This window comes from Zootoca vivipara, chromosome 1 (assembly GCF_965207765.1).
Source record: "Zootoca vivipara chromosome 1, rZooViv2.hap1.1, whole genome shotgun sequence".
In the NCBI taxonomy this organism is placed as follows: Eukaryota; Metazoa; Chordata; class Lepidosauria; order Squamata; family Lacertidae; genus Zootoca; species Zootoca vivipara.
Genome location: NC_142582.1, coordinates 32,683,017 through 32,827,195, shown reverse-complemented (window position 1 = coordinate 32,827,195; position 144,179 = coordinate 32,683,017). Strand labels below are relative to the sequence as shown.

Genomic DNA, 144,179 nt, shown 5'->3' with positions numbered 1-144,179 from the left:
CCGGTTTAAAGCATATTACTTCCCCCAAAGAATGCTGGAAACGGTTGTTTGCTCAGGGTGCTTGGAATTGTAGACCTGTGGAGGGTAAACAGCAGTTCCCATGACTCTTTGAGGGAGCCATTGTATGGTGTGTGTGCAGCCACACTGACGGCACCAGACTGCAGTGGCTCTCTGCACAGACCACAGAGACGGGAAGCAGGAAACAGGAGTTAATTATTTCATTAGGTGTCTACCCTGCCCTTTCTCCCGATGAGCTCAGGACAGTAAATGGCAAAGCAGAAAAACAAGTTCTTATGTACAGTATTATAAGGCAGGTTTACTCACTTCAGTAGGCCCAGAAGACGACACTGTTTATTGATAAGAAGATCAACACACAATTGCATAGAAAAGTGAATGTATCTCAAGAGCAAGCTGAAAGGTGGGGTCTTCGTTCCAGCCAATAGGTAATACCAGAAAATGCCCCCCCAATCCATTTGGAACATATAAAAATATTTAAAAACAGTGAAGGTTGATAGGAATGGGGAAACATAGTCATCTTATGCATACTTCAGAGGAGAGAATGGGGGGGGCAGTCAGGTTTGGGGCAAAAGAGAAGGAGCTCTCAGGACCAGGGCCAGATTTAGGTTTGGTGAGGCCCTAAGCTACTGAAGGTAATGGGGCCCTTTATATGTCCAGCTGTCCTTTGTCAACAAGAAATTGTCACTGTTTTTTTTGTGTTGAATATATGCTGTATGGTAATTTATGGACCTAATAGGTATCTAAAGCCATTTGCACATAACAAAATATGTATTTTATCAAAGTAATTCTTGGATTTATCTTATATTTTGGAAATGTACATCCAGTTTCTTTTCCCTTTAATTTTTTTTTGAGGGGGGTGCAAGAGAGTGGGGCCCTAAGCTATAGCTTGTTTAGCTTATATGTAAACCCTGCACTGCTCAGGACTCAAACTCACATTGCAACACAACAGAGCAGATCCCTAATCCGTCAACCTAATCCCTCAAGTAGACATCAATCTTTCATGGGGCAGTTTTCTGCCCCTCCCCCACAGCCCTAAGAGCCAATCATAGAGGCCAGAACACATGGGCTGCAGGAAGAGCCCAAGATGACTGGAAGAGCTGATGCTGGGTGTCGCTGATTCAAATCCAGGGTACAACCTCTCAGCTGGAAAGTGAGAGAGGCCCGTCCACCCAGGCACACCTGAGTCAAAATGCAGCGTGGACCTGCAGGGGTTCGTCAGCCATTTTGGTTCATTCTCTGCCCTTGGCAACTCATGTGACCATCCAAGGCCAGTCCTGGACAACCAAAGCCCTCTCCTTTCCTCCATCCCCCTCCTCAGTCCCTGCCTCTGCCCAACCACCTCAAGCGACTGCCTCGGGCACTCTGGCAACAACAGGGTTGGGCAGACTTGGGTCTCCCCTCTCAGGGGACCGAGTAATTCTACCTGATGAGCATTATAGCTGAGCATGGATTTACTGAGGTTCCTTATTCCCTGTCCAACCTTCCCACTGGAACCAAGCAAAAACAGCTTTTTAGAAAAGGTAACTTGTACACTAGAGCTGCTTGGTGCACATTCTAATTTCCGGTTTGCAACACTGTGGACAAGGGTAGCCAATGTAGCACCCCCAAGATGTTATGGACTACAACTCCCATCAGCCTCAGGGACATGGCCAACGGTTAGAGAAGATGAGAGTTGTAGCCCTCAGTATCTGGATGTCGCAATGCTAGCTGCTACTGTTGTAAACACGGCCGGAGTGGTGAATTTTCAGTTTGTCACACAGCGCCTTGCACACACCACCACCTCTTCATCTGGTGTGAATTAAGGGCCGTAGTAATTGTTTCTTGAACACTGTAGAATAATATATTCAGCTGGGGAAAACATGTAGTGCTAATGCAATATGTGAAGTATTGGATTAAATTTGACATAAACCACATCCCACCAGAGGAAGTACATATATGTAGAAAAGAGGTCTGCATAAAACAGGAGAGAAAGAAGTCAGTGGCAACTGAATACCCTCATCATGTGCTTCAGATCTGCAAATTAGATTAAATTTAGATTAGATTCTGGGGTTGTTGTTTTTTAATTTACTTGATTACTTTATGCTTTTCTATCCCACCTTTTTCTCCAAGGAGCTCAAGGTGGTGTACATCCTGGGACTGAACTGCTTTCATATTCCACAGCTTTCTCACTTCACCACCATAGTGAAGAAAAGCGGTATCTGATAGGCAAGAAGAAAAGGGAAATTTGCCCGAGGAAACTACACTAAGCCTAGTGAAATGGAAAGAGTGCGTTTCAGCTTGGGGGAATAGATGTGGGTGAAATAAGGGATTATTCATTAGGCTCCTGAGGTTTTGTTGTCTGAGGCAATTTGCCAATTAGCAAACCGATAAATAACACATTAAACCATTAAGTACTTCCTGTATCCTCTCCTTTTGGGAGTAGGAGGCTTTTCATTTCATACATCATTTATACTCTAACAGGGATCATCTCTTTCGCAGAAAACAAAGGAAATGTGGAGATAAGATCCCCTTCATTGTTATTGAGAAAGCTACAAGATCAGGGCCAAGAATGGCCTGAAGCTGTGAAAATTAAACATGTAGGAGTCTCTGCCCAAATTCAGCTCCTGCTTGTTTGTTTAAATACAGCCAGAAATGGTCTTTCCCATTTTCCTCAAACCTTTTTTTACAATGGAAGAAATTTGGCGATATCCGTGATGGACAAAAGTCATCTGACTTTTTACTTGGTGGGCACTTAGTACACTTATAGTTACAAGGTAAAGGTAAAGGGACCCCTGACCATTAGGTCCAGTTGTGACCAACTCTGGGGTTGCGCCTCTCATCTCACTTTATTGGCTGAGGGAGCCGGCGTACAGCTTCCAGGTCATGTGGCCAGCATGACTAAGCCGCTTCCGGCGAACCAGAGCAGTGCACGGAAACGCCGTTTATCTTCCTGCTGGAGCGGTACCTATTTATCTACTTGCACTTTTTTTTTTGAGGTGCTTTCGAACTGCTAGGTTGGCAGGAGCAGGGACCGAGCAATGGGAGCTCACCCCGTCGCAGGGATTCGAACCACCAACCTTCAGATCAGCAAGCCTAGGCTCTGTGGTTTAACCCACAGTGCCACCCACGTCCTGGGTAGGCCAAATGTAATTCCAACCCCCCCCAATGCTTTTCCTTCTTTTTAAAAACATTCTTAAAGGATCTGCTCCAAGTGGTTAGGAAGTTGCTGCACACTTTGAAAGAGGGGCTAGAATATTCCCGGGGATTATTCCAGTTTGGCTATTCCTAGCAAGAAGGCCTGCTTCAGCAGAGATAGGTAGTAGCTTTTTCATCCTATAGCATCCCAGAAACACCTTGCGCCCTAGACCCTCTCATAGCAGGTTTAAATGCCGAGGACACTCAGACAGTGGCGGAGCTTCATATTCTGGCACCAGGGGCGGAGAGCAGGTGGGGGCGTGGCTGGTGTGCATCCTGGGGGCGTGGTGCCCAGCACGGGGGGGGGAGCCGTGATGGCACCCCACCGGGATCATGGTGCCAGGGGCGCTGTGCTCTGCCCGCCCCTCTCTTCCTCCACCAGTGCACTCACTGCTAAACTATTAAAGGATGATGGAGTCAACATTACCATTGCCCTCAGCAACCTCACTGGCGTCAGAAGGAGTACTGACTTTGCTTTGCAGTATTGCTGAAACCACATCCATGATAGGAAGGAAAGTCCTTGATGACCATTCTGTGAATTGCACTGACTACAGTAGGGAGAATTTAGGTTCCAAAGGACAACTTAGCTCCTCCCTGGCTTCAAGTTGGGACTTAGCTCTACAGCTGCAAATTAAACATTTTGTTGTAAAGTGCATTATACAAATGTGACACGAGATGGTGATGGTGAGCTATGGCAAATTCAATATATTTTTCAAAACTTTTTTAAAAAACATTTTCACAACATTTTTTATATGTGTGTAGATTCTATCTTGGTCATCTTTACTGATCTAAACACTTGACGTCAACAACTGTTCTTGGCGCACAAATCTTTGTGAATTTCTCTTCCTCTTTTCATAGTGCAGGAGAAACAGGAAATGTCATTCACAGAACTGGGGGGGGGGTGTCATTTAAGACAGGATATAAACTTTAGATGCGCTTTGCTTCCTCAGTACCTTCTTTTTGGCTGAAACGTGAATCAAGAAGTGCCTAGTTCAAATCTTGCTTCTTCCGTGAAAACACAACATGGTGCTACCTCTCTATCTTAGGCTTTACGGCAAGTTGTACAGACAGTCTAAGTGTTGTGAAAGGGGTCTGGAAAACACCTGGGTCTTGTGTTCTTTGTTGTCTCAGTTTTCTCTTTCCCATCCTATTTATTTGTTTCACTGCATGCAAGTAACACCCAATTGTACTGGCCAAACTTCTCAAAGTCACTGACATGTTGCAGTAGAGAATTTATTAATGTATTAATTAATTCCCTGTGTGAAGGACACCAGGCTGAGTCACCTATACATATGTTTTGTCATTTGACAACTCACTGCTGGGTATGTAATCTGATTCCATAAGAGCTACCCAAAAGAGAGAGAAAGGAGAGAAAAGAAAAGAAAGGAAAAGGAAAAAAGAAAGGAAAAGAAAAGAGAAAGGAAAAGGAGTGAATTCATATGGAAAACAAGAGTGTCCAACATGCCCTCAATATAACTTGAACACCTAAAACTGGATTCAGAAGACTAGATTTTCACTTTTCTTCTCAACCTGTACTGCTAATGAGTTAGAATTGCTGTTGTCAACTATCATTGCAGTTGTTACAGGTATCGATGATTTCTAAATACCTGACAGAACAATTCTAATGTTTGGATTGTGAAAAGCTTTCTTCTGTCTAGGAAACATAGATATTAATATGGCTAGGGAAAGGAAATGAACACAATTATTTGCCCAGCTCCAGTAAACCTTTTTCATTTTATTAATATTTTTTTTTTTTTGCTTTTCACTTCTTTGCCAAGATGGGTGGACCTAACAGATGAGGTGCAACCGTGCAATTAAACAGCTGGTGTGCTGCAAGAGGGCTTTTCATAAGGGATCTCAATTGTTTCTGTTACCTGCCCCCCATCTGTTATATGCCACTGCTTTTTTTCTGAGTGTAGTTTAAAAGCTTTTTATTTTATATTAAGGACTCCCCAGAAATTATGAATTGCATTATCACTCCAGATGCCTTGTCATGTTCTAAAAAGCATTAAGGAACATTTGTTTTAATATACCACTCCCTTTCCCCTTGCTTCTACAAGCTATCACTATGAACCATAGAAATCTGTGCGTCACAGTGAAGTGGGGAAAGGATCTTACAGCATTAGAGTATTGCCAGATAATTCTGACAATGAAATGATCCAGAGGCTTCCCTCTATGTTATGGGGCAGGGGACAATATGTTGTTACTGACTGAATACAATTCCCCTTCTTTCCTCTGCATTCATTCCTAGTGTGGTTGCAGAGCTGAATATAGTTTTGATTGCCAAAATGTTAAGGATGGACACTATTTCACAGTACAGTGGTACCTCGGTTTATGAACACAATTGGTTCCAGAAGTCTGTTCATAAACTGAAGCGTTCATAAACTGAAGAGAACTTTCCCATTGAAAGTAATGGAAAGTGAATTAATCCGTTCCAGATGGGTCCGCGGCGTTCGCAAACCGAAAATTCGTAAACCGAGGTGTTCATAAACCGAGGTTCCACTGTAGATGTGACATCTTTAGTGACAATTAAGACAATCGCTTTTGCCTTTGGCCCTTTTTGCACTTGGTGTATAAAAATGCTTAAAATCATATTATGGTCAAATATTTGATGTCATTTTGAAAAGAATCACTGAAGGCATTGCACTTCTGTGCCACGTAGTTACAAGCATGGGAGTTTAAGGCTCCTCACACCCAAACAGCTCTCTGAAGTAATGCAACCTGTTAAAAATGCAACTCTTCGTGGAACATCTTACCTAGGGAGACCCAGCATCAATTAAGAATTTTAGAATTTTGTTTGATTCTGAAATTAATGAATTAATTATTGTACTTTTTTTAAAGGGGGGTGCATAAGATGGTTGAATTTTTTTTAAAAGAGGGAGGTTCATTTGCTACATGCAATGAGATATATAAGGTAGGAGATAAACTTTAAAATGAAATGTGCACACATGAGTAAACTACTCTTAAGAAGAGGATTGTATGCGGTAGATTGTATGATGTGATGGCACATGAATAATAACTTCTCCATTATCATATATTATCTACTTCTCTATATATTAATAGTGATCTTAGTTTTGGACCTTATGTACCCAAAATGATACCCACACACACACACAAGAGGGAGAGGTCTGCTAGTGATGTACCAAAAGCTACAAACTTCTTTTGGCCCTTTTATAATGGAGAGCGAAAGCATAGCAAATGAATGCATTGGCTGGCAAAATTCTTACGCATTTCGGAGGGGGAGGAGGAACTCCCAGTTACTCTCTTATCATCACATGCTTTGATTTAATGACCTTGTGGACGTCCCTACAAATGACAGAGCAGCATTCAGTCAGTATACACTGCATACTGTACATTGAGCTCGCCTGACCTTCTGACAACTGAGTCCCTTCTGCTTACCGGTACTTAGAGGAGAAGTAGCCCTGCTGTACATTGGGGAGGGCTGTGTGGAGAGAGTCTCTTCCTTTAAATTCCGAGGAATTTATCCCCCTTTCCATGTAACCTTATGTCGCAGTATTTTAACCCAACTACAAACTGTGTACATAAACCTGAAGTTGTTCCCTGTTAACAACATTGGACAACAGATCCGCAGGAATCTCGTTACCTGGCATGTAGGACACCTGAATAAGTCCTTTCCAGATACACTCCCTTGCACAATGTAATTTGATCTGCAAGCACAGTGGTACCTCGGTTTACAAACAGTCCCGTTTATGAACGCCTCCGTTTACAAACGCTGCGGACCTGGAAGTGCTTACATCCGGGTTCCGTGGCGTTGGATGCGCAGAAGTGTGCCTTCGGGGAGCGAATGCCTCCGTTTATGAACGCCTCTGTGGAACTGATCGCGTTCGTAAACCGAGGTTCCACTGTACTTGGTTCTTTGCTTGCAACTCTCTGAAGCCAGCGAAGACAAACAGGACCTGTTGTCTTGATACCCCTGTATAGGACATGTCACCTTTACCTTGACATCCTGAAACAGTTGCACCAACCATTCACAATCCATAAGTGAAAATGACAGTGTGTTCAGTTCAGCCTCACAAGAACATAGACTCACTGTCATCTGCTTCTTGCACAGCTGGTCAAGCAGACAGTGGTTGTACACGTGGCATACTCCAGAAGCACAAGATATTATGGGCTGTCCCATGAATCCGCTGGATGACATTGTGGAAGAACATTGCCCCAGGAGAGTGAGGAAAATTCTCAGGGATGATTCACACCCTGGCCGGCACTTTCTTGTTCTCCTGCCCTCGGGCAGAAGATATAGAAGCATGATTAGTTGCACCAACAGGGTAAAGAACAGCTTCTATCCATGGGCTGTTAGGCTGCTGAATGAAAAGCTAACAACAGGGCAACTGACTTTCGGGTTTGGTGGGTGTGCGTCAGTAAACGAGGGAAATTAAGACTAAGAGAGTTGAGTGGGGGGTGCTCGTGCAATCTCACTGCATATACAAGTTGTACAAGTGACAATAAAGTATTCCAATATATTTCAATTCAATATATTACTGGGAGAGGGGAGAAGGACCAAGGTGACAGAGAGGGTGGCATGGTGCAAACACATTGGCAGAGTCAATCCAGTGATGGCATATTTGCACTGCCATGTCAGCCCAACCCTTCCAAGTACTGCAAGTCACAGGGACCCAGCTATCGGTAGATCAGGTGAGTGCCGACACCACACTACTATTGACTCTACGGCATCCACTATTGACTATACATCATTTCCTGCCTTAGGATTACCTTGGGTTCCGCATACTTAACTTTCTTAATTCAATAGATCATTTGGCGGGGAGTGATGTATGAAAACAGTCTTTCCTTAAGCAGGAGCCCAGGAAAAGCAACTCCGTAGTTGGGATTAATAACAGGTTTTCCTAGCCTCAAAAATGTCAAGGCAGTAACCTTTAACTTTACAAGTGAAGGGAAGCTAGCCTATTACAACGATCTCTGTGGCACAAAAACCTATTGTCTGAGCAATGCATTCTAATGTAGAGGACACTAGGAGCAATTAATAAAATGAAAGAACTGTTTCCTGCAGATGGATATGCAGGGAACGGCATATAATGGAACAGCAACACTACACTGAGCTGTCATGCCTCAGATACTACATCTGTTATGGAAATCAGTAGTCACGGGGGCCTTTTGTTCAGGCTAAAGCCCTCCCAACAGGGATTTGGCTGAAGTAGATTTTCTTGTTCTTAAACATGATTTCTAGCTAGTTGTGAGCAGATGCTACTACAGCATTTGGTACAACGAATAACCAACCTTCAAGCGTGCAACATCCTTTAGGATGCTTGGTATGGTCTGAAAGACTTATTTTGGTTAAAAGATAATGCATTCAGTTCTGGGGCTGTTTTGCACATGAATGCAGCTGACATTTGAACAGCCCCGTGTCCTTCGTCCTCCAGCCAGAGGGAGAAAAACAATGGCCTTGACCATTCATTGATCGACAAAGATAAAAACCCACCTATAAGGAGATCCATTAAGCAACTGTGGCAAGGTCCTTTAAACAAGCGACATGACATAGTCGACGTGTGTGCGCATTTGTCTGTGTTATACATTATAATATTCTTAGGAATATTGCGGATAAGGGGGACAAAGACCCTGAATTTGGCAAGCCATCTTGACCCCATTGAGTTTCACATAGCATCGGCTGTTCCTGCTGTGGGTTTGGTTGCTTGAAAGCCCCCTCCCCACTCTCTCCCCCCCTTCTCCACTTATTTAGAAATGGAAAGCTTTCTTGTATCTTTTGAAAAACACAGGTCATACAAGAGGGAGAGGAGGGCTTGAATTCACGCAGTGCCGCCATTTCAGCTCGGATTTCTAAAACGTTATCCCCCTGCCTCTAAATGTGCTTAAATTATAGGTGCTGTGTGAAGCACAATTCTGTTCTGTGGGCCAGTGGAAACATATGTGAGTCATGTCCTTTCTAAATCTATCCAGTCAGCCGGTCCTTTGCTTGGGCTGTGGTTGGATTTATGATGATGGGTAAAACCAGAAGGAGCAAGAGAGCCTACATCAATAATGTTTTGTGTTAGATGCTCCTGTCTGTATAAGCTGGAGGGAGAGCAGATCTGGCACAAACAAGGATACCAATTCTCTTTTCCACATCAGGACAACCAAAAGGGAACAAAATAGCTTTCAAGTACTCTGGTACTCTTCATCAGGGGAAATGGTAAACAAAGCAAGGATGTGAGTGGCAGCAGGGAAAGATTGTCAGATGTTGAAGCCATGGAGCCTGTATTTAGATTCAGACTTAAGATGGAATGTGGGGTGAGATAGCAGACATTCAAATGAGGCTCTCCTAGGTGCATTGTAGGTTTCTTTTTTTAAAAAAAAAACTTTTTATTAAATTAAAACACAATTCAATTATTTCAATTATATCCAATTATACACATACATATCAATTAAGCCAAATATTACGCCAAATCATAAAAAATAAATAAAAAGAATTGGCTTCCCATGCTTTAATGTCTGGGGATTCTAGATAACTATTCGCACTGCCATCCTAATCCTGATATCAAAATCTTGCTGTAGGCCACAATAGTCCCGATTTTTTCCAACAGTCCCTCTAGATGTTTTCTTCTCTCTTTTTAGGTGCATTGTAGGTTTCAGGATGCAGCCAGGACTACTGAGAACAAGAATAAACACACAGTTGTTGAGCTCCTATTTTTGCAAAAATATATAAATCCCAGCTTTACCCAGACCTGGTTCCATCCTTAGGCAGAAGGCACAAATTCCTTGGTAGGGGAAAATCAAGAATGAAGGCAGTTTTTGAATGAACAAAGCTGGAGATTAATTTACAGAGGTGAACAAAACCCTCTTCCGTTATCCTTAGAGGTACTATTTCATCTGCCACATCAGCTCTTGATTTAAATCAATATGTCTCATGATCAAGTCACTTAACGGATGTTTGCCTTTGTTAATATTTGCCATTGGATTACTAATATCTGTATTATTTAGCCTCCATTATCACTGTTTAAAGATACCTGAAGCAAAGCCAGCATTAAATGCAAATCCTACAAATTTCCTCAAACGTATCATGTTCATGCTGTCAATGCTGTGTTTTCCCTCTTGTTTTAAAATCTGTTTTAAACGTAAGGCCAGCATTGTGATTCAATACATCCCATCACAATATATCAATACTTGTTCATATACTATATACAGTATAAGCAAATGCATGTTACTAACATAAACCATAGGAGAAAAACGAATATAATAAATGATGTAAGAAAATTACACCACACACATCAATTGCTTGTTAATTATTTGTGCGGTGCTCCGAAAGAGGCTCTGCAAGACCTGATAGCTGGCGAAGTGCTCCATAAGACCCACATGGGCAAGAAAGTTCACCTGATATTGGTGATTGACAGGTGGGTAGCTCTGTCCACCTGTCAAACTGGGCCTGTGAAGGGTGGAGGGGTCAATTATTTTGACCATTGCCCAGACAAAGTTCCCCACCCCTCATCTAGGTTGACTTGCTTTGGTTCTCCAGCGTTTCAAGCAGGGAGTCTCTCTCTCAGACCTACCTGGAAATGCCAGGAAGTAAAACATGTTGCATCAAGAAGCTTACAGTCTAAATTTTGACAGCGGTGGAATCAACAAAAAGAGAGACTGGAGGGAGAAAAAGCAGAGACAAATATTGAACAGCTGCAGGTAATTATATTAGAAATGTTATTACATTGCCCAGACCAACAACTACATGGGATGAGAAACACATATCCAAGAGAGATAGAGTGTGTACGTGTGGGTGTACAGGGGAAAAAAACCAGCACGTTTTACCCTGAAGCATGGTGTGTTTCGAAACAAGGTGATTACACAATTCTTACAGAGGCACGTAGGCTCACTTTCCCTGCTTTTAAAATGAAGATTGACCAGTTTCCCCCACATGAGAGCCTATTAATTAATTAAATTTGTATACTGCCCTTCATCCAAAGATCCTAGGATGGTTCAAAAGAGGAAAAAAACAAAATGAAAATACACAATAAATAATAAAACAAAAGCAGAAGCAAATCAATAACTCACCCTCCCACAAATACGTTGTTGTTGTTGTTGTTGTTGTTGTTGTTGTTGTTGTTGTTGTTAAAATCCCCCCTCAATTCTTCTACACAACCCTGTCAGTTATCTTTAATTGTATCCTGAAATACCCCAGTATCTTCAGAATAGGAGTATTTTGAGTTGTGGCTCTCGGGTAATCGCAGCAATCCGTTCTTAGAAATTATGAAACCATAGAATTGTTTCCACTTGAATCATCACGAGACAGTGAAATATGACTCCAAATATCCAGAGGTGAAAAATCTAATGCATTAATTCACTGTTGCTTCACCTAGCCTCTGAACTCTTCCCTGGGTAGAAATTATTCAGAAATACATTTTTAAAAAGTTCCTGAACCTACCAATTTCCCAATTTGCATTCATTTTTCCTCCGTTCAGTTTGACTTCAAACCAGTTATCAAAACACCTCCTGCCAAGATACTGGTCTGCATTCGAATGGCTTTTCTAACAGATCAGTTCTATCAAGTTAAAACAAATGCTGAATTCTAAAATTTATATATACCACTCTGACATTTTTTTAAAAAAAAATCCCGGGCAAATCACTGTCATGACCCTAGGCTCTGATTTCCCATCATCAGAAGAGGAAGCCATTATTCAGAGGTGTACTGGTTAGAGTGTTGGACTAAGACCTTGGGAGACCAGGGTTGAAATACCCACTCACTGAGTGACCCTGACCCTATCTCTCAGCCAACATACCTCACAGGGTTGTGAGGACCACAAGGGATATGAAAGAACCATGCACACTACCTTGGGCTTCTTGAAGGAAAGGTGAGATATAAGTGTAATAAAATAAATATCTGAGTGGGAGAATATACTGTGTGATTCAGCCTGTGGTGTCCCTAGCACCTCAGAAGCTTTAGCAACAGAGGAGCCTTTGGTGCCAGCATCTCTTTGGTCTGAAGAAATCACATTACTGTCTTCAGACCCTGAGGATGCCAACTTAGAGGCCATACAGAACCATAGCCTACCTTGTGCTGCTGGAGTCCATAGTATGGGCCCCTGACTCCTCTCATCAGCAGTGGAGCTAGCTGCTCAAAAGAAGTGGAAAACCCATTCTTTAAGGCTCAGTCTGGATTGGTTGGTTGTTGAAGCAAAATTAAAGTCCATCTTATCTGACTTGTCTGCCTAGCTGCCGCTTGGAACTATCCAGGGTGCTACCCACCTTGCTTCTTTGGTCTTTTGGACTTTGGCCTCTTGCTTTGCTTGCCAAACTTGCCCTCTGCTTTGTCAGGAGCTTGACCTTTGCTCAACCTCACTTTGCTTCCTGGATCTGGGCCTGGTGCTAAGAGGCCTATGACCCAGCATCTGGGGACTCTTCCTAACACAAAACCTCATTTGAGCTAGGACGCTGTTCTTCCATTGGGGCCACTTCCTGGGACAGAACAATCTGTCAGCTTGCATTTCTTAGTACATAAAGAGTTGATCTGATGTGTAGAAATCTTTCCTGTTCTGCTTGGTTCAAGAGTATTCTGGAAAGTTTTCTTTCTATGTGAAAGAAACAGGCAGAAGGTTCTTGTTTGGGTTATTTCCTTCTGAGAAGCTGAGGTACAGCTGGTTTAAACTGGTTCTGTTATCTTTCTGTCAAGGCCATGCTGACTATAATAAGAGGCCAGAAGGAGCCTGGCTTTCACTCGCTTTGTCTTTCTGTCTCTTTGTTCTGGTGCTCTGTTCTGTATGCTTAGTGTTAAGTTTAAGTCTTATTGTAAGTTATTGTAAGTTGTATTGTAAGTGCTGCAACTGGATTTCTTATGGACTGTGCCAATTCTGAATGTATTGGATTTGTGAACATTATGCACTTTGCCTTAAGTACCAGCAAAGCTCAGCTGCCGTCATAATCACACTTGCAAATACAGTGGTACCTCGACTTACGAATGCCTCGACTTCCGAAGGTTTCAACTTCCAAAGTCCACTACCCCAGAAGTATTTTCGCCCCGCGTGCGTTCTGCGCATGCACAGAAGCAGCACATGCATTCTGCACATGCACAAAGTGCAAAACCATGCTTTGCGCATGCGCAAAATGGACGCTTTGACTTACAAAGTTTTCAACTTCCGAAGAGCGCCGCAGAACAGATCGCCTTCATAAGTTGAGGTACCACTGTATGTAAGAGAGAAAAATGGAACTGTAAAATCATCTACAAACTTTAAATGGCAACAAGTAAATAATCCCATGCCACCTCTTATTCGCCTTTTTTCTAAACCAAAAAATTCCAGATGCTGCTGTAAACTTCCCTCCTTGGAGAGTTTCTCCACCCCCTCGATCATTTTGGTTGCCCTTTTCTGAACCTTTTCTAATGCCACAATATCCCTTTTGAGGTGAGGTGACCAGAACTGAACACCATTTTCAAATGCGGTCACACCATAGGTTTCTATAGCAGCATTATGGTATCAGCAGTTTTATTTTCAATTCCTTTCCTAATGAACCCTAGCCTAGAATTTGCCCTTTCCATACCTGCCACACACTGGGTCAACACTCACATCAACCTATTCATTACAACCCCAAGATCTTGCTCCTGGCAAGTCACCTCCAGTTCATACCCCAGGAGCATATATGTGAAATTAAGATATATATATTTTCCCGGACATGCATCACTTTATGTTGAATTGCATTTGCCATTTTATGGCCCATTCACTGCATTCGGAGACATCCTTCTAAAGCTCTCCAGGATCCATTTTTGTTTAAATGACCTTTGGTTTAATTGTTTTGATTATGTGCTTTTTTGGTTCTGAGTATCTGGATTGTAATGTCTATTGTTGCTACTTTGTTCTTGAGAGAAAGTAGATTATTCTTTTAAAAAAGTGTGCATGTTATGATGCAGAGAAGACTCCAGCCAGTCCGAGGTGCATGATTCTCATGCATAGCTCAGTCTGAGACAGCCTTGTCAGTTAGCATTATGAAAGGACATCTTATTTTGCAAGAGTTGACATTTCCTTAAGTATATTCTGTAAAGGTTGTGTATGCAAACTGACTTTCAGTACTGAGTGATTCTGCCATTCACACACACTCACACTTAAAATTAATAGGAACTCATCCTATCCCTCCTTGCTAATTTTGCATTTATCTATCCCCCCTCCCCATTACCATGCCTTAAAGTTATTGCATGTTGTTATCGGCCATGGTGCCTCAGTTGTTTCCAGTGCTCCTTACTGAGAAATTCTTTTATTTATGACCCATTACACTAGAAACAGATATCCTGTCTCTGTCTCTGTCTCTCTGTCTCTCTCTGTATGTGTGCAGGACAGAGGGAGGGATAGAGTCAGTCCAGTAATTTTGGCTGCACCACCAGCAGCAAAGCAAAATGGTGCATTTTCTCCTTAAATGTATTCCAGAGAGGGCATCTAAAGGCCTTGGCGTATTTCAAATGTGTGGTGCTAGCAGGGCATTTCCAAGCTATTATTCACTGATGGAAGTGATTTCCAGGCTGACAAAACACAATGTAGCTCACACATGGTGCATAATAAAGACCTCCCCTCCCCCACCCGCCTCCCCACTGCTTAAAATAAAAAATAAATAAAAAGGCTGCAATCCTCAGCTGATGCAAGTTGGAGTAGTTACGTTGGAACAGCCAATTTAACACTTGCTGAACAGCTTGGCTGGCAGAATTTAATCTTGAAATAAATAAATAAACACACGGGCTCAGATTTGCATTTCCCCAACCATTCTCCTCTCCCACGACATTTTCTACAAGATTGCACTCCAGGCTTTTCTGCTTTTTTTCCTCAAATGCTCAGCAATTTGCAAACCCTGTGTCACATACAGCATCCATGGTCAGTAGTATTCTGAGCAGAAAAACAACAATAACATGACAGGGACAAAGCCACCACCCTGGAAGGAAATGATCCCAAGTAAGAATTCATAAGATTATAGCATTCGAAAATATTCACTTGCATAAGCACTTCAGCCATCTTAATTTTTATTGCAAGAATATTGCATAACATAATAATAATAATAATAATAATAATAATAATAATAATAATACTGAAAGTGGGACCTGTAACAAAGTGTTCCTGTGTGAAGTACTCCTGCTCAGGGGGCCAGGAAGACACCAGTAATCCGGGATAGTCTATTTCATTCCCTCTGTTCCCCCATGTCACCAATGGTCAGTCAGCATTTCATGGAACCTGACAAGGGTGTACCCACCACGGGGCAAGTTAGGGCAGCTGCCCTACTCTAGAAGCAGGGCTGGTGGGCAGAGGCGGAGCACAGCCCGGCGGAGCGCGAGTTCGCCATTCCCGCCGCGCCACGCCGCACCCTCCCTCCAGCTCCCCGGCGCGCCCTCAGGCAAGGCCAAGTGTGGCGGAGAACCAGGGAGCGCGGCGCGGTGGGCGGGAACGCCGAACTCGCGCTCCGCTGGGCTGGGCTCCGCCTCCGCCCACCAGCCCTGCTTCTAGGGAGGGGCACAGCCCGGCGGAGCGCGAGTTCGTCGTTCCCGCCCACTTTGTTGTCCCTCCCCTTCCGTGCCTTGGCCCCTCCCCTTGCCCCCCCCCTAGTTTTGATCCTGGGTACGCCCATGGAACCTGACCATGCTCAGGCATCATCAGGCTATATTGGATTTCCCCCCACGCTTTGGGTTTCACCCCTAAAGTTTATGTTTCTGAAAACCATGGGATTCCTGCAAACCTTTTTGGCACAGTACTAACTAATACCACCCTCCAAGTGGATACCAGCATGGTTAACAAGCAGGATCAAGGAGACTGTAATAGGAAAGAAGGCTTCCTTAAAAAAGGGGGGGTGTTAATTGTCCAAATGAGAAGAACACAAAAAAATACAGGCAGATAATAAGGGATGTGAAAAAAAGAAGTAAGGAGCACATCACTAAAAATTTTAAGATCAATGATTTTCTTTTTTAAATTTTTTTAATGTGCTAGTAACATTAGAAGCAATAGAGGCAGTTGGACCTTTGGATAACAAGGGAACCAAAGGAGTGCTAAATGAGGGGAAGGAGATTGGAGAGAAGCTCACTGAATTCTTTGCGACTGTCTTCACAGCACAAGATGGATCCCTGTGCCTGAACAAACTTTCTGCAGAAAGCAGTTTGAGGAACTAAGGCAAATGGTGGCCAAAGTTCTAGGTCGTACTGATAAACTAAAAGTGGACAAAATACAGGGAAAAGTCTTGCTGAAGAAGAATCAGCATGGCTTCTGCAATTCAGTGCAAGCAAATATAAAGTAAAGCACATTGGGGCAAAGGCCCTTAACTTCTACACATGTGTATTCTGATGGTGCATGAAATACTATGCTCAACTCTAGTTGACACACCTCAAGAAGGACATTGTAGAGCTAGAAAAGGGCATCCAAAATTATTACTGGTCTGGAACAAGTGTCCTATGTGAACAGGATGCAACATTTTGAAGTTTGGAAGGGGAAAGCATTACATATTTTACAGGTGAATTTCCTAGCACTTCTGAACCTGATTTGTAATTATTGCCAGGTTTCTTTCCTTTATTTCTCTTACCTATCAAGCATTGCTACAAGGAAGCCCTACAAAAATGTTTCCTTATTCAGGCTTCTACATTGGCCTTTTTGATGACTGAGATAAGATTTTGATATAAGAGCTGGTCTTCAGAGAGGTTCCTAAGAGACACTGGGTTTATAACTGTGATCTATCATTCCATGTCAATGATAAAGAGTAACCCACTCTAATGGAAAATTTGAAACCTGTACACTCTATTTAATATGTGGTGAGTGAAAGCAGAAGGGGAATTGTGAGTTCCATGATGAAAAAGAAATCAAGCTACCCCAAATTTCATATCAAGCTTCTTCCTTCGGCCTGACTTGCTTTAAATCTTACAGTGAGCCAGGCCAGAGAAAGACGCTTCATAGGAAATTTGGGGTAGCTTTTTGATTTCTTTTTTCATTATGGCACAGAACAAGTGAATATGTTTCCAAGCACAAATCTTCTTTCCTTATTATAGTGTCCCAGAGATAGTTTATTTCTGATGAGTCCTATGACCTACATTTTGGCTGGAATGTTAATAGAAGCCATTATTAGATTTTCTATTACACTTCTAAGAGGTTGCACAGCGACTTGATTCCTGGTGAATAATATCTAATCAGCCTATTCCTTGTCTCAGTATTAAGTAGCCTGGTCCATTTATCCGTAATTCATGTATCCAGGCAATGCATTCATCATGCTAGGTTGGGCTGAAACCACAAAAGGATTAGCTGACTGTTTGGAATGGATTCGTTCCAAATCTCCATCCCTTGAATTCTCACTTGATTCAGCTTTAAGTGAATTTCTTGCTAAGGCAGGCTGAGAGTCAGGATAGATTGGGCAATCGCTATCATAACTACCTTTTCTCAAGGCCACTGGAAACATCCCAGTGCCAAAGAGGCCAGGCCAGGGTTCCTGTATGCATGACAAGCTACATCTGCTGCAATCCCCTCATCTCTACAACTATTAAAGGCACAGGAGCCCTGGTCTCTTTGGCAAGTTGGCTCCTAGCACAGGTGTAAGGAACCTGTGGCCCTCTTGATGTTCCTGAATTACAACTCCCATCAGTTCTACTTGGTTCTAGCAAGCATAGCCAATGGCCAGGGTTGATGAGAGTTGTTGTTGAGCAACGTCTGGAAGGCCAAAGGTGTCCCACACACCTTGTACTACCAGGGTGGATCCAATGTCTTCCATCGCCTGCCAGATCCTCCAAGTGTCCATGTTTTCCAGGGACAGCCCTGGATTTGCAGTCCTGGTTTCTGATTTGATCCCAGAATATCCCACTTTTCCTTAGGATGTCCCTATTTTCACTGGAGAATTATTCTGTTTTCCTGTTGTGGAAGAGCGGGTCCATGAATGGGATATTCAACAGCTGTACCTAGATGGGCTGGGGGTTCTGTTGTAGGAATCTGCTACCTTGACACCACCTGTGGAAGCACCCTGTTGTCAGAAACAAGCCTCAGTAAAATCAAACACAGCCAGCCTGGAGTGCCCCACAAACATAGAAAAGGATGGCAATTGTTGCCCTGTAGGAGCCTACCAAGGGAGCATCCATGCTAAAGGCACAAAGCTTCGTACCACTTATAACTTATCTACTGAGATAAAGTAACTGAAGAGGCCTTCTTTCCCAAAGTACTTGGCTGAAAGCATGGGCTTTTCCTGTGTTACATGTCAGCAACCCCAATCCTTCCACCATTGACCAACCATGAATTTTATCAGATTTGTCAATTATTTTCACACTTCTTGATGAGGAACACTGTAAATGAGAGGGTAAAAAAAAAGCAGGCCTGTTTCATCTAAATATAGCTGTGGTCTATACACTCACACATATATTTAAGGCAATATATTTTTTTAGAATAGGGAAACTGTTCTTCAGGGGAAAAATCTTACTAGGGCTAATCTGTAGGAGGCTGATGTAGATCCTGCCTCCTAACAGGGGGCTGATGACTTTCTGGTGGATTTTTGTCAAATGATCCAATGATTCGGACCATGCTGGAGATGAATTCCTCCCTTTATCAGCACAGCTATGAAATGGCTCTAGTCTAATAGCTCTGTGTGAGGTATTAGTAGCACACCTCATCATTGCGTCTCTCATTTATCACCTAATTCAGCTTCCCATCATCACCGGCCTACATTAGTCATACAGCACTTTTCCTAGCCATTAATAGTCAATGGCTGGTTGGAGAAAAGAAAGAGGGTATCAAATGCATTTTATGATCTTTTCAAAGGATGAAATGATGTATGAGACAGTCTTAGTTTCTGTCTTACGGCTTTATTGTTAGTGGACGTATTGAATTATTTCATCCTTTCTCTTATCTGCTCTGCAAAGCACATGATTAATTTCAGACAGTGGCAGAAGCTCTCACACTTATTTATTATTACTATTGCTATTACTATTATTATTAATTTTATTTAAAAGCAAGCAATGTATAAGGAAACTTCATTGCTACATATAACAGTTTCTACTGTATCAGCATATCCACAGCATATCTATCAAGCTTCCATGAGCTCCTTTGAGAGGAAGAGTGGGTCATAAATTGAAATAAATAAATAAATAGGTTAAAAGGCCCAGCTCTAAGGAAGGCAAACCCAAGCACCCAGGTAGCTCGGTCCTATTCACATGTGTTCAAAATTCAACCCAGTTTTCTCAGTAGGGCTTACTCTCTAGTAAAGTGAGGGTTGGATTGCAGCCTTACGGTACAAGCCTACACATGTCTACTTTGAACTGCCAAGTCCTGCTGAGACTTACTAGACGGGCCAAACTACGCATGACATCAATTGTATGAATACAACCTGAGCAGCCTTGAGACCACAGGTGTTGGGGAGGGATAGCTTCACTGCCTAATTTGGAATAGCTAAGCTAGGGATGGAAAACCAGCAGCCCTCCATATATCACTGAACTCCTATCAGCCCCGGGGATGCAGGTGGCACTGTGGTCTAAAGGTCAGTGGTTTGAATCCCCACAATGGAGTGAGTTCCTGTTGCTTTGTCGCAGCTCCTGCCAACCTAGCAGTTCAAAAGCACATCAGTGCAAGTAGATAAATAGGTACTGCTGCGGCGGGAAGGTAAACGGTGTTTCCATGCACTCTGGTTTCTGTCACGGTGTCCCGTTGCGCCAGAAGCTGTTTAGTCATGCTGGCCACATGACCCGGAAAAGCTGTCTGCGGACAAACATCGGCTCCCTCAGCCTGAAGCGAGATGAGCGCTGCAACCCCATAGTTGCCTTTGACTGGACTTAACCGTCCAGGCGTCCTTTACCTTTTACTTTTACCTATCAGCCCCATCCAACAAGGGCAGTGGTCAAGGATAATGTGAGTTATAATCGAACACCTGAAATGTCACATGTTCCCCATTGCTGAGGTAAACCTATGTAGCCAAAAGGATTTAGGAGTCCCAGTGTGCCTTTAAATGAAGCACTAAGCAACAAAAAAGGCAATTAATGGAACCTCAAAGAAGTCAGCCAATTTGAAAGAAAGGTGGGGTGGATTAGGCCCTGGACAGGTACAGAGGCTGTATAGTTTTGATGATGAGGCAGGACTCAGGGGGACAGCCATCTGTGGGTGGTATCATAGGTGCTTCCCCACAGACACCTGCCTGGCCAAAACTGAAGACAAAGGTCTACTAGATGTACCTTTGGACTGATCCAGCAAAGAAACAAAGGGACATTGAGTGGGTGTGTAAGGAGGCTGTATCCTAAACACAATAGTCTTTCTTAGCTTCAGAAAGGGAAGAAGAAAAAGAAAGGATTCAGACTGCAGGAGGAATTCTATACCCCTTGCACAATTTTCCAAGTTCTTGCAAAGGACATGGCTAAGCCATTCTGTTTTTTCCATGATTGCACAAGAATCCTGGAAGCAGTTGAGGTTCCTGCTTTCAAAATAAAGATGTTCTGCCAAGTGTTTCTTTCCCCCTCTCCTAAAAATAGATTTTCCAGAAATTAACCAGGCAGTCCAGCAGCAGGGTGCATGGGGATAAACTATCAGGGCTTACACTTCAGGTAAGCCTGGTAGTAGAGAAATAATTTTTAAAAAGCCACATTTGACACTGGCCTTGCTTCATTCGCCAGCTGAATGAAAGCATTTCTGGGTTTTTCAGCTTGTTTATTTCTTCATCTGCTGTTTCAGTTATCTGTAACCACTAGGGCAGGCATGTCAAACCTGCGGCCCTCCAGATGTTTTGGACTACAATTTCCATCTTCCCCAACCACTGGTCCTGCTAGCTAGGGATCATGGGAGTTGTAGGCCAAAACATCTGGAGGGCCGCAGGTTTGACATGCCTGCACTAGGGGATTTTGAGATCTGTTTAGCCAAATTAGCAACATTAGAGAACAGTTGGATAATTTCAGGAACTTAAAATATCTATATTGTTGTTATTGTCATCATAACATGTTCTATGTGAGTCCTCTTCAAATTGCATTTTATTGGTGTTTATACTGCTTGTTTCTGCTTTAGTTTTAAAAGCATGTTGCTTGCTTTTTAGACTATACACCACTTATTTTTGAAACAGTAAGCCCTTTAGAAACACTTTTAAATAAATAAATAACTCCTATTCCCCTCACAATAATTCCCAGCATTCCCTAGGAAGAGGGATTGACTTAAACTACATGCTCAGAACTGTAGCTCTGTGAGGGAAATAGGGGCCTCTTAACAATTCTCAGCTCCCTTAACAAACAACGTTTCTCAGAATTCTTTGTTGGAAAGCTGTGACTATTCAAAGTGGTACAATATGCCTTTAAAAGTGTCGTGTACTTAAGACTTCCTCTTAAGTAACTTTTGCATGGGGACAGCACCTGGCTTTAAAACTTTAATGCCAAATTCTTCTGTGAACTAGTTGAAGAAGCAATAGGGTTCTCTTCCTCTTCTTGGCATCTTTCCCTGCTGATATCCTATCAGCCTCCAAGCCTTCTGCATCCTCCTGTAAATTTTCACATGTTCCCTCTTTCCCCTCAGGCAAAATTACACTTCCTCGTGGCCTTTAAATGTCACCATTTGGCCACAGGTAGGTAGCCGTGTTGGTCTGAGTCGAAGCAAAAGGAAAAAATTCCTTCAGTAGCACCTTAAAGACCAACTAAGTTTTTATTTTGGTATGAGATTTCGTGTGCATGCACAGTTCTTCAGATACACTTGAAACAGAGTTTGGCCAGTTTCTCCTTTTAGGGGCCAACTAGATGAAAAGTTAGCACTTTGCCTTTTCAGTGCACAGGGACTTTTAAGCACAACTTACCCGCATGGTGTGTATGCATGTGATCCAGATTGGGACCAGATCATGGGGGTTATATGTACAGTATGCTATTTAGTGCCACGGGAGCTTGATTTTTCAAAGCCTACCTGCACAGTACGAGGGTGTGGAGAGCAGTGTCCCTTATTTCTTGAATTTCTTGCAATTGTGTGGGAGTGGAGGAAGGGTTAAATCTTTCCTTCCTGAATGATGCCTTCCAAACAAAAATTTTTCCCACACCTTTACATACAAATTTTAAACCATGATGTGCTTGGGAGAGATTAACTTAGTGCCCCATGTACAACACATATAGGCATACAAATACTCAAAGGTTAGGGAAAGAGTTGATTAACGAGTTGAAAGTGGCCACGTTTGGCTCCAGTGCCCACACTGGGATTCGAGAGGAAGGTTTACCAAAATGCTCCCCACCATTTGATCAAATAGACGCTTCTAGCAGCAGGGTGTCGTGTGCTGACTTAGCTAGAGGCATCCTGTGATCAGTAAGTGAAATAACGTCTGACCAGCTGTGCTTACCTGTCAGCTGCAGTCCCATTATAAATGGTTGCTATTTATTTAGTACAATGCAGCTGCTCTACCTGACACAGCATCTGGCATCGGAGGCTGTTGCCGCTGTAACCATGCCAGCCCACAATACTGCATTGGCACGATATCCTGGCAAAACACTCACCACTGAATAATCTAGGAGTTTGTTTAATATTACTGTACCCAGAAGAATTAGGCTGTACATTTCTCATGCCAGCTGCTTCCTTAAAAGTAAAGTCTATTGAAATCTGAAGATTAAACCTCCAACAGTTGATCTCTCTCTCTTTCTATCTCCTATAATTCAGATATAGATCCTGTAATTAAAATATAGAAAATAGAAAGGCTTTATTAAGTCTAGCTTCAACATTCTCCTTCCAGCATCAAAGCAAACTAGAAGACTCAGTCATTTCTCTGCATGGGACGTTTTCAGTGGATTCTGTAACAATATCCTACTGCAGCATACAGGCATAAATGCATAGCATTTCAGACAAATTAACTAGGTAAAGTCCACGGTGCAATGCATTTAAATATAATCCAGGCCAGAATAAATGGCTCACCAGTTGGGGTGGAGTTACTTTGTTAGCTTCCTGGCAGGTGGATCGCTGTGGCTTACCATATGACAGGGGTGGCCAACTCCCAAGTGACTGCGATCTACTCACAGAATTAAAAACTGGCAGTGATCTACCCCCTTTTTTGGGGTTCAGGTCGAAGTTGTTTCAGGGAGGAGGTAAAGTGTGGAGCTTTTTTTTAGGGGAGCCACAGTTGTTCAGCTTCTTTTGGGGAGCCAGTGATCTACCAGTGATCTACCGCAGACGTCCAGTGATCTACCAGTAGATCACAATCTACCTGTTGGACGTGCCTGCCATGAGAAGTGATGTTGTGGGAAAGGTGGTGTGGCATAAACATGCTGGAATGGGGGCTGGCCAACCTAGCAAGCCACTTTTGATTCAAACCTAGAGGGCTGCTCATTTCGAACAGAGAAGTTTTGCTTGAGGAACTCACTCTTAGGTTCCAATCAATGCCTTCGCCAGCAGTTCTTGAACATAGCTCAGTGAGCTACCACACAACCTATGTCTCTACTACTGTGTTGACTCAAGGTGGTTGAGGATCTTCCCCATTATGTATCTAATTGTTCATTGATACAAAGTATTCAATATATCTTGCCAATCTGTTGCTGTTGTTTTTAAAAAGATACGAATCGGGCAAAGTCAAAAGATAGCTTGTTTTGTTTTGTAATAAGGATCTCACAATATTGAGTTGCTACCTTCTCAAGAACATTATCCAAATGTTATGAATCAAATGTAAAATATTATGCTGCAGAAGCTTGATTGTGTCAATTAGTTTTATTTTTTGCATGTTTTCTTTGTTACAGTTAATAACTACTTTAAAAAAGTAAAATAGAAAGTGGTATGATGGAATGATAGGCATCTAACTGGGTTGAGTGAAATTTAGCAATTATTTCATTTCCTGGATCGACTGCCAGGTTTTAATTAAGCTGGCAGTCGATGCTTGATAATGTTTTGTTTCATTTCTCACCTCGTTCATTCTACAATGTCCACCTCCCTGTTTTATATTGTTATGACCGGTTGCTATAAGCAATGAATCGGTACTGAACACTTTCATGCTATGCAGCAAGGTATAAACACAAATAATGAATAAAAGACTCTAGCTGAATCAATACATTGATTGAGCAAGTATGAGCAAGGGACATAGAAAAAGGTGATGCATGAAACTGAGATTCACAGCTACAGATGCCACTTTCTAAAAATCTTTCAGTTCTGCAGCAAATCCTGGCGTAGAGTTTGTTCCCTTCACCTTTGCACCCCTATATAATGTAACTTTTGCAAGGTCAGCTTTGATAACCAGCCCAAGCTACTTGCATGTTTCTGTTGAGAATTAATGGGCTCATGGAAGGTGCTTCAATTCATGGGTACAGGAGGAAATGAGAAATTTTTGCAAATTCCCTTCCATTGAGCACCTCCTCCTGCTCCACTTCCCACCATGTTCCAAAGGGAGGTGCAGGGAGCTAGAGGCAGAAGCGGGAGGGGGGGGGAGGACACCTGTGGACATTACATCTTTTCTATTCCAGTCAGAGAGCTTTCTGTGCATGGAAGGACACAGCTGGACACAACTCCCAAGGGTTTTAAGGGCAGACTACAAAGTAATTCATAATTGTACTCCAGATCTGTATCACTTCTTACACCACTTTTCCAACACAAATTCTGCAGCTGTATTCCTAGTATCAGATGGCTCACTGGGCACAGTGTGAAAAACTTCAGAGTAAACGTGCATTGGATTGGGCTGTAACACTCCTGTCCTGTAAAAATGTATCAGTACTGTACAGTGTGATTCACTGTAAGGGAAAGCCTTTTTAAATTCTGGGTGAAACACTTTGGGATGTCACTAATTAGAAAATGGAATGGTGGAGAGAGGCAACTATAGGCACTTGTGGTGGACATGCCCAAGGGTGGCAAATGTTGGAGAACAAGTGTTTAATGAGGTAAGTAAAATGGCATACAGTATCAGCATGTCACGAAATCTTCAGAGCTTGAATTACTGAATCTATACAGTCATACCTCGGGTTGCGTCCGCTGCAAGTTGCGTTTTTCCGGGTTGCGAACACGGCAGACCCGGAAGTGTTTACTTCCAGGTTCCACCCTGCGTGCATGCACAGAAGCATTATGAGCGTTTTGCACATGAGCAGAAGCGCTCTATCGTGCGTTCACGCATGCACGAAAGTGCTGCTTGGGTTGCAGACTTTTCAGGGTGCAAACGGCACCCTGGAATGGATTGGGTCCGCAACCCGAGGTACCACGGTATTAAAATGTGAATCAGAATCTGGTGAACTACTAATTGGATTTCTGATCCAGGCTGCACATATTGTTATAGCCATACTTTGAAAGGACTTAAAAGGTCAAATTTGAGTGCTTGGTACAAGAGAGTATTGGGGGGGGGATACTAACAAATTGAGACTGGGAAGAGGAACAAAACACAAAAATACCTTTTGTGGAAGCTGCATTTTGTTTACAGATTCTCCAGAAAACAAAAAACCAGTTCCAAAGGTTTATACTAACTTTTGGTTCATGGAATAGTTTATAGATGTATACTGTTATAACTTGTGGTTACGGTATATATGGGAATGCAGGCTTTCATAATGTATTATGGGGGTATTATGGGGGGTTCTGTGGGGAAATAAATAGGAAGGAAATGAAATGAATATGGAATAGTAAAGGGGTGGCATTTATTTCAGCACTTTGTACATTTTATCATAGCTAATGTTTATCGGCAAGAGCCTTCCCAAAACCTGGATGCGGGTGCTAATTGAAATTGATTTAAACTAATGTCCTGAGCAGGGCTTTTTTCAGCGGGAACTCATCGGAACTGAGTTCTGGCACCTCTCAGGTGGGCACCATTGCCATTATAAGAAAACAAGGGAGATGTTCATGGTGAGTTCTGGTACCTCGTTTTCTAGACAAATAGCACAGGCCCTGAGTACATATGTTTACAAGTAGAAGCATGTTTACACAGTAGTACCACCATGTTTAGAGGGGCTTATCCTCAGGTTGGTCTATATTGAGCCTAAGATACGCAAGCAATCAGTGGACAATACAGAACAGCACGCAAGTAGAGATTTTACCAACGACTAAACATTTTTTTTATTTAAAAGAAAAAAATAAATACTGCAGAAACAACAACCAAACATACAAAGTGACGGACATATGTTAAAAAGTGAGGGGTGTCTTGCTGAAACAGTTAACTTATTTTTCTTTTTTACAATACTTAAATACAGAAAGCACTTGCCAGCTTTTTTTTATTTTAATACTGCCTTAAGCATACCATTGCATCAATCCAAAGCATATTATGGTGGCAATATATCGGGGAATTTTTGTGGAAATAATACTTCAAAAAATGAAGCATTTGAGAAAAATGCTTGCATTCAACAAGTCCTAGAGACACCCCCGGCAGGGTTCTGCTGTGTCTGCTAGAGCATAACAACATCTGCAAACTATTTTCAAGATTGGCTTAGTGGATGTAACAATAGTCGTCAGTCAGTGAAAAGGAATTTGACAGAATCTGGGTCACACAAGTAATGTTTAATGATCACTGTCTGGATATGCTTGCATTAGACCTTTAGGATTAATGCAATATCCAGTTTCCACTTGGGACCCCTTAAAGGCTCCGCTGTTCTTCAGGTTCCTCCTCCCCCTATTTCCTCAGAGTGCTCATTACAAGTAAACAGAAATGTGTAATAAGAGACAGCCATCCATATGCAGCCATTTTAGAGATGCATCATAAGAAGAGATAATTGGGTATGTTGGCTCATGTGCTAACTTAAAAAACGAAACGAAAAAACAAAACAAAAACAAAACAAAACACCCAGTATAGAATTGTAGAAAAGTCTTAGAGCAGAGCAGCACCTATTTCCTTACACAGTGCTGGGTTTGGCCTCCTTCGTACCCAAGGAGCAGCTTAGGAGGGCAGTAAGACTAAAATTCCTTTCTAATTAAGGACCTTTTTATAACAATCTTAGCACCATTTGTTTAGGTCTTGCAACAGGACGTCCATACAGTATACAATTGCCCTATGAAGAAGCCATTTAAAAATTGACTTTCAGGCCATTATCAAATTTCTCATTACAGTCACAATGTAGAAGAAGATTCTGTGTTTGAGAACTACTCTTAGCAGAGATTTCTTCAGCCTCATTCCATATAATTAGAAGCTTATGAAGGCTATTTTATTACTGGTTCCTTTAATTTCTTCCTTCTCTAGTTGCCCGAGGGGGGAGATTTTAAAGCCTCTTTTAACAAATTGTTTTCCTCTAGATTACCTATATTTCCTATTTCTTTAACATAAACTAAAAGGAAAAGCAATCATATTCCTTTTTTTTCTTTTTTGGTGAGGGAGGGAAACCAAACAGTCTCAAAGGGGCAAGCTTCACAATGAAAGGAATAGGAATATCTTGACTTTCTTCTTCTTTTTTTAAAGCAAAGTTTTAGATTGTAAAAGTCAGTATTCGAAAAAATAGATCTAAAAATAAGTATCCTCCAGGACATCATTTCTTCAGGTGCTACCAATCCTTTCACTTCTTTAGCACATTCACAGAGTTTCCTTCGTATTTGGTATTTCATCCAAGTAACATTGACATCCCTTCAGAATCCACCTCTTCCCACTGCTTCCTCTACATACCAGCTCCCCAAGTACAGTTTCTTGCCTATGGAAGGTGAATCATTGCCTTTTAGCACTGGCATGCCCTCACAAGAGACCATTTTCACTGGGCACTTCTCGCTGAGTCTTCACCTATCCCACCCAAACACAATTGTCCTTGCTACCTCCATTTAAGGGAACAAAATCCTTCACATCACTGTGCAGCTCTTCGCTTTGTCCTTTCGCAGATCTGTGGTGACTGTAGAAAGTTCCGGCCGGCCTGGCATGTGTGAAATTCGTTTAGTTGCCCTCTGAGACTTGTTCCGCTTAACATTTTTATTTGTTTTGTTCACACAGGCCAAGGTAGCAACATGAAAAATGTCCCTTACGCTGTTTTCTGACTGCAAGGCTGAACATTCAATGTATGTGGCTGCTCCAATCTGCTTGGCCATGTTTGCACCCTGTGGAGGTAGAGGAGAATAGATTAGATTACAGACATCAACAGAAATCCAGAGAGAACTAAGACAAGCCATATAATCATTACTCTGGGATGCTGTTTTAGAGATAATGCTTTGAGGAAACAAAAGGCAACACATCAGGCAAATAAGGAGAATCCACTGTCCTTATAAATACAGAAAGCAACCTAGAACTTGCAGATCATGGCCACACCGGTTTTAAAGACTTCCTGCATTAGACATGGAGACCAAGAGCATCTTCAATTTAAGCACCCTCTACCCCAGCTTACAAAGTACCCTTACAAGGAAGGAACTGAGGAGTACAAGCATAGCTGAAAAAAAAATCTATTTACCCTTTTGTTTCTGACCTGAAAGGGCATGTAGGGTCAGGCAGAGGTAGCCAACATGGAGCCCTTCAGATGTTGTTGGGCTCCAATTCCCATGAGCCCTAACTCAAATGGATGTCAGAGTTCTCTATCCACAGCAATTCATAAATTTAGGCCAATGGTCTCAAGTACTGGTGGTGTGTCTTTGTGGCCATCAGCAATCCTAGGCTGGTGTTCCTGCTAACCCGCCCCACCAGCAGATCTCATGCGAGGTCATTCACATTTCCAGAGATGAGGACAATAATTCCCTCTAGCAGAGATAGTATGTGTGGGAAAGCAAGACCAGCAACAACTCCTTACACAGACCAGATCTTTGTGGCACTTTGGGCCTTCAGTGGGTTAAGGAGTTTGCAAGGACTTCACTTGCCAAGGAGGCTGCTTTGCCTTATCTGTTGTGGTTCAATCCACTGCTTATGCAGCAGATAAAGTAGAGTTTTAGGTTTGGGTGTCTGCCATTCCCACCCCCACCCAACACAACACAACAACACAGGTTGAATAGTTTAATGTGTTCAGATTCTGACCTACAGTAGTTGACTTTAAGAAACCCCCACCTAGTTGCAGAAGAGAAAAATCCAGCCATATGCCATCAGGTGACCCCACTGAATTCAGTCTCTTAAAGCAACAGACTGGAGCTCTTCAGAAACTAGAAGTCTATGCTAGCTGCAGGGTTTCAAACATCAGATGGCATCTGTTCCATCTCTAAGCAGGGCTAGTTTTATGCCCGAGGCAAGCATACAGAATAGTTTGACCTTGAAATCAATAGGGCTTACTTCCAGATAAACATGGCTAGAATTAAAGTGTGTGCCTAGAGAACGTGGTGCAGATGCGTCAAGGGAAATGTTATTTCTCAGTCAAACTGTTCATTCCCCCCCCCTAAATCAATAGGATTAAACTTGGGTGGGGGGAACCCTGTTTACCATACAAATTAAGCATTCTAGTCCCACCATGTTATTTACCACCGCACAAAATTACCAAAAGCTTTCAAAGCATAGATAAGGAAGTCACCCACTGCAGTTCTGGATACAAGCTCTTTCAAAGATAAGAGAAAAACAAAATGCTACACGGATTTCCTGTGTAGCACCAGAGTTTTGGGGAAAACGAGCTTAACTAGAACTTGGACTGTCTAAAGATTGAGGCTGTACAAACAAAAGGTTTGCCACAGACATTAGGAAACGCCTCGCGTACTTTGTCACTGTACTACATCCTGTCAAACTGAGATGATTTGGAAGACTTCCAGAAACCATAGGCTACTGGATGATCAGAAAAGCAGTTGGAATTTTGAACCAGTTCCCCAACAAGAGCAATCCTCAGACACACAGCCTTGTGCAAACTTTTTAATGGAGGGCAGGGAGGGGGAGAATGGAGATAGGAGACTCAGTCAACATTAATTAAACAGCCTGTCTGCTAATGACTGAAGTGGCAATCAGAGGGTTTTGGATTGTACTAGTCAATTAATTCCCAGTGAGTAAAGTCAAAAACATTTTGTTGGAAACCATTGAGGAGAAGAAAAATGGAGGAGTAATCCTGCTTCATATGCTATATATATATATATATATATATATATATATATATATATATATATATATATATAATATTTATAATATACAAAATTGCAGCCCTTGGAGGCCAACGTTTGCAGCTATGGAACGTACCAGAAAAGCCTTGAATCATGACTATTACTTGGAAGCCATCACCCAAAACAGAAAGACACACTGTGGTCTTTCTGGTCCCTATTCTAGGGATGGCCTATTCTGTAGTGACCTAATGCTGTTGGACTCCAACACCCAACAGCTTCAACGAGCATGAACAATGGTCAGGGATGGTAGGAGTTGGTCCAGAAACATCTGGAGGGCCACAAGAGCCACACATCTGCTCTACTGGTTTAATGTCCCCCCCAATTCTTTTCCTATATGATTGGGAGATGAGATGCTATTATGCAAAGATCAACTATAGAACTATAGACATTACCCACCTAGGAACAACTCACTGAACTCTTTCTCCCAGGACTCTTTCCAAGATGCATCAAGAAGGATAATCTACATGCCCTAAACTGCAATCCAAACACACTTACTTAGGAATAAGTTACATTGAACTTGGTCAGCGGGACTTGTCCCTGAGTAGACATGTATAGGAGTGCATGGTTAAATGTTAGATGAGCTTGACAAGCTTTGGGAGCTCAAGTCAACATTTCTACTGGCAGAGGAGAAGTCCAGGCAGCCGTTGACAGCAGCCCTGCAGAGCCCCTTCTGAAGTACATATATAGCTTGAGGTTTTGCATGCATGTGACGCAAGCAGTACAGGTTCCTTGGGTGCCAATCATTAGCAATAAAATGGCAAGGCTTCTGTCTAGGACCGTTCCCAAAAGGGATGGAAAGAACAGCATTTACTTTGCCCTCCATTCTTTGCATCAAGCTGCTTGCCAAGCTCCAATGGAAAAAAAAGATACACTGAGAACTGAGACGCACTTGACATTAAGGTGTACAATCCTTGTGAGATGTAAAAAGGAAAGGGGGTTGGGGAGCCCATAACATTCTATGCAACTAGACAATTCTATCAAAAACAGGGACACTGTGAAGAAATGGGACACTGAAGCCCAAAAAAACCTAGCCAAATTTACTTGGAAGTAAGCCTCACCAATTTCAATGGAATTTTCTTCCAATTAAGTGTGCCTTAGAAGTGGGCAGACTGTTGGTCTTACACAGGACTGATGTTTATGGAGCTTTACAAAATACTATGTAGCTTTTATGTCATAATCCCATGGGGAGAGGAAGGCATGCAATTACTTTTACATAAATGCCCAGTTTCAAGTTTGAAGAGGTATACACACTCGCAGTGGTTCTTTTCAAAGAAAAAGAGCAGTTCTGTTTTATTGCTTACCAATACAAAAGGAAACAAAGATTGCACTCTTCCTCTCCAGAGAGAGAGAGAGAGAGAGAGAGAGAGAGAGAGAGAGAGAGAAGAACTCGTTAAAGCCACGCGGACCTATGGCCAGCTTAGTTATCCAGATTGAACAATATGGGTGGAAGAGAAGCAGAATACCAACAAATGTGGATGGAGCATAAACTGCAGGGTATGCTGTGTCTAGTGCTCCCTATTCCTTACTGAGGAGAATTATGGACTCCCCACTAAAGAGGAGAGGCACTTTCTCCATCAGCCTGATGCAGTGCCAAGTATGAAGTGGGACCATGCAACGACGCTACCACTGCTCGGCACCCACTTTCCTTATCTTGACTGAGTCACAGGAACATTGGAAGCTGCCTTACACTGACTTAGACCACTGATCTATCTAGCCTGGTATTGTCCGCACTGGGCTGTGCCAACGTGGTGTCCTCCAGAAGTCTTAGACCACAACTCCCATCAGCCCCAGCCAGAATGGCCAATGGGCAGGAATGATGGGAGTTATAGACCAAGACATGTGGATAAGCATCTGCAGGATGCCAGGTAGGGTGGTCTAAACTGACTGGCAGTGGCTTAGCAGGATTTTAGATAGAAGCCCTTCCTAGCCTTAGCTGGAGATACTACTGAGTGAACTGTTTGCTTAAGAAACACATGCTCTACCAGTGACCTACAAGCCCTTAAGTCAGTAGCATATAGCATCTGATATAAGAAAAGTGCTGATCACCAGCAGTGATGAAAAGTGGTGTAATATAACCAACACTCTGTGCCCCAAGGAGGATCTGAATCCATCAAGTCAGAAGTGTGCATCATTCATTAACAAGCAAAACATGACATAGCACTTACCTGATCATAAGATACTGGTGTTTGCCTGTGATTGGACAGCTCTACTAGTGTACTAACATCCGTGCGCAGGTCAGATTTGCAGCCAACCAGAAGCATCTTGGTGTTGGGACAAAACTCCTGGATTTCACCTTTCCACTGTAAAAAATAGTACAGTGTTAGTATCCTGCTGCCATAAGAAACACTGAGGTGGCCATCTAACGCAATGAGATGCTTTAAAGAATCATGCTTCAGTTGTCAGCTGTACTACAGTGAAGCACTAGAAGGAGACACTTGGTGTAGCACTCCCTGCATATAGGAAAGACAGAGGAGGAATTGTTTGGTTCACATTTTAAAGTGAACTTGCCTAATTTGAAATACACCAGTGCAGCAGTCCTTCAAAATTTGCAATTCTCCAAACTTATTGATGTAATTATTCAGTAAAATAATAATAATATGTACTTCATCTGAGCTTATGTATACTTCTGTTTGGGTGTTTTAAATTGGTTTTTGTTTATTTCTTGTATTATGAAAACCAGGAATAAACTATTCTTTTAAAAATGAGGACATCCACCCCTACCTGCCTACAGATAGGCCAGCTGCCACAGCATACATTACGTTCGCCCTCCCTATGACTCATTCACTCAACTGACTGAATAGATATAATCAAGGGAGTTTTCTCATAGCAAGTTTAAACAGCTGCCCAAATGCCAAGTTACAAGCAGGTCTTTCAACAAAGGAGAAGCATATAATTAGATCAAGAATATGGTCTTAACCTATGCCATACACATAGGTATGGTATATAGTCCATACTGCAGAGAACTTAAAACGTGAAGCTTAAACCTTGAATACAATGCCATCTACATTCTTCCCCCAGGTGCAGAGGACTAGCATGTAAAAACGTCACAATCACCAGAGGAATTCTAGGAATGAACAGGAATTCTAGTATTCAAGTACATTGCAGAGCATAAAAATGAATGCAACTCAGCAAAATAGACAACCATGGACAAACCATTGAAAACTGAATTAATGTTCACTCATGTCATGTGCTCTTCAATGCATGGAGTGAGGGGACGAGATAATGTCTGCAGACTCCCATTTCTGACCTCCAGCTGAAGCTCTGTATCCCACCCATAATCCACTGGCCTTACTAGCTGGGGAAAATGGGTTTTGTAGATCAAAACATCTACAGGACACCAAGCTGGGGAAGGTCTTTGCACATATAATTTACATGTATAAAGAGCTCTGTGCAATCCTACATTTTCCAGGTTTCCCAGCTGCACAGATAATATTTGCAGAGGGCTACTTATATTTAAGCCCCAATGAATTCACTGGGACTTAGCGACAGCTTACTTTGCTTAATTGCAACCTCTGCTTACACCACTGTCTCCAGCTGATGGTCTGCAGCTCACAACTGGGTCATGATCTGCCACAAACACCTTTTGGAAAGATATGGGAAAGACTGATGCAACAGAAGCATAATGTGAGAATCTACAAGTCAAAAGTGCTTCCTGTTGCAGGCTGAAGTTATTAATGCATTTTGGAGCCTTGAGAGAGGCAGAGGGTCAGTTACGGACCCCAACATAAAATCAACAATAGCACTACTGTTTGTTGTGTATCCGCAGCAGTTAATCACTGCAATACATTTGTGACATAGGAAGTAACTAAAGCTGAGTTCTAGGGACTTGCTTATGTTACTCTAGGAGTCAACCTGTTAGCGTGGAATCTGAACTTTCCCCACCTTTCCTGAGTCTACTGGGCTACACCTCTGTAGGTCATATTAGGCCTTCCACACAGACAAGCTCGATTCCAAAGTTTTGTTGATGTTGGCCATGACAACAGTAAGCAGGGCATGAGTAATGTTTGCTTTAACATCTCTGAACCGGGTGGCAGGAAGTAAAATGTGGAAAGGGAATTAAGAGCTCTCCCTACTGGAGAAGAGGATTATTTAACCCCTTCCCTTCCCCAGAACCTGCCAAGGCAAGGTAGCACCAGTTGATCCCAAGGACTTTCGTTCACGCAAACAGTAAAGATTATGGCAGCCATTTTCTCCAGAAACCTAGGAAATAGTGCGCATGTCTGACAGCAATCTAACTTGAGCCTCATCCGCACATGGCACCCTTCCATTTATGCACATGGCCTCTCGGTCATCCACTAAGAACCTACGAAGAGCCCTTCTGGATCAGATAAAAGACCCAGCTAGTCCAGCATCCTGTTCTCACAGTGGCCAACCAGATGCCTAAGGGAAGCATGCAAGCAGGACCTAAGTGCAACAACACTCTGCCCACCTGCAATTCCCACCAAGTGGTATTCAGAAACATACTGTCCCAGAGGAAGTATATATATATTACTTTTGAGCTTCTGGTGGATATCCTCCTAATTAAATCAAAATAAGCAAGGATTGGCTCACTCATCACCACTGAACAATTCAAACTCTGGTTCTTGTTTCATTTTCAAGGGGAAGTTGCATCAGAAGGAAGGGCTTTAAGAAGTATGCAGCAAAATAAAAGAGAGATGGGCAGAGTCAGTCTTCATACTGTGGCCACACCAAAGAAGAATTGGCCTCTAGTCTGACTTTAGGATTTAGGTCTGGACCAGGGATCTTCTCCTTGTGTGGCTGAACACAAGGATCACGCAGATATTGGCTCTTTTCACTTGCAAAGTGCATGAATAGTAATTATATTGATCAAAAAAGTATGCCAATAATTGTGCATCCTGTCAATATGTATTCAACTATGAAGCTGCAAAGTAAACTGATTAGATTCTGTCTAACCACTTATCAGGGATGGGGAACCTATGGAGCTGTAGATGCTGTAGATTATAACTCCTATCATACCTAACTGTTGGCCATGCCGGTTGGAACTGGTGAGCATTAGGAGTCCATCTGGAAGGACACTGGTTTCCCATTCTGGCCCTATGTATTGTCCACTCTGATTGCAGTACCTACCCCAAATGCCATTGGCCAGGGAGTTCATATAACTGTGTGTCAGGGATGGGAAACCTATAGGCCATCAAGATGTAATTGGGCTCCAAATCTCATCAGCCCTGGGCAGCATGGCCAACTGCCAGGGAGGATGAGTGCTAAGAATTCAACAACATGAGCAAGGCTGCAGTTTCTCCACTCCTGCCAAAAGTCTATAATTAGGGATTGAATCAAGAGACCTTCTTCAAGGAAATCACATGCTGCCCCACTGAGCTAAAAGTTCCTTCCCAAGGTACTAGAGCCCGAATCCCCCTCAGCACAGCAGGCTATAGGATCTGAATCTAAACCTTAGAGAAGGATTTCGAAGTGAAAGCCACCTTTACCCCATGATCAACACTTGCCTGGGCCAACACACTTGAAACCTGGGGGAGTAATGGACTAATATTTTTCAGCCTCTCAATTGGTTTGCATAATACTTGGGAGTGCGGCAACAGTCAGCCTGGCTTTTACACTTCAAGATCATATATGCAGATGGCAGCAGTGACATATCCTAGCTCTGCCTATACATTTAGAGTTATTTTCCATCACGTACCTTTTTCAACACACTGTCAAGTGTTTCTGGACGGCTTATGTCAAAACAAATTAAGACGGCATCGGAATCTGGGTAGGAAAGTGGGCGGACATTATCATAGTAAGGAGACCCTGTTGAAATAAGTGAGATCATGTTATGGGCGGAAAAGAAACATTCTGTATACACAGTTAAATGACGCACCCTAAGCATTTCATCCATGCCTCTGCTATATTTCCCTCTGGTTCCTCCTCACCCCACTTTTTCAGGATCTCGCCACCCGCCAGAATCAAGAGTGCTCCATATCCTCAGTAGGTTATTGTTAACTTAGGTCAGCTTCAAACAAATCAGCACCATCTTTGTGGTGGCTACCATAAAGCTTGGTACAACAGATCACCACGCGTGTCAAACCATGACCATGCAGGCCTTTTCCACACTGACGTAAGGCTTTCTTCTGGCCAATCTGTGCAGCAGTGATGCATGTTGAGCTGCTGCTTAGGAATGAGTTCCACAGATGTAGTTCTGAGCTTCCATTCAAAGATCAAAACAATCTGGAACTCTTCGGATGGGCCTGGATTATTAACGCATAATATGGCTAGAAAATAAGGCTCCTCAATCTCCTAACTTTGAGCCAACAACAACAACAACAACAATTCATTATTTATTCCCCAGCCATGCTGGGCAGCTTCCAGCAAAATATTAAAATACAGTAGCCCATCAAACATTAAAAGCTTCCCTAAGCAGGGCTGCCTTCAGATGTCTTCTAAAAGTCTGGTAGTTGTTCTCTTTGACCTGGTGGGAGGGTGTTCCACAGGGCGGGTACCACTACCGAGAAGGCCCTCTGCCTGGTTCCCTGTAACTTGGCTTCTCACTGTGAGGGAACCGCCAGAAAGGCCCTCGGCACTGGACCTCAGTGTCTGGGTAAAACGATGGGGTGGAGATGCTCCTTCAGGTATACTGGACCGAGGCCGTTTAGGGCTTTAAAGGTCAGCACCAACACTCTGAATTGTGTTTGGAAACGTACTTGGCTCGGAAAAGCCAAGATAACCTAATAAAATCTCTTTTTTTAAACAGTGCTTTCTTGTTCCATTTAGAATGTGGATAACCTTTGGCCCTCCAGATTTTGCTAAACTACAGCTCTCATCATCCCTGGCCATTGGCGCCGATGGGAGTTGTAGTTCAGCAACATCTGAAGGGTGAAATCTTTCCCACAACTGATTTAGAAGGACTATGGCAATACAACATTATGCCTAATTTTTGTATCAGTAGCTACAGATGTAAGTTAGGCCCAGTTGTTGTCGCAGAACCTTTCAGAATCTGCTTGAGTGTTGGACCTGCACGTGTTATTAGGTTCATTCCTAGTCAGGGCAGATGTGCTTCCTGCAAAATGCTCCTTTTTACACAACTACTTTCATTAGTAACTAAGACCAGTGATCTATCACCTTCAGCAAAAGGAAAAGACGTATCAAAGGAAAACAGTAGTTGCATTTGCTAGAAAGAGTCACACTGGTACCCACATAATTGGTGGATCTTGTCAAGGGTTAACAACTTGCATGCTGTTAGCACATCTAGGCAACAACACAAGGCAACACACCTGAATATTGGTCCCTCCTGAGGAAAAACTGTCTTTCCCTGCCTTGGGCTGTTTGCATAGTTGTAGGAGTGCACAGACAGGTTTGCACAGCCTCTGACTCAACAAGTCAACCATACACTGTGGTCACCATGGCTTAATAAGCCTCCTATTTGTGCTGCCTGCCTGGAACTTAAAGGGTCACGATCCCTTTAATCCCAGGATGACCTCTTCTGGCTCAAGCCAATGGTCCATCTAATTCAATATCCTGTTTCCCACAGTGTCCAAGCAGATGCCTCTGGGAAGCCCACATGGTCCTGCTACTGCTCCCCAGCAACTTATAATTCACTTGCAGAGAAGAATCTTGACCAACAACCATTGATATCAGGGCCACATTCAGCTCTGTGTGTCAAACATTGCGGAGACTCAGTATAAATAAGTCATCACTGTTACGCACAGCCACAGCCCACATAGGTCCCATGGTGTCTGGCAAAACACATTTATATGTAATTATTAATATCCTCTGAATATATTACATCAGGAACATCATCCGCACCAAATATCAATTAAATCTTTGCAGCTCTCACAGTTTAATGAACTGCTAGAACCTGGAACAGCTAATTAGAGGGGATTTCTCTTTTGGTATTTACGTTCAGCATCTCCTTGAGCGCCACTGCCTTTTCGGCAGCTTCCAGCAAGGCAAAAGAGCCTAACCCTATGGCTTATTTTAAATGACCAAGAGCTCTCTCCCAGGAATCCAGAGGAACAGAATTCAAACTTATCAACATTTCAGGTGGGACCTGCAACAATGTAAATGCTCCTGCCAACCATGTCATCTTCTAGGATGCGCTATTACACATCACCTGGGAAGGCAGGCGAACTAATGCCAGTGTAATGGAAGAAGCAAAGATCACCAGTGTTGAAGCAATGATTCTTCAACATCAACTTCATTGGACTGGTCATGTTGTGCGGATGCCTGATGATCGTCTTCCAAAGCAACTACTGTACTCTATTCTGAACTTAAAGATGGAAGGCGTAATGCTGGTGGGTCAACAAAAGAGGTTCAAAGACTGTCTCAAGGCAAATCTTATAAAACGTAGTATAAACCGACAACTTGGAAACACTGGCCTGTGAGCGCTCGAAATGAAGGATCTTACTTGGCTATTGCCAAAGAATATTCCATTCCCGCACCACCACCAGTTTTTTTCCTCTGAGAAGTCACTGCTCCACAACCACTGAGCATGCTCAGTCCTCACTGGACTATTATTGGGGGTTCCCACAAACATTTTTGCACTTCTCCCAACTTTGGATTTCCCCATACCTGCCAATCCTGTGAGGTGCTGCCCATTTTGGTTGCATAAGAATCCACACTTGGGAGAAGGGAGTTTACTATTTATGTACAGGATTATTGGAAACACATTAGGTGTGTTAAGAAAACACTAGATAGTCAGGTTCACCCACTGGGGTTGGGCGAAGCTGGTTGTATTCAAAATCTCCAGGATTTAAATGGATGAAATGAAAACAGTGCTTTCAAGGGCTGTACAGAAACGGCCATGCAATCGCTTGTGTGCAGGTTCCTCCTCCTTGCAAAAGAAGCTCCTGCTGTTTCAGGGTGTAGTAAGGTAAACAGCAAAAGGAACTCATCTCAAAAAAAACAGACCAGCTGGGCAGCTAAAGACCATAAGGAAAGAATTTGAGGAATGCTACTTTTGAAGCAAACAGGAACATATGGGCTGAAGCCTTGGCAAACAGAGGGTAGTCTGCTCAGTCTGAAACTTTCCTCCAGATTCTCCATAGCCTTGAATCACATGCCTATGTATTGCTACTGATAGCTTCAGTGCGTCAGAAACCTATCGTAATGCTCATCTCTCAGCACAAGAGTTAAACGTGCAGCAGGCTATTTAAACCTCTGCAGGAAGTGGAGATTTCCTTTTTCCTAGCACAATATCCGATTTCATGTGCCTTGTCAAAGCAGGCACAGGCAATGGGTCAAACAGCCTCTCTTATCGGTTCTGCGAGAGGCCATTAACCTTTGAGCTGGGTCCCAAGAGCCAAAATTTGTCAGGCTGCAGTTTGGATACCGCTAAAGGCATACGTTCTCAGGGAACTAATAGGCATGGGTCAATGGCTGCTTTATTACTGGGACAGTACTGCCAAGTGACAGCTGTATTGCAGAGGCAGCCTAGGAAGACTTGACGTTATTGGATTCCAATTCCCATCAGCAACACCAATGGGGTGAGAGGATGGAGGTTGTGGTTTAACCACGTCTGGAAAGCACTGTGTTGGCTACCCCTGCTGTAAGGTATTTTTGCAAAACAAGCAGAAGTCCATCAGCCCACACCTGTCTATGGAAGCTATAAAAAAAAGAGTTCTTAATCATTACAAACCCCCATGAGGATTACTACCGATGAGGCTACTATTGGGAAAAGGGAAGTGGACATTATCCATGAGGACATGAGATGATTTGTCCGTCTAATCAGGCATTGGTTACTCTGACTGGCACTGGCTATCTGATTTTTCAGGCTGGAGAGGTGCTATTTCCTGTCACCTGATCCATTTAACACTATCAATGGCTTAATAAGTAACTAACTGAAACCTCCATGCACTCAATTCCAGATACAGGGGTGAGGGACAGACTACAAGCTTTTGCCTTTGGGTTGCAAGCTTCCCAAAGACCTGGGACCTGATGAATCTTGGTCTGATGCAGCTTGTGTTCCTACACATATGGGGCGTTCCACAGGGCGGGTGCCACTACCGAGAAGGCCCTCTGCCTGGTTCCCTGTAACTTGGAACCTGTGGCTCTCCAGTTGTTGTTAAGACTCCAATTCCCATCAGTCCCACCCATCATGGCCAATGGCCCAGGGTGATGGTGACCTATAATCCAACCACATCTGGAGGGCCACAGGTCCCCTAATTCCTGTTCTTATCAATCTCCTAAAGTCAACCAAAGAATTCCATGGCAAGCAGAGATTTTAAAGCAATTCCTCCAGCTCTCGTGCTCCATCTACTGCACCAGATTGGCCCCTGGTGCAGAATTCCATGTGCTAGACGACCTCTACTAATTCCAGAGTGTTAGGCAGGTGTAGATCACATTGCACTTTCCACCCACAGCTATCACTTAGCTCTAGGCAGAGTTGCCACCCTCCTTTCTCATCAGAATATTCTGAAACAGGTATGGGCAGGATAAGGCATTTGCTTTTAAGGATCATTAAAATTTGGACAGAGACGTTGCTTGCTCAAGAGAAGAGTGAAGAGCCTCACCCAGGGCAAAAAAATTCCTTAGACACATACCTAAGTGCTCAGTCACCACTCCTCAAGAGGTCTATCGCACCATATATGTACAAGCATACGTAGGGCATGCACTTATACCAGTCGGATCTTTGATTACATTTGCTATGGGCAAAAATTTCCTGTTATTACAATGCAGCATGCTAAGACAAGTATATGAAGCTTTCACATAAATGAGACAAGCTGGCATTCTTCTCTGGGAAAGAATGCAAGGGGATGAATGAGAGGCTTAAGTGCATCCTTTGAGAGTGTGCAGAATTCAGATGCTTCACAAGAAATGTGTTTTCTCTCTTCTTTCAAATAAGCAATAGTGGGATCCTTTATCAATGCCCAAAGAAGACAGCCACCCAGAACAAAAGCCGAGATAGAATTCAATAGGGCATTTCATCATTCCAATCTCCTTACCAGAACAAAATCCTCAGAGCCTGAGGAATCTTGGGAATGCATGTCAAGTCTAAACAGACCCTTTTCAAGGCAGCTCAATAGCACACTGTTCAATCTTTCTCCAAGATGGTCTCAGAAAATGTGAAACCATGCTCAACTAAAGAAAATGTGCAGATTGACAAAATCACTGTGACTCCAACAAAGCTTCAGATCCAGATTGTGTGAAATGTATACCACACACGCATACCCTTTTCATCCTCCTGCAACCTGGTGCCCTCCAGATGTTGTTGCAACTGTAACCCATACCATCCCTGGGAATTGGGAGTCCAAAACATTGGAGGATGCCAGGTTAGCCCACAAGAGCAGCAGGAACACCATGATAGGATTTTGATTCTTAAAGTATGCTTCAAAGTAAGCCTGTGCCACTTGTGTAAAAGTATCTATTAGCCTGACTCCATATGGACATTTAAAGCAGCTAAACACTCAAAAAAATGCAGTTTATAATCCCATAGGCAAGATAGGAAATGAGCAAAACTCTGCCATTACACCTTGCATGAAAGTTGCCAAAAGGAAGCCAAGGACTTCCTTTTGGCGACAAGATCACCTGCCAAAATGGCGCTTTGGAAGTAAAGATTGTCCACTCTGCTTGGTAAATTGGTGGCAATACCAGGCTCACAGGGACATGCTGACTCAGCATAACCTAAAGTTTTGGCTTAAATTTATGTGGCTTTTCATTGAGTAATTCTATTGCATCATGTCTGATGTGATCTCTGTTCAAAGTACAGACTTCTTGTTTGCTAACAATAATTTCCCCATCTGCCGGGGCTCTGTAAACTGTTGTTCTATGTGGGGACCAATAATCTCTAACACTTTTTAGGATCCACAAATTACAACTCCAAGGATTCCTTGGTGTTTTCCCCCTCATTTGGGTTGATTACGATGATGATTTTGATGATGAGAGAGGTTGAAATAGCACACAATCACTTAGAACAGTAGAAAAGTCTGCCACTACCATTTGTTACAGACTAATGTCAGATCAGACTTACTGGCAGCCAGCAGTAACTTGTGGTCAATCTTTGTTGTCAGATATCTGCCCATGACTGGGGTGAAAGACTGCCTCAGCATGTCGGTCCCATACCAATGTCATAAGCCAGGCATGTCCAAAGTCCAGCCCAGGGGCCTAATTTGGCCTGCTGGTTGGTTTAATCTGGCCCCTGCAGCAGATTATTTCCCAGTGTAAAATCCTTTAAAAAAAGCTCAAAACTTCAATCCTTTTTAAAAATAGTTAACAACTTTGGTTGGCCCTCACGCATGTTCACTTCATCAAATCTAGTCCTCTTTGAAAAAAGTTTGGACACCCCTGTTAAGCTGACCAAGTTATCAGTTTGCATGTTCATCTCTGAAGTTTACAAATTAAAATCAAAATGCTTGGAAGTCGCTCTCCCTAAGTAGCAGGTATTTGTTTTCCAAAGTAAGGCAGGGATGGGGAATCTGTTGCCCTCCAAAGGTTGTTAGATCCTAGTAATTTCCAATTAAAGAATACTGGATTCAGGGTAACTGAGTAACCAGCTGCTAAAGGCTACAAGAGGAAGAATGCAATTCAGGGTTTAATTCATTTGTCAATAATAAGCACCCTTTTTATGAGGTACACCAACATTCTGGAACTTATACAGAACTCTTCAGGGGATCAAACAGTTTTGTCTGATCTATATAGAGTGAAAGAGACACAGTGAGCCTCAGAACCACAGCAAGCTCAATTCACTGGGAATCTCTCTTTAGTACTCTTGTTGAGAACGTCCATCCCAAGTCCACATTTTCAGTAATATTCTGCAATCCATGAAGTATTTGGGATATACAGTCTAGTTAAGCCCATAAGATGGTTGCAACTGCTTCACGGTTTTATGGTACACCCATGAAATTTGAATTATGTAAGAGAGTCAAGTTTTAATAAGGAAGATAAAATATGTGTTTCAGCTTTGATAGGATATTCAGCAGAAGCCAGACACAGGTAAATTGTCTTTATGGATTCCATTAGGATCTGAAGAAGCTATGAGTAGCCAAACATTATTCTGAAATGATCTTGTTAAAAAAATGAGTTCATTTACTGCTACTGCATGCCATATAATAAGACTACAGAATTATATATGATTTTCTGCAAATTATTCCACAGCTGCTGTGAAGGGGGAGAGGGTGGAAACCAGATACATATCCAGTCCAATTGTGTTAATGTGCAATGCTCAAATATTTCTCCTTCTAAAGATTTAATACCAATATACCCTCCCCAGGAAAGGTCAAGATATTTCAGGATATCTGAAGGATCTGAAGAGCACCAGGTGATGATTTAAAGGAGATATACTTGTTTAAGGGGGTTAACACTGGAGACTAATAAACTCATATGGAAATGTCTTGGGAATACCACTATAAAATTCAACTACGGTAGCACCTTAAAAAAGTATTTCCTAAGTGGCATCATTAAATGTGGGTCATTATTTCGGTGTGTGGTTATTGTACAGTAGAGACATTCTGTAGTCACTAAACTGTAGGATTTCCAATATTATCTTTCATGTCCCATTGCTCTATAAAAGCATTGCAAGAGTGCTGCCAAAACTTTAAATAATGCAAATCCTTCCAGACAGACCATCTAGAATAGCTTGTTTTACCCTATTTTGCCCCAGTTGCCTTTGAAAGGAAAATATCACACTATATTGCTCATCATTAACCTCTGCAACCAACTTAGTTGTTGCAGATCTAACCTACTTAAGCTATGACACCTTACTGGAAAATGAGGGCTGTTGACTTAGACTAATAAGACCTATCTTTTAAAAAGGGTTAAGAAACTGTCATACAGTAATAATTCCAAATCAATTGCAGCTGATCTTATCTAAATAATCTACAACCAGGAAACAAACTCAGAGATAGCAGATCATAAGATCTGAGGCCCAGATAACTAGGCGTCCAAATCCGTATTTTGATAAATAACCAATATGTTGAATCAAAGATCATTAATAAGTGTCTGTAAAATACCAAACTAATATATTGAAGGCCTCTTTGAATCAACCTTCATATCCTGTTTAGAATGTGAGGCTATGCCTTGGTCCATGTTAAGCCCAGGAAGAAAGAATCCCAGAGCCAGGACGGTGTGGTGGTTAATGGGTTAGCCTGGGAGCAGGGAAGCTAAGGTTCAAATCTCCACTCATCCATTTGGGTGACATTGGGCTAGTCAATGTCAGTCCATCTAACCTTCCTCACAGGGTTGCTGTGAGGATAAAATAGAGAGATAGATCCAACCCTTGTTGGAAAAGTGGAATATAAATGTAATAATAAATAAATAAGTTTGGAATAGGCAGAAGAGTCCACTATGAGTAAGTCCCAGTGGCAAATTTCTGAAGGAATGAGCAAGCAAATGTCAATGGCAGCCTAATCCCATACATATTCACACAGAGTAAGTCTCATTGAGTCCAATGGGACTTTACTTTCTGACCATTATGCAAGATACAAAAAGCATAGATTAATGTCAGTCCTCATGCACAAAAAATATATTTAAGAAATAAAGTCTTGCAGATGCAATAAATTTCACCTCTCCCTTTTAATTCCTTTGCTGCCCCTCTTCATTTCATGTTCATTCTCCTACTAAGGCAATGGGAGACAGGGAAAAGAGAGTTTAATTTGGCTTTATCACAGACGAGTGAAAAAGGCAGCAAGCATTCCCCTGTAGGAGAGAGAAAAAATGAAAAAGGACCAGAACTGCCAGCCTTCACAGCTGTCATCCACATCTGGAAGCATGCATTCCAGTGATGCCAACAGCAGTAATGTTGGTGTTAAGGCTGCTAAGGCAGAAAGAGCTTAGCTGTGGTTTCTTCAAAAGAGCTGTACAAGTGTTGCCAGATTTACAAGACAAGCAGAGTCTTGCCACTTCAGCCTTTTATCGCCTTCGACGTGCCTTCCTCACAGGACAGCCCTTTGTGTGCCACAAGCAGATTTTGTGTCTAGGCTCTTACTACTGGCAGGCAAGTAAAATAAAATCAATCTTGTCCACCTCTTGAAGTTACTGCAAAGCCATAAGTAATTCAACTATGCTTTTCATTCTACTGTAAAAACACTTTGTGTGTGTGTGTGTGTGTGTGTGTGTGTGTGTAGGGGGTATCTTCTCCAGCTCCATTTTGCTTCTCTGCCCTGGGATTGATGGCTTCTACGTTGGGTGGTCTGCTCCCTTCCTGCATTCAGTGACAAGAGACAGCACTCACATTCCCTTGCTAGCTGCTCTCAGCACCCTGCACATTCCTTTGTCTCCCTTCTCCTTGGTCGCCCTCTTGCACTCTGCCACAGAGTGTTCTTTAATCTGTCATAAACGCCAGCGAACAAAGATGATTTTAACTCTCCCCCATTAAACACGGTGCTTTATAGCCCTCATCTCAGCCAATGGATTATCTCTGCAGGAGCTATAAAAAAACAACCCAAAAAACTTAACACATTTCATATACACTAGCACAAGAATGGGAAATTATGTCCTAGAGAGAGAGAGAGAGAGAGAGAGAGAGAGAGAGAGAGAGAGAGCGAGCACTCTTTGGAGGAACCTACTATAAGCTCCAAGTCCCCCCCCCCCCGTCTTTAGAGAACAGATGGGGAAAGTGCGGGCCTGAGATGTTGCTGGACTGACTCCAACCAACACCAGCTCCAGCCAGCATGGCCAACAACCAGCAATGATGAAGCTGCAGTCCAACAACATCTGGAGGACCACGTTCCCCATCTTAACTTCAGAAGATACTGGCTACGATGACTCCCATACACTCATTTCCACCATAAACCAAGCACAGCCCAGAACTAGCATCCCTTGGAACAGGGAAGGTCAATTGGCATCCTGGATATGGCTCCAAAGCCATTATAATCTTGGTGACCCTACCAAGAACCTTTCCAAGTTGTAAACAGGTGTAAACAGCTCCCTTTTGGATGTTCTATGTCAAGAGCAGCCAACATGGTGATCTGTGGATTCTGCTGGACTCATCATCCCTCACCACTGGCCATGCGGGCTCGGGGGTGACAGGAGTTGGAGTCCAGCAATGTGTGAAGGGCACCATGTTGGTGACCTCTGTCCCATGCAATGCCATGCTTAAATGTTATTCTCCATGGAGGCTTATGCTACTAAATGGGCTAACTTTATTATTATGGCGCCAACCTCTATACTAGCTTTTCCCAACCTTGGACTATAGCTCCAGTCAGCACAAGGCAGCATGGCCCAGTGGTCAGGGATGATGGGAATTGCTATGCAACAATATCTGGGTACCCAAGGCTGGGTGAAGCTGCTCTAGACTACTGTCTGGAGTGGTTCCCAAGATTATGAAACTTGGCCACAACTGCTATAGAAGAAAATGAACATTTGTCCCTCAAAACTGGATTTCTTAGCTGACCCAAGTTGTACTTTTTCTTCCGTTTCCCCCTAAAGCAAGGTTCTACAAGACAGTGGCTGTGACTCTTATAGGAAAGGCAATAATGCCTTGAACTACGTGGCCAGCTGTCAATTTGGAAAGGAGGTGGATAGCATGGTACTGGAGCAAAGTAGAAGAACACTGCTTTCTTTAATCAAACAAGACTTTTGTGCCACATCTGAGTGACAGAGGACAGCCTTTGCAGGCAGAAGGTTCCAGGTTCAATCCTTGCTGTCTCCAGGAAGGACTCCCAGGAGCTCCTGTTAGTCAATGTAGACCAGTGTTTCCCAAACTTGAGAGTTGTAATCCAAAACAGCTGGAAATCCATCATCCCTTGCTAGCAAGACCAGAGCTCAGGGAAGATGAGAATTGTAGTCCAAAAGCAGCTGGAGACCAGAGTTTGGGAAACACTGATGTAGACAATACTGAGAAATCGACCAGTGGTCTGGCTTGGTATTAAGACGCTTCATCTGCTGCTAGTCTCCTATACCTACTGTACCTACAAACAGGCAACATAATCAATGAACATCACAACCACTACCAAACTCCAGTTTTCTTTCTTTCTCACTCGCTTAACTTCCACATCTTCTCCCAGTAGAAAAGCTTTCTCACCCCCTGCTGGTTTTACAGCCAAACACTTCCAATGAGTAACTTTACTCCCAGGCCCACTAATTCTCATTATGCTCAGTTCAATGCTTCATATGCATGGGGTTTTTTGGGGGGGGGAGGGGGTAGGGATATTTGGAACACTTAGAAGCAGATCCTAAGGAGGAGTGGGGACACGACTCAGCAAGGAAAACATCCTCTCACACTTAGGCATTTGTGTAGCTGCTAAGCTTCTTGTTTCTGTATAATCACATATTACCAAAAGGAGAACACATGTTGGTTTTCACAGCGGCGGCGACAAATATTAAAATGAAAGGCTCATGATAGGCCATAATAACCCTCTCCCATCTGCTCAGTTAATTATCCCAAGAACCTCTATAGAGTCAAGCCGGGAAGGCGAGTTAAGTAAACACGATTGTCTCAGTCTCACCACAATGCAGAAATAGTTGCAATTAAAAAGAGGGGGCAGGGAGGGAAAGGAGTCAGGTTGCATTAAAGTCCATTAAAGTAAAATAAAAAACTAAAAGGCAAGTAGTTACGTCATCTGCAGGGTGTTAACAACAGAGGCTACAGCAATGGTTGTAATTATATACAAACCAATGTGAGTCACCAGAATGGCATGGAAACAGAACAGGCATTCCCAAGAACAAGAAAATCCCTTACCAGAAGTATCCCAGAGACTGAGTTCTATCCTTTGTGTGTCTATTTCAAAACTGGCCGTGTAATTCTCAAACACTGTGGGGACGTAGTTCTGGGCAAAGAAAGGGAGAAAGCACAAACAGTAGATTACCACCTCTTGAAAGTCAGCACCGCATATCAAACACATCTTTCTTGTAAATTCGGGGGGGGGGGGAGAGACTACAGAGATTTCAACCTAAATTGGCCCCTCACCCTTCTTAATTGTTTAACCATTTCCTATCTACTGCGGGATTAGACCGTTTTCACTGAAAGCCAACAAAGCGTTTGAAACGAGGCAACTTACACCAGCGGGGTGGCCTCGTGAATTCCAGCGCGACGCTGAAACCCACGACCTATAAAAATACGGACAGATCTAATAGCTTCCCTCCACCACCACTGGGCGCGACGCTTGAACCGGCACTGCCTCGGTGAATGGGTCTGTAATTCGAACGCAGAAAGACCGTTCGAGTTTTACCCCGCATTCCACGCGTGGCACACAATAGGGCACGAGAGAGAGGTTGTCTTAAAAATGCTTTATTTTTATTTATTTTTTAGTTATTCCTGGGGGATTCCTGGGAAGGTGGGGGGTTAAGCATCCTGGGATCTCTTCTGTGAAAACGATCTAACCCGCTTTAAACTGCTTTTCCACAGATTAACAGATAGCGCTGAAAGTTAACTTTAACAAAAAAAATAAAAATCACAGCGCTTCTCTTCGTAAAAGAACCACGGAGCGCTAAATTCCTAGAACTCAGACAAGCGGGTCCACACACGTACCTCCGGGAAGCAGTCCTTGGCAAAGACGTGCAGCAGAGCCGTCTTTCCGCACTGAGTATCCCCAACCACGACTATCTTGCACTTCACGTTTTGATTAGGATCCATGATCGATTTGCTGGATAATTTCTGGCTGGCTCTTCTTTCCTTCATTGAGGTGTCCTTAGCCCTTCCCCCCGTCTTCTCTCAAACAAAACCAACGAAATGGCAAGATGGGGAGCAGAAACCAATAAAAACAGAAGAAACCGCGCGGTTCGCTGCCGTGCGCTCGACAAGTCCTTTCTGCCTTGCCGCCGCCGCCGCCGCCGCCCCCTCTAAAGTTCTTCCTTCCCTCCTAGCAGGTCCGGCTGCTTGCAAACTGCTTTGTTTCACTCCGCCCTGCCCGGATTTATACGCCCCGCCGCCTTCCAATCCGGAGCTCAAGGAGAGAAAGTAAGCGATCCGCCTCTTGTCCTTTTATGGAGCCTGCAAAGCGCGGCCAAGGAGGCGGCTTCGGCCGGCTGCGACGCGCCCTCTAGGGGAGAAGCGACCTGGAGCAAGCGGAGGGAGGACTCCGCACAAGGAAGGAGGAAGCAGCTTCAGTTTGTTTTAGCTGCTGCTGCTTAGGAACCCGAAGGAAGAGAGAGAGGATGTTTTGGCCACGAAACTCGTCCGATCGCGTTCCTTGAGACAGACACTTTCAAGGAGGTGTAGTAGAATCGATAGCCTTTTTTTTTTGACTGCCGGGCTGAACGTGACGGCATTTTGTGGCAAATATCTCCCCCCCCCCCAGTCGCAGGACTGAGCCCAGGGATGCGGGAAGCAGGCGCGAGGCAACGTGCCTCTGGTCGCGTGCAGAGTGCATGCCTGCCCCATCCTCATCAGTGAGCAACTACACACACACTATCTTTCCCTCCCCCTTCCCACCCCCACTCTCTTCTGTCTAGGGGTAGGGGCACAGCATTCCAGTCCCCAGCAACACTTCAATGCAGGTATTACTGTTTGTGGGTACAGTATGTGCAATTAATTAACTAATTAAATTTACCCTACCGGTATGTTCCCTTTTCTCACCCAAAAGCAGCTGAACCAAGGTATCTGTGATGAGACTGGTCAGTGAGTTAAGTATTTTTATTTATTTACTTGATTTGGGGGTGGGGTGGAGGGCAGCTACGCCCACGACTGCACATGGAAGGGTTTGAAGCAAAGTGGGGTTTTCCTTGGAATCAGAGTGTTGGGGTAAACCGCTTTGGAAAGAGAATCATGTGCTGAAATGTACATGCATGCATGCATGCAACCAAGCCCCATCCTTATAGTGAGGAGGGTGTTTCAGAAAAATGCTGATGAACTACCGGTAGGAGTGCAACTCTTGCCCAGTTGACCTAGGGTCCTGCATTAGTTAAGTATTTTTATTTATTTACTTGATGGGGGGGAGTGCTCATGGTGGTGGTAGAAAAGGCTACAAGCCAAACAGGACAAGCTCTGAGGATGTTGTGTTTGGGAAAGGGATTCCAAGGGGGAGGAGACGTTGCAGATATTTTAAAGTGAAAGGAGCACCACGGATCTCTTAAGGAACTGTGACCATCAGATACAGCAGTGTAATCTGATACCATCACCCTCTGATAAAGTCTCTGAAAGCTTCTCCTTTGGTAAATTTGCTGGCCCTTAAAGTGTCATCAGACTCTTTGTTGTTGTTGTTTTGTTACAATGTTTTGCTATTCCCACAGTGGATGTGGTCCTCCTGTGTAGCTGTTTGGCAAAGCCCAAGCTTGGTTACGCTTAAAGTGAGACAAAATATATTCTTTATAAGCTGAGGAAAGGGAAAGAATAAAATGAATTCAATCAGTGCAGTAGCTTAGAATGGGAAAACAGTTCTCAAACTGGCGAAGTGTGTGAAATGGTTACTCTTCAGCTATTTTCAGATAAAAGAGGGAGAAAAATTTGTTTGGCAGATTTGCCCAAAAATAAATGAGAAGAATGAACTTTGCTAAGATAAGGAAAACTGGGTAATCTCCACCTATCCAGGAAGTGCCTCTCATGTCAATGTAATCAGCCCTTTTCTAGGTCCAGTTATACTAAAATGTTGCACAATGCAAAGACTGCTGTCTCCCTTCCTCCTCAGGATCAGGAAATAAGTCTTTTATGCCATTGTTGTTACTGAGCACATATGATTCCTGATCATTTCTCTTGAAGCATCATTCTTTTCATGCCCGTGACGCTTACAGCTGATTCACATACCCGCTGTATGTGACTAAAGTCACATGTAATGGCTGTGGCCACTAAAATGGTGTTTTGAAATTCTACATACAGTATATTGGTTCCCTGCCTATGGTCTGTCAGTTATGTGTACCAGTGGCATTGCAGCATTTTGGATCCCCATCAAACACCACTGTAAAAATGTGGGTTGGGTAGGCAGTGTGATTACAAATGTGGTCCTGCACATGATTGCTAGGGGAGAGGGGATGGCTCCATAGGTTTGGAGACATTTAGTACCTCTCGTTTCATCTTCTGGTTTCTTATCACTAAGATTTTTTTTATGTGGTGGCAAGCTTTGCGTTGAGACTGACAGCATTCCCTACCATTCCTTCCAGGGGCACTGAGGGCACCCAGACTCACAGCCAAAGTAGGATCACATGGAAGCATTGATGTATATGGAGATGCCCGTTCTGCCCTTAGTCTGGCATATTCTATTGGGTCAATGGTGCTTCTTGCCTCTCTGTGCTTGCATTTATCTATGCAATTGATGCTCACATCCCTTGGCTATGCAGCTGTGTTTCTTGCTGAGGGAACTAGTGCTATGTAGTTTTTTCTCTCCACCATGCATTCTTTTTTCCTTTTCTGCCTGGTACTTTCTGTGCTACCAATTGTTGTCTGTGTAGTATGAATGGACCTTTCCCCTTTTCCTAAATGTTCGATGTCCAACTCCAGAAATGTACAGTGGAACCTTGGTTCTCAAACAGCTTAGCTGATGAACAAATCGGCTCATGAATGCTGAAAACCTGCAAGTAAGTGTTCTGGTTTCCGAACATTTTTCGGAAGCTGAACATCCGATGCAGTTGTTGGCTATTGTTTACGGGGCACTTGTGCCAATCGGAAGCTGCGCCTTGGTTTTCTAACATTTTGGGAGTCGAACGGACTTCCAAAATGAATTAAATTTGAGGTTCCACTGTATCCTCTTCAACGTAGGGGAGGATCTCTCACTTAAATCACTGATGTGAATCTGAAAATGCCCCGGACATTATGCTTGAAATAAACAAAAGAGGATTCCCTCTGTAATGTGAACATTTAAAGGAGGCTACTGTTCACCTAGGGTGGCAACTACTGTATGCCTCAAATCTTACCTTATAATTTCTTACTTTGGGTTCTGTGTTGCAACATGAGTCAAGTGGTGGAGCATCTGCTTTGCCTGCAGAAATATCCTGACTCAATCTCCAACCTCTCCAGGTTGGGTTGAGAATATCCCTTGAGTAAAACCCTGGAGCGCTGCTGCCGGACAGGATAGCAGAACAAATCTGAGCTAAATGGACAAATTGACTTGGACGTATGAAGCTGCTTCCTATGTTCTTGTGTGCCTGTTGTACAAAGTTATAGTGGAAATTGCTGAAATAATTCTGTGAAAGTGCTTCAAATGCTCCCAAGAGGATGATAACAGTTACTACAGAGGCATTTTCTTGCCCAAGGCAGAACAGTAAATGCATCTCTCTTGCCCAGGCCCAATTCAACGTGCACTGTATTCAAGGCTGGCCAATTTTGGCACCCGAGGCAAAAAAAATCACACAAGCACCTTCTGGGAGTCAAAATATAGTACTTACCAATAACTATTTTCTGCCCTTTCATGACTCCCAAATTCAGGTGCCTGAGGCAGCCACCTCACTTTCCCTAACAGTAGGACTGTTGCAAGGCCCTGGCTGTTGATCCCGCCTTCCTTAGAAAGCTGTCCTTCCTTTATTTTAATGCCAATTGTTCTGGAGATTTCTTTCATTCTTTTTAAACTTGAGTTGTGTGTGGAGGGGAGATGGTTGTTCCCAGAACAAAGAGCTAACAGAAGGCTTTCCTTTGCCTTTTCAACCCCGCTTCAATCATTTCAGCTTCAGGACGCCAAAGATCGTTTTCAGCATATTGCAAGTGCAGGGTGTGTCCATCTTTCAGGGCATCAGGAATGCGCACACCGGTAGAGGAAGGATATGCAGCCAATGGTTTGTGTTGGCACACGTCCGTTCCTTGGTCCCAGTTCAGTTTTCCATCTAGATTGAGCAGAGCCCAGGCAAGTGTGATCTGTGAAGGAAAGAATGTTCAGGTATTGCATTACCAGATCTGTCTGGTGATATTCCCACCCCCCTAGTTATGTAAGTTACACGGCAAAAATGTTGGCACCAGATTATGCTATGGAATGTGGAAAGCTCAATGTATATAGACAGGGCGCTTTATTCTTCCTTGTACTGAAACATAAAAATCCTATGAAGTATTGAAATGTTAAGAGCTACTTAAAGGTAAATTCATATTTATTTTCTAGTTCCAAAGGTGTCTAGCAATGCCTGTACTTTTCCAACCATATACCTATTGAAGTCCTTAGTCTTTTCATACATTGTGTGTGTGTGCGTGTGTGTGTGCGCGCGTGCACGCTCTAAGGCTGTAATCCTGTACTGAAGATCTGTTGATCGAGGAGCTGTAGGATTTGGCAGAATGACTGCTATGTGGATACAATACAAGATACTCTGCAGACAATACAAGATACTCTGCAGACAGACAAAAAAATACATTAACGGAAAACCCTGGCTATGTTAGTGGAACACTTCCCTATTAGAACTATTGTGCCAGTGGAGATATTCTGGCAGAATGCCCAAAACAAAGTGGAATTGTGGCCAAAGGAGCTTCCTGACAGTAAGAGCTGTTTGGCAGTGGAATTTGCTACCAAGGAGTGTGGTGGAGTCTCCTTCTTTGGAGGTCTTTAAGCAGAGGCTCAACAGGCATATGTCAAGAATGCTTTGATGGTGTTTCCTGCTTGGCAGGGGGTTAGAATAAATCTATGATTTAAAACATATAGACACTCACAACAAGAACAGCACAGCACCAGCTCCCTCAATAAAAGCAGTCAGTTCCCCAAAGAAAGTATTCACCAGCCGTTGAAAGGTCAACAAGAAGCGAGCCAAGAAGGGAGTTCCAAAGTCTGGGAGCAGCCACCAAGAAGGCCCTCTCCCGTGTCCCTACCAAGCAAGTCCCTCTCTCTGTGGTCTCATGTTATGTACACTTAGTGGTCACAAAGGGGAAATGAATTGATGGAAACCACAGAGAAATGTCATTTTGTACACAGAGGGAGTACTTTGCACAAAACAACCTTGCCTCAAAACACATGTGGGAATTTGAGCCCATCGCTAATCACTTTCCTTCCAGGACCCTAACATGTACGTCACCTTGAGGCTTCTGAGACAAATGCCCAGCATCAAACTACTGCTACTACATAAAACGGGACAAAGCACCCAGGCCAAGTATGCTTCCCCAGTACCCCTAATGGTATAAGGTTTCTTAAGGGTTACCGCTACCCTCAACTGTCAAAATGGTGGGCGTTTGTTAGAGAATAGTAAATCTCAGAAATATAGTGAGGGTTGCTGAAAGGAACCCTCTGAAAAGAACTTGTTCATGCTCAAAATGTTTGAAAAAAAAGTTTTGAAATACAGTAATTCAAAGCCCATCTTGGTGAAACTCTCATACGACATATACCTGGGGCAACTGTGGTCAATGTACAAGATCTGTAAGGAAAACAATTTCATTTTCAATGTAGAGAAGAACTCAGTTTTCTTCATCTTTTGTTTTTGCCAAATGTGTGGTGAATAACCTGCATTGACGACTACCGTGTTTCCCCTTTTTTAATACGTAGTCAAAAAGTAAGGCATGGCAGGGTTTTTAATCGTTTGAGAAATGTAAGACATACCCCGAAAATAAGCCATACTTCCGCGACGTGCGGAGCAAGACCACCGAGTGCCCCAGCCAGCTAGCGGGACCCAGCATGGCGGCCGCAACAGGAGGAGGAAGCCTGCCGGGTTGGGTCGGTGCCCGGAAGCGTGCAGCAGTGCCACATGGAGCACCAAGGGCACAAGGCAGCAGGACCCAGCTCCTGCAATGCCGGCCATGGCAGGAGGAGGAAGCCTGCCAGGTCGGGTTGGTGCTCGGAAGTGGCGGCGGCTGCAGCGCTGACAAAGCGCGAAGCAGCGCTGCACTTTCTCTCTGTGTGTGTGTCCGTCTCTTTGTCTGTGTGCGCGTGCGCGTCTTTCTCTCTCCCCCCCGTGTGTGCGTCTGTCTCTCTCTGTATGTTTGTGATCGCGTCTCTCCCCCCCCCCAACAGAGAAAAGGTGCCGCACAGGTTCCTCTTTGGCTCGTCATTCAGCTGCCCTGGCCTCCTCGCCGAGAGCTGACGCCGCTCCTCTCCCCCTCCTTCCCTTTCCCCCTCCCCTTCCTTCCATCGGTCCCCCTCGCGCTTCCCTCACGAGCGTCTCAGAGCGGGACGGGTTCCAGCCTCCCTCCTCATTCCCCGGCCAGCGTGAGAGCCCCCGGGGAGCAGCCTCTATTCCTCCACGCGCGCACACACCCGGCCGCCGCCGCCTTCGAAGCCATGGCGGCGAGCGCCAAGCCGAAGCAGGAGGAGAAGCACCTAAAGCTGCTGAGGGAGATGAGCAGCCTCCCAGTGCTCCCACCCAACCGCAAGTGCTTCGACTGCGACCAGCGCAGTACCACCTACACCAACATGACGGTGGGCAGCTTCGTGTATGCCTCCTGCTCCGGCATCCTACGAGGTTTAAATCCACCTCACAGAGTGAAGCCCCCCCCCCCCGTGTGCACGTCTGTCTCCTAGGTAGGTGGCCACCCAGCCTCTGCTTAGAAGCCTCCAAGGAAGGAGAGCCCTTGATTTAGGATGGGGAGGAGGGGAAACGGAGACAATAGAAGAGGCAGAAAATGCGCGCGGAAGAGAGCGCCAAGCATCCTGAGCCAGTGGGACCCAGTTGTACCGGCACTTTAAAAAAAAGACACCCCCTGAAAATAAGCCACCGTGTGTTTTTTTGAGGAAAAAAAGTTGTAAGACAGTGTCTTAAAAAAGGGGAAACACGGTATTTATACAAAAGTCTGCATGGCCCAGCTTTCTTCCCACCCCCTCGTGGCTCAGTAATTTGTGTGAAGATTTCTTGTAGGCCTAATAAACTCACTGATAAAAGTGCCTGTAGTATGAGATTGACTGCCTCTTCATTTGCATCTAAAATTAGCATAATCAGTTCTGCCTATATCCACCCAGTGCCAATCACAAAAGCGTTCAGGTGGAAACTATATTTTTTTTAAGAAAAACATTGCACTTGCTCATTATTACACTTATTTCTTTCTGTATCATTTAAGTTAAATAATGAAGGGGCTGCAGTCGTTCCGTAAGAAAGAGCGCTACAGGGGTGTCATTGTAAACCTAATTTTCATTCTCCCGAAATCTGCAAACAAAGGAATATCATTCTTGCGCTTTCTTGTATGGATGTATTTATACCGATAATGAGCACAATCCACCAGGAATTTCTGGTGGAAGTTTTAATTAAAACTATTTCCCCCCCCAAAAGGAGTCTGCTCAAGTAGGGGATCCTGATGGGATACGAAGCCATTATTTTTGCTTCCAAATGCTATGAAAAATAATAGAACTGTTACATGCTAAATGCAGCCCTCTCATACATAGCCTATTCATAAGGATTTCCCCCACCGCTGGTATAGTTCCCAGATCATTTCACTTTTGTTTTGGGTTAATTACAGTTAGTCAGTTAAAGTTAATTAAAAGATTGATGAAACCTAGAGAACAATTTACTGAAAACATCCATTGCTGAAATTCAAGAAAACTTCTTTGAAACTGGTGAGTGTGCATTGGGTTAGACCAGTGGTGGCCAAACATGGCCCACCAGCTGTTTTGGGACTACAACTCCCATCATCCCTAGCTAACAGGACCCGTGGTCAGGGATGATGGGAATTGTAGTCCCAAAACAGCTGGAGGGCCAGGTTTGGCCATCACTGGGTTAGACAAAGAGCTGTTCACAGTAAAGGGACTACTATGTTATGAACCAGGTAAGAATTCTCCCTTCAGGTTTGGTAGCTACTGGATGGAACTAGATGACCTTCACATATATGCCCAGCAGTGTCAGTTGGCTTTGGTGTAGTGCAACCCAGGGCCCAAAGTGGCCAAGAAAAGCAAGTGGAATGGTTAGGAAAGATCAAAATGAGACAAATAGAAAATAAGTGTGATGGTGTCAGGATGCTGTCAGCAGCTCCCAACTAGTTGCCCAGACAAGGGCAAGGAAAAGTTTCTTACCATCCTTTTTTATTTCAAGCTTTACAGAGATAGGATATAGAACCCAACCTCTTGGATAATGGCATTGTCCCAAGCAAATCTCCACCCCCCTTCTCTCCCACTTCCTCACTCGTCATCCTCATCATCTACTCTATGGGTGCTGCTCAGTGCCCTCTGTCTTTGAGCTCTTTGCTCTCCTACTTTTAAGGCTCGCCGGGCATAGCTGCCAAGTTATCCCTTATTTTAAGGGATTTTCCCTTATGCTGAATAGGCTTCCTCGCGAGAAAAGGGAAAACTTGGCAGCTATGTCGCCGGGTTCTGGGAGATGGAGGGTCTGGAATGCTTTCTAATGACACCGTGTCAACCAGCTGCCATTCTGGTTCTGCCTGCTCCTCCTCCTCTCCCATTATTTCCCAACTTTCCCCTTCATCGGCCTCTGAGCTGTGACATCCCGCAAACCACTGTTGTAAATCTATACCATCTTCCTGCTTGGCAGGGGGTTGGACTGGATGGCCCTTGTGGTCTCTTCCAACTCTATGATTCTATGATTCTATTCCACTTCCTCCTCCCTGGGAGGGTCAGGATGGGGAGGCGGTCTCCATCATTTCTCCTCTGCCCAGTCCCTGACAGATGTTTATAGGTCTGTCAAAACAACAACAACATGGGATGGCACCCTAAGCCACTTCAAGCCCACATTACTGAGGCAGGGAAAGATGCAGCCCAAATAAACATGGATCTTTCTTCCAATGGATTTGGTACCATCCTAGCAGAAAGCTGGTTCTGTGCGAAAGAACAACCCATATATAAATTTACCTGGGCGGTTCCTATTTTGGGGTATATGTCGACAAATTGCAAAATATAATGTGAACTGCCATTGCGGTCGTAACTGACTGAAGCTACTTTCAAATGGCAAATTTCCAAAGACCTTGGTTCAATGAATGACCCTTCACTGTTTGCAGAAAGTTTAGTCCTTTCATTCTGATAAGCAGCTTTATATAAAGATGATTTTTACACAGGCTTTCAGTTCCTTCAATTCATGTGTGGGTTTTTCCTGTTCTGCACATATATTGATAAAGGAGTGCAACCCTACCATTCTTCAAACTAATCTTGATGTGATCATGCGTTGCATCAAAATTATTAGTGCATTGTTTTACTGCTATGCGCAGCTTCCTGTGTACTGGTTAAACATCACAAACACAAGAAATCTAAATTCAGCTGTACACATCACTATTTCGGGGGTGGGGGGTTGGTGCACTGTTGTCAATGCACACAGCAGTGTTCAATGCAAACTGCAAGCGTGAACCCCCTCACCTGATCCAGATCCAGGATCACAGTGTGGGGAAATGGGTCAAATATTTCTTTTCTCCACACCAGGGCATAGCTGCCAAGTTATCCCTTTTTTAAAGGGATTTTCCCTTATGCTGAATAGGCTTCCTCGCGAGAAAAGGGAAAACTTGGCAGCTATGCACCAGGGTCCTGGGTCAGACCCCCACTACTGGGCAATATATAACAGAAAAAGCTTGCACTCAAGGGCAAACTATGTAATAAATGCCCCACATACTTTGATTGCAGTAGGAATCTACTCTCCCTCCTCAGGTCTCTTCCTGGCTATTCTAGACTAGGGATGGAGAACCTGTGTCCCAGAATATGTGGTTGAACTCCACCTCTATTCAGCTTTAACTGTTGGCCAAGCTGACTGGGGCTGATGGGTGTTGGCGTCCAACATCTGCAGGGCCACAGGGTTCTCCAATGTTCTAGATCAGGCATCCCCTGTTCTAGATCAGGCACCCCCAAACTTCGGCCCTCCAGATGTTTTGGACTACAATACCCATCTTCCCCGATCACTGGTCCTGTTAGCTAGGGATCATGGGAGTTGTAGGCCAAAACATCTGGAGGGTCGCAGTTTGGGGGTGCGTGTTCTAGAGTTACAGAGGAATGTTTCTGTGAAATCAGTGACGTTAACCTTTATATAAATATACACAAATGCAGCTTCAGAATAAAGATGTTCAGTTGCATAAGGTAATTTGAATTTGCAGGCTTTTTAAAAATAATAATAACGGATGAGTTTGTTAAAATGAGGATGTTATTGAAACACCATGCTGGATTAGCTCAAATAAACTAAATTATTCCAAAGAGAAATAGAATTAAATGGTCCAGCTGCAGCCTGCTGTTAATGCTTCAGTTCTACATTATGGATGATATGTCATTGCAGATACCAAGAGCAAATTAAATGTTTACGGCATTCTATCATCTGTAAAATCACATACGTCTGAAGGCTATTTCTAATTTTTGGAAGCAATTCATATATTTCTAATATAGTAGGAAATATGCCTCAGAGGAACGTAGAGGCTCAAAATAAGAAGTATTGATATTGATGAAATATACAGTCGTACCTTGGCTTTCAAACATAATTTGTTCCGGAAGTCCGTTCGACTTCAGAAACGTTTGGAAACCAAGGCGTGGCTTCCGATTGGCTGCAGGAGTGTCCTGCAGCCAATCGGAAGCTACGGAAGCCACACTGGACTTTCAGCTTCCAAGGCAAAGTTCGCAAACCGGAACACCAGTTCTGGGTTTGCGGCATTCAAGTTCCAAGTTGTTTGTGATCTAAGCTGTTCGAAAACCTAAGGTACAGCTGTACTTTATATGTATAAAAAACCCAGGGCTATATCTCATGAGATATCTCACCCTTACATGGTGATTTACACCCAATATGTATTTTAATAATTCCCAATATATTCTCCAAGATTTGTAGAGCACCCCAGTTCATGATTTAATTAAAAAAGTGGATGAGAAAATGGTTTTTGAGGGTATAACACATGTAGAGCATAATGCCATGAAAATAAAGATAGGATCAGTGGAGAATCTGCAGCTGGAAGTGAGTCCATGGGCATTTTCTCATTTATTTTTTAGGGTTATTCTGGGAGAATCCAGTGTTTTATAATACATATCCTGCTACATCCTTAGCTGCATTTGAACATGTGAATAGTATCCCAAGAGTCATTCTTACAAGGCAAGCCATCTTTCAGACACCTAAACCATTTTTACTCAGGCAACCAAATAACTGATGCTTCTCCCCTCCCCACCCCACCCCCTAGACTCCCAAGAATCTTCAGGTCTCCAGGGTGTCTTTTACTTTTGGAGAAATTTGCTGAGCTGCTCTTGTCGTCATTAGAACCCCTCTGCGCATAGTTTTGTGTTGCTTTGTATACAGCCACAAGAGACCTCCTGGGGTTTTCTGCAGGGTAGGGACCCTATCTATCCCCATCTTTTCTCCTACCCCACTGCAGCCCACAAGCTGAGTGACTGTCGACAGAGATGCCAAACCAGATGTCCTTGACAATAACATTGTAATAATCCTGTTAAAATACAAACATTTTGCTACACTTTAAGGGGATTCCAAAATCCACCGAGCAATTCAGATAAGAAGAATTTGGGAAGCATCCTTGGTTATTTTTTTATTGTTATTATTTTATTTATTAACGGTGTCTTTTCACCGCCCTTCCTCTAAATTGAGCTCAGGGTAGCGTACAACAGATATTAAAACAACAATACAGTCGTACCTCATGTTGCGTCCGCTTCAGGTTGCGCTTTTTCGTCTTGCATCCCGCGGCAACCCAGAAGTACCGGAACGGGTTACTTCCCGGTTTCGCCGTTCGCACATGCGCAGAAGTGCTAAATTGCGCCATGCGCAGACACGGCACTTCTGGATGCAAATGCTTCAAGTTATGGACGTGCCTCTGGGATGGATTACATCCGCAACTCAAGGTTCTACTCTTTGCAATATATTCGGCACAAAACCAGATTCCATGGACTTTTATCAGATGGCATTCAGTATGAATCCACACCACAAGAAGTACTCAGGAAAGCCCATACAATGCAGCCCTTTATATGTCACTTCTCTAGTTAATTTTGTGAAGTATCTAAGTTCAGTCTCATGTCTCCTTGTTCCATGCTCACTGGGACCCTTTCAGAAGAGCTTTCTGATTGAAATCAAGGCCTTGAACAAGGATGTTGCATAATAAAAATGAATCTTGTATCATCCTAAGCTTCCTCTCAGGAAACACTTGCGCATAAATGTATTTATGTTGTAAAGCCTTCAGACTGAAGTGTACTGTGGTTGTCATAGCAATCCAGCTCTTCAGATGGAAGAAGGAAAAAGAAGATGACATTTCCTTACTCCGGCGTCTGTCCCATAGCATCAGTTTCAAAGATGAAAGAGGAGAAAGTGTGAACAGTTGTAGTTTACACACAAGCTCATGGATGGCTAATTAAGTATGTCGTTGGCTTCAGAGATCTCGCACACTTTTACACCCGGGAGTCCCTAAAAGGAAGGGAAAGTCTGGATTCATCCGCAGAAGACTGAACTCTTCATAACTTCATAAGTTTCGACTGTTGCAACACGTATTCAATTAATGACTTACCCTTTTACAGTGGTACCTCTACTTACGAATAACTCTACTTACGAATGTTTCTACTTACGAACGGAGCTCCGTCCGCCATCTTGGATGTGTTTTAGATAGGATTTTTTCTACTTACAAATTTTTAGATAGGGTTGCTTCGACTTACAATTTTTTCTCCCAATGCATTCCTATGGGATTCAACTTACAATTTTTTTCGACTTACGAATGTGCGGTCGGAACGCATTAAATTAGTAAGTAGAGGTACCACTGTATAAGGAAAGCCTTTGACATAGAAGGTAAGCTAGGAAAAAGATGAGCCAAGATGGAGGATGGATGCCACTGAAATCCCATTTAAAGTAAACATCAGGAAGAACTTTCTGACAGTAACAGCTGTTCAGCAGTGGAACGGACTCCTTCAGAAGGCGATGGGCTCTCATTTATTGGAAGTTTTAAAACAGAGATGGCCACCTGTCAGAGATTCTTTAGCTGTCATTCCTGCATTGCAGGGGTTTGGATCAGATGAGCCATAAGCTGCCTTCCAGTTCAAGTATTCTATGTTCTAATGCAATTTCCCCATATGAAAATGCATTTTAATGTTATTTTCACCAATATATGCATTGCGAAATTCAGAGAAGTGAGAACGTGAAAGAATGACTGTGCTTCGGTACATATAGTGTTTTGGAAAATTTGGTAGAATCACCTTTAAATGGGAACTGTATCAAATTTCTGCCCCATCCCAGGTAAGTTCGTTTAGGATTGCAACCTGAATCAAGGAATGTAGGTGTGATCTCTTGTCATACACGGCTCTCTAGTCTTACTATGTTCTGAACAAAACTCAGAAGTGTCTCAAATGTTGAACGTGGAGAGTAGAAGGCCATCACAGATGTCTACTTAGGGCAACTCTTATCTGTTCTTTTAAACCATATACTAATGTTAAAAGGATTGGATATATTCCTGTCCTTGTGCAACACTCCATCTCAGGCATATACTGACGCAATGTCTTATGAATTTGTGGGCTTGTTGACAGAATGCACCGCCCTGTGAATCATGTTCACAGAGAAATTCAAATCATCCCTTAGATGAAAATCCAAGTTTACACCTTCCTCGTAGTTATTTACATAAGATTTATGGTCCCCATGGTTACCCAAAGACGATGCACAATCTTCACTATGTAATATGGAGATAAAAACCACACTTGAATTCTATGAAACCTAGCTGTTCTCTGCTACTCTGGCTTGTTATTTGATTTACCATTAAAAATTGGATTGCAAACAATATACTTTTAAAATATGGAGAGGCAACACACACACACACACACACACACAATATTTTTTTCTTACTGAGAGACATTAGACTTTTGCCAAGTCATTAAAATAATTACTAAAAGACATACACATACAAAGATAAGCATTTCAAGTAACCTATAATTATAATCACCACAAAACACTAAAAATAATTTGGAAAGTGTTGCAAATAATATCAAATCACAGTTTCGAGTAAACTAAGACTTAAGAGAAAACCAAACCAGTTGGTCATCTTTTAAAAACATAATTTGTATTTATTTTCTTCATATTTCAAACGAGGAAAGGTTGCTCGCAAGCTAAATAGAGAAAAGGAATTAAAAGTATGTCTAGCCTTGCTTGTGCATGATATGTTCTTCCTTTGTAAGGCAAGTCCTGATCAATTTATGCCCCTGAGCTCTGGGAGAGAGGGGACTGTGGGCATAGTCTCTCATACCAATATTTGAGTTTTGCAACTTAGATAGAACAACAATCTGCACATTTTTAATATTACATTTATATCCCACCTTTCCTCCAAGGAGCTCAAGGTGGCAGAAATGGTTATCTCCATTTCATCCTTCCAGCAACCCTGTTAGGTAGGTAGGTAGGGAGACAGGTAACCTAGTGGGCTTTATGGCTAAGTAGGGATTTGAACCCCGGCTTCCCAGGTTCTAGTCTGACACTCTAAATATTACACAGTACTTGTTTATTATGTGCAGAAGCAGCAAGGGGTCAGAAAATCTATGGCATGAATATTAAACTTGGCATGTGTTAAAATAAAGTTTCCCTATGCTTTCTCTCAATTTACCAGAGCACTTCAGCTTAAAGAGATATTTTCCCCATGCTGCCAGATAGTGCTTTGAGTCCTTAGCATTTGCCTGGTACAATATTCAAAAGGGCCCTTTATCATTGTGAGATTGGACTTGCCTAGAAAACGACACCCTAACACTATGTCAAGATGGGCTTTTATACAGTTATGATTAATTACAAGGTCACACCAGGAATTTCATCAGACAAGTCTGACAAAGGGACAAAGTTGTGTGACAAGGTCTATGATAGGAAACGAGAATGAATGTGGGAGGAAGGAACATTCTTTCCCACTTCACTGGGTGGTATAACATGTTACTTCACCCTCTGGGGTTTTCGCCATACCCTTTATGGATAATTTTGCAAAAAGGGGTTTTTTCTGCTTTGCTGACACATTTGGATTCTGGTTTGTAAATTCTAAGTTTTATATCAGATGCCAAACTGACAGGCTTGCAAAATGTTGACAGGTTTTAATTGTGTTGCTTCAAAAATATATTTTCCATCTTTGCTATTGTCAAATGAGCAGCTATCCTTTAAAGCAAGTCCCGGGTGGATAGTGTCGTTAGATAGTTTAGTCACTAGGTGGCACAGAAATTAACTTGGTGGAGTCAGGAGTTTTCTACTGTAGTTCTGTTCTTTATTTGAGGAAGAGAAAATAAAGTTCTTGTCTAGCTCCCTAACTGGTGTGTTCTTTCTTGAAGTCTTTGATAACAAATGTCATTTATTTCAAATACTTCCGGGTGTGCATAAGGACTTCAGATTGTTATATTTAGTATATATAGTCAGATGAAAATGAGAAGTACAGCTTTGTTCTGTAGCCAGGCTGATAACATCTCACACCGTCTCTTCTGTTTGTGCTCATCTAGTAGTCTCATATATACGTACACTGAACAGAATAAAGAAAGTTGATTCTTTATTCTTTATCATGGGGTTCTATATGGAAGGTCCTTGGAAGAGATGAGAAATGGCTCATCACCTCCACAGAAACTTCTCTTTCAGGAACAAATAACACTACAGATAGTGGTCCTAAGCTTCCTTCATTTGGCCATCTGATTTTTTTCCTCTTTTATTAACCATAGGGAGATGTAATGTGAAGGTACTGAGCCAATTAGATCCAGCTAGGAGCTTGGCATTTTAATCAGAATGACTTGGTGTGTGCTTTCTTTCTAGTTATGGCTGACCCAGGTAGTATCCAGAACAGCCAGAGGCAACATGATCCTGAGCATGTTGCCTCTTGCTCAAATGGAAACAACCCGATAGCAATATGTGGAAGAACTGCATAAAGGAGGAGCACCTTGTAGCCAATCCATATTATTCAAACGACTGGAACACCACTGCTTTTTATAAACATCACTGTGTCTATCAAAGCTACAGCCCCCCTTTTTTCTTATTCACTTCCTTTTACCCTTGCAGAGCCACCTTAGTCAAATTGAATCCTCTGCACCTCATTAAATCGCCAATAGAACTCTTAATGCGATCCCTGAATGCTCATTAACAACTCCCACTGAAGAACAATAGGGTGAAGTGGTCAGCTATCGAATCTTGCCTGGGGATATCTGCTCCATTGTCTTAACTGCTTAACTACTGATAGCCACTTTGCTTTATTTATTTGATGTGTTTTTGTTACAGCTGTGTTCCCACCCCCCACACCCAGCAAGCGGAGACCGAGCTGCTCTCGCTAAAGCAAAGCCCTTTCCACTTCAGTTTTTGGAGGGGAAAAGTGCTGGTTATGGTCTATAAAATACATTAATTTTTTGCTTCTAGGGGGGGCAGCTGCCCCCCTGCCCCCTGCCTACGCCCATGTTTCATAAGGTAGTCCACACTCTTTTCCATAATAGATTTATGAATATCTTTTTCTCGATGCAACAGGAAACATCTCTGAAAGAACTGTGAGAGGCTTGGAGACATTGAGAAAGAAGCTTCTTCCAGTTCCTTAGACTCTAGTGTCACATATTTTAGGACTGAAGGGATGTAAAACAAATGTTACTGTTTGCTTTGATCTACAATTTAGCCTCATCTCCTCCACCTTCAAGGCAATGGGGTTGCAACTTCAGCCGGGTCAGCGTTCCCAGCCCCCTTGGATCTCCAGACTCCAGGAAAGAGCCTTCAGTCTTTCCCCACCGCCATGTTTGGACGCTGCACATAATTTTAGTTGCCACCATTATTTATAAAGGGCGTTGGGTTTCATTTCATTTCATTTCCCCCACCCCCACCCCCCAGTTTGTTAGTTTGTTGCCTTTTTGAGTTTTCATTTATTGGGGCAGGGTCTCTTCCCCACCCCTCCTTCCCTGGTTAATATTTTAACTGCTAGAGAGCAGGTGCATTGGAGCATGATCTCTGCTGTAGTTGCCAAGAAGTGTTTGACAATATGTACTCTTGATCTCCATACTGATAAAATTGGGCATGTCTTGTATCGAACAGGTTTATCACATTCCAAAATGCAGTGCAATTGCGATGGCAGTTTGGGCTCAGGTTATTTCATTATCAATCAGTAACTTGTAAAGGGACAGGAAGCAAAGAGTTGGAATAAGTGAACAAGTTCTGGAAAAGGTGCAAAAAGGACAACCAAAATGAGCAACTCATCTGAGAGGAAAGGTTGCTCTTTTATTTAGGAAAAAAAGGTAAGGGGAAATAGAAGAAGTATAGAATAAATAATAGAAGTATATAAATTTATGCATGGTGTGTAAAGGTAAAGGTAAAGGGACCCCTGGCCATTAGGTCCAGTCGTGACTGACTCTGGGGTTGTGGCGCTCATCTAGCGTTATTGGCCAAGGGAGCCAGCGTACAGCTTCCAGGTCATGTGGCCAGCATAACAAAGCTCCTTCTGGCGAACCAGAGCAGCACATGGAAATGCTGTTTACCTTTCCGCTGTGGTGGTACCTATTTATCTACTTGCACTTTGACGTGCTTTCGAACTGCTAGGTTGGCAGGAGCAGGGACCAAGCAACGGGAGCTCACCCCATCACAGGGATTCGAACCACCAACCTTCTGATCAGCAAGCCCTAGGCTCTGTGGTTTAACCACAGCGCCACCCGCATCCCCCCCCAATAATACCAGAGCCTGAGGCCATTGGGATGACGCTGAACATTGGAAGATTCAGTTCAGACAGAATAAAGAACTTCTTTACACAGTGAGTAGTTAAACTATGAAATTCAGACCCACAAGATGTAGCAATGGCTGCCAGCTTTAATGGTTTTAAAAGAGTGTTAGACAAATTCATGGAAGCCGGGGTTGTCAAAGGCTGTGACTCATGGCAGCTATGCTGCGCTTCTACTTTCAGAGACAGTAGGTCTCTGTAGGGCAGTTGCTGGGAATCAAAATGTGGGGAGAGAGCTGCTGCACTCAGGTCCTGCTTGACGGCCTTCTGTAGGCATCTGGTTGGCCACTGGGAGAACAGGAACCTGGACTAGATGGGCTTTTGGTCTGATCCAGCAGGTTCCTTCTTATGTGCATAGTAACAAGCTTTCTTCTCTGGATAACGCATTGAATCTCATAAGTAACAGCCCACAAAACGTTTTGAACAGAGGGAAGATATAACAAATCATGACATAATTTGAAGAGTCCCCCACATTCCAATGAACACTGAACCCTTTGGCTGAAAGGTAATCGGCAAAGAGCATAATTCCCTGTGGCCGACACTGTATATTTCCGTCTTTGCGTGGTATTTCATACCGGTTGGTCTTCAATGACTGTCCAGCTATGTGCACTCTGGATAATTTAACTGTATTTGAATGCCCTTGGGTAATGACATAAACTAATAACCATGTAATCCCTTATATTTTTATCATTTTTAAAGAAAATCATAGTATCAGACTTTTGAAAAGCATCAGAAGAATAATTGGCATCCCTAAAATAAACATTGGGGGAAGGAACTGACAAGCTCATCAGGAGCTGTAAAGTGTTGATTTTTTTTAATACTGGTTGTCTTCAACCATGTATGGACAGATTCACACACACACACACACACACACACACACACACACACACAGAGAGAGAGAGAGAGAGAGAGAGAGAGAGAGCACACCTCTTACTGGAAACTACTAAGGCAGGTGTCACCAGTATCCAAAGGTAACTTATTCCATTGCCCTCTTGCTTCTGATTAAAGAATCAATATGGGATCTAAGCCAAAAGTCAGCATACTGACATGTCTGGAAAATGAGGTGTTCCTTCAGCTACAAGCTGGGAGTAAGTCTGAAGACTTATGCACACTTGCCTTTCCTCTGCTCTTTCCAGACACAGTCAATGATTTGCAGCTCCGTATACAAGCGCCCCTGCTTCCTCCCCTCCCTTCCAGAGCTTTCCTAGTAATAATCTGAACTTTTACAGCTCAATCAGAGCAAATGTCAATTTGCGGAACACCTGAATTGTCTCCGATTCAGCTTTAAAGAGTGTTTTTTTTAGCAGGGAGAGCTGGGGTGGGGGCGCACACTTGGACATGGAGTGTTAAAGCACAGACCTCTACCTGGAAAAAGTTGGGCAAAAGGTAAGTGTGGATAAGCTCTCACTAAACTCAGTGAGGCTTGCTTCTGAGTAACGTCCATAGGATTGTGTTGCTAAGAGGCCTATAAAGCTATAGCCTAGATTCATGGTAGAAAGAGATGGTCCCTGTCAATGCTGTGCATTCTGCGCTAAACCAGCATAGTCTTCCATTCAATCCCGAGAACTGTGTGTGAGAGCTGTAGGCTTTAGGCTAGAGCAGTGTCCTTTTAGATGGCAGGTGCAGAAGTAGACCACTGAGAGGAATTAATACCTTCAGCCTGGTGGGTAAGGGAACTCCTGCTCTGAGGAATTTCTTTGCAGCTAAACTGGCATATAGTGGTTCCTGGAGCATCTCTAGATGACTGAGTAGTGTTATCAACTAACAAAAAAGTTCTGGCTTGCTTTTCTTTCACTATCCCTGGGTCTGCCAGCAAGAAAATGTTGAAGTATGCCCCTAGAAATAGCAAAATTGGCTGGGTTCAGCCCCCAGGCCCAACAACATTGGTTGAGCTCACTCCTGAACTGATCCACATACCCTCCAACATGTCTCCACTGAAAACAGGGACATCTGTCACCCACACTATCTTGGATCTACCTCCTGGCTTTAGAAATGTATCCACTCTGGGTTCCTAGAGAGCTCAATCCAGATACAGTGGTACCTCGGGTTAAGAACTTAATTCGTTCTGGAGGTCTGTTCTTAACCTGAAACTGTTCTTAACCTGAAGCACCACTTTAGCTAATGGGGCCTCCTGCTGCCGCCACTCCACCGCTGCGCAATTTCTGTTCTCATCCTGAAGCAAAGTTCTTAACCCGAGGTACTATTTCTGGGTTAGCGGAGTCTGTAACCTGAAGTGTCTGTAACCCGAGGTACCACTGTACTAGATTTTTTTTTGTAAAAATAAAAAATAAAAGTTCAGACGTTGGCAAACCTGTGCCTGACCTTCTGAGTAAAGCCCCAAGTCACAAGCCTCTTCTAACCACTGTGACTGTGCATCATTTTTCATAAAAGCCAGGAATGAGCTTATACATGCTGATGACATTCGGCAAAAGTATTTCAAGCCTAACAGTAACAATAATCATAAATAGTTTTGGTTTAGCTTTTTATATACATTTTCTTCAGAATGACGTACATCCATGACAAATGGCAGAGGACACAACAAAGAAGCAAACATTAATCATCACTTTGGGCTACATTACAATGTGTTTGTATCTCTGTGTGTGTGTGTGTGTGTGTGTGTGTGTGTGTGTGTGTCTGTTATGCTCATGTTTCAAATATGAGTCACAGTCTACTGGCCATTCAGCTGCCTGTTGTATTTGTTGGCAACACAAAAAAATATCCCTCACAATCAACATGTTGCACCATCATTTCTCCAAGAGGCTTCGGGGCAATTCAAGCTTTCAGATATCTAAGGCTGTAATCCTAACCCTACTGGAGGTTTTCTTGAGAACCATAGTTTTGAGGGAAACCTACTCAATGGACTGGGATAAGTTGTGTCAGCTGGTTTGCCTTAGCAGCAGGGTAACACCCCTCTTTCCATGCCCATTATTCACTTCCTTGAAAACACAAAGAAAGATTCAAAACAGCCAACTTCCTGTTTTGACCCAACAGTAGCTTGAAGTATACCACAGCGTTATTATTTTTATCTGTCCGTTGTTGGAGAAGGGGAGTTTGGAAGAAGCTATCAGAGCTAGAGAGTAAGGCATGCAACCCAATCTTAAGCCTGCTTCTCTGAAGTAAATTTCATTGGGTTTAATGGACCTTACTCTTTATTTAGTAAGTTTATTTAGCATTCCAGCCAATATACCCATGGCACTGCAGCAGGATCAATGGAAAAGAGATAACACTTGAGAATATTTGGTATTCTGATGTATCTAGTTCATTAGCTAGTGATTAATGGAGAGCCCCCCCCAATATTTTGAAATATTAATACATTTGCTTGGTGATTGCTTTCATTTTAAAGTAAACAAACTATATGCGGGTCTTCCGTTTGATCTTCGGTCCTTCCAGAGACCTTTTTTAATTTGCAAAATGTATAATTTGTGGACTTAAAAATATCCAAATCTGGGTAGGGAGTCCTCCATGGCAAAGACTAACACGTTTCATGTAGTTTTGAATCCAACTGGGAACTTTCATGTTTGGAAATTGGATTTTATCCTTTCTGTGGTTTAAGAGGAACTGGATTTGAAGTTTGTGCTATGGCTTTACTGTGCTGAATGCTTTTATTTCGATAAATGTCTTTAATTTTCACTTGCAAGGTGCTGGTTTTTACCATTAAAGACCTTCAAGGCCTAAGAGCAGGATACCTTTCTCCATATTTACCTAACCATGCACTCAGATCTTCAATGCGGGACATCTTATAGGAACTATTTCCTATAGTTTGTTAATGGGGATTTGTGCTGTTAGGAGACCCCCTTTTCACTCACAAAGCTACAGTTCTCAGCCTTCCCTGAGGGAAGAGGGGCTGCCTTTTAAACTACTTTGAGAATTGTAGCTGAACCTCTCTCAGCACCTTTAACAAACAACAGTTCCCAGAATTCTTTGGGGGAAGCCGTGCCTTTTTAAAGTGGCATAATACTACTTTAAATGTATGGTGAAGATGAGGCCTAGGAATGAGGTGGTAGTTCAATAATTGAAGGCTTATTTCCTCTGAAAGAGGCACTTCAGGTTCTACTGCAAAATGCCTTATTTACTTGCATTTCCTACTGCATCCTCCTCACATGGCTCTCCCCGGAAATTCTGGTGAAATGTCTTAATCCAATTGTACCAAGCCCTTTTGGTCTGATGACCTCTCCCATCATTTTATTCTTGGTTTCTACTGGGGTTTTTTCAGATTGGGTGGTATATTGTTCCTTGTTGGCTTAATATGCAAGTCTTTTATTGTTTTGTGCATTCTCACATTTGTTTTTTCGTTGGCTGATGTGAGACTAAATTCCCACTGAAATTGGTCTGACAATATGATATACAGTATGTTATGCTCACAATTACCCTGTCTTTATATGCTCCTGTTTAAGTACTCCATGGTTACAGTGTTTGGACAGGGTGTGCATAGCAGTGATAAAATCATCCGCAGTTTCTTGACTCAGCAAAGGTGGAGGTGAAGGAGGAGGAAAGAGAGCTGCTGCTACTACTCGTACTACTATTTTTAATCCAGGCTGTAAGAATGGCAAGTGAAAAACAAAGAAAATGAAACAACAGAAACAAGGTTTTAAAATCTGAAAACAGAAGAAAGTGAAATAAATGTACCCTATATCATTTTTTCCATGTCCTGCCCTCCCCCAATGGCTTCTACTCGAAAAGAGACAGGGGGAGAAACTGAAGAAGTAGGGGATGAAGGGAAGAGAAAGGGGAGATAATTTTAAGGAAACAATACATGAATAAAGCTACAGTGTTTTCATCCATAACTTGCCTGATAAGTTGCGTGTTTAGACCATACCTGCCAAGTCCTGGACAGAATAATCCAGGACTGGCAGCTGCGCGACACCGGAAGTTGCGTAGTTTCTACGCATGACTGGAAACGCGTGAAAGTGACTTCTGGCGCCGGTGCTGCCATTTTCTGGTGCCCATAGAAGGGCAAAGCAGCACCAGAAAAATGGCCGCCAGCAGAAGCGGATTTAAGGGAGAATAACGGGATAATAACCTATACGGGAGACCACCGGGAAACGGTGGGGAAAAAGGGGGTTTCCCGGTGAAAACGGGATACTTGGCAGCTATGGTTTAGACACAGAGACCTCCCCCATAAATAAACTCACACTTGACTCAATTTTTAGTTTTTGGCAGAATTTAGGCCACAACTTTAATGATTACAGAAAGTGAGTGAATGCATAGGCTCTGGTATGACTAGCTCCCTGCACCGTTGCAGGTAGCGCTGACCCAGGGCACCAGCATAGGTCAGCCAAGGGTGAACACCTAGATAGGCGAAAAGCCGGGAACAGACTATGTTCACCACTCAGATGTCCCCCTGGACTCAGGCACAGACAGAACCCCCTCTCAGGGGTTGGCCAAACCATTTGAGTCCCTGGATTCCTTTAACGGAATACCCTTCACATAGGGATGGTGAGAGCATTCTCCCATCCCTATTGCCTGACCAGTGCCTATCCACAACCTTAAAGTTCTGACGATTTGCTACGCGGCAGGCAAAACCCAAATGGCACCAGCCAATCAGCCAAGTGGGGGAAATTCCTGCCGTACCCCTGTCCCAATGACACACAACAGCATAGCAAGGTCAATCGCAAAATGCCCTAAAAGTAGGGAGAGGTGGGCGGGTGTTCCGAATGCACGAGCCAATAGAGGAAGCTCTGGGTCACATGCATGGGTATGTATAGGTCCCTCGATCCATTTGTACTGCGCCCCATTGGCCAGATTGAACCCAACATTGAGGGATCTACCAATCAGGTGTTGTGGCTGACCAATCTTACCCACCCAACACAGGTCAGTCTTCAGGTCTCACCGTAACACATGCCCTCTTTTAGGGAGGACACGATTTCTCTTTACTAGGAGTGAGACACAATTTCATTTCATTTCATTTCATTTATTTTTAAAAGCTCTAGTGCTAGAGACCCTGGAATAGTCAGAAAACACTAAAGGTACATTTACCATGTTATGGATCCTGGAACACAAATGGTTTAACTTTAAGAAATTTTATTTTCAAAATTCGAGTCCCTTGCCCAGCTGGGTTATGAGATTTGAGACATCAAAAATGGCTTCTGGGCTGATACAGAAACCAAAGGGATACCAAGTGAATGCTGTAATTGCTGCAGTGGAGGAAGCTGTGGCTGATATTGTCTGTGGCCTACGGGCCAAATAATCAGTTGATAGGGAGACAAAAATCTATGACATTTAATACCGGGTGCCAGAAGCTGAGGATGAAGACAACAATAATAGGTTGCTGTTTTATTGGTGTTGGGCTAGAGTATACATTACTACTTTCCCCCAATTCTCTTCCATTTCTTCACATTAAAAAAAATTGTTTTGCCCTACTTTAATCATCTGAGAGAAATGCCCTAAAGTTTCAGGTTATTAGAGCTGCCATTCTCAAAACTGTCATCTCGTCACCTACCCCCCCCTTTGAGATTTCAGGAGACTCCCTGAATTTAATTTGCATTTCTTAAATTATAGTGAAAGTGCTCACAGCACTTGGCTTCTTTAAATATAGTTTGGAAGTGACATTAAAATAAATGACACTCCTCCTCTCAGTCTTATTCCCAGGACCTTTATCCCACTCAGACACATCAACACTAGGGGGTCGACGTGTCTTCAGTCCCCTCATAATTGTTGGAAAAGGGTCGTGTAACATCATGCATTGCAGCTTCAGTGACTGGCTCCTCCAGAGAGCTCGGCCTCCTCTAGATGATGCAACAATGCATGCACATCGCTCAAGTGATGTCAATGAGCACAATACATGACGTGAGTGATGTCACACAGAGTGCCAGGCACCAGGCCCCCACAGTCTTGAGGGCAACCTGGTATCTCTGATCCCACTCTCAGGGAAAAGGCTCTAGAAAGAAATGCCCTGGCCTTCTCCCAGCCTTCTCCTTTCTGTCAAAGTAGTAAGATGTTTTTCTTCAAACTTTCTGGGAGCATTTGAAAGAATATTTCCCAAGTTTTATTGTTGCACCAATAGGAAGTGATTCATAAATGAAACAGAAAAATAATCACTTGGTTGGGTCACAGTTTGCCCCACCATAATTCAGCCCATTTATGGAGGTTTACAGTGGTTTGGCAAACTGTGATTTAATCCTATAAAGATATTATATCAAAACCATCACAAGAAAAAATTAGGAAAAGTGTAATCTATATCTCTTTCAGAAGGGGGGAATGGGTTGGCAATAACCTCATGAGAATCATCTCTAAATTGCTACACTCCACAGCTCAAATGTAAAACCATTGTGTGAAACCAGAAGGTAAATATAATATTACCTTACTTGATCCCCCAAAAAATGGGTTTAAATGCAATGCAGCCACAGGGGGAAAAATGGAAGCATTGTGCTTGAAATATTTCATCACAGTGGCAGACACTAAATGAGATCTCTTGTGAAAGCTGAGATTAAAAATAGACTGATGAAAGTAAATACGATTGCTCCTCATTAATGTCAACATTGGTGATTTAAGATGAAGGGAAGGGCAATGGCCTTTCACAACACACTCTAGCAACAACCTCCCAAACAGTATAAAACCATACTTGATTGCTTCTCTGTGCAGTGGTTATAACTTGTTCCAAAGTGTGAAGCCCTCTGAAATAATGAACCAATTAAATTTGAGTTTGTAATAGTTTCTGGGGGAAATTTATCCTCCAGTAAGACCACTTCATATGAGATTTGTTCTGATCCTTCAAGTACAAAATTCACATTATAAGTCCAATGTGAAATGCACCCATGTGAATTCTCAGATGAGATTACTTCTTCAAAGAGGGGGGAAATTCCAAGAAGAAGCATACTATGTAATACGTTTTCCACATATGCCTCCCCACTTCATTCAGTCAGCTTCTAAGGACCAGTTTTCCATTTGTCTACCACCAGAAGTGACTAGAAGAAACAGCCTTTTCACTAGTGGAACCAACACTGTTGAACATCACCCCTAAGGACCTCATCTTCATTTTCTTTTTTAATGCCCTGTCAAAACCTACAGATTCAAGCAAGCTTTTAGGGAGGCTGGGGGGAAGCTGATGGCTTCATTGAGTCTGAGATATTGGTAGATAGTTGGGGGGGTACATTGTTTAGGGAGGCTTTTAATGTTTAATCCATTATTGTATTTTACTTTTCTGTTGGAAGCCGCCCAAAGTGGCTGGGGAAACCCAGCCAGATGGGCGGGGTATAAATAATAAATTATTATTATTATTATTATTATTATTATTATTATTATTACATTGTACACAGAGTAAATGCTATTGGCAATAGTGAGATATGCGTCCTAATGTCTTAAAATGCTCAAGATTGCAGTTTTTTTGTGTGGGGTGGTAGTGATTATGCAATATGCCTGTTCTTTATATCACACATCACTTGAGATTGGAACTGTGATATTAGCCACAATGATTAATAAATGGGATATAATTGGAATAAGTCTAATGCAGTAGCCCGTTGCTTTTCTCGGTAAAGCACCTTCCAAGAATTCACAGTGCTTGAGGTTTTCTTGCCCTGCAGACTAAGAGGATGACTCTTCTGGAAAAATTACCCAACTATTCCTTAGAAGGGGAACAGTTTTTTATTTATTCCAAAGCCAGAATGGTGTCCTGCTGTGATCATTCTCATATATATATAACATTTAGAACATTAGGGAAACACATTTGGGAAATTCCCCGGCCTGTACATGGTGATTGATGGCTTTGGAATTTGAAAAATGTAACTCAAATGTCACTTATGAAATACACCTGGGCTGTGCTTAGTTACCTGTGGGAAAGCAGCAATATATTTCATACCACTCCACACGCCAAGATGGAATGATTTTGTCAGAGATGTGTTGTCAAAGGCACCGAACGCATTATTTTCTCCCAAGTGTGTGCCCTCATTCCTATTGAGTGAAACACGTTTGAATATTACAGAGGTGTGTGGAGAAAGAGCTTAGCAACAATACGCTGCTTACTCTGGCTTGTTTGTTTGTTTGTTTCTGTAAATGCACTGGCCGTGGGCATACAACATTAAATTAAGTTTTGGCAGCAGTAGATAGGCAACATGAGAGCAATTTCTTTCCCGGTTGTTGGTGAAAGTGCTTTTTCAGAACAAGCCTCTGAAAGGAAATAAAATTACAGCAAAAATAAAATAAAATTGTGGTGATAATGCCATTGTTTTTTGTTTTTGTTTTTTGAAGTATTTTTTATTAAAGATTGCTTGATTTAAAAAGGTAAATGTGATAATGCCATTGTTTCTGAGGGGAGCAGCTAACACTCTACTTAAAGAAGCTTTATGAGACAATATCACATTTTCACGCATTAGATTATCTTGCAAACTGGATCAGGTCTGTTATGGGGTGGCGAGGGTGAGAACAGAATTAGAGATTTCAAAAGAACTGCCTCCCTATTCTTCCTACACCTGCACTACTTTGTTACTATTTTATGTATCCCCTCCTGGATAGACAGATAGCCTAGTCCATGGGTAGGCAAACTAAGACCCGGGGGCCGCATCCGGCCCAATCGCCTTCTAAATCTGGGCCACAGATGGTCCAGGAATCAGCATGTTTTTACATGAGTAGAATGTGTAATTTTATTTAAAATACATCTCTGGCTTATTTGTGGGGCATAGGAATTCGTTCCCCCCCCAAAAAAAATAGCTCGGCCCCCCACTGTGGGAATGTTCAGGAATGTGGATGAGGAGATATTGTTTAATATATCCTATCCCCGCTTGCGCTAGCAAGCACAAAACTTTAGCAGAGTAAAACATTCCCCTTTTGCAAAATACACAGCAGAAGAACGTTTGCGCAGGCTTGATTTAAGCCACTAAAATAAAGTGTATTTTCCTGGTATTTCCCCTTTTTCCCTCTTAAAAGAAAAGACACAACACAATGCTCTTAAAAGTATAAAAGATGTTTACTTACAAGCATCTCGAGGTACAGCACACTCAAGAGGTAGACTTGCTTAGTTAAAAGGTAATATATACATTGTGAAGTTCACTTATAAGAAGTGAGACTCCATCTCATCTCTCTCTCTAGGCTGGAGGCCTTGAGGGAGAGACTCACTAAGATGTGTGTAGTCCAAGAGGTCTGGTCCAAGAGAGGGAAAATGGCTGTTTCCTTCAGGATTTATCTGCCACTTCCTCAACTCATTTGCATGTGAAGGAAGAGGAAACTACGCTTAGTCATATCCTCCTCCTCAGTCCTCCAAGTGGACTATCTAGGGATTGTTGTGACTTGACTGCACTTAACCCTTTGCATCCCACAAACCCCTTCTCAGGCAATTCACAACATACACAAAAACATACATAAATAACTTTAATCAACCACCCAAGAGTCCCAGCTTGCCACGAAGATCCTGGAATTTCTCTCTTGGCAGGGGCTTTGTTAGGACATCTGCAGTCATCTGGTCAGTGTTGCAGTAACACATTTCAACAAGTCCATCCTCGATCACCTGGCGTATGTAGTGGTACCTGACCCCAATGTGTTTGGTGCGTGCAAGGAACTTTTCACTTTGTGTCAGCTTCATACTGCTCTGATTGTCCTCCATCAAGCTGACAGGTCCCGTTCTTGGCACGCCAAAGTCCTTCAGGAGCTGATCCAGCCAGGGGATCTCTCTGCAAGCTTCCGAAGCCGCAATGTACTCAGATTCTGTGGACGATAAAGCTACACATTTCTGTTTATAGCTGCCCCATGCAATAGCTCCGTCCCCATACATAAAAACATAGCCACTTGTGGATTTATAATCCTTATTGTCCCCAGCCCAATCCGCATCAGTGTACCCAAGCAGTTTAGGGTCTCTGACAGCTGGCAGTTTTAATTTACAGTCCATGGTTCCCTTTAGATAACGAACAACCCTCTTAACTCCAGCCCAATCATGCTCAGTGGGACAACTTACTTTCCTACTTAGGATCCCCACTGCACTTGCCAGGTCAGGTCTGCATGTGGTAACCAAATACAAAAGTTTGCCGACCGCTGACCTGTATTGCGTGTTGTTTGGCAGCAACTTCGAACCTTGTTGATTCTTCAAGAAGTCTGTGGCCATCGGTGTCGCAACTGGGTGTGCGTCCTGCATCTGCATGCTTTCAATCAGTTCAGTTATCTTTTGCCTTTGGCTGAGTAAGAACGATCCATCCTCTTCTCTCTCAACTTGAATTCCCAAGTAGTATTTCACTTTTCCAAGTTCCTTGACCTCTACTTCCCTGTTGAGGTGTTTGACTATGTCTTTATAGTCTTTCTCATTTGACGTAGAAATTAAAAGGTCGTCAACAAAGGCTAAAATGTACGAAAACTGTCCATTCCTTTGTTTGGTGTACAAGCACTTATCAGCAGTCCCTTGCTTGTACCCAAGCTGCACCAGCATCTCATGGAGTTTCTGGTTCCAAGCCCTCGCTGCTTGCTTCAAACCATAAAGTCCTTTCTGCAGCTTGCACACTAGATGTGCCTCATTTGGTTTAATGAAACCTTTGGGCTGCTTCATATAAATCTGCTCAGAAATTTCGCCGTGAAGAAAGGCTGTCGCAATGTCAATATGGTAAACTGACATTTGCTTAGATGCTGCAATACTTAAAAGTAGTCTGACACTGCTGTATCGAACTGTCGGTGCAAACACTTGATCGTAATCCTCTCCATACTTCTGGGAAAAACCTTGTGCCACAAGCCTAGCTTTGTAGCGTTGCACCTCCCCTTCTGAACCCTTTTTAACCTTGAACACCCATTTACTTCCAATTGCTTCCTTACCAGGAGGTAGTTCTGTGAGTGTCCAGGTCCTGTTCCGATGAAGTGCATCTATCTCCTCCTGAGCAGCTTTCCTCCAGAGACTGGCTTCATCTGGTGGCATCCTCTCTATCTCTTCCCATTTGGAAGGTTCCTGTGGAGACGCCGACCTTGTAAGGTAGGACAGCCGTAATGGTGGAACACCTCTGTTGGTTCTGGATGAGCGTCTGACCTCTGGTCTTTCGACCGCATCAGCTTCCTCATCCTCCTCCAGCAGTGGCATATCCCCATACAGCTGCTCGTCATCATCTTCGTCTCTGGTGCTGCCAGGGGCCTGGACCTCCACGTCTTCTCGGGTGTCACCTATAGGGGGTGCTACGACACTAGAAGTTGGATTAGTACTTTGTATTGGTTCAAAAGGAAAAATCACAAATTCCTCATCCTGTGGCTCCTTGGAACAATCAATGGCAGTGTCCTTTGTATCAACTTTGCCTTGCTCATCGAAGTAAATTACATGCTGCGAACTTGTCTTGCCAGTTTGCGGATCCAAGACTCTATATCCTTTTCCTCCAGAAGCGTACCCAACTAGGATCCCTGCCTTCGCTCTGGAATCAAGTTTGTGTCTGTGCTCCTTGGGCACATGATAGTAGCACAAACTTCCAAATACACGTATATGTGACAAATTTGGGGCTTTTCCATGCCAAAGTTCAAATGGTGTGCGCTCTGCGCCTTTTGTGGGCAGTCTGTTCTGAAGATAGACTGAGCAACGAGCCGCTTCACCCCACAGCCTGTGTGACAAGTTAGCTTCCTTTAGCATGCACCTTGTCATTTCCAAAATGGATCTAAATTTCCTCTCTGCAATTGAGTTTTGTTGGGGTGTGTAGGCAACTGTGGTCACGTGTGATATGCCTTCTCTAGCCATGACGGCCTGCATCTCATGTGAACAAAATTCCCCACCATTATCGGACATTAAAATGGAAGGGGCTCGCTGGAACTTGTTCTTGACCATGTTAAGATAGTCCCTGAACAATTCCACTGTCTCACTCTTCTCCTTGATAAAGTAGGCTACGCAGAATCTCGAGAAATCGTCCAAAAATATCAAAATATATTTATTACCTCCTAGAGAAGACACATTCATTGGTCCACATAGATCTGTATGGACAATGTCCAATACTTTAGTGCTTCTCTTCTCTGCACAACGTGGGAAAGAAGGTTTAGTTGCTTTCTCACTAACACAAGTTATACATTTTGATGTTGGTGTATTTGTGTTGCTTTGCTTTACCTGCAGACCTCTCACAAGATCACCTTTCTGTAGTTCCAGAATAACGTTGGTGTCTCTGTGTCCAAGTCTCTTGTGCCAGAGTTCCAGACTTCCTTCGTCCTTTTGACTTGGTTGCGCCACCTTTGCAGACTGGTTCTGCTGGTTCTCTGAAACATTAAGCTCATATACACCATCCTTTAGTGTGCCTTGAACATAAACTTCATCATGCTTAGTCACAATACATTGTCCTTTTTCAAATGTAATTTTAAAACCTTTCCTGTCCAAACTGGACACGCTGAGTAAGTTGCAATTAAGCTTTGGTGCAAACTTAACTTCAGTTATCTTAGTATTAATTGTTTCATGATCTACGTTGAATTTCAAATTCACAGTTCCTGAACCAATTGCCTTTACAATGTTGCCATCAGCAATCTCAATTTCAGAGGTTTCATCCCCATTAATCTCATTAAAATACTCCTTTTCATAACAGAAATGAGAACTCGCTCCACTGTCAAGAATCCACTTATTGCGCTTATTTTCACAATCCTGGACAGCTAAACTCCTCTCCTGCATCAACATGGTTTGCTCATGACTCCCCTTCTTAACACCTTGTGGTTTTGAGGGGTGGGATTCAACTTTATCCCCATTTTGACTCTTGCAGTTCCTTGCTATGTGGTTTTTCCCATTGCATTTAAAACAAATTATTTCTCTAGATGTCTGTCTGGACTTTCCAAAATGCTTGGATGCATAGCTGCTATCCTTCCTCCTTGGATTCCTTTCTTGAGAATCAAGGCTATCTCTGCATTCCTCTCTTAAATGGTTGATAAGCTCATTAAAAGTTAAATCCTTTGTGTGATCCATTATACTTTTAAATGGAGCAAACGTAGGTCCCAATGATGCAAGCATAAACGTTACTTTAGTCACATCATCAAAGGCTCTGGGAGTAAGGGCAATTCTTTGAACAATCTCAGAAAAATTCTTAAAATGCTCTGTAAACTCTTCTCTAGAATTCATCTTCAACTTGAGTAACTTATCCAACAAGTATCTATAGGAACTCTCTGTAGATTGTGCATAAATGCGTTCAATGTCCTCTAGGATCTTAGATGCATCATCTTCAAAATTTATCATTGATAGATGCTCATTCCTCAAACTGCTCAAAATTATGTGCTTGGCTTCATCATTTTTAATACTCCAAGCTTCTATCTTAGCTAAAGCTTCTGCATCGGTTCCTGTAGGCTTTTCTTCCTTAATGGCCTGCAGAACACGCCTAGCAGCAAGATAAACTAAAACGCGCTGCTTCCACTGCACAAAATTATTGTCATCCAGCAGCATAAAACTTGGTCTTGCCTCACTATCAAAACTGGAGCTTGCCATCTTAAAACTTCAAAAATTTCCAAAATTCAAAAATCTTTCAAAAATCAAATTCAAAATCTCAAAAATATCTTCACTACCTCTGAGCTTTCTCAGTGCTGTAAACTCTGAGGGAGGGGAGGGGTAGTTAATCCCCCAAGCACACTGCAGAACAAAGAGACCATGTGCTCAACCAGGAAATCCTAACTGGAAAAATCCTACAGAGTTCAAAATCACAATCCAAATCAATCCTTCAAAAATACACAAAATACGCAACTCTGGGCCGCAATAACCCTTTGTGGGAATGTTCAGGAATGTGGATGAGGAGATATTGTTTAATATATCCTATCCCCGCTTGCGCTAGCAAGCACAAAACTTTAGCAGAGTAAAACATTCCCCTTTTGCAAAATACACAGCAGAAGAACGTTTGCGCAGGCTTGATTTAAGCCACTAAAATAAAGTGTATTTTCCTGGTATTTCCCCTTTTTCCCTCTTAAAAGAAAAGACACAACACAATGCTCTTAAAAGTATAAAAGATGTTTACTTACAAGCATCTCGAGGTACAGCACACTCAAGAGGTAGACTTGCTTAGTTAAAAGGTAATATATACATTGTGAAGTTCACTTATAAGAAGTGAGACTCCATCTCATCTCTCTCTCTAGGCTGGAGGCCTTGAGGGAGAGACTCACTAAGATGTGTGTAGTCCAAGAGGTCTGGTCCAAGAGAGGGAAAATGGCTGTTTCCTTCAGGATTTATCTGCCACTTCCTCAACTCATTTGCATGTGAAGGAAGAGGAAACTACGCTTAGTCATATCCTCCTCCTCAGTCCTCCAAGTGGACTATCTAGGGATTGTTGTGACTTGACTGCACTTAACCCTTTGCATCCCACACCCACAAGGTCTGAGGGACAGTGGACCGGTCCCCTGCTGAAAACGTTTGCTGACCTCTGGCCTAGTCATAGATATCTATGCCCTGGAAACCTCCATGACTATATTAAACTACTGCAGTGCATTGAACCAGGGGGCTGCATTTGAAGACTGTTTGGAAACTTCAACTACTCTAGTTCAAAATGCAGCTGCAAAGACTTTGATTGGAACCAATGAGTAGAAACAGATCTGATCCATTCTTCAACGTCTTCACTGGATGCTGTTGCTTACCTTTAAAGCCAGATACAGTTTAGGCATGAGGTTACCTGCAGTAAACTGATGTGGGGGCTGCTGTGGTCTAAACCACTGAGGCTCTTGGGCTTGCCAATCAGAAGGCTGGCAGTTCGAATCCCCGCGACGGGGTGAACTCCCATTGCTCTCACCCAGCTCCTGCCAACCTAGCAGTTCGAAAGCACGCCAGAGCAATTAGATAGATAGGTACCACTGTGGCAGGAAGGTAAATGCCGTTTCCGTGCGCTCTGGTTTCCATCATGGTGTCCCATTGCACCGGAAGCGGTTTAGTCATCCTGGCCACATGACCTGGACAACTGTCTGTGGACAAACGCTGGCTGCCTTGGCCTGAAAGTGAGATTAGCGCTGCAACCCCATAGTCGCCCTTAACTGGACTTAACCATCCAGGGGTCCTTTACCTTTTACCTGCAGTAATGCTTCACCACATTCTTTTGTGGGGAAGATTTGCCTGCCAGCACCTACTTTGCTATTTCTTCAGCACCAGGCAAAGGACTTTAAAAATGCTCTTAGTTGCTAAAATACCCAGTTCTTTGCTGCAAGTTTTTAAGCAGTTGTTTGATACTTTTAAAATGTTTGCTGTTTTCTTGATATGATATTGGTCAGGTTTTTGTTGTGTAAGCTGTTATGAGAACATAAATTAATTCACTTTAAAAAAAATCTCTTAAGTGGAGTACGTAAACAACAACAACAACAACAAGAAGAAGAACAACAACATGCACTCGTATGTCACAAATAAAGCCGAGCAGTATATCAAAAAATAAAAATGAACGAAGGTTGGGCAGACATATGAGTTTTTAAGAGTGGAATTCATATAGATTTTTAAGAGGCATTTAAAGGTCATTACTGTTCCCAGTATTTTTTTTATTGCTGTCTTCAATATTTATACTAAAGTCTAACTCAGACATTTAAAAAACAAGCACAAGATATATAGCAAACAACAGTAACTTCAAAAAAATCCTTCCAGTAGCACCTTAGAGACCAACTAAGTTTGTCATAGGTATGAGCTTTCGTGTGCATGCACACTTCTTCAGATACACTGAAACAGAAGTCATTAACAGTCGTCAACAGTCGCCAACAGTTTTACCACTCCTATCAGCCAATCACCCATTCCCACCACCCTTCTGAGTAATACCCCTCCCCACCCTCTGACAATACATAAGGGTCTGGTGACTTCTGTTTCAGTGTATCTGAAGAAGTGTGCATGCACACAAAAGCTCATACCTATGACAAACTTAGTTGGTCTCTAAGGTGCTACTGGAAGGAATTTTTTTATTTTTTGTTTCGAGTACGTCAGACCAACACGGCTACCTACCTGTAACAGTAGCTTCAGCTAATGCATTTTTCTGCACAATCATCCTGTGATATAGGCCAGGCCAAGCTAGGCCAATCTTGTTTCTTTTAGTTTATACATAGAAGAGGAAACTTTCTACTTTTCTCAATATTACTAAACTTCCAATGCTGAGATAACCACAATGGCACCAGTAAGTCACAACTTTTAAAGGTAAAAAAGGTTCCTTGCTGTCTGGACCTGACATTCCTACCAGGAGAGCCGACTTGGACCCCAAGTTATGGGTGTCCTGTGCGTGTGATGTCCTGATGCCACATGCCTCCCCCAGCCTTGGAACCTCACTTCTTCTCAGAGATGCTGTCCAAGGCCTAGCGAGACCACAGAAGTTGCATCGGGGGCCCTGCAGTGTGGGTGATGAACCTCCTATTCTTACTGGGTGCTGGGTGCTGAATCCCTGGTTCTTCCTGACTTCCTACACAATTTCCTCTCCAGATCTGCAGAGATTATCTCAGTGGAACTCTAATCCCTTTCAGGCATTCAGTGTTATAGAGTGAACATGTAAGCAGGGCTCTAGGGGTGAGTATGCTAGCTCCTCACCCCATCCCTTTCTCATCTTCCTTCACAAGTTTGATGGTGATCTTCTGAAAAGAGGAGACTTCTGTACTCCTGGAGGCCCACCTTGTATTTTAGAACTCTGGAAAATCAGGATTCTAAAATGTGTGGGAAACTTTGAGGAGTACAAAAGGCTTTCCGCTTCACAAGGTTGCCCTCCAGAATGGCGATTGTGGAAATTGTGCACTTGTCCCCAACCCCTCCTCTCATATGTTAACTATAATGTAGGTTCTACATTTAAATATGGCCCTGGTGACAATAATTTTTTCTCCAGCATCTTTTGAAACTGATAAACTCAAAGCCTAAAGGCTGGCATCATGCAGGTGTGCTAGGGTTCATTTCTAACCATAAAATAGTTGCGATCCAGAGGGTTTATACATAATTCACCCCAAACAAGGCCACCTTGAGTACTGGAATTGCAGTACAGTGGAACCTCGGTTTATGAACACCTCGGTATACAAATTTTCAGTATATGAACGCCGCAGACCCATCTGGAAAGGATTAATTCACTTTCCATTACTTTCAATGGGAAAGTTCGCTTCAGTTTATGAACACTTCAGTTTATGAACAGACTTCTGGAACCAATTACACCCATGCTTCAGGTTAAGTGCGCTTCAGGTTGAGTACTCCACAGACCCGTCTGGAACGGATTAATCCACTTTCCATTACTTTCAATGGGAAAGTTCGCTTCAGTTTATGAACGCTTCAGTTTATGAACAGACTTCCGGAACCAATTGTGTTCATAAACCGAGGTACCACTGTAGTCACATATACCTAGGTGAATCAGTTCCTCATACTAGTCCTTTAATACTATCTCAATCACATGTTAACCCCATACCTCTATGTGGAGGAAGCTACTACTGTAAAGAAAGGGCTAACTCATGTATTTAGTGTTTCAGCATAACAGGTCACCATTTAGTTAAGAACCGACAGATTAAAAGTCTCAGGCTTGCAAGACATCAATAGAGAGACAAACACTTGATTTCTACATTAATTCATAATTAATATAAATGGTATGTCATATTTACTTGTCTGACGTCCTCACTTTATTGCGCAGTACTACTTCCGAGGATTTTTGGGGGGAGGGGGAACAAAATGATAAGTCGAAGAAATGAAGATGAAATGTGTCATTTATGCGCCATGATGTGCTTAATGTGGAGGTAGGCAATGCAAGGGGCCCTTTCCTAACAGCGATAAAAATAATTCATATTGAAAGTCTCCCAGTACCTGAAGGATGTAATTATCTTGTGGTAGCCACACCTCCTGTCATACCCTACTGCTTAATTATACAGTTTCACCAGAATTGTTATTCTGCTCTGAGTAATGCGGAGTGGAAGAGAGAGCTGAGGAGAAGGTCTGTAACAGAATAACGGAGCTGACAAAACAACGGAAAACAGGCGTAGGTTCTGGCACAAAATTATCTCCCGATAAAGTTTGGATAAAAAAAAGAAAGCCAGTGATATTAGATGAAAATTCTGAAAACCCCGAGGAAAATCCCCCCACAGACCCATGGCAGAGCTGAGATAGAGTGGGTCAGTGTGAGCAACAAGGAAGCCATTGATCAATCCTCAAATCCCCTTAACAAAAAAGTGATTATCAAGCCTTGAGCTGCAGCCTTGCTTCGCACAAAGAGTAAGATATCATGTTGAGCTGGCCTCAGCGGCGATACATACTGCTGACAGCTCAGGCTGTGTTTGGCCACTCATTCCAGTATTCTGCTTAAAAGGGCCACAAATAAAATGTGAGAAGATGAAGCACAAAAGCCCTATGTTGAAATAGAAATTAGGGCTTGGCACAATCCGGCTCTCACGTCCCAGTGTCTCATTACCCAAGCATGGCGGAAAGGTTGGTTGCTGTTGCACTGTTGTCTGGCGCCAAACATGAAGGGGAATTCTCCCATAGCATCCTGTCTGCTACCTCGTATTTGCTTCATTATCTGTGCAGTGGGGGGAAAGGTTCTGCAGCTTCTCTAAGGGTGTTCGGAGCCGAATTAGCTCCAGAGGCGTGTTGGATGCTTAGATAGTTGGATGCTTAGATATTATGGTGTGGGTTTCGGAGACTTAGTGGCATGTGCACACTGAATGATAATACACATTCAGAGCTGGACTCAGGTGCTTTTTTGGGGTGTTGTACACATGATGCCCTCCATATGTCACCAATATCCCACACTGTTTATCAATCTGAGGTCCATTCTGCTGGAACGACGAACATCCATTCTGTGCTGAGAATGCACTTCTTATGGTCTTGCTGCCTACACAGAAAATGTTTTCTCAGGTCATCTCACATTGGGACAGACCTACTGATGTTGCAGGTCTGTGCCACCCCAATTCATCATGTGCAACTTGTCTATGAATGAAATAAAAAAATAGGAAGCAGTGCAGTAGCTTAGCCTCCTTTGTATACCAATACATATCCTTGGTATATGAGTATATGAACACACTAATGTTCAACACCTCTCATTTGAAAGATTTCAGAAAATGCTTTTTTTAAAAAAAGGTATGTGGAAGCAGTAATTTAGGGGAGAGGAATAGATAAAACTGTTGCACGCTAATTTGAAAATGTGCCCATCTGTCTGTACAGACAACACAGATGTTAGCTGTTGCTTTGGATGACATTATCACATAAACTTGTGTACAACTGCAAACCGCTATGTATGCTAAAGCACGCTGTGGAAAAATGACCCTGGATGTTTCAAAGGCAAAGTGTCCCGAGAACAGGCTCGATGGAAGCTAGAGGACAACTAAAACCTACAAGTGAGTGCAGGAAAATTCCATTCTGTATGTACCTCCTGCCACAACTACTTTGCCATCCCTACCAGGACATCAAGTCCTCAAATATTTTACAATCTCTGCTAAGCCTTTGTTTGGAATGCCATGCCATTATGCTTTCATTATTGCTCCTTGAAGAAAATTCTGTAACAAAGCATGTTAACCCCCAAAGTGGCAGTCGAGCTGATAAATTAAAATTGGCAGGCTCTATAAATGTGAGAAGCATACAGCTGATCAACACAAACAAAATAATTTCAGCCAAGTTTTATGTTTCCTTTGGTGAGCATGTTTTCAGTTTCTATTATGCGCTTGGACCCTGGAGGTAACATTCAAACCTTTGGCCCTACAAAGACTGGAATTCTACACAGGGAAGTAGCAAGTCCCATTAAAATCCATGGTGGCCGTCCACTACTCAGAGAAGACCCAGGAAAACTGATGAACATGATTATTTCAATAGGTCTATCCTGAGTAAAATATAATTGAATACCACGCCATATCCTTTGACTAACAACTCATAAATCATTTTAGCTGATTAACCCTTTTCCCTTTAATTTATTGATTTATTTCATTTTAATTACCTATGATCAAAACTTCAGTATAAGTGATTATTTGAAATACTGAAGAAAGTGAGAGATTACATAAATTAATTAACAAAAGCTGCTTGCTGTGAGACATAGAGTTCAGCTTTAATATTTTCTTTCTGTTTTCCTTTACAGGGAAACATATAAGCAAAACAGACTTTAAAAATAAGCATGCCTTTAACTCACTACTTTACTCATTAAAATTTGCACTCACTGGTTAAAGTGATAGACACCGTTAGAGCTTGTAGTTCTAGTTATTAAAGTCTATGCTTTGGCATTTTAATTATACTGAATATGGTTGGCTTATGCTAGACCGTGTAATTATTTGTCATTATTATACATGCCTACCCAAAAGTAAATCCCAATGAGTTTAATGGGATTTACTCCCAGATAGGTCTATACAGGGTTGCAGCCTCAGTGACTTAAGCTGGGACTGTGGGCTTAGTTTTTTCCCCTAGCTGAAACTTTGCTAGGCATTAGTATACTGTACTAATTTTTGCAAATGTTGTGTCTACCCATATCAGGGGCGGACCTTCGTTTTTCATATTTCAGTGAAGGCAAAAATTCAGTGCCTCCTCCCACCTCTTGTTGTTGTTGTTGTTTAGTCGTTTAGTCATGTCCGACTCTTCGTGACCCCATGGACCATAGCACGCCAGGCACTCCCGCAGTTTGGTCAGACTCATGTTGGTAGCTTCGAGAACACTGTCCAACCATCTCATCCTCTGTTGTCCCCTTCTCCTAGTGCCCTCAATCTTTCCCAACATCAGGGTCTTTTCCAAGGATTGTTCTCTTCTCATGAGGTGGCCAAAGTATTGGAGCCTCAGCTTCACGATCTGTCCTTCCAGTGAGCACTCAAGGCTGATTTCCTTAAGAATGGATAGGTTTGACCTTCTTGCAGCCCTCCCACCTCTTACCCTCCATTAAACTCTATTCACTGTGCCATCACTGCAACACCCTGCAGCACCTCCTAAACTCTGCATCCAGCACAGTAGAACTAGTCGCACTGCCCTAAATCCACCTCTAACTAAATCCTGCCACTGCTGCAATGTACACCAGAAACATCTTTAACAACAACAACAACAACAATTTATTTATACCCCCCCCCCCCATCTGGCTGGCTTTCCCCAGCCACTCTGGGCGGCTTCCAACGGAATATTAAAATACAACAATTCATCAAATATTAAAAAAGCTTCCCTAAACAGGGCTGCCTTCAGATGTCTTCTAAATGTCAGACAGTTGTTTATTTCTTTGACATCTGATGGGAGGGTGTTCCACAGGGCGGGAGCCACTACCGAGAAGGCCCTCTGCCTGGTTCCCTGTAACTTGGCTTCTCGCAGTGAGGGAATCGCCAGAAGGCCCTCGGCGCTGGACCTCAGTGTCCGGGCAGAATGATGGGGGTGGAGACGCTCCTTCAGGTACTATACTGGGCTGAGGCCATTTAGGCATTTAAAGGTCAGCACCAACACTTTGAATTGTGCTCGGAAATGTACTGGGAGCCAATGTAGGTCTTTCAGGGCTTAGTTGATCTTAGATGGTCTCAGCGACCAATCCCAGTCACCAGTCTAGCTGCCACATTCTGGATTAGTTGTAGTTTCCGGGTCACCTTCAAATGTAGCCCCACATAGAGCATGTTGCAGTACAGTAGTCCAAATGGGAGATAACCAGAGCATGCACTACTCTGGTGAGACAGTCTGCAGGCTGGTAGGGTCTCAGCCTGCGTACCAGATGGAGCTGGTAGACAGCTGCCCTGGACACAGAATTGGCCTGCGCCTCCATGGACAACTGTGAGCCCAAAATGACTCCCAGGCTGTGCACCTGGTCGGTCCTTCAGGGGCACAGTTACCCCATTCAGGACCAGGGAGTCCTCCACACCCGCCTGCCGAACGATTTCCTGCATGTATTGAGTTGCTTCCTGAGCTGATTCTATTGTATTGATTTTTTTACTAAGTTAAAACATTCCCAGTGTGAATCACCAGTGTCTGCATTCCAAATGGAGCCAACTCCAAGAGAATATTGATATGACAAATGTATATCAGTTTTCTACCACTTTAACTGTCATGGCTTCTCCCAAAGTATCCTGGGATCTGTAGTGTCATAAGGATGCAAAGCTCTGCCAGAGATCTAGAGTTCTGAGAGTTCTCTAGGGAACAGAAATTCCTGTTACACTAGTTGACGTCTGGGCCACAGATAACCCTTAGTTGGAACGATTCATACAGGGCTTAGAGTTTCTGTGTCTTCTATAGATTTCATGCCTTCTGTCTGCTAAGGCCATCAAATAAATAACACTTTGTGGTGATGACAGAAAGACTTGGAACTGGTATTTAACTGAATTCCTCCCAGGAAATGTAAGAAATGTTTTCCACAGCTTCTCACTTCAACTGGGTTGATGATATTACGTTGTGGATTTATTTAACAAAAAGTATTTTTGAAATACCGGTACTCTAAATCTGACTAATCCACCTCTCTCCACCAGGGACCCCCTTCCCTTAAGCTCTGTACTGTTTGCATTCATGAAGGGTCTTCATGCATGATATTGCTGCTTCCTGAAGTGCTTTCTCATATCAGACAGTGCTCCACCTTGGATCCAGGAGGCGAAAAATATAAAACAAAAGGTTAACTGGGGGCTTAGCCTTGTTAATCTTGCGCTAAAATGGAAAGCTGATGCTCAGAATTAAATTAAGAAAAAAAGAGCCATTAGCATACCAACTCTCTCCCCATTCATAAGAACACAGTTATATCAAAGGGTTAATATTATCACCAGGTCACCAATGTGCATGTCAAGGTGATGATTGATGGAGAATGGGGAAGCACCAACAAGGTAGAGTCCTCATTTGATCTTTTCACTCTTCCTTCTGTTCTTGCATTGAGAGAATAGTTACAGGTAGGTAGCCGTGTTGGTCTGAGTCGAAGCAAAATAAGAAAATTCCTTCAGTAGCACCTTAAAGACCAACTAAGTTTATATTTTGGTATGAGCTTTCGTGTGCATGCACACTTCTTCAGATACACACTTCTGAAGAAGTGTGCATGCACACGAAAGCTCATACCAAAATATAAACTTAGTTGGTCTTTAAGGTGCTACTGAAGGAATTTTCTTATTGAGAGAATAATTCATCACAATTAGGACTCTCCATTTTGCACAAGAGACTGTTCTGGGTCACCTGCCCTACACCTGGTATCATATATGGTGTTAGGTGTGGGACAGGTAAAAACTGCTGGACTGGATTTGCTAGTGTTGACAACCAGCGGCTTGTGAAGTGCTATGCCTTTGCCCGCATGATTTGACTAACTTATGTCCCATGACTTTAGTTAGTGAAATTACCTGGAGTGAGCCGACTGATTCTTCAATATAGGTCGGTAAGTGACAAGCTTGGCCAGAAAACCCAGTGCATGTGGACCGTGGTGGTCAGGTGAGCAGCTGTAGTTGCTTCCATACATTTCCTCATTGCCTCTTTCTCTTAGAGCTGCTGTGCAGTCATTAGTAAAGGCTGCAAGGACAGAGGTAACCTTAGTCCATAGGATCTTTTGCAATGTGATGGGAGAGACACCATGATTTTGACACTAAATTGTAAGCATACAGACAAGGACTGTGTTGTTGTTTTTAAAGCTTTAGATGGTATTTTGTCAATGTTATTGCGTGTTGAGTTCCCCTGACCACCCCCTCAAAAAACTCACACCACAGACAGAATTTTGTTTTGGGTTTTTGGCATGAACTTGGCCACAACTTTATTAAAATACAAAATATGTGAGTGGTTGCGTAGGCATTGGTTCCACCAACTGTCCCCTATGGACAGAGCTGACATCTAAGTCAGTCAGAGGAAAACCCTCTGGGGAGAGACAGGCGGTCAGGTGTGTCTGACCCTCCCCTCTTCCCTCAGGCTCCCGGGGGCTCTTGCAAGGCCCTGGCCCCCGACCGGGGGAAACGGACAAAAGCATGTCAAGCCCCTGGATTCCTTACCAATTGGAGGGGTAGCCACAGTCAACAATACCCCTCCGTTACCAACAAACTAACCAATGCCTAACCGCCAACCTTACAATTTGTGACAATTTGCTATGCAGCAGGCAAAAACCAGATGGCACCAGCCAGTCAGGCAAATGGAAAAATTCCTACTGGGCCCCCGCATCAATGCGGACGACCCCATGACAGGCACAGCAAGGTCAACACAGGAGCCTAAAAATAGGGAGGGAGGGAGGGAGGGAGATCCAAAGTACGCAGACAAAGAGGGGGATCTGAACACGTGCTTGCCTATTTATACCTCAGAGCTGTCAATCAAATAATGGCAACATGTATTTTACCCCAGCAACAACCTGTGGTCCAATCACCACAGCGGTAACCCAAACAATCCCGCCCCATCAGCAAAGGGGGTAGTTTGTTGGCCCCCACCGCAACACGTGCTCTCCAGGAAGGAGAACCCGCACTGTAGTTATTTTAACATCAAGCAGATATTTTTGTTTGTTTGTTTGTTTGCCATACCACCCTTCATCTGAGGATCACAGGAGGGATTACTGTACAATTTTTTTAAACACACACACACACACACACACACACACACACACAAAAATGCATAACATAGTAACAAACAAAAACAACCCCCCTATTTTCAGATAGAAAAGAAAGAAAAACAAAATCGAAAGTTAAAACAGCAAATAAAATACACCTGCAAAATACAAACTCAAAATTACATAGAAGAGAAACCAAACCAGAAGTGACATGCCTTTTTTAAAAAATAATAATGCAATCCTTTCCAAATACAACACGGAGTGTGAAAGTTGAGGAATAATTTGACTCAAGATATTTCTTGTTAATTGCCGGTTATGCTTATGCTGTAGAAATAAACATACAAATGCACAGCCCCCACCCTCGTAACTTAATGCAACTGTGTTTTACGAAAATGTTGTCTCTCAGGAGAGCCCAGAATAAATGCTTTTTCTGGTGTTTTGGCATTTTCAGTCTAAATCCTAGCCCTATCCTAAAAGGGCAAGTCACAGAGTGAAATTAAAAATAAAACAGCTCACATGTTTGTTTGCAACTGTTTAAGAAGTATGTAAAAATATATGAACCAGGCCAAAGGCCTTTCTAAATAGCATCTTGTTTTCCACAGTGGCCAAGCAGGTGCCTCCTGGAAGCCCACAAACTTGACATGAGAACAGCAGCCCTGGCCTGGTGATGTCCCCCCAGTGGCAGAGTACAGATTCGAAACTTAACAACTTCCCAGGGTAGCCAACATGCACCGCATGGAGGCTTGTTCCACGCCAGAGAGGTACTAGAATGAGTTCCTTTCTTGAGAGCTGAGACCATGTGTAATTATTCAGATTCTTTACTGTGGGAAGCATGCCAGAATTATGATAGCTATTCTCCTCTCTGCCGATAAACAGATGGTCCAATTCTTCTTATTGTACCTCCTGTGAAATCAAAGCTCTGCTTCCAGGAAGGTAACACAGTGAGATTTGAAAATTTAAGTCTGGGTTGTTCCCCCCCTCCTCCAGCTCTTGCTGAGCATCACGAGGCTTCTCTGCAAAACTCCCTCCAGGGGTATGGGAGGAGGTTTGCCAAGGTCGGAAATGTCCTGAGCCAGTCGGACATAATATATGTGTGTCATGATAAGTAGACCGGAGGTGGGCCAGAGCATAAATCGAAAAATATTTTCAGGGCAGCAAATTAATTAAGAGCAGGCATCAAGTAAAAAAGGAATGTGCTTTTCCCTCCAGTGTGGTGTAGTGGTTAAGAGCGGTAGACTCGTAATCTGGGGAACCAGGTTCGCGTCTCCGCTCCTCCATATGCAGCTGCTGGGTGACCTTGGGATAGTCACACTTCTCTGAAGTCTCTCAGCCCCACTCACCTCACAGGGTGTCTGTTGGGGAGGAAGGGAAAGGAGAATGTTATCCGCTTTGAGACTCCTTCGGGTAGTGATAAAGCGGGATATCAAATCCTCCCCCAACAAGAAGGTTTGTTCCAGGCAGCCATGCTTCCATTAAAGCACATTGCGTTATTATTTGTGTGTTTTATTTGTTTTATTTTTAAATAGTTTTTATTTGGTTTTACAAATTAATGTTCACATTCAAAATCACAAATAATAGCAAATACATGAGATTTTTCCGAATCTCTAGACTTCCCTCCTCCGCTCCGTGGGCTCTTTACTTAAACTTTTCAGTTGCGCACTATAAGCCACTCCAATTTTCCAGTTCTCCATTGCATCCAAAGTCTTTGTTACATTACAAGAGTTATTTAAGACTTGCTAAAGACTTTTGTTGCTCTGCCCATTTTTGCCTCTGGCCCTGCTCAGTGCAAGCGTGTGGTCCCCGGAAGGTTGCTCAAAAAGGAATGGAGACCTCAGGCTGAAAAGGGTTCCCCCTTTCCTGGTTTAAGATCTGAATCAGTTAATACTGACTCTGCGGATGCAGTGACATTGGAATAATAATCATGTTCAGTAGGGATGGGACTATGGGTCATCCTGGCCCCCCAATTTACAAACCCCTGATCTTAAATCTCTACACTGGTTTTCGTGTGTGTGTGTGTGTGTGTGTGTGTGTGTGTGTGTGTGTTATTAGTTATTAATTTTGAAACTGAATGTGTTGCTTTTGTAGGCAGCAGTAGCTTTCACAACAGCTTCCGCAGCCCCAAAGAGAGCAGGTGCTTTATTGCACAGCTCTGACAATGGCACTTGAGTTGTCCTGCCTTATCACATTTCCATTTATCTTGCCGGCTAGAAAAAAGATTGCCTACTGTCGAAATGATTGTTTGTGATGGGGGCACATAAGGGTTAGATTGAAACAAATAACACTATTCTCTCCCCCCTTACCTCAGGCAGGGTTACCTGGAGGTAAAGGGCCTTAGTATAGATTTCTGAGTCACACTGTATTTTCTCTGAAAGCTATTGCCTATAGAATACTTTTCACTCCTCTATATGCAAGGAAATGTTTGCAGAAGCCTTGCTTATAGGAACAAAGCATCATCTTAAACAGGTTTATGACTCTGAGCAGAACAATATGAACCTCTCATCTTCGCCTGTTTTTCCCATAGGCAAGTAGAAAGGAAAGCTCTGTATGATTAATGAACCTTCTAGAGTGATTTTTAATGTGTCCTCCTTGTGTTTTTGTACATTCTAGTTTAACACCAGATACAGTACATTCTCCCACCCTTATCCCAAGAAGAGGAAACCACCAACAAAAGCTGAGATAACAGAGGGAAATGGTTTGTTTGTTTGTTTAATAAACTTTATTGAAAATAATCAGAAAACATAAAAACATAAAATTTGCAGATCATAAATTTACAAACCTTCAGATAATACATAAAATTGTACTCTATTACACGACTCCATCTATTTTCCATCTATTTTCTCATACCACTGCATTATCCTTTGCAATCTAATCGTTTCTCAGACTTAGTCAAATTAAAGGACGAGATGGCTGGACAGTGTTCTTGAAGCTACAAACATGAATTTGACCAAACTGCGGGAGGCAGTGGAAGACAGGAGTGCCTGGCATGCTCTGGTCCTTGGGGTCACGAAGAGTCGGACATGACTAAACAACTAAACAACAACAACGATAAATAAACATACTATAGAAAATAAAATAAATCAAATCAAATTGTCCTCTCCTCCCAAACACCTTCCATTTATCTTCCTCCCGGATTAACTGAATTAACTAGTTACTGCTTCCATTAACTTAATATACTTCCTTGATTATTCCTCTTATGAACATAATTTTGTGAACAGTACAGATTATAAGAAACAGATCCAGTTTTTTAATGTGGGACAGTGCCTCTTCATATAATCTCCAAATTTCTCCCAACTTTGATGAAATTTCTGTTTACTACCACCTCTGATTGAATTTGTTAATTTCGCCAGATCTAAATAGCTGAATAACTTCTTCTGGGAAATGGTCAGTTTAGAAGACTAGAAATAACCTTGGTAATGGAAAAGAAATAAGATGTTGGTGGGAGACCTTTTTGGGGAAGGGTGGCAGCTCAGTGATGGAGCATCTTAGAGTTGGAAGGGACCCCAAGGGTCATCTAGTCCAACCCCCTGCAATGCAGGAATCTCAGCTAAAGCGTCCATGACAGATGGCCATCCAACCTCTGCTTAAATACCTCCAAGGATGGAAAGTCCACCACCTCTCGTGGGAGTTTTTCTGAAGGTTTAGTTGGAATCTCCTTTCTTGTAACTTGAAGCCATTGCCTCGAGTCCTACCCTCAACATCAACAAAGCATCACATCCAACTATGCATGGCTGTCTTTGCATTGGCAAGCTGAGCACGAATCAAGGCGCTTAATTCGCTTAATTCAAGGTGATAACAATTGGCATGCTGACAATGTCATTCACACACATACACACATGCAAACTGCCTCATTTCCCAGGAACCCGCCAGAACTTGCACAATTTGGCAGGCTGTGCTGCAACCTAGGATTTTCTTAATAATACCCTTACTTGGGGACAGACAACCATACCAGTCAAATAGCATTCTTCTCTTGGACACACTGTATCACAGGCAAATAGATCAAAGTGCTTAATGATGGGTGTGTGAGTTCCGCTTAGCCACAACCCTGCTTTTTCCCATGCAGAGCAGAATGAAGGGGGTGGGGGGGGGGGAATCACCACCAGACACTAACTAATGATTAAAACCAAATGAAGCCCTGCAGTGACTCTGATTTAATTTTTACTGTAAGCTGTGCCTTTCCTGGTCATCAAAACTCCATTCTGAGAAAAACAGTTCCCATCATTCAATCAATTAATGCAGAACAGGCCATTTCATGTTTCTAATGTGATGGAAAGTAAACGCATGTGGTTTGATGCCAAATTGAATGTCGGAATGAACTGTAATTCATGTATAGTTTTGTACATTTTTCTAAAATTGCACCCTTCAGTACCATCTGGGTCTTTCGAATCACAATAATTCCAGAGCTAGGAATGTTTCATTAAGGCAGCAAAGAAAATGGGGAAAGGGGGGAGGGGGGGAGACTTGGGTAGCATTAAAATGACCCGAGGTTGAAGGCAATTTTTACCTGAAATGTACCTGGTCCTTCTTCCTGTAACACTAGATGCCGTTTCCTTAGCTATATATTCATAGTGTCCATAAAGCAATTTTATGTAGATTCTCTTTGCAAAACCTAAAAAGATATCCCTCAATGGTTGGGCAAGATGGTGGCTTATCTAAATCCTCCTTCTGAATTTTGGGTAGAAGGGAGGGATTTCTCATCTCAGTCAGGCCACCAGTGCTACAATTTGGAATACTGTTGCCTCATGTGTTGAACCACCAGAACTGCCACTTGGACAATCTACTTGGGCAGTTGAGTTTTGTCAACCTCTGAACTTACTAGGCAGGAAGGACCATAAAGGGCTTCCAGTTTGGTTTGGGACTTTTAATTGTCTCTCTAGATCCAATATGTTCCTCGGCTCTTTGACTCCCTGACAGAACTCTTGGTTCTTGGCTTTCCTCTGAATGTTGTCCATGGCTCAGGCCTCACAAAGTGATAGATTATACACATAACAGCCACCCCTCTATGCTAGCTCTCATTGTTGTCCATATGTCGTTTATTCATATCTAAAGCAACTCCCTCTCAGGAGAAATAACAGCTTTACATTTCCTCCCTCTTTAAGTCTCTGATAGCTTGCCGTAGGATGGTGCCTCATAAAATATTTCATAAGAACAAAAAGGGATGGGAATGAATATCTCCATAAGTACAGAATGCATCTATTGAATGCTAAACACTATGGATTCCAGACAAAAACTAATTTGGAGTCTGTAAGCTTGGTTAAGCTTATAAGGGCCTCCTATGTGGGGGCTTCTCTATTCTCTTCAGCAAAGGCAGTAGTCTTTATTGTGTGCATTTCACGGAACCTGGGTGAGTGCAGAAGCCCTTTTATGGAATATGCTTTGCATACCTCAGATATCTGTTGCTCACAACAAACCACTGAAGCATCCATCTGCATGCCCAGAATTTCCCCTTTCGTTGAAGAGGAAATGAAGCGTGTGTGTTTAGCATAGCAGACCTTACAAGTTTGCAAAGGATCACATGATCAGAATATAAACACAATCTAGCAAAGCACTCTTCTTTCTGACAGCAAATAGCCAGTTGTGTCCTAAAGCTCACAGGTAAGAGGAGGAGGTATAAAGATACTGCTGTGCACACCCTGTTTTCCCGAAAATAAGACATACCCATAAAATAAGCTGTAGCAGGATTTCTAAGCATTTGCGCAATATAAGCCCTACCCCGAAAATAAGACATAGTGATAGGCGCAGTTCTGGAGGGCGCCAAGGAAGAGGCGAGGCTGGACACGTAATTAAAAAATAAGACATCCCCTGAAAATAAGCCATAGTGTGTCTTCTTGAGAAAAAATAAATATAAGACAGTGTCTTATTTTTGGGGAAACATGGTAGGACTAATGACCTTTGAATAAGGAGGTGCAATTTAGCTCTCATAGCCAGTGGCCAGCTCTCTGCATTTTGGCCTTAATTCTATTTTAAAAGCTAGAGGCCCTCACAACTTGTGCTATAGAGTCCACCAAGCTGCAATCCTATACACTTACCTGGGAATAGGAATGGGGGAGAAATTTACTTGACATTTAGAGGGAAACTGACCTAATTGCACTTTCTGATAGTCATGCATCAATATTTACACTTCTCTGAATTGGGAGATACAGTTCTCCAGCTAAGCAATGAGTACAAAATGCATAGCCTAAGGTGAAGTGTGCATAAAATCCATATTTTAAATTGCCTTGAGGTTGATGTTTTTTCTACAGTATACCTGAAGGAGCGTCTCCACCCCCATCATTCTGCCCGGACACTGAGGTCCAGCGCTGAGGGCCTTCTGGCGGTTCCCTCACTGTGAGAAGCAAAGCTACAGGGAACCAGGCAGAGGGCCTTCTCAGTAGTGGCACCCGCCCTGTGGAATGCCCTCCCATCAGAGGTCAAAGAGATAAACAACTGCCTGACATTTAGAAAACATCTGAAGGCAGCCCTGTTTAGGGAAGTTTTTAATTTGTGACCTTTTATTGTATTTTAATCTTTGCTGGAAGCCGCCCAGAGTGGCTGGGGAGACCCAGCCAGATGGGTGGGGTACAAATAATAAATTATTATTATTATTATTATTATTATTATTATTATTATTATTATTATTACAGTCAAGTGGTATATAAATTTTATGGGGGGAATAGTGAAAATAGCATACAAATATGCATAACATTGGGCTACGTATATTGCATTGCAAAAAAAATGTGAATTTTAGGCAAAATGGCATACAAACATTTGTATGTGAGGAGAAATTTACATTCAAATGGTAACGATTTTAAGGAGGAAAACCAAACTGATGTGGATATGTGGAAAACTGAACTTAAGATTGAAAAAAATGAGAAACTGAGAGAAACCAAAATTGACAGATTTGCTGATCCCTATAAGAGTTTAAGAATAGTCACTGGATTCAGCCAGTGGCCTGCTTAGTCCAACATGTTGTGCTCACAGTGGCCAATCAGGTGACCACAGGAAGCCGACAAGCAAGACCTGAGCACAACAGCACTCTCCCTCCTGCAGTTTTCCAGCAACTGATATTCAGAAGCATACTGCCTCCAACCATGGAAGCAACTCATTGGGTCTTGGTTCTGAGTAGACTTCAACAGGACTGCAGTAATAAGCAAGGGCAGTGGTGTGTTGACCATCAAGCCCAGAACAATACAAAAGCATTGATTATTAGAAACATGTTGTGAATGTATAGATCACAGACACTGAAACACAACTGCAGGATGGTCACAAAGCATGTTATTTTTTTAAAGTACTATATACATTAAAAAAATAGCAATTGTTATTCTGTGTTGTAGCCAGCTAAGTCAAACTCAGAGTAGAGCCACTGGAATTGATATACTTAAGTTAGCTTCATCCATCGATTTCTGTGGGTCTGTATGACCCACTTGGATTCAAACAAATAATAATAGCAACTATATTCCTTGTCCAGTGAAAGTTAGTCATGCTTAAGTGTCTTGAAATCCATAGGACAAGCTAGTTGCAACTCATTTGCTACCCATCCATTTCAGTGGGTTGTGACTGACATCTTTGAACCAAGGCCACTAACAATAGAAATTTTAAAAGTGGCTGCAAAAATCCACTGCCTGACCTCAGTAGTACGTTTTCAGTTTGTTCTATCCATCAGTGCTGAAAAGAGAAAGTGCAATAGGAAAACAACTTTGAAACCCGTCCCCATTAATGATTATCCTAAAGAGTAATTACAACTCCCACAGGCACCATTAAATTTCATGTTAACAGAGTGCAGAATGCAGACTAAAGAGCAGCGGAACTGCCCAGTTTTGTTCTCACTAATCCCACCTCTCATAAGATGTCAAGGAATGAACCAAAATAGCATTAAAGGTCTGGATTAGTGCAAGCAGACAGAAAACGCCTTCCTGCCTACGCCTGCTTGGAAAATGATATGGTAAACTCAGTAATTTTGAAACCAATTTATGTTTCAAAATTAATGCATCTCCAGGCTGGTTCATGCACCAACTGCTTTAGGAGCATGTGAGACCACTGCTGGCTCGTGATGGGGTGCTGTTCACATGACAACTCCATTTTCTGATCTGGTGCCTCCACGTTGGGGTGGCAGCTGTGCACACGGCCATGTTGCAATAGGTATGAACACAACAGCTCAAGAAAAGCTGCAGATCATGGAGATGACAAGTGCACCCCATGTGAATGTACCACATCATACAAACAAGGTGTCCTAATCCTGTATGCTCTCAGAGGCAATAACATGGCTGGCGGCGGCGGGGGGAGGACGGGGACGGGGACGACTGTGAATGTATGAACATCAATCATTCTCAATATATGTGATCTTCCTTATCATGACTCTGAGAAGGAATAAACTAGTTTAGCCAGGCTATTTCCAACTAAAAATATCAACTGAGTATCCATTTGATTTCAATACTACATTGCCAGCCACTTGAGCTAAGTACAATATGAACTAGAAAACAAAATGTACTGTGGTTAAAAAAACCAAACCTCTAAATTCCACATTAGGTTTTATAGATATTATGGTCAGTACAGGGCACAATAACTTTGTCTATTGCCCAGTACAGGACAAGCGGTATAAGGACAGGGGTAGCCAACATGTGCCCTCCAGATGTTGCCACACTACAGCTCCCATAATCGCTGACCGCTAGCCATGCTTGCTGGGGTTGATTGGCATCGGAGTTCAGCAAATCTGGAGATCACCCCGTTGGCTTTCCTTGGTACAAGGCATATTTGTAATGTCAAGGTGTGAAACTGAATGTTCAGGATGAATAGGAAAGGGGAATCAGTTTATAGAGAGCATTGCTAGATTTGTATGCAGAAGATCTCATCTTCCATCCATGGTCTCTTCAGGTAACTCCGGTCTTAAACTTGAGAGAGCCACTGCTAGTCAGTGTAGCATACCAGGAATGGAGAACCAGCTGCTATCACTGCCAAGTCCTCTATTTCCCCTGATATTAATTTCTTTGCACAGTCTGAAGAAAAAATGTTATTGCCTTGGAAAGCACACGAATCCTGCAGGTCAGCCAGCTCTTCCACAGTTTTTGCTCTTGCTGGTTCTTTTTTATGCAGCAAGAATATATTTTAAATTAAAAATATTTAGAATCAACGTATCCATTCTTATTCAACACAAAGACCCCTGTGCTTTTCCTTCACTTGCAGAAAGCAAGTCACTAATTCATTTTAAAGGCTTCCTCCCCCTTTCATTTGGGACATTCATTTCAGTGGGTAACATGGCTGGGGTACATATAAGATACTCTATTAAGAAAATCATCCTCCCCCCCCCCAAAAAAACCCCACCACCCCAACTAAGCAATCAATAATCTTTAGCTGTAAGAAAGTGCAAGATAAGACGAAGGAAAATTACAGCAGGAGTTGACAGCTTATGAAGGGAATTCTTCCTCAGTGGCTAATCCTCTCCACATGCTCTAATGAAGGAAGCATTATCTCAAACAGCCATGTGTGTCTCATTGATTCCAATTGGGCTTTCCTCCCTTCTTGTAAATGCCTTACACTTTGAGGGGAAGAATATTTTTAAAGCCCACCAGTGAGTGTTTTCTTAGTTGTCCTTCAGAGTAGGTTAAGAATTTGCTGTCAGAGCTTGGTGCTACAACATCTGGAAACTTCCTGTATGTGGTCATCTGACAGCTGCAGAACACAGGCATTCTTATTTTATTTTATTTTATTAAATTTGTGAATCACTCACAGAACATCCACTGCCACACCTGGAGATGTAAAGGAGAAGTAGAGTTGTGTGTCATTGGTATTTTGCTGGCAACATACTCCAAAACACATGTTTGATATGCATCCTGTTTGATTTGAAAACATCATCACAGACCACCCAGAGCCAGCCCAAGACATTTTGCTACCTGAGGCGAAGCACCAAATGGCACCTCCCTCGAATCAAGTGACATAGTATCCAATCAAAGTCTGTGAAAGGGCAGGAAAGGAGGAAGAATATCACCAAAGCCAGGAGTCACTTGTTAAGCGTGAACTATACACGATGCAACAACACAGAGGGCCCCCAAGTCCACAAAACACAAGGGCAGGCTATAAAAAAAAACATAAGATATGTGGGATATTATTAACAGGAATAGTAATGCTGCATGCAGTAACAGCAATACAAAAACACATGTGAAATAAATCATAACGATGATACATAAAAATACATGTGTGAGATACTGAGGCCAAAAAACCTCACTCCTTGAACTGAAAATACTATAGTGGAGCTATTGAGATCATCTCTGGATTATATGTGTCCTCATTACAGTGGTACCTTGGTTTATGAACTTAATCTGTTCCGGAAGTCCGTTCTTAAACCAAAACCGTTCTTAAACTGAGGCACGCTTTCCCTAATGAGGCCTCCCGCCGCCGGTGCCCTTCCACCATTCGGATTCCATTCTTAGACCGAGGTAAAGTTCTCAAACAAAAGACACTATTTCCGGTTTTGCAGAGTTTGCAAACCAAATTGTTCTTAAACTGGACTATTCTTAAACCGAGGTACCACTGTACTTCATCAAAACCAACTTAGATATGAGGGGTTTCTTATGTATGGCAGCTGAAAACTAGCCCTCTAACCAGGAGTGTGCCCACATGATTCTCACAGTGGAACCTTTCTATTTAAGTATCACAATGCCACGTGATGCAGTCACGAGGGCTGTAGGTTATAACATATGTCACAAAGGTTTGCCCTCCGGTTCAGGAGGTAGCCCTGTAGTACCTCATTTGACAATGTAACTTTATTTCAAACCTTCTAGGAGCGTGGGCAGTTGGAGACAACAGTGGTGTTTACTTGCAGGCTGTTTAGATGTCTTCCCGCTAAACATTTATTCATTCCACACTTTTCAATGCATTTCCCTGGCACTCCCTTGATTGCAGAAGGTCCTTTTCTTTCTTTCTTTTTTGAAAAAAGAGGATTTGGTATGCACAAGCAACACAACACTTTAATCCGCTTAAATGGTGTGAACCTAAATTTCCCAGCATGTTATTAAAAGCCCCTCACAAAATACTGACCGTCTGGAGGAACCCTCAAGCAAACCAGCAGCCTGTAGTCTTTAGCGAAGTCATTTTAAGTATCACATTCATATGGTTTGTGTGTCCTCTTCTCACACTTACTTTGATTGAAAATGCAGAGGAGTAATACTCAGGCTCTTGGCTTTAAAGGCCATTTATTTATTTCAGCACCAGTTTCCTGAGCAATACAAGTTCTGGTTGCAAGTGGGAAGCTGTGGGTATGAATTTCCCCATGTATAATATCTCCTTGTAATTAGAAAACTAGCACTAGTAATTAGAAGACTTTACCCTGGCTCTCTTCCTGAAATGCTGTGTTTCTATGTGCATGGAAACACTGAACATTCATGAACATCACACATAACCCCACCACCGCCTACAGTCGAGGAGGGGAGGGGGGGCTGGCACTATTTGATTCTGCCAATTTTTCAGAGTTTGAGCTGCATAGATTTGGAAACATACGCCGTTGGCACACAGGACCTCAGATCCCTTTCTCTCTCCTGGATTTGCCTGCCTTTAACACAGCCAGCAGCACGTAGAGCCAAAAAGCTGCCTTTCTTGTGTCTCTTTTTACATGCAGGGAGGTTCAGTAAGGGTTTTTATGGCCCTAACTTTGCAATGCTTGCTCACACAAAGTTTGGGAGCCTCTGGCATAGACAATACACATGCTTATGTATTTCACAAAGCGGCAAATATGTGCTAAGCAAATGAGAAACAGCTGCAGCCTGTTGGGGGCTGGTGGGAACTGGCACTCAGGGAGGATTGTATGTCTGGGCTTTCTGCTCATTCTGTCCATCGTGAACATGCCTCTGCTGTTGAAACTTGATTTTAATTTTTTTAATTTTTATATCTAGGACACACAGCTCTCATATCCTGAGCGTCACTCAAAAAGGCATTTCCTTGATTATAATTCTTCAACTATCGTAATCAATGAAATGGTGTTCCCAGCTGATGGCACCAGAATAGGAAAACTAGGATAGCTTAATTCTTAAACTGACCTGATTTTAAGCTTTCTGAAATTAGATTATTTTCCGGATGTCTCCATCTGCTGACATTTCTGCCTGTCACAGACATGAGTCTGACTGTTATCCTGACAATGCTAAGGATCTTATGATGGTGTGTCAGCCACCAAATAGCTGAACTGGATTCAAAGTGAGATGAAGCAATCCTGTGCTCTTTTTTTTTCTTAAAAAAATATTTAGGGGTACTCTCATTTTCCTACTCATATTGAAATACTGCCCCTCAATGAGGCCAAACTTAGATTCACAAAATGTTTAGGGGTATGCGTCTCCCAAGGAAAAAAAAGCAATGAAGCTACCATTTTCTTCATGTCCCACAACAAATTCCCTCTGTATTTGGGGTTCAGAATCAATATATCAGCTTGATAAAAGTCCAGCCGTTCAATACAGACTGAAAACACACCACAGCAAGAAATGAACTATGAACTTCCTAGAGTTCCTTTCTCACTTCCGAGTTCAGTGAGTACACCCGGAAATTGTATTTTCATATTTTATTCAAGGGAATCCAACTTCCCTTGCTGAATATTCCAGGCATTTAGAATCTAGGAAATAGCAAACACCCACCCACAAGAGAGTAGACACATACATGCTCCCCCCCCTATTATTTATGAGCTGTAGAGTTGAAAGATAGTGCCCCGCATGGTGGAGGTTGTTTGAACAAAACTTCCTGCTGATAAGTTGCTTTTGAAGATATATAGTGTTTGGTTTGCAAAAAGTACTCAATAATTCCAAATCTTCATGCACTTACAAAAGACTTATGCATCCATTAAGCTCAATCTACTTGCATTGTGTGAGGACCAGTGCACACAAACAGAAGGGATCACACACAAGCATACATGGAAACAGCAGGGCCAGGCCATTAAACAGAATACAAGGTGTGTGTCCTGCCTATATCCACCCAGCCAAGCTTCTCTGCCTGATGCAAGTTATACATGACCTGGAGCATAACTCACTTGTATTGAGACAAAATGGATGGATGGGGAAATGGAAGATTACGTGCATACAGGGGTGTGTGGGTTTTAAAAAATCTCCAAAGACTGCATCAAAGTAAAAGAGTGGTCACCTGGGATGGGAGAGACCACCGATATCCCTTCTCCTATGTTTAGGGTTGCCAGATTGCAAAAAGTAAAATTCCTGACACCCGCAAAGTTGTTGAGCGTTTTTTTGGAAGGCCCTAAGATTGTGGAGCTTTTTAAGGGAAATCACCAAATTGATGGGAAAAACCCACCAACATTGTTAAGCTTTTCTTGGGAAACCTAACCCAAAAAATAGTGATTTTAAGCTTTTTGAGCTGTTTCCGCCATACATCCAGGTTTTCCCAAGCATTTTGTTGATTCAGCAACATTTTCCCCTGACACCATTTTTACACCCCAAAACCAGGACATGTCAGGAATGTTCCTGATGTATGGCAAGCCTACAGTTCTTTTCTTACTCAAATTAGCACTTTTTCTCCTAGGTTTGGGGAGAGGATGTTTAGAATAACATAGCCCATTCCAGGAAGTCTGGGGTTTACCAAACGAGGAAGGGGTGAGTCTTTCACTTTCATTGAAGGTACTTTACTCAAGCTTCTGCCACTGTTTAGAACCACAATTTTCCTCTCAGTTCTCCATCTCTGCTTTACTCAAACTTCTGTTGTTTTAAGCCACCACTTTCCCCCTTTGCACCCCTCCCTTCTTACTCCCATGCCATGGCCATTGCTGTTAGTTTTGCTTCCTTATCCCACCTTAAAGGTAAAGGTAAAGGGACCCCTGACCGTTAGGTCCAGTTGCGGATGACTCTGGAGTTGTGGCGCTCATCTCGCTTTATTGGCCGAGGGAGCCGGCGTACAGCTTCCATGTCATGTGGCTAGCATGACTAAGCCGCTTCTGGCAAACCAGAGCAGCACACAGAAACACCATTTACCTTCCCGCCGGAGAGGTACCTATTTATCTACTTGCACTTTGACGTGCTTTCGAACTGCTAGGTTGGCAGGAGCTGGGACAGAACAACAGGGGCTCACCCCATCATGGAGATTCAAACCACTGACCTTCTGATTGGCAGGCCCTAGGCTTAGACCACAGTGCCACCCACGTCCCTTAAGGTAAAGATACCCCTGACTATTAGGTCCACTTGCGGACGACTCAGGGGTTGCAATGCTCATCTCGCTCTACAGGCTGAGGAGCCAGCTTTTGTCCGCAGACAGCTTCTGGGTCATGTGGCCAGCATGACTAAGCCGCTTCTGGAGAACCAGAGCAGCGCTCGGAAATGCCGCTTACCTTCCCGCCGGAGCAGTACCTATTTACCTACTTGCACTTTGATGTGCTTTTGAACTGCTAGGTTGGCAGGAGCAGGGACCGAACAATGGGAGCTCACCCTGTCACAGGGATTTGAACCGCTGACCTTTCGATCAGCAAGCCCAAGCGGCACAGTGGTTTAACCCACAGAACCACCCGCTTCCCCACCTTGGCTTCATACAAATCCAGGATGGTGATGGTAGCATCCACAACACTTGCTCAAAAATCCAGATATGCCCATAGGCTTAAAAATTAATGAGCCCCTGATCTGGGTGGAGTGTCAGTCATCCCCCTATAAAACTAACCTCAAGCTTTGTTATAACCTGGCATTGCTCCTTTTGTGGCTCCGTAATAAAGCTGATTCATTTTCTGGAATGTAAAAGAGTCGCATTCACTATTCAGCCCCCTTTAATCTTCTTGAGAAACTGTATGCCACAATTTACCTCTTCAATGTGTAGGCAGTATTATTTCATTTCACGATCGTTATCTGCACATACTGGCTTCAAAGCTCTATACTTGTGAATGTAACACATTTCACCAAGCTATGTGAAACTGATTCCATCCTTCACTGAAGTGGATCCATCACTACGGTGGCTGCACCGCCCAGCAATCTCAGGTGGCTTATAAATGAAAACTTATCTAGAAATGGTGTATTTGCTTTCTGTCGAAGCCTATAAATTCCCAGACAGCATGGCCAATGGTCTAGGATGATGGGAACGGGAGTTTATCAAAATCTGGAGGTTAATATGTTAGGCACCACTGTTTTGGATTATTACATTATGCCAATTCTGTACAGAGAGAAACAAATACATTCATGATTTTTTTAAAAAGTCATATTTCTGCTCATACATAACAAAATCATGTTGGTTGAACACAATTGGTTCCGGAAGTCTGTTCATAAACTGAAGCGTTCATAAACTGAAGCGAGCTTTCCCATTGAAAGTAATGGAAAGTGAATTAATCTGTTCCAGATGGGTCCGCGGTGTTCATAAACCGAAAATTCATAAACCGAGGTGTTCATAAACCGAGGTTCCACTGTATTTATCAAAAGGCAAGCATTTTCAACCATTGGAAGACTCCTACTCTTTATTTCGTATAGGAGAAGCAGCTCAAACCGAATTTGTGATGTCTGAAACTGGCCTAAATAGAAATATTCACATTATGCTGCCTCTTTGCCTGCCTCTGATAATCAGAAGCAAATGATTGAGCATTAGTCTCATTATTTTGTGCCCTAAACCAGGCATAGGAAAAAGTTCTTTTCAGTTACAGGAAAGTTCTTTTCATCTAGGATCTAGACAGTCTGGTATAAGTGTAGAATTTCCAAAACCACATAGCTGAATTGCCTACTTATTAGTCATTTGAGCACACAACTGCCTTCAAACGGGGGATTGCACAAGATATTTATTTCAATTCCTGGGAAACGATCGTCCCTCCCATGTGCTAGTTTACTACGCAGAGGGAGGTCAGGGTAGGAGAGAGAGACTTGGCATGGGGAACATTTGCAACCATGACAGTACAATGCAGAACTCTCTCAGCCCTGGCTATCGCCACATTCTGTGCACTGCGCAGATTGCATCTCCACTTCTCAGTGTGGCTGTGGTATCTTTGCTCCATACTCGGGAGGTGTTTGAATTCCATTGAACTATAGAGTTTCTAATAAGAAGAAAGGCCTCCTCTGATGAAATTTTGCCTCCTGTAATGCAGGGTGCAACTCTGCTGTTCTTTCAGCATGGGAGGAAGGAAGCCAGGGATTATGAAAAGAGGACTGGGCAGAGTGTAAACCAAGCTCATCACTGTGAATAGTGAACTATGTTAAAACAGGATCCACAGTTGCAGTCAACATCCATGGATGATGAAGTTGGAGAGGCCATTCCTCCCAATGTTCTCTAGAGGAAGACCTAACTTCTCCAGCAGTTCCAGGCAAGCTTGCAAAAGACCATTCTCAAAGCTTTATCAGAAAATTATTTTCTGTCCAGGAAAAAACCAAGACTGGTGTAACCTTCAGCATCCAAACCGTGCAAATGCACACTCCCACTGTCTCTACTTACTGCGGCAGCCCCTGTTTTCTGACATCTTTGTGACTTTTCTATGTTTTTAGCAGTTTTTGATTTTAACTGTAAGCTACCTTGAGTCCCATCAAGATGGGGTATGAATACTATAATAAAAATAAACTGTTTCTGTTCAATCACTGCCCCAGTTTTGCCTCTTAGGGAGAGGCCACCTTGAGCATTTCCTTCATGGCTGCATAACTGTACTACCTTCCACTCCTGACCACTGCCTTAGTATCAAGATAATTGAATGTTTCTCAACAGTTCTGAGTTGCAGCTTGTTCTATAATAAGCACAACCAGCGCCATTGTGAGAATTAAACATACTTAAGCTTTGAGAGACGCAAACTGTTGGAATCAGTTTACTAACACCTTTGCATCGGAGAACATGTGCAAGGCGGGGGAGAAAACTCAGCAGCGATGGTTGGAGAATAGAGATACCAGTAGATGCACACACAGATTCTGGAAATGTTGGATACTGGATGGGCATCATCTGGTCTATCTGACTCTTGTATATATTCCCAGATCTGTACAGGCCCACTTCTGCATTAATCCGCCATGTTAAAAAAAAAAAAAATCTACATGAAAGCCCACATTTCTGAGCGCAATTCAAAGTATTGGTGCTGACTTTTAAAGCTCTAAATGGCTTTGGCCCTGTATACCTGAAGGAGCATCTCCACCCCCATCATTCAGCCCAGACACTGAGATCCAGCTCCAATGGCATTCTGGCAGTTCCCTCATTGCAAGAAGTGACAGAATCAGACAGAGGGCCTTCTTGGTAGTCCCGCCCGCCCTGTGGAATGCCCTCCCATCAGAAATAGACAACTACCTGACTTTTAGAAGACATCTGAAGGCAGCCCTGTATAGGGAAGTTTTTAATGTTTGATGTCATATTGTGTTTTAATTTGTTGGAAGCTGCCCAGAGTGGCTGGGGTAACCCAGACAGATGGGCAGCATATAAACAAACAAACAAACAAATAATGAAATACATATTTTTAAAATGTATTTGGTCGTATTTTAACCCCCCTTTTTGAGCTAATAACTGGGTAACTGGGTTGGATCATTTGGGAAGTGCAAACTCTGGTTGATACCCAAATTGCTTTCCACACCTTCATCTGCACCTCCTGGATGAGGTCTGCATGTATTGAATTTGCAATCGTCCCTAGCTGGAGGTTTGTGTACATGAGAACCTGAAACTTCCCTGTAGCCTATAAACAAGTTACTAGCAGCACCGTCCTAGGCGTGCCTACTTTGAAGTAAGTCCAGTTGAGTCCAATAGGCAGTACTCCCATATAAGTTTCCATACCTTCACAACCCTGGACATAATCCAGAGTAAACATTTCTTTTCTTGAGGGTAATTTTAAGCATGTCTTTGCCTTGGAATTCAAGAAACAGCACCCTCACTCCTTGCTTAAGGCTGTATCCCTGTTACCTGAAAGGAAATGACTTGTGATCAGAAAACAGAATAACATATCATTATCAAAAAGCAAGTGTTCTCAGCCATCAGAAAACTTCAGTCCTTTATTTTATGCAGGAGAAACGATTTGAGCCAAATTTGTGGTGGCTGGAATTGACCCAAATAGAAATATTCAAGTGAAACAAAGAAAAGGTTTCAACAGTAGTATTATATGCATTTCAGCACTACTAGGGCCAGATGAGACATCCACAGGATTGCTCTGTTAGTGAGTCTGCCTCGTTATCTTGGTTTATAGAGAATAAGTGAGCTTCAGAATCACACACACACCCTACCAATTATAGAGTGTACTCCCAGTTCTGTTTGCTTCTGTTGAACTTTTCTTTTCTTTTCTGAAGGAAGAGGGCAGAATGTTGACACCAAGGCTGTGCACTGAGTCTCTTGCGCTTGCTGTGCTAGAAAAGGCCCAGAGAAAGTGTAGTTCCATATTTTGAAATGGGATTGACTTGAGCCAGCACAGTCGTTTTCTCCCATCAGCTGATCTGGTGACAAATGGAAACAGTGCATGCTACTCCCATAGCTTGCCCCAGCTGCTAATACTCGGGACTCTGCACATGGTTCCATTTTCTCAATTGGGACTGCCTGAACAATCCCAATGAGATCATTCATATGGTTAGCTTTGAAAGTAACGAATCCTTTGTGAGCATGGTGAGGGGATTGAATCCAGGTTCTTAGGCCACACATAGACACACCATATTTTTAACTGACCATGGTGGCTATATTTGCATGGGGGTAAGAACCAATAGAGATACAGTACTCTGCTGTGGTGCATGTATCTCGGGATTTGTGTATCAGAGATACCCACTAGCAGCGGCGCCGCTAGCCTTCTGGCTGCCCGGGGCGGCAAACCAGAAGGCACCCCTCCGGGGGCGGGACGTCCGCCACACGCATGCATCGCGCATCACGATGCACACATCGCACTACAGAGCGGGTTGCCGGGGTAGACGCCCCTCACCACTCTGCCTGAGTAGGAAGAAGCACAAAGCGTGCTATGGATCGGCTTGCACGCGTGCTTTGTGCTTCTTCCTACTCAGGCGGAACGGCAAGCTGTTTCCTATACTATTCGGTACCATTGGTCCATGCTTACTCCTGACAGGTCTCTCCAGTGTCTGGTTATGATGCCATACTGTTTGGTGGTGTTTTCATCTGTCAAGATATCTAGGTCTTGTTTTAAGGCCAACTTTGGTAGCATTCAACCAATTTTTAGAGTAGACTCATTGGAAGAAAGTCAAGGCAGGACAAGGAGATTACTCTATTGGAGCAAGCATTTATGTGCTGGAAATGGCCAAACTATACACATGTCCATTTTCTAGCTACCTGTTCCATATGCTTGAGGTTTGGATCTAAGGTTTAGATCTATGAGAGTCCTGCCTATCCCCTGTGTTAAAATGGGCTCCCCCATCTTGTCTTTACTGTTCTTATTAAGCAAACATTTGTGTCACAGTCCATTTAAAAAGTCCACATTGCATTAAGCCTATAAAGACAGCTTCCTGTTTCTTCAGGCTTGTTTCAAGTGCAGTTCCACCCTCCTGGTGTGTAAGCAGCCTTGAATTAAAAATGAGCAGGTGATGAAACACAGAATCCACATCCTTGAAGTACTTGCAACCCCTGAATTTCAAAACCGCTCCTTCTCCCCAGTGAGCTCTCTTGACTTAACACTGAGTGTAAAAGAGCATAAAAATGAGTGCCAATTTATGCACATAAATCTGAGAGTACCTCCTTTTCTCTTGCACATTGGTACAGAGGCTGAAGAGCAAGGCAGTTTGAGCCGTAGGGCTAAACTCCTCCAAGGCAAATTGGCATCCTCAGCTACTGTAATTTCCTAATTGGACTTCAGCGGGGCTGAACTATACCAACAATCATCCGAGGAGAAGCAGAAGAGGAGTCTGGATGCACAGTGATGTCTGCATCGAGCTCCTTCAGTCATTGTTCAGCTCAGTGCCATAATAAGGTGCTGCTGATATACCATTGCCTGCAGCTATTCTAAGAGTTGTCTGCGTTATTCTTAAAGTGTAAGAAAGAAACAACACTGTACAAAGCTGTCCATTTTTTAAAAAAGGGCTGGGGATTTATTCTGTTCCTACCCGGTATTCTGCCTCTGAATACCAGTTGTGGGGAATCACAATTGGGAGAGTGTTATGTTGCTTGTTCAAGTCCTGCTTAGGGGTTCCCATAGGCATGAGAACACAACGCTAGACTAGATGGGCTTTTGGTCTGATGGCACTTGATTTCACTTATCTTCTCAGTGAAATTGAATCTTATCCCCTTTACATCTCGTAAGTCTTTTAGTAGATGAATCACAGAACTGCAGGGCTGGGAGGGACCTCAAGGGGCATCTAGTCCAACACCCTGCAAAGGAGAAATGGCTAAGTGAATCCTGGGTTGGACTGACCTTGGAAGAAGGTTAATTTACACAAAGGATGGGGGACCTGTGTATCCCTAGATGTTGTTAGCCTCTCAACTTCCATCAGCCCCAGCCAAAATGGCCAGGGATCAGGGGTTATGTGAGATGGAATCCATCAAAGTCTGGAGGCCACAGGTTTCCCACCCCTAGTTTAGAATCAAACCTTTTCTTGAATAGCTCCACCCTTCATTTACATGTTCCCACCAGGGCCATCTCAAGCAGGTCGCGGCACCCTGGCACCCAGGCTTTGCTGTGCAGCGCCCGCCTGCCGGCCCGGCGCCCTCCACCACCGAGACTACCCCTAGAGCCGGGCCTGGTTCCCACCCTGAGTTCAATGTTATTGTTCATATTGGAGGGTGATTCTACAGTAATGGAATGGAGCACAGACAATTAATATGAGTATGAGGGCAATATAATTTGACAATCAAATCAATCACTCCTTTTATGTCTCAAGTCACCTTCTCTCTCTCTCTCTCTCTCTCTCTCTCTCTCTCTCTCTCTCTCTCTCTCAGATGCATGCTCTGCAGAAAATAAAAATGACAGAAGCACAAGACTCCAGCATTCTTTCTTTCTTTTTTAAAGTACAGTCATTCCTTGGTTTTCGAACAGCTTAGTTCTCAAATGTTTTGGCTCTGAACGCCGCAACCCCAGAAGTGAGTGTTCTGGTTTGTGAAGTATTTTGGGAAGCCAAACGTCGAATGGGTCTTCTGCAGCTTCCAATTGGCTGCAGGAGCTTCCTGTAGTCAATCAGAAGCCGTGCTTTGGTATCCAAACGTTTTGGAAATCAAATGGACTTCCAGAACTGATTCCGTTCAACCTCTGAGGTACGACTGTAATGGCAAGAGACCTGAAGTATTCAGGAGGACTGAAAATTCTGTATCCAGAGTAGTTGTTTTTGTTTTGATACAAGGGTCTAAACACACCAGCAAAGAGAGCAATGCAGGGACCACAGCTACAGAATCCCTGGAAGATGGCCATCCGACCTCTGAAGCAAAAACAAAAGGCAGCTTGGAGCTACTGGGCCATGCCTGGAAAGATTGCTAGAAAGGTAAGTGTGGATTAGCCCATCGTGTTGTTCATAGCCGTTGTAATTCTGCAGTCCCATCTTTGGCTATCTGAGTATTGTTGTGCATGTGCCAATGAACACACTGTATCAGGATAGGGTTGGTGTTTTTTAAAAAATTCCATTTGCTTGTTTGTTTCTTATATGCAATCTAATCAGATATAAAGTTGCATGACAGGGCAGGGGGGCAGTATGAGGCTGGTGGTGTTGGTCCTTAAATGTTGTCAACACAAGAGTGGGAGAATGGAATGCCTGGGCAGCAAGAGGTGCCTCTTCAAAGGAAGTTACTAGATAGGAACACCTCCAGCAGAGATCAGTTGAAAATGATCAAAGAAGCTGTGGGGCTTTATCTCTGTCTTCCTCCCTCTGTTTCTCTCACGAGCCATTCTGCAAACACGTAATTGCAGGAAAGCAAATAAATGCGGTAGAAAAATATACAGTTATATCTGCATGATACATTCTTCAGACGCTTACAGAGGTCCAGAACAGAAGTCTCAGTGCTAATAAATTACATTAGATTTTTTTTAAAAAAAAATGTATAAGGAAAAGGTAGGAATTGGGGGAGGGAAAAGAGAGATGCTGCCCTGACAGGGACCTGTTTTTTTTTTTTTTTTTGCTGTGGAACCCCACCCCATAGCAACTACCCCACGTAGATTACAATTGTTTACCAGGAGGGATTAGCAAAGGGCCAACAAACCAATGTTTAAGGGGGGGGGGAAGGATTATATATCACAAAATATGAAAGGGCTAACAAGTATGCAGATTCAGTTCAACAGGCATGAGTACTGTAGATAAAGCACAGTTTAGATCAACAGGTCATGCAGCAGGAGAGAAACAAGGGAGCTGTTGCCAAATAAGGACTGGCAAAAGACACTGGGGATCTGGCAAGCTGTGTGGGAGACCGAGTTGCAACAGGGCAAAGTTGACATTAAAATGACCCAAGGACTGGGCAGCACAAGGGTCAGGATGGAGTCAGAACAAAGTCAGAGAAAATACAAAAAGAGAGATCAAAGCAGATATATTTACCTGTTTGGAAGAGATGCAGGAGTCCACACCACAGACCAATCATTGCTAGAGAGATTTTTCCTTGCAAATTATGCTTGGGAGTTTCATGCTGCTTTTGCAAATGCAAGCTATGGGTTTTCACGCTCACCTGCAGGCAGTGATGGGGAACCAAAGGTAGAGAAGTGTTATGTATTAAGCTTCGATCCTAGAACAATAGCCAAGTAGGATCCTAGAATGCAACAACTGATTGGCTTGCAGGAGACGACCAATCAGGCTCCAGGAAGAAGTCAATCAGCCAATCAGACAGGACTCATTGTGTAAATAATGTATATAAAAGCCTGAGGTTTGGGGGGGGGGAATTCATTCACTGTTTTACAAGCTGCTATAAAGAGCATGAAGTCACTACAGGACTCTGAGTATATTTCAAGAAGCCTTTTCAGGATTCCCTGGAGCCCGAGTTGGTGCCTTCTCCCAAAGCAAGGCTACTTGAGTTCCCTTCTGTGAACCGTCCTAATTTCTGAAAGCAGGAGAGAGAGGCTGTGCACTCCCGTAGGTTTCCAGCTAGACAAAAAAAAAAAAAAAAGTAAAGGTGGAAGGAGAGTAGGGAGGGGTGTTACAGGTGGATGGGACATAGGAATGGGAGCCAGGCTAACTAGGGTTTGAATAGTCTTCTCCTAGGAGAAATCCTCCAAAAACAACAGTGTCGGTGAGGAGAGGACCCTTTGAAGTTCTGCTTTCCTCCCAAAGAGAGAAGAATCCAAGAGGACAGTGAACAAGAGTAATGTACCTGCCACAGGCTATCTGGGAAGCTGATGGGGGGAAAAGCCTCCTGAGTATTAGTGCTATCAAGGGTAAAAAGACCTCCACTTAAGGACAGCTAGCACACACCAATTCTCGCTTCCTCTGCCATGCTTGCCTATGCCCTTGCTCTGTGCACTCATGTCCAGTGAGTTTTCCCCTGCCCTAAGTGGATCACAGTTTTAGGTGTATTTAAGAATGAAAAGTGTGAATATGACAAATGGATGCTTGAAAAGTCGTGTGTCACACAGGTACTCTGCATAGAAAGATGGGACTGGCTGCAGCTCAGTATCATGTCGACAATGCACTTGATGGATCCGTTGCTATGCAATGTGTGACTTGGTCTTTAGTAATCCTACAAGATGGGCACATCGGATGGAGCTTTAAATTCTTCGGATGGCAAGTACATTTCAGGAGTGGGGTAGGAATGCTGCCAATATAATATCTGTGAAATTGGGGTCTCAAACCAAACTGCAGATAGGCACAGCTGCATACAGATAAGTGTCTCAAGTCAGAATGGGAGAGAAATTTGGTTTGGCTTGTATTTTAATGCAAAACAACTTAATCTGCCCTTCTCAAAACAAGGCATGAACCAAAACGAATCTGTCATTTGAAATTTGCAATTCTCCCAAGTTTGTGGTTCCAACCAAATAATGTATACAAATGCATATGTTGCAGAGAAGTGGACATAAGTTGCATATATTAGGGAAAACATAACATACAGAATGCATGCAATTGGGAAAAACTGCCTGCAGAAATATGTGGATTAGGCAAAACTGCAGAGAAGGGTATATACGTTCAGCACTAAATGCTGACAAATTCTCATGGTAACTTTTTTTTTAAGGCAGATTGATGTGGAAATGTGACATATTGAACATAAGGCTGGAAAAATAAGAAGCTGAGAAGAACCAAATCTTGCCCATCCCTAGTAGGGAAGAAGTTTGTGAATACTGTAATATTATCATTGGAATCTGTTGCACAATAGTGTCGATTTTGGGTGTGCTACAATGATTCAACTCTGTATTCATTTATCCTGCTGCCTGGTACAGGGTGGTCCTTTGTAAGAGGGTTCTCTGCAGAGAAACAACTGACAAAGGAGGTGTGATCCTGGAATCTCCTGAGTGTCTAATTAGCTGCACCCCTGAACTTATTCAGATCCACAGTGAGGCTGAGGTGGTCCTGAGGTTGATCCAGGGTGAGTCAATCTGATCCCTGGATCGGGGATATGGGCGGACAGTGGGGACTCCCACAGCCCTAGGTAATATATAAGTGATATGCGCACCAATTTGGATCAACTTCATGGTATCTGCTTTTGGAGATAAATGTCCCAAGCATGCAAGGCCCAATGGAAATATCTGCCAAAATAACTGGATGAGGAAAAAAGAAGTTTCTAATCATTATTCACCCAACAAGTTAATTAAAGATTTAGGGACACCTGAAAACACATGTCAACCAAGCAGGCATCTCACAGACCACTCCACCCCATGTGAAGCTGTGGCTACCAAATAAAATATTTGAATTTTTATCGCACATGGATATCATTTCATTTTTGACATTTTTGACATACCTCTCATTGTCCCTTGTGTTCTGGAAGTTTCCCAGGGCTGCCTAAGTAAATATGATCTTCATTTTTTATTTCTTTGCTTACATTGCTTGAATGGTAGGAAAGAAAATCTAGCTTGAAGGTTTTGGTCTCCCATGTATCAAGTGGCTAATCCAATGAAGCTGTTACTTTATCAGCAAGAAGGGAACTGTTCACTGCACAAAGTGAGGAATGAAGCAAATGGATTTCATGGGCATAACGCAGAGCTAGTCGGAAAATTGCCTCTGTTGCTTGGCTCGGCTGCATGGATTAAACAAAGGCATTTGCATCGTATTACCAACGTTAGCTATGAAATGCTATAGGAACTGATCAGCAGTGTTGTCACTTCTTTAAGGCCACTAAACTAAATTATCGGATGCCCAGCCTGTGCAGTAATTATAAACATTGAGGCTGGGACAATATGCAGTCCAGTGGCAAATTACTGGCACTACAAGGTCTAGTGAACAATCCACCAAGGCTCAATCTAAAGAACTTCCATTTCTTTTGATGGGGATTGTATGACCACTATCAAATTGGGGCAGGGGAATAAGTGAAATGAGGCCTTCTGGCTAATTTCAGTGTTTGGTAGTCCATTTGTACACACACACCAAAACTGGGCATCTTCAAGCAATCACACTGAACACAGATACTTCTAAGGAGTTTTTTCAATATTTGATCCATTGCTTGAGAAAGGGGAAGTTCCATTTAGGCTGTTAAGCTAAGACAGCTCTCCTTCATAGATCTAATTGTGGAGGCTGAACCTCCTGCCCTATGAATGATCAGGAGGTGAGGACCTTCCACTTCCCCCGTCCCAGTTTTGCTCTCCTCAGGGGCTTTCCCCTGGCCCTAAATGAACCAATGGCTCCGCTGTGTTGTTGTTTTTTATGAGGCAGGAAAAAGAAGTCAGAACATCACTCAACACCTAAGGAAGCTGTCAAACAGGAGAGGAAAAATGCCCTGAAGACTGAAATATTGGACACAAGGGTAGAGCTGCATGCAGCACTATCTGGAGCGCCACATCTTTCTCACTCCTTTTTAAATGTCTGGACATAATGGTCTTCTAGGGGCCCCTCTTTTAGATGGTAACGTACTTAATGTCACTGACATCAATATGTGAAGGGCATCCCTTGAAGTACAACCTTGACAGCATCACTGGTCTCACCTGGACATGAAAACTAAGGTTATACCCTAATTAAATCATACACTTCATGGGGAACGCAAGAAGCAAGCTATAGGAGCTGTTGGCAATGGCTATCTCAAACCTTGCACAGAAGGATCGCCGACCAAAAAATCTGGACTTTCTTGTTTGTCTGACCTATTATTGTTTGATGTACTTACAGGTAAGGACACCGGGGCAAGGACCTGTACTAGAGGAGATTAGAGATAGCTTTTTCATTAGATTACAGGTCATTCAGTTATTATAAAAATAGGAAACAGGATGAATAGGGAGGGAAAAGTGACATCAAATGACATTAAGGAGCTAAATGCGGCTTTCATTGTTGCTCTGGCTATTAGGCAAACTGAATCAAACCTATTATGCTTTATAACAAAGCAATATGAACTTAAGACAAAATCTAATTTATTTACAAGGCCAAGTTCTGCTAGGTATAAAGCCGTTTTGTTTTTGACTCAGCCAAGCTTCATATTAAGAGCAGGAGTCCATTCATAAGGAAGAGGTCAAGCTGAGATAGTACACATGGATACACCATAGCTAAGCTAGAGTATGGACTGCTGGTCAGGCGGCAAAGTCTTTGTGAATACCCGGCCATATAGAACTGTGCCAGGCAAATACAATATCACATGTCTGAAATGCACCCATGTATTTTTCTTGGCCATGTTTCATGGATACTCACAGCTAGAATGCAAACTCCATGTGGCTCTCCTGGGGAGGGACACTTCATGGAGGAGCAGGTATGTCGTACATTCATTTCCAGACCACCCCCCTGCTTACCTCACTAATGTTACTGGGATGCCCAGCTGCTGAGCTGAGGAACTCAATTCCCTCCTCTCTGCCTGAGCCTTGCTGTGGGGATCCTTTCTCAGAGTGAGCCATTTTGGATAAGGTGGCATGCAGATTGCCTGTACCACCATTGCGTTTTGCCACGTTTTTGCCATGGTGGCTAGAAAGGCTGCTTAAAGGTAAAGGGACCCCTGACCATTAGGTCCAGTCATGACCGACTCTGGGGTTGCGCGCTCATCTCGCGTTATTGGCCTAGGGAGCCGGCGTACAGCTTCCAGGTCATGTGGCCAGCATGACTAAGCCGCTTCTGGAAAACCAGAGCAGCACATGGAAACGCCGTTTACCTTCCCGCTGTAGTGGTTCCTATTTATCTACTTGCACTTTGACGTGCTTTCGAACTGCTAGGTGGGCAGGAGCTGGGACCGAGCAACGGGAACTCACCCCATCACAGGTATTTGAACCGCCGACCTTCTGATCAGCAAGCCCTAGGCTCTGTGGTATGGTAGGAGGTCCCTATTTTTTATTGCAGAAATGTTGGAGTGTATGCATGCAGTAATTTAATTTGACCCAGAGCACACCAGTAATCAGTTCTGCAATGTATTAAATAATGATTTGGAATAGGGAAGCCTTCAAGGCTTACCTCAGTCAGAGTGACTTATTTCTGCGCCCCCCCCCCCGAGATTTATCTTCCCTACCCTGCATTTTAAAAAAATCAGTAAATATCAGAAAATTTCGCAGCCTCACGGTCCTTCTCCCACCAGCCCAGCATGCTATTCCTTAGAACAGATTTTGTTACTATAGTCCTGCACACAATTCAAGCTTTTAACCAGGTTTACAGAGGAGGAGGAGGAGGAGGAGGAGGAGGAGGAGGAGGAGGAGGAGGAGGAGGAGGAGGAGGAGGAGGAGGAGGAGGAGGAGGAGGAGGAGGAAAATTGGGTTTTACTTTTCACCTACCCTGCCACTGATGCTACCATGTCTGAAGAACTGCTCGGGGGGGGGGGAGTGAAGGAAAGTGTGTGTTCTGATCACTGATTTGAAGGGTTATCTTTACTACCGATACAGTTCATTTTCAATCTGTTAATTTTAATTTGCCAAGGGAGCTCCCAAGATGCTTATCTCTCCTACATCTCCGACGTCTTAGGATGTTGCTTTCATTCTGGCTCTTCATTACAACATCCCACAGTTATAATGAGCCCAGTTCAGCTAAGGATTCATATTTAATTATAGTTGTAATAACAGAGTTATAATTCAGGAATTGATTGTTCCCTTTCCATTTTTACCAGGTCTACTGGGATGACTATTTCATATCATTGGATTAATTTTACCTTCAAATAATAATGCAGTTTGTAGATAAAGAGAGCTCTGGGTGCCATGGTTTCTCCCTTGCTGTTTACAATGCTGAGATGTAAACATGTATCTGTTTTAATGATGTGGTTATTTTTAATGTTTTGTTAGCTGCTTTGAGCATCTCCTTTGCAAGGGAAAAGCAGGATCCAAATCTTATCATAAATAAACTGCTGGGCCAAAATACTTGTATACTAAACACAGACACTCAGGTGTCTTTATGGTCTTCTGTTGTTGTAGCATTAAGTTTTTTTTTTATGTTCCAGTTGTGGGAACACTTTTCACTGATGGATTTAGAATAAATCTTAATTGTGACCAAAAAAAGGGGGGGCGCTCTACCTGCTTCACCTGTCAGCTCAGTCACATGAATATTCTTTTGTGCTTTAAAGGGATTCATTATTGTGCTCATGCCACTGGAAATCTGCTTTTGAAAGCCTTCTACCATTATTGTCTCAGCTGGGTTTTAAGGGGACTGCTGCACCCCTGGGTCATTAACAAATCACAAATACCTTTCAGTTGAGGAGAATGCAAGCTCAGGGGTTGAGTGCCCCCTAGCTGCTACATCCATATACTCCTTTGCTTACAAGAGAGAGAACAGGGAGAGAGAGAACATATACCCTCACCCTTGCTTTTTCTTTTCTGAAATGGGAACCTTTGCTAAATGACTTACATTGCCCTCCTGGCTATAGAAGAGCTTTAAAGCTGGCTTGCCAGCCTCTGCTTCCACTGCTTCAGAGGACCGAAAAAATATCTCATACCACCATCATCCATTTGAGAGCCAGTTCCTTGAAGTTGATGCCATGGGCTTCTGGCCTCACATCTGACATCAGATCCCCCATAATTGAAGCTTTCCTTGAATTCAAGCAATGCTACTGGCATTCACAAGGTCGGTTTACTGTGGGTTGTAGCTAGCACAAGCTATTTACCTCCTTCGGCCTTCACATTTTGATAGGACATGTTAAATTTACTCATAGAATAAGTCATTTCATGCAAAGCTGGGCTGTTCACCCCAATCACGTTTCCCTAACAAGTGAACATACATGATATGGTAAATAAGGTAAAGGTAAAGGACCCCTGGATGGTTAAGTCCAGTCAAAGGCGACTATGGGGTTGTGGCGCTCATCTCGCTTTCAGGCCGAGAGAGCCGGTGTTTGTCCACAGACAGCTTTCCGGCCCGGGTCATGTGGCCAGCATGACTAAACCACTTCTGGCGCAACAGGACACTGTGACATAAACCAGAACGCACGAAAATACCGCTTACCTTCCTGCCACAGCAGTACCTATTTATCTACTTGCACTGGCGTGCTTCCAAACTGCTAGGTTGGCAGGAGCTGAGTGAGAGCAATGGGAGCTCACGCCGTTCTGGGGATTCGAACCTCCGACCTTCCAATCAGCAGGCCCAAGAGGCTCAGTGGTTTAGACCACAGCGCCACCCACGCCCCATGATACATATCCCTGAGGAAACAGTCCCTTCAGTCCCTTTGTTGGGATTCAAATCCCATATGTGGAACATTGGCCCCTCCACTGTCTCCTCACCTCATGTCCATCACATCCCCTGCTGTCCTCCACGAGTTGGAAGGAAGGTCCGAAGCTGGGAGTCTGTTGCATGCATGTCTGCTTCCTTCCAATTTGGAAACCTCATCATATCGGGTTGTAAATTGTGTAGTGAGCCTGTAAAGAGATAGCAGGCTGCCCATTTCAGACCACCCCACCCCGCAACATGTAGAGCAGCAGCGATGAACCTCTGCCCCATGGCCTGAATTTGGCCTGCCAGACCTCTGAATTTGCCCTGTGAGGCAATTTCAGGCAAGCCACATCCAGCCATCAGTTACCTGGTACCATATGCCTGTGGAGAGTGGGGGCAAGCCTTATCGGCACTCAACAGAGAAGTAGGAAAGCAAAGGCAGATATAGTATTTTAGGTAAAATGGCACGGCCATATTAATGGTCCACCCAGCCTAGTATCCCTCTTCGTCTCTTGCCAGATCTGGATGTTATCAGAAAGTGTATGGCACCACTGGAAATGTAAGGAATCCTCCATTCCTCGCCAACCATTCCCAACCTCCATCACTTTAAGGCAGTTGTGAATAATACATTCTAGTGAAAGGACAGAAACTGTGAGAACTGTGCTCCTGGGGTCCATGTAGTACAGAATAATTAATGCGCTTCCCTCACAAGAGGAGCCCTGCTAGATCAAACCAAAGGACTGTGTCCTCCACCATCAAGCTTCTCATAATGGCCAACAAGTTCTCTGTGGAAGGACCCAAAACAGGACTCCCACATGTTGTTTTCCAACAACTGGTCTTCTGAGGCCTGCTGCCTTTGGTGCTGGAACCCAGCCATCATTACTAATAGCCAATTTTCTTCTGTGGTGATTTGCACTTAAAAGAGGATTGGTTTGGGCTTCCCCATCTGCTGCAGGGAATCAATGTTATTCTCCGCAGAACGGAACTGAAATCCCAAGTTCATAGTAAGAAAAACCAATGGGTGTTAGGTAATCACTGAAACACTGGGTATTCTCTGCACTGCAGAGAAAACGATGTTGACGTAGAAAGAGAATGTCTTTTCTGCAACAGGTATTTCTGGCTAAAACCATGGCAGGGCATTGACCCTGATGACAATCTTGATGATGCCATATGAAAAGCATGTTGCTAAGCTATTTTATTGCCGTTCTCAAGATCCTACGAGGCTTGAGATATTAAGTAATGTCCCGAAATAAGGCTCAAAGGCTGAAGTGTCAGGCTTGCTGCCAGCATATAAGAATTAAAGCAGGTGTGTATCTTTTGTCCTCCCACACCTATTGTGCTGGCTTAAAAATAGCAGTTACCTCTCTGTTGGTGTGTTGTATCAAAATAACAAACACTCTGGGTGACAGAATTTTCAGTCCTCCTGAATATTTCAAGTGTCTTGACATTTATTTACTTTAAAAAAGAAAGATGGAATGCTGAAGTATTGTGATTTTACCTTCTTTATCTCCTGCAAAGCATGCATCCATGAAAGAGAGAGAGAGAGAAGGTGACTTAAGACATAAAGGGAGTGATTGATTTGATTGTCAAATTATACTGGCTTCATACTCATACTAATTATCTGTGTTCCATTCCATTATTACTGTAGCCCCACCCTCCAATGTGAACAAGAAATTGAACTCAGGGTGGGGATGTGTAAATGAATGGTGGGACGATTCAGGTAGGGTTGCCAGACTCAATAGAGGACAGGACTTCTATGCCTTTAATTGCCCTGCTCTCTTTCGAGTCTGGATACCTTAAAGAGAAACCAGCAGACCCTTTGCTTGGAAATTAAACAATTGAGTCTGGCAACCCTAGATTCAGGAAGAGGCTTGATTCTAAACCAGGGCTGGGAAACCTGTGTCCTCCAGATGTTGATGGACTCAAAATCCCATAATCCCTGATCCTTGGCCATTCTGGCTGGGGATGGCAGAAGTAGGGAGGCTAGCAGCATTTAAAGAGACACAGATTCCCCATCCATTATGCAAATTAATATTCTTCCAAGATCACTCCAATCCAAAAATCCTTTAGCTATTCCTGCATTGCAGGGGGTTGGACTAGATGACCCTTGGGGGTACCTTCCAAATCTACAATTCTATTATTCTATGTGAAAGTATCCTGAAATGTCAAGATTCAAATGAAACCCAAAGCAGCAACAATGTCATACTTTACAAGGCCCCCTGAAGGCTTCCAGGATAGTGTTACCAGATTTTTTTCCCAATGAATCTGGGGACACTTTTCAACTTCAGTAGGAATGATAGGATTTTGTATGGGGACTGATTTGTAAATCTGGGGACTGTTCCCAGGAAACGGGGACATCTGGTAACCTTATTCCAGGATTTATTTGTGATAAATTTATTTCAACTGCAAACGAATGAAGAATAGTGTTAACAATTTATTCACAATGCATATTAATTATTTACAGTTTTAATGATCTGATTATTTCCTTCCCACACACACACACACACACACACACACACACACACACAGGAAATGGTTACCAAATAGTGAGAATGATCTAAGTCATTCTCATGTATCCGAACAGGCACATGATTTCATAGTCCTCTGCAGATTTTTAGCAGTGCCTCAACAACCTTTTAATTTCCCACTCTCATGATCTTGCAAAATCCTTCATGTACAATAATTTGATCAATTAAAAAACAAGAACATCAAGTGAGCAGGCAGGCTTATATAGCACTCAGCCACACAAAAAGATGAAGTGTTTTTCCATTATTTTCTCAGCCAATATTAAGGTGTTTTCTAACATAACTGAGAGGAATCCGCTGATAACTAGAGGCAGAATCTGATTATTACTTTGACTTCTAAATAATACCCTATTTGACTTCAAAGGGCGTGAGTTTCCTCCCCCAGAATCAGCGTGGTGCTGTAATCTCTATGACGCAACCCTCCTGACAGTAAACATTAGAAAGGCAGAGTACAGTGTTTTAGAACAGTGTTTTCTGGGAAATGCGTTTGCTCAACCTTGTCAACAGGACTCGCACGTGCGCACACGCATATACACTCACAGGTGAGGCAGGTAAATCTGGACCGACTGCTCTGTTTGCAATTGTGAATTGCCTCACACAGTCTTAGAACCCTAACTTGGCAGGCTCACCAGTTGGAAACTGAATGGCATGAGTTTTTGTCAGCCTGAAGCCATGAACACATTATAATGGCAACAACAGAATTTTTTTTGAGAAGCAAATACGGGGGGGGGAATAGAATGTTAAACAAAGCCAGGTGTTCATTTCTGAATTCTCCAAAGCATACCCTGAAGAGGACCACCCGAATAGATTGCGTACCTGAAACACGGCTAGAAGCCTGACAATAAAGAGACTGTTTTGCATTCAACTTACCCAGGTCACATTCACACCATACATTTAAAACAGTTATGGCAGCCCTGTTTAGGGAAACTTTTAACGTTTGATAGATTTCGGTATTTTAATGTTTCGTTGGAAGCCGCCCAGAGTGGCTGAGGGAACCCAGCCAGATGGGCGGGGTATAAATAATAAATTATTATTATTATTATGGCACCAATTTAAAAAGTCACAGTTTAGGTAGCGCATGGGAATTATAGTTCGTTAAGGACTTGCTGCAGTGGTGTAGCATGGGAGGCCACAGAGGCCTTTGCCCCAGGTGCAAAAAATTCAGGGGTGCAAAATTTTAATACCTGGTGCTGCCTCAATACAGCTGTGTGCTTTCATCTCTGGGCTCCGTTGAAAACAGCTTCTCCATGCGAACCAGGAAGTGACCTCTACAGTCAACAGAATGACTCTTCTTTTCTTATTTCTGTGGCTGCAATCTCCTGGGTGACATGGAGACCATTAGGCAGTTGAATGCACATGCTTACTCTGACCGTTTCTTTTCCTCGTCCTCCCCACATAGCCCTGGGCACTGGCAACTCACGCTATGCCTCTAACTTGTTGGGAGAGCCCTATTCCCCTCCCAGAGCTGCAATTCCCAGAGTGGTCTAACAATCAATCCCTCTTCCCAGGGAACTCTTGGAATTGCAGCTCTGGGAGGGCAATAGGACTCTCCCAGCAACTCTCAGTACTCTTGACAAACTACAATTCCCAGAATTCATTGAGGGGAAAGCCACAAATCTTGAAAGTGGCATCATAGTTCTTTAAATGCATAGTGTGAATGTGGCCCTAGTCTTTTGCAGCCCAGTGAGCATAGCTGAATGTGGGTTTTTTATATGTTACTATATTTTCTATTGTTATTGTTTACTATGTCATGAGCCCTGGGCACAGCTGGCTTTGATAGCCAGAGAGCAGACCAGAGGGAAGAAGTTTCCCCTCTGGTCTGCTCTCCAAACCATGCCCTCTAGCTGGCTAGGGTTGCCAGACTCAAGAGAGGGCAGGACTTCTGTGCCTTTAATTGCCCTGCTCTCTTTTGAGTCTGGAAACCTTAAAGAGAAACCAGCAGACCCTTTGCTTGGAAATTAAACAAAGAGTCTGGTGGTTTCTCTTTAAGGTTTCCAGACTCAAAAGAGAGCAGGGCAATTAAAGGCACAGAAGTACTGTCCTCTATTGAGTCTGGCAACCCTATAGCTGGCTTATGTTGACTGCAACCACAGACAAGCCCCAGTAGTCAGTGCAGCGTTTGTTTGAAATGCATCCCTGTTTATTAGTTCTAAGCATCTCTGAACACTTATTATTATTATTAGTAGTAGTAGTAGTAGAAGAAGAAGAAGAAGAAAAGTGGCATACAAATAAAATGAATGAATGAACCAGCCTGTGGAATTGAGGTTCTAATAGCCTGGATCACCCTTGCCCAAAGTAGAGTAGCTTGGGTAATGACCACATGTTAGATCCCTTCCTATAACGTGTACTACACAGAACTTACCATGCTGTGGGAAAACCAGCCATGTGAAAAGACAGGGCTGACTGATGTGGGTGCTGTGGTTTTGTTTTGTTCTGAATGCATACCTGAAACTGAATAGCTTTTCATCGCTAGGATTTTCTGCAAGTGAAGACAAAAGGTTTGTGTTGGCGTGGAACTAGATATGTATGGAAAAACTTATTCATTGGTTAAAAGAAACAGAAGCCACTGGTTCTCTTCTCTATTGATCTGATAAATCAAAAGTACATAGTATGCTGGAGATTCCGCCCACCCCCCTGCCTTCAGGATCAGCACCAAAATACATAATCACAGGAAGTACACACACCTTGCATTGAAGGATTTTTTAAAAGAGGCTATTTGACTCTAAACACTTTCTCATACACAAGTGCCTAAATATAACTTCAACCATTTAGAGGAGGATGGAGAGGGAATTAATTTAGACTATAGAATGCCTGGGAAAATTTTGATTGGGATCTAATCTTTACAGGCACTGAATGACAAAAAGTTGGCATATCTGAAAGAGATTTCCAACCCGGCTACAGATGTCAAGTTTGTGCCCAGAGCCTGGTCTTCTTTTTCAAAGGTTTTGATATTCTCCCAGCAGACCCTTAAAAATATCCCATTGTGTTTCAGGCCTGGTTGGCAACCTAATAGATTTGATCTCAATTTGTTCTAACAACTGATATCCATGTTTAGCCTATAGGGTGCTGCACAGTGCAAGGTTTTCTGATGTGAATTTTGTAATAGCTCCCTCTCGGCACCTTTACTACTGAGAGAGAGGGGGGGCGTGGGGAGTGGAGTGGCTAGGGTGTCAGGCTCTTAGTGCAAGCCTTGCCATGTCTACACAGGAATAAGTCCTATTGAATTCAATGCAATTTACTCCCAGTAAGTGGGGCTAGGATTGAAGGCACACTTTCGCCCATGAAGTTCATCGAGTGACTCTGAGCTAGTCATGTTTTTTTTCTCAAGCAAATATATCTCACAAGGTTGTTTGAGGGTGATATGGGCAACGGAAAGCACAATATAGAGTGGAATTAAGGGACCACAGAGTATTGTGCTCGCTCTTGCGCTCGCTTTCTGTCATTTATGACTGATATGGAAGCAATATTTCAGAATGTGTCTGCATTAACAATAATGATTGGAAACAGATTTTTTTCCCCAGAAACTGCAGAGGGAATTCATTTCCCTTTTCTATCCTCTCCCTTTCTCCTTTCAAAATGAGGTTTATTGGGAGGTATGTTTTAAATAAACCATCTTATCCATAATAGGAACATGATATTGAAGGATCAGATAACAACAGCGAGGAATTCCAAGCAAAGTAAGCTGAGAATGTGAAGCAGTTTCTGGGCAAGGCCCTGTTAAGATCAGCCAGAGTGGTGTAAAGCACTGTTTTGCAAAGCAATGTCTGGTTAGCACACCACGCCAAGTGGTGCTTTTTGTATCTAGCCCAGGCATTTTAACGGCATTCACACCACAGAAATACTTTGGCCTGTGCTTACAGGTGGAAAGAAAAGAAAAGAAAAAAGAAAAGAAATGAATGCATTAATAGCATCCACCAGTTTATAAAAGCCCCATTCACACATATGATGGTCAAACATTTAGAACCAATGTGCTGTGAAGCAATGAGATCATGCCCCTGAACCCCCCCCCCCAAAAAAAAGCTGGGTGGGGTGTCACAGAGGTTAGGTAAGAGGAACAAAATAATCTTGCTGTTCCAGGGAATAATGTCTTATATTAAAAGCAATGTTAGCTTGATTCTGCACACACAGGGGCGATCCCTTAGCCACCCAATCCTTTCAGTAGCATCTCCCTGGACTTCCTAAAAAAGCTCACCCTGAAGGTTGTGAGGGGTTTTTAGGAGGCACAAGGAGTGGAAGGGAGGCAAGAAATGAAGGAATCCACGGCCCCTTTGTGTGCAGGTGGATGCGGAGACCCTTACTTCCAGCGTACTTTCCCCCATGTCTAAATAGGTTCTCAAGACTTAATGACTGGGGCTCACAAAATGGTGGCACAAAATGGTGGGAAAGCCATTTTGGAGGCAGTTTGGCATAATCAGCTGGCAGTTTCTGACATCGTTTCCTACTGATATCGAATACATCTTTGGAAATGGCTACATTCTTTGCCAAAATGTTTTCCTTGTAGCAACGTGACCTATATTTCAGTTTTTCTTAGGATGAAAACAGACATTTGCTCTGACAGGATTGTGACAACATCCTTATTTTAGTAAGAATTTGCCAATCCAGAAGTTCTAAGTGGAGAAGGGTTTTTCTTTATATTTTCCCCTTCCTATCCCCACATACCTCTCAAAAATATTTTTTTGCCCATATCCTATAATTTCTTCTCCCGTTTTCCTTTCACACTCAGCTTGTACCTTATCCCTCCTCCCTGACACCCCTCATCCCTGGTTCTTTTACATTCACTTCTTTCTCCTATACAGTAACAGCTTTCCTCTCTTATCTCATTTCTTTCAGTAGTAGTTGTAGTAATAATTATTATTACAGCAACCACCATCAACACCCTTTATCTCAGTTTTTAATTTCCTTCAACACCTCCTCTGGCCCACTTCCCTCAGAGGTGGGGGACCTTCCTCCCCTCCGGAACTTCTCTCTGAGTCATCTTGTTTTCTTCATACTAGGTTTGTTTCTTGGAGAACTATGCAATCACTTTTCTCTCTCTCTTTTGGTAGGTTAAAAAAAAAAAGCAAAACGGGAAAAAGCAAACGCTGCGTTGCTGGCTATTCTCTGATGTATTGCAGTCAGCATTGCTCTGTTCAGCTTGGATCCTGCAGCAAAATTAAATGCCACAGAAAAGTTAAGGGGCCTGCTATATTTGACATGATGTAATCCCAGCTGGCAAGATGTAATGAGTAAGCTGTTAGAAAGAGTGCTTCCGCTGCTCAACTCTTGGACTAGGTAAAATAATTACAGCAGAACATGCAATCCAGCCCTTGTTTGTAATCAAATTTTGCCAACCCCCCCCTTTCCCCCTCAGCACCCGAGGGTGTTTTGTGTTGTTATGGTTGCCATAGACAAGAGATTGCCTTAATTTGATTCAGTGACAGTTTTTGTGGAATTCAAAGATTGCTTTGGCTTTCTTGTGCCCACGGGATGCCAGGACATTTGAGGGAAGCCCTTTAGATATTATTATTATTATTATTATTATTATTATTATTATTATTATTATTATTATTCCCCACCCATCTGGCTGGGTTTCCCCAGCCATGTAACTGCCCACCCGGAGGTACATGTTAATAGGGGCAAAACTGGAGAATTAAAACGGAACATTTTCTGACATTTTGACGAATATCATATGCCCTCGAGTTGATGGCATGAATGGCTCCTCGTTCTTGAAAATCTCAGTGAAGAAGGATCTCATGACAGGGACCCCTTCCCTTACCATGGGGGTGGCCCTACCACCCCATCCACAAGTTTGTGGCTTCAATTCTCTCACTAGCCTGTAAGTTATTGCTTTGCCAGTCTTGAAAAGATCACAGGAAAACAGCTCTCCTAACCTAGAAGTTTGTTCTGGAGAACTAGGCCCGCAAAGCACAAGCTGTTAGTGTTCAATGACCTGAAAACACAAATTCACAGATGATAAGGTCCTCTGTGGCTACTAGATAATGACTGTGTTCTAGGCTGAGTATTTCCCTGAAAACCAGTTCTGGGAGTAACAGTTGGGGAGGGTGCTATTGTGCTCAGGTGAGCTTCCTGTAGGCTTGTGAGCTTCCTATAGGCATTTGGTTGGCCTCTGTGATAAGAGGATGCTAGAATAGATGGGCCCATTGACCTGATCCAGCCAGGCTCTTATGTCTACATAAGTTCATACTAGCATAACAAGAATGACAGTGGTGCCCTGGGATCGTTTGCAATTGTGTTTTCCCTGTTAAGCATTTGCTGTCTTATTTCTAACCCAAAATAAATATTGCACAGTGACAATAATTCATCAGAATTTAACTCCCAGCTTCTGCAGAGCTAGCTCTAGCAATTTTCAGAGATGAGATTGACTTTCATAAGCAACTGCTTGGACATTGGACACAATTGCTTTGTAACATGGGCATGAAAGAAGGCAGGCAGAGCTGACTGAAGCAGAAAAAGGAAGGATGAGTGATTGAAAATATTAAAGACTATGTGAAGTACATAGTCACTCTCTACAGTAGCTGGGAAAAGAAAATCAATACTTCTTTCTCTCCCACACCCTGCCGCCCCCAAATACCCTGAGATATTATATTCAGTGAGCTCCAAAGTTCAAATAAACATTTTCCACAGATTTTTGAAGAGGTGTGTTGTCAGACTAGAACAGTAATATTAAAGCAAGCCGACAAGATAAAGGAAGCAAATTTAAGAAAGTGACAATGTGGTTTGGGAAGATGGATATGCTAATAAAATATAATGCTGTTTTGTCACAATCCAGTTGCTTTAAACTGGGGTATCTACAGAAAAGTTATTATTCTAAAATACAAAGCACTGATAAATAATGGAGAACACTTGTCTCCTAGCCAACTTTGGGGGGCTTCAGTGAGTTGGCTGGGTAGGTATTGCTGGAGACATCTACAACATGCTTTTCATATTTCATTACTGACTAGCTTGGGCTGTAGCCATAGAAGACAATCATCAGGGAATCACTAGGTAGGAGAGTGATGTAACACTGTGAATAGAGCACTTGCTTTCCATGCTAAAGACCCCAGGTTCAATCACTGGGAAGTGATGGGCAAGAGTGATGGTCTGAAACCCTTCAGAGCTGCTTCTAGTCAGTGCAAATAATATTGAACTAGATAGACCAAGTTTCTGCTTCAGAAGAAGACAACTTCAGTTTATGCATGCCAACCCATGGTAGCTCCCTACCAGTTTGAACATGAGTCTCCAATACAGGTGGTTTTGACCCAGGTTGAATTCTAGATGTGTGAAGGTGGAACTTGGTATATGAGCATCAAAACATGGGTGGCTGCCCAAAATGGGTAATTTTATTTGCATTTATCCTTAGCATTCTCCTCTTTATCATAAGCTCATTTGTTTAAGCTGTTCAACCCTGCAAAACTCCCATTTGCTTTGTTGACATAGGAAATGAAGAAATGTTCTTTCCAGTTATTTCTTCTTCCATTCTCAATTTAAAGTGCTGCCTCATTAACTTTAACATCACAGGTCCTATTGTGTTCTCTGCTTGACTTCATCTTGAGAATTATATTTTTAAATTATTCAAAGGAAGTCACAGGAGGATCAGAGAGGTTAAGGATGAAGTCAAGAGGAGAACACAGTTAGATGCCCAATGTCAATTTTAATGGAGCAACATTTTAAATTGAAAATGAAATAAGAAATAGAATCAAGTGATTCTGATTCTATAATTAAAAATATAGTTTTTATGTATATTTGAACCATTGACAATTAGCAGTATGTGTGCATTATACATGCTGTTTATTTAAACATTTCTAACCAATGTTTGGTCCTTAAAGGGTCCCTAAGGTGACTTTCAAATTAAAACACTGAGATATAGTTTAAAACATCAAGAATATAATCAGTAATACAACAAAAACATCCAATAACATGGAATTCTATTGGAGTTATTCCATGTTAGCATATCTCAATTATATTATAATTGAGAAGACTTCTACTTTTTTAAAGAAATAAGATGGCATCCTATCCTAACCAACATTTTCCAAATGCAAAATCTGTAAAGAAATGAAACTTCCAGCTACATATTTAAATGCACATATTGAGAGAAACATATTTTATACCAATATGTATGCTCTCTCTCAAAATGGTATTTAAATGCATATGTTGATAAGATTCAGCTGCCAAGAACTGCATGACAACATTCAAACAGCAATATCTGATGGATAAGTTCCTATCCAACATTATTAGTCCAAGAGAGGGACAGATCAGACCTGTTTTTACAGGGATCCATATATATCGAATTCTTCAAGGATCTCTCCTCTGAACCACCTAATATTGGCCTGTTGCAAGGTTTGTCTCTGGCTACTTGAGTTGGAAATATCTGTAAGCAGCTGGTAGTTTCACCTCATCACAGGATTGCTAGCAGATTAATACAGAAGATGTAGAATGAAATTATGGGTATAAATAGGAGCAAGAGAAATTGACCAGAAACATATTCACTCACCCCTACTTTGGGGGAGGAGATGTGACAATAGAGGATATCGTTCAACCAAAAGTAAGCATTGTTAAGTCCCATTGATTTCATTATGAAAGTTAAGCACGTGCAATTCTATGCCCACTTACCTGGAAGGAACCCCATTGAATTCAATGGTCCTTTACTTCTAACTATACATGTATAGGACTGAAATGTTCATCTCCTCCACTGAAATCAGATTAGATTAGATTCAAGTGGCACCTTTGAGGCCAATTTTCACAGAGTAGAAGTTGCAGAAATAAAACTATTGGCAGCAAGCAATAGGAGACAGTTAGGAATACAGGAACAAAGGAAGCTACCTTTTATTGAATTAGACCAATGCTCTATCTCGCTCAGTACTAATGGCAGTGACTCTCTGGGTTTTCAGATGAGGACAATCTCTGCCCTGTCTGGGCATGCTAGCAATCAAACCTTCTGCATAGCAAAGCAGATTGTCTACCGCTGAGCTACAGACCTTCTGCAAACTGCTGAATGTTTACATTCAGACATACTGCATCCACTTTTAAAGAAGCAGTTCGCTGTGCTACAAATTACTTGGGGAAATTGCAAGGAGTACATGATACAAGAATAGTGCATTGTCCCTATTTAAGCTTTAGTTTATACAGTCATAATTCTGTATGAATTCTTGCCATGTTTCGTCATGCTCCAGGAGAACGGGATAATTTTCACTCTTTTATCCAGGAAAGCTAATTTTGCTTTCTTTCACTTTGTTGCTTTTCTTGTATTCATTTTATATCTGGTTTTAATGTCAGGTGTATGCCCATTTTGTACGTTTCCTGCTCTATATGCACATACCGTAGTTCCAAATGATGTCAAGATGCACAGATAGAATGCCCAACAGAAAAATTCATATAGTTTTCTGTTTCCACCTTAGTCTCATGGAGCAAAAACGATAAGGACCCTTGATCCCTCTGTTGTTGTTGTTGTTTAGTCGTGTCTGACTCTTCGTGACCCCAGGGACCAGAGCACGCCAGGCACTCCTGTCTTCCACTGCCTCCCGCAGTTTGGTCAAACTCATGTTCGTAGCTTCGAGAACACTGTCCAACCATCTCGTCCTCTGACGTCCCCTTCTCCTAGTGCCCTCAATCTTTCCCAACATCAGGGTCTTTTCCAAGGATTCTTCTCTTCTCATGAGGTGGCCAAAGTATTGGAGCCTCAGCTTCAGGATCTGTCCTTCCATTGAGCACTCAGGGCTGATTTCCTTAAGAATGGAGAGGTTTGATCTTCTTGCAGTCCATGATCCCTCTAGCTTGGTATTTTCTACACTGACTGGCAGCAGGATTTCAGGCAGGAGACACTCCCACCCCTACCTGGGGGTGCCCAGGATTGAATCTGGGACTTTTTGCATGCTCCGCAAATGCTCTGCCACTCAGCTATGGCTCTTCCCGAATCTGTTATGGAATAAGTTTTCATTGACTACGGTCTATGTTTATCAGACTGTGTAGCCTACAGTCCATTTCATCAGAGGCATGAGGTATTATCCTGATTTGCAGGTTATAAATATATAGCTGGGGGTTGGTGGAAGACTGTAAACAGTGAGGTCAAAAGGAAAGGAAACACAGAGAAGTACAGACCGATGATAATTACATTATTAACAGTGACCACTCACCCTGGCACACAGAGTTGTTGATAACACAGATATCCTAGCAGTCTATGCAGATTAATCAGAAGCTATGCAGATTAACGGGATAATATGTGAAATTCCCTCTTTACGATGTCCATTATTGTCATTTCAGTGTATGCAGGCATGCACGCGCACACACACACACGTGCACACACACACGCACATATGTTCCACACACACACAATCTACCTACAGCATACGGTGCAGCTGAATATAACAAAAGCACAATAAATACTATCAGGAAATGGGTTTGAGATGATTTATGTGGCTCCTTGAATTGCCGAACGACCTTGCTGATAGCAACCATCACTTTTCGACTGTTAAACAGTGAAAGCTAATTTATTAAATTTTGCTTTCTTGGAATGTGCCACACTCAGAGGCCCAAAGCAGAGGGGAGAGAAAAGGAGCAGAGTATTTATTTTAAAAGGAATAGAATTGTTCATTTCGTAAGCAGAACAGATGTGCCGTGATTGAAAACGTGTAACGTTCAAAAGAGCCATTGTCACACAAAGCAGATGCTGAATATTTAAAGAAATTCTTTACAATTTCTATCCAATGATGTATTAATTTACATAATCATAATGTGGATCCATTCTTGTAAGCCCCGAGGAATGAATAAAAGTGACTTTTCCATGAGTTTATCTTGGCAGCCCAAATGCGCTTGAATAACTTTGTTTTCAAATATTTAATAACAGGGCAAAATCTAAAGGAAAAGCTTGAGAGAGATTGGTCTATTTTATTTGATAGTGTCAAGTGCATAGCATATTTTTGCAACAAGGCTGTTTCCGGGCAATCACTGCCACCAGCTCAAATAGCATGCATAGGTTTGTAATTATGAAGATATATCATATGAAAAATTGAGTTATGATAACTTGAGATGCATTGATTTCAACAGGGTTGTGCCTATGATACCTGGAAGCAGGATTAAAATCATTGCCTGGGGGTCCAGACTTCAGGTAGCTCTTTCCCAATTAGGGTTTTTTCCCTCTCTTTCAAAGAAGTTAGAATATTGAGTGCGGGACCAGCAGAAGGGAGGAGTTGCTTAACCCTTTCACTGCTAGTTATTTGTCTGCTCATAACAGCTGCTTTTCTTCTTGCAAGGGAAAACGAAACCGAGATGCCAGCCCTTTAAATAGAGGACTGGCCTCCTTAAAGTAGGGCACACAGCCATCTTAACTACAAAAATTTTATTTTTCACAGCAAGCAATGGAATCCTCATGGTCTTGTGATTGAGTGGATTATAAGGAAAATTTCTTATTTAGTTCTTAGAAGCATTGATCTGTCTATATATATTGGAGGTGAGGAGAGTCATTGCCCTGTGTCTTTGTAGTCTTGAAATCTGGCCTCAAGCCAGCCTGCTTAGTAATAATAATCCTTTGATCATATTCCTTCTAAAAGTGTTTTGAACTTAATAGATGTTTCACTGCTGTTACAAGAGGCTTTTTGCCTTTGCTGTTCCAGTTCTCCACATTTAGTTCCATTTCTAAATGTATAATATGAACTTCATTTGCAGACAGAGAAAACAACGATTTGTCTCGGATTTCAGAATACAGTAAACTTGTTTGCTTGACTTTGACCTTAGTTAACTTTCTCCTCTCCTCTCCTCTCCCCACCCACCCCTTTTTAAAAGGAAACCATTATGTTCATACAACTGGCAGGATGGACAAACATCCCACAGCTGGAGTCATTATTTAATATAATTATGAAATACAGATGTTTTCTTCTAGACTACAACAATTCTTCCAAATTGTGGGAGTCTCCCTGAGCAGAGAAGAAAGTTGAGTGTCCTAGGGATATTTAGGGTTTTATTATTATTACTTTCCTGCACTATAAGTACATTTCAAATTACTGTACATATGTATGATCCTGCTTAGAAATTATGTGGAATAGAACAAGGTTTAACATGGGGCGCCAAACCTTGAATTGGTGCAGCTCACCAAATTTATATTAACCTTCAAAGGCCTCTGTTGATTCGTACCAGTAGAAAAAGCCTATGTTGATTAAATCCAGCTGCAGAGGCTCTGTGTACCCATGGGAGGTCTGGCACACCACCAAGCATCTGTACTTCACAAGGTATTTGGGGGGTACTAAGGCACCAAGCTAATATCTTACTAATGTCTTCAGGATTATCTGTAGAATTACAATGACTGTATCCAATCCTAGTTCTTCTCAGAATAGACCCTTAGGTTCATCGCATCAACTTATTTCTATGGATCTACTCTTGAGTAGAACTAACATTGTATACTGCCCCAGAAGTTTTGAACCTTGATTTACCAGCAGATAATGGGACATTAAATTCCATTGAAGGCCTGAGTAAGACCTCAACAGCGTCCATGACAAGTTGAATCTCAGAAGGGAGGGTGTTCCAAAGCTGGGTCACCACCACTGGGAAGGCTCTCCCTTGCATCACTGCCAAATGAGCCTCAGTAAGTGGCAGGACCTTAAAACCAATCCCCTTGAATCTTGTTCTTGCTGCACACCTATGCTCATGTTCTCTGTCAGATACACACACACACATTTCTTCTTTTGTAGCTACAGAAGTAGAGCTTTCAGAAGTTAAGCAAAAACAAACAAGCAAGCAACATAAGTAAAGAAAGGAGAAGGCGACTGAGTGACATCTTTGCATCTAAAGAATCACATCACATGCAATGGCAATTAAAATACCTTTGATTATCTGTGGGTTTTTTATTTACTACCTACAGTGGTAACTTGGGTTACAGATGCTTCAGGTTACAGAGAGCCAGTGTGGTGTGGTGGTTAAGAGCGGTAGACTCGTAAACTGGGGAACCGAGTTCCCGTCTCCGCTCCTCCACATGCAGCTGCTGGGTGACCTTGGGCTAGTCACACTTATTTGAAGTCTCTCAGCCACACCCACCTCACAGGGTGTCTGTTGTGGGGGAGGAAGGGAAAGGAGATTGTTAGCCACATTGAGACTCCTTCGGGTAGCATAGCTGCCAAGTTATCCCTTATTTTAAGGGATTTTCCCTTATGCTGAATAGGCTTCCTCGCGAGAAAAGGGAAAACTTGGCAGCTATGTCGGGTAGTGATAAAGCAGGATATCAAATCCAAACTCCTCCTCTTCTTCTTCTTCTACAGACGCTTCAGGTTACAGATTCGGCTAACTCAGAAATTGTACCTCCGGTTAAGAACATTGCTTCAGGATGAGAACAGAAATCATGTGGCGGCAGCGGGAGGCCCCATTAGTTAAAGTGGTACCTCAGGTTAAAAACAGTTTCAGGTTAAGAATGGACCTCCAGAACAAATTAAGTTTTTAACCCGAGGTACCACTGTATCTGTCTGTCTGTCTGTCTGTCTGTCTGTCTGTCTGTACATACATGACACTGTATCTATCATATATCTATCTATCATCTGTACATACATCATAGCTGCCAAGTATCCCGTATCCGCCGGGAAAACCCCTTTTTTCTTACCGTTTCCCGGCGGTCTCCCGTTTGGTAGAAAATCCCGGTATTGTCCCTTAAATTGGCTTCTGCCCGGCGGCCATTTTTCTGGTGCCGCTTTGCCCTTCTATGGGCACCAGAAAATGGCGGCGCCGGCGCCGGAAGTTGCTTCCGCGCATGACCGGAAGTTGCGTGACGCGACTTCCAGTGGCGCTTTGCCCTTCTATGGGCATCAGAAAATGGTGGCGCCGGCGCCGGAAGCCGCCTTTACGTGTTTCCGGTCATGCGCGGAAGCGACTTCCGGCACCGCCGCCGCCATTTTCTGGTGCCCATAGAAGGGCGAAGCACCACCGGAAGTTGCGTGACGCAACTTCCGGTCATGCGCGCGCTGCCGATCCCGGATCTTTACGACCCCGACTTGGCAGCTATGACATACATACATACATACATACATACATACATACATACATACATCACTCGTCACACATAAAGAGGCCTCCCTATTTGAACGGTGGAGTACTGCTGTGGACCTGGCTCTCCTCGAGATATCAGATATGCCACTGTTATCTGCAGGGAGGAAGCCAATGTATGTGTAGTTACTTATGTGTTCATGTGATTGCCCACCCATGAATTTACATTTCTTCCCTTCAGATATCAGTGGATGACTCTCCAAAGGATGCTGGAGAATGACATTACAAAATTCAACTCTCCAATAGGGCCTCCTCCATACACAAACATCACAAATGTCCTGATAAACTTCATGTGATGGACACATGAAGGGGGCTCATATAACAAATGTTTGGAGATGCCATGAAGTTGCCACCTGTTGAAATTTCCCTTTTAATAGAAAGCACAAACAATTGCCTCATCAGTCTTCTGAGAAGGACATATATTTTAGAGGGGACACCCCCTCCCCCAATATTCATGATGTTTCTAATCTGGACACAGTTCAGAATTTCCAGAACAACTTCATTCTTAGTCTCTTCTAGCCTTAACTCCTCAAAAGTTCACATTTCAGATGTGTACAATAGAAAGAATCTAGATAGCAACTGCACTCTCAGGAACTGACACAGTTCTGTCACAGAGAGCTTGTGATGAGTGTGAAGTTGTTCATTGGATTGAACAGTCCATGAACTATTCATTTCTCACCTCAAAACTAGATATAAAGAACAGATGAGGAAATTGTTTCCCATGTTTTTGCTATCTTGAGACATCAGTGAGAAGACCAGCAAAAAATTATGGTTTAGTTACAGATTCCTCCGCCCCTTCACAATTAGACTCTTTTACTTAGGCTGTCATGTTTGACATCGTTAACATCACAACCATTTTCACTTTCTCTTACAGCCCACGCAGCAAGCTACAGCCTTGCCTCTTTTTTACTTTACATAACCAAATTGCCAGAGACAATGGATAAATAATGGCCTTTGTCCTTATTTAAACAGGGGGAAGGTTCTCCCTGCTAAGCTTTTTAGACACTCTGTCTTTGTATTTAGGATAAATTTCTGAGCAAAGAAGAAAACTAGAAAGGTCAAGGATTAAAAATACCTTGGAATGAAATGAGGAACAGGCTGAGAGGAATGTGTTTTGTAGGGAACGCCTGCAACTTCCTGTCTCTCTCTGCCCTGAGCACATTAGCTAGTCTGCCATATATTATTCCCAGTAGATCAAATATTCTTGCCCAGTATTGATTTAAAGTACTGTGGGCTGGCTCTTCACAAAATAAAGAAACCTTTTGCATGTAAATGTTTAACTCTTCATGACCAAAGAGAATTTGAAATTCAGTAAGGACCCCTTCTGTCTCTACCTCAGGAACCTCATAGTGCAACATCCCTCTTCCTTACACTGCTCTGATAATGTTGTTGCTGCTTCCCATGTCAGCCTTCTTCCTGATGCTCCTTGGGTGATGGTCAGGTGAAGGAACTGGATTGCTAAAAAAACAAAAACAAAACAGGATGTGCTGTGCTAGGTCAGGCCAAAGACCCATCTAGTCCAGTGGTGTCCAACCACATGGCTACAGGAAACCCACAAAAATTCGACATGAGTGCAACAGCTATCTCTGCATAAGTGCTCCCCAGAGACTGGTTTTCAGAGGGCTACCCTAGCTAGAGTGGGGAAGAGCTGCATTCCAGTAGGCCCCATGCTGCTAAAGTAATATCAGAAGGTGCCCTTGAACAATCAACTCCAAAGTTGTCATATTTTGAGATCACTCTGCTGTAGTATTGCCAAAGGTAGCATTGCTTAAGACTAGGACAACTTTGAAGTTGATTGCTCGGGGCACTTTCTGATATTACTAAATTGTGGAGAGATTTCAAAATTGCCATTAACAATGGAATGTCACCATGCTTGCTTTGTCCCACAAGGACTGAAGTCATTCTATCGTTCCTTAACAGAGAAGAAATTATAACTTTTACCCTGAACAAAGTAGAGTTGACGTTAAATGCATCTTGGTTTTTGTTGCCTATAGTTTGGCCTTCATTGGCTACTTCTGCTGGAGGTTCACTGGAATGGAGGAGGAGAGGAAAGAGTCCAGTGCTCCAAGGGGCATACTGACAGCCAGTCTTTTTCATCACACCTAGCATCATTTCCCTCCATTTGTGCTACTTCAAAGGCATGTGGAAGGGAGGGAGAGTTTCAGCATGCCAAGGAGAGAAGGATCCTCTCAGTGTTGATTTCAGTCTTCTTTTCTGAAGATGGAAAGATGGGAGGGAAGAGGGAAACCAGGAAGCAAGTCGAAAGAGATGCTGGAGAATGACATTACAAAATTCAAAGAAGTCTGAATTTCAAAGGGTGGCTGTGCTTTGGTTTGTATACTGTTTCAGAAAGCACAGATTAGATAGGCTTCCCTTTCAATGCAATCTGAACCAAATCCTGAACCTCTCCCTTTGCAAATGAGATGGTTGCGATTTTAGCTAAAGCACTGCATTCTTGTGATATCAGTGCCTTTCTCCGGTTCCCATCCTTAAGACGTATGGAGCAAAAGGGACCATTTCCTGAGCAGCTATTAAATAGCCCTCCCTTGGTCTGCTAGGATATTTACTAAAATTAAGAATTATTGGAATTATGGATGGGTAAGCTTTTTGAAGTGAAGTTCTTTGTAAACATCAAAGCATTCTTATAAGTATAGGGCTACAAGTTGTTTAATTTAAATCCATGTTTATACCATAGGTGGATTAGGTTTGTTTTTGTTATTTACAGGGAAGAGATGAAAGCTTTCTGTGCTTATTGTGAAGCCCATGTTTTCAACGAATTGCACGATTAAAGTGTCGCTCCAAACTAAATGGGTAAGTCTGAACATCAAATGCAGTGCAGCACCACATAACTGAATTGTACGGTAACTCATTCTCTTCTCTAAAGAAAAGGAAATATTTTAACCTGCTTTTAGTTTTGACGGTCTCTTTTTCATTATTCAAACAGACAGAAATGAGGCTGCTATAATGCTAAGCAGGCTGGCTCCTGGTAACAGTGAGAGCCCTATTTAAGAAGCAATTTATCCAGTTCTAATTTCTCCACTCTTATATCCTGATGTACCTGTAATCTTTGCTCCACCTGCTTCACTACCTTTCACCTTTGGATCATCTTTCGCTTTCCCCAAGGGGGAAGCTGCTTTATATGCTTGGAACAGCCTTCTGCGGCTTTCAAGGAAACCACTCTGAGCATGCTCAGAAAAGATGTTTGGGCTCCTAGGCTCCTAGATCTACTATCATTAGATTATGTGCCTGGATTGCCACCATGACAACAGGAAGAAGGGAGGAACTGCACAACCAGGGCTAAGAGTCAGTAGGTCACATAAGAGACCCATTTATCAGCACGCTTTTTCCTGCATGGAGACAAATGGGTGGGACATCCTGACCAAAGCAATACTTTGGGCTGAGTAGTGCAGAGAGCTGATTGGGAAGAGAATGGGAGATCATGCAGAAATGTCCTAGGGGCCTCTTTAAATTCAAATCAATTATAGAAGAATATGTGAGTTCTGGGCCTGAGTCATCTATATGAATCCAATTTCAACAAATGAAGTTATGAAAACTTGTGCTTTGTGGGTATAATATGGACTGTACACTCCATCACCAGTGTGATGAGGGATAAGTACAAATATAGTATAACGAGATATAATAAAGAACAACTGTGTTTTTCCCAGACTCAATTTGCATGCTTGACAGAATAGAATTGCGGTCCTTATATTATTACATCACTCATCACTGAGCTCTGAACTATATATTGCTTTAATAAAGGCATTAAAAACCTTTCTTCCACCGAGTGGTAAATCGATTAATATACAGTATATGCAAAGTTGGTATGATATGAAGGAATTTTGTGGTGATTCACCCCCTTCTGTCACTGAATTAGCTGTTTTTCATTTTCATTTAGGACTATCAACTGCAAAAAAACAACAACAAAAAATCACAAAAAACTTGGCCATTTGAGATTTGCTTGAACATTTCATTTTATGAGTAATTCTTCTGCCGGAACCAAAAACTGTTACTACATCTTTGAGTGCCCTGCAATCATTTTTTCTCCCTGCAATTTGCTCATGTATAAATGAAAGCCGCTTATATTCGGCAGCAATTAGCACTGCTGTTTAAACACTAATAAAACCTCTCAACTTCGCAAAGTTTAATTTAATTTCACCTCCTGATTTACACTGAACTTCTAGAGTTTTCTGACTGGAACATATGTCACCTATGATGGATGGTTGCGGTATATTTGGTGCTACATTCATGCCTGATGTTCATTAGCAGATTTGAGGCTGCTTCTAGCTCCACCCCATTCATTGCTGGGTTTCCGCTACTTTGTTTATGCTAAATGGTATGTTGTTGACAAGCCTGTTCCTTCTCTAATGGAAGTCAGCACAAAGATTGATTTCCTGGATTCTAAAGGGGATCAAATTATGAAGGCTTATGAGCTCCTGGGAGAAAATTCAAGAAGAAAGCGATGCTAAATAGGAAGCTGAGAAAGCAACATCATTTTGTGAAATGTAGGTCACATTTGTTTAAGAGGCAACTATCAGGAGAGTCTTTGGTTCCTTTCGAAAATGGGTTCCTTATGTGCAACTAAAACGAGAGCTGCTAAGGATCTCTCATAACCACTTCAGTTGGAAAATACTTGTGAGTTTTCTAAGGATATGGCACAGAAAAGGAGGCAGATCTGCAGCAGAACCCTCTGCAAACTCCCCTTCATCAAATTTGAAATGGATGTAAATCAACATTTATTTCTCGAATAATTCAAAATAAACTCTTTTACTCAGATCTCATTCCATAAGTTCAGCCCCCATTGTGTTTCTGATTATGTTATTTGAGATCACAGTGGAATCTAAATAGCACCAGGGAGAGGAGATCAGTACCAAACGTGAATCGAGGATTAAAGGCCCCTCCTCCCATGGACATGATTTGGCTCCTCACCACAGCAAGCATTTATTTGCTTGCTTGCTCGCTCATAAAAAGCTATGCAAGTATTAAGAACATCTAGTTTGGACATCAAACACTTTTAAAGAGTGTCTTCCTAGGGTCTCAAAGTGGGTGGGAACATAATTTCCCATTCAAACTGCACCCTAACACCCTCATCTCAGCTTGCCACCATTTTAACCATGGCAGAAGAAATGCAGCAAACTGCAGCCTGAAGTTTTGCAAGCCAGGATTTTCTTGACTATCTAGCTTAGTTTTCCTGATAGGCAGCTTGCCCCATCACAAAATGGTCACCAGAAGTGGAATGGCTGTGTTCAATGGCTGCCAGCATGTCTTCAGATTACAGACCCCAAACTCAATTCTAGTAATGTTTTGTAGCTGTACGCATGATTTGTGTCCTCTTTTACTTAAACTGAGTAGTATGGTAACCAGCAAGTAGGCACAGGTAATAGCTATCAGGGTGAATACTGAAGGACATTAAAGCCCCATCCTCTGCTTACTAAAGTCTGTATCTGGCCCCACTCTTGTTTCTGAGTCTTTATCATATACTGCAGTATTATCGCAAGCTCTTCTCCATGAGGGCTAGAAACTGGCTTTTATTTTATTTTTCTTAAAAGAAATCATTAAAACCAAACTTCAGGATGCCACAGTATGTGCTATACAGAGCTGACCAAGATGGTGTCTCCCCTCCCTGCCCAGGAAGAAGAAGTGAGGGAAGATCTACACAAGGAGTCGGGTGTGGGGGAAAGAAGAAAGCTTGGCATCGGGTTCTGCTGCCCTGGTGTATTCTGCCGCCTGAGGCAGTTGCCTCACCTTGCCTCATCGGTGGGCCAGCTCTGGTAGCATATCTTGAGGAACCTGGACCACACACAGCCCTTCTCTGGCAGCGCATTTATGTTGGTTCAGAGATTCATTCATTCAATGCAACTTGGAACCTGGCATTGTTCTGAGTGACACACACAAGTTCATTTGCTGACACTGGCTCCTGTTTAGAGAAAATGGTGTTGATCAAATCACATTGTACAGAAGTGACAAAGCAAGCGTTCCTCTGCCAAATGCTCCCCCCTCCCCACATTGCTATATTTCAAAAACAGGTCATAGAAAACATTTTCTAATGCTGAGTAATGTATGTACATGTTTTGCAATACCACCTTTTTAATGCAGCCAACTGGTTTACAGGAAATGTCAAACTCGACAGAAAGAATTAGTCAGCTACTTGAGTTCCAGAACAAGGTGAAGTGGTGTTGTTGTTTTTCCTTTTTATTGTACTGTTCACATGCTGTTAGTACATGAAGTATTTGCCAGCACCTTTCGCACTTAAGCTCAATGTTAACCATGAATCATCCAACTCAAGGCATGGTAACTTTTCTGTCCTGTTGTTGTTGTTTAAATTTGTTAGCCACTGTTTTTTTGTTTGTTTTTTTGTTTAAAAAGGACTGGCTCAAAGTGACTAAACAGGATAAAATACAACAGGTAGAAACAAGTAAAACAAACTATATAGATATAGATATAATGGTGTGTAAAATGCCCACCCAGTAATGCGATAAAGACAAGTGCTACCCACCCCACTGAAAGATGAGCATCACCCTAGAGGCTAGCTTAGTTTCCAAATTCCCGAGTCAATAAAAAGGTGTTAGCATGGCACTTATAAAAATGGCACCAGGCGAGCATTCAACAGATGGCACCATGACTGAAAAGGCCCTTTTCTGTTATTGAGCAGATTTATCACATGTAAGGATGGAAGACAGATTTGATTCAGTTCACATTAAAGGCGAACCTACCTAATTTGCACTTTCTGAAACAATATGAGAACGGAAACACTGCTAAATTCAAGAATTCGCACTTCTGTGAATTTTCGA

At 42.8% G+C, this 144,179-nt stretch overlaps 1 protein-coding gene and 1 long non-coding RNA gene across 3 annotated transcripts; one reads left to right on the top strand and one right to left on the bottom strand.

Annotated features, from left to right (window-relative positions):
- Positions 1-26,056: 26,056 nt before the first annotated feature.
- Positions 26,057-48,687, bottom strand: RND3 (Rho family GTPase 3). Its single transcript, XM_035131427.3, has 5 exons — positions 48,343-48,687; positions 47,554-47,641; positions 35,644-35,753; positions 32,153-32,287; positions 26,057-28,031 (listed from the first exon to the last, which is right to left on the bottom strand). The coding sequence occupies exons 1-5, from the start codon at positions 48,490-48,492 to the stop codon at positions 27,780-27,782; spliced, it is 735 nt and encodes a 244-aa protein (XP_034987318.1). The 5' UTR covers positions 48,493-48,687; the 3' UTR covers positions 26,057-27,779.
- Positions 48,688-65,665: 16,978 nt separating this feature from the next.
- On the top strand, positions 65,666-94,184 carry LOC118092835 (uncharacterized). Of its 2 annotated transcripts, none has more exons than XR_015948039.1 (3): positions 65,666-65,728; positions 92,036-92,194; positions 94,041-94,184. It is a non-coding gene; the product is annotated as an uncharacterized LOC118092835 (long non-coding RNA). The 2 variants fall into 2 exon arrangements; XR_004693573.3 differs by lacking the exon at positions 65,666-65,728 and adding an exon at positions 67,384-67,590.
- Positions 94,185-144,179: the final 49,995 nt, after the last annotated feature.

Bases quoted from the DNA above. Each gene is read 5' to 3' on its own strand.
- RND3 (XM_035131427.3), bottom strand. From the start codon at position 48,492: ATGAAGGAAAGAAGAGCCAGCCAGAAATTATCCAGCAAATCGATCATG. The intron at 32,288-35,643 runs GTACGTGATGGA...TATTTTTTACAG, and splicing joins TTGACAGTGTGTTGAAAAAG to TGGAAAGGTGAAATCCAGGA. The intron at 28,032-32,152 runs GTAAGTGCTATG...CTACCTCCACAG, and splicing joins CACCAGTATCTTATGATCAG to GGTGCAAACATGGCCAAGCA.